The 144,179-nt window shown below is 35.3% G+C and overlaps 7 protein-coding genes and 3 long non-coding RNA genes across 10 annotated transcripts in view; 5 read left to right on the top strand and 5 right to left on the bottom strand.

Annotated features, from left to right (window-relative positions):
- Nucleotides 1-1,091, bottom strand: part of LOC136800539 (uncharacterized) — a 1,724-nt gene extending 633 nt beyond the window's left edge. The window contains exon 1 of the long non-coding RNA XR_010845720.1: nucleotides 1-1,091. This exon is cut by the window's left edge and continues 50 nt beyond it. This is a non-coding gene — a long non-coding RNA (uncharacterized lncRNA).
- A 12,503-nt stretch (nucleotides 1,092-13,594) lies between these two features.
- On the top strand, nucleotides 13,595-14,852 carry LOC136800575 (uncharacterized). The gene is given in 3 exon segments (XM_067057234.1): nucleotides 13,595-13,831; nucleotides 14,078-14,403; nucleotides 14,405-14,852. Coding segments are annotated over 3 exon segments (936 nt in total). The 5' UTR covers nucleotides 13,595-13,599; the 3' UTR covers nucleotides 14,783-14,852.
- Nucleotides 14,853-39,607: 24,755 nt separating this feature from the next.
- Nucleotides 39,608-76,429, bottom strand: LOC136800540 (uncharacterized). Its single transcript, XR_010845721.1, has 3 exons — nucleotides 76,366-76,429; nucleotides 40,222-40,272; nucleotides 39,608-39,955 (listed from the first exon to the last, which is right to left on the bottom strand). It is a non-coding gene; the product is annotated as an uncharacterized lncRNA (long non-coding RNA).
- LOC136800549 (uncharacterized) lies at nucleotides 47,524-50,460 on the bottom strand. Its single transcript, XM_067057208.1, has 4 exons — nucleotides 49,431-50,460; nucleotides 48,722-48,808; nucleotides 48,318-48,421; nucleotides 47,524-48,116 (listed from the first exon to the last, which is right to left on the bottom strand). Exons 1-4 carry the CDS (start codon nucleotides 49,857-49,859, stop codon nucleotides 47,546-47,548), a joined length of 1,191 nt encoding a protein of 396 aa, XP_066913309.1. The 5' UTR covers nucleotides 49,860-50,460; the 3' UTR covers nucleotides 47,524-47,545.
- LOC136800548 (uncharacterized) lies at nucleotides 53,216-57,104 on the top strand. Its single transcript, XM_067057206.1, has 8 exons — nucleotides 53,216-53,353; nucleotides 53,678-53,941; nucleotides 54,130-54,336; nucleotides 54,501-54,628; nucleotides 54,995-55,354; nucleotides 55,599-55,890; nucleotides 56,163-56,273; nucleotides 56,855-57,104. The coding sequence occupies exons 1-8, from the start codon at nucleotides 53,242-53,244 to the stop codon at nucleotides 57,019-57,021; spliced, it is 1,641 nt and encodes a 546-aa protein (XP_066913307.1). The 5' UTR covers nucleotides 53,216-53,241; the 3' UTR covers nucleotides 57,022-57,104.
- LOC136800550 (uncharacterized) lies at nucleotides 62,210-63,249 on the bottom strand. Its single transcript, XR_010845723.1, has 2 exons — nucleotides 62,967-63,249; nucleotides 62,210-62,684 (listed from the first exon to the last, which is right to left on the bottom strand). It is a non-coding gene; the product is annotated as an uncharacterized lncRNA (long non-coding RNA).
- Nucleotides 70,626-73,380, top strand: LOC136800568 (uncharacterized). The gene is made up of 3 exons (XM_067057227.1): nucleotides 70,626-71,763; nucleotides 72,408-72,525; nucleotides 72,898-73,380. Exons 1-3 carry the CDS (start codon nucleotides 70,626-70,628, stop codon nucleotides 73,331-73,333), a joined length of 1,692 nt encoding a protein of 563 aa, XP_066913328.1. The 3' UTR covers nucleotides 73,334-73,380.
- Nucleotides 76,430-77,332: 903 nt separating the features above from the next.
- LOC136800541 (uncharacterized) lies at nucleotides 77,333-80,720 on the bottom strand. The gene is made up of 3 exons (XM_067057201.1): nucleotides 80,516-80,720; nucleotides 78,918-79,097; nucleotides 77,333-77,509 (listed from the first exon to the last, which is right to left on the bottom strand). The coding sequence occupies exons 1-3, from the start codon at nucleotides 80,571-80,573 to the stop codon at nucleotides 77,334-77,336; spliced, it is 414 nt and encodes a 137-aa protein (XP_066913302.1). The 5' UTR covers nucleotides 80,574-80,720; the 3' UTR covers nucleotide 77,333.
- Nucleotides 80,721-86,716: 5,996 nt separating this feature from the next.
- LOC136800576 (trichohyalin-like) lies at nucleotides 86,717-90,952 on the top strand. Its single transcript, XM_067057235.1, has 4 exons — nucleotides 86,717-87,073; nucleotides 88,039-88,125; nucleotides 88,815-88,918; nucleotides 90,436-90,952. Exons 1-4 carry the CDS (start codon nucleotides 86,717-86,719, stop codon nucleotides 90,950-90,952), a joined length of 1,065 nt encoding a protein of 354 aa, XP_066913336.1.
- Nucleotides 90,953-140,052: 49,100 nt separating this feature from the next.
- The window catches only part of LOC136800563 (uncharacterized), a 25,750-nt gene continuing 21,623 nt past the window's right edge, over nucleotides 140,053-144,179 (top strand). The window contains exon 1 of the mRNA XM_067057224.1: nucleotides 140,053-140,091. The gene's annotated coding sequence lies outside the window, so the exon portion shown is untranslated. The remainder of the gene's footprint in view (nucleotides 140,092-144,179) is intronic.

A 144,179-nucleotide genomic window follows, 5' to 3' on the forward strand; every position in this document is an offset into this window, starting at 1 on the left:
GCAATCGCTCAGGTTGAATCAATCCTTTGCAAAGCATCTCAAGGTATTTGTTGTATCTGAAGTGGTGGAAATCGAAACCAATTATCATTAAAAAGTAAAAAACAACTGATACATACTGTATGGACATTTGAATACTTAAATGTTAGGTTGCATTTTATTGTACATATTACACTGTTATGTAAACTATACCTTAAATTTGATAGTGATTTATCATGATTTCCACCATATATCTCTCTGAAAGCTTCGATTGAGACATCCTGAATTTGTTCCTTGGTCGATTGAGAGTCAGTAAAGGCTTCAGATACTTCGCCCAAAATTTCTGATTTCTTGATTTGATTAACGAAACTGACTTTGGCCTTGCCACATATAGCAGATGTCGAGTCGCATCCAGTCCAAGCATGGATGATCAAGAGATGTTTTTTTTGTCCATTTAGCTCGTCTTGACAGCTACCAATATCCCAACACTTCTTTGCTCGTTCTGACAGGAACAAAAGTGGTTTCTTGCCAGTGATACGCCATCATGACAGCCACGTCAGTGTCATCAGCGACTACAGTTGTTGATTCTTGTTTTGCCAGCTCCGAGGCTGTGGATACGATCTTGGTGTCAACATCACCTTCACAAATATGGACGCTTTGGCCATCACGAGTTAGATACTCGGCAATCAGCATTACCAGTTGTTCTTTGTTCTTCCAATTAGAAAGAAAACGTTCCCGGTTGTATTTTGATTCGTTATCTTCCAAAATGTCAACGTCAGGACAGGACCCATGTGATTTCTTCCTCCGTTCGTGCTCATTGGATTTTATCAAAGTGGGGTCATTGTAGCCATCGAAAACGACACGACACGTACCATAGTTGGCTCTCACATAGCTGACATGATATGAGGCTATTTCCATGAATGTGATGCCTTTCTTCCAACTGACTCTATATGTATCAGAGCACCACCATCAAGAACAAACTGGCCACTTGACAAACGATCACAAGATTTCTGTTCTGGTAAAATTAGCTTTCTCAGTGATGCTTTGTCAGGTTTTCTCATCAATCCTCTTTTAAAGAGACTTTCCGGAAACTGTGTCAGCTCGTACTCAAAATACTTTTCTACTTCTCTTTGAGCAACAGCCGCCAGGCGAGTGAAGAGGCTTGTCGAGTCAACTGCTATTGGTTCATCATCGACAATTATCGTATTTTGAATAACTGCTAGTGATTTCACATCGTCTTTCCGTTTAAGTTTGGCGTCTGTGAAGGCCTTTTCATCGATAGTTTCCTGGAACTTCTTACCAACTTTCTCGGCCTCTTCGCAGTTCACGTTGTCTTTGTTTTTCATTGATACAACGCCTGATGAAAGCGAATGTAGGTGCTGATCTTTGAAGATGAAAGGGTTCCTTTACTCCACCCAACAGAAGAACTTCATTGTTCATTGTCAGTTTTGATCCGGGAAAACCCCATCTCTTGATGTTGATCGCTACTTATTACTTTCACCTCGGTCAAAGTTGTCATAGAATCATGGACAGCTGCACAATAGCTCATACTCGAAATCCAGAGTTGACGAACATTCTCCTCCATTCCTTGTCCTCGCGTAAGCCCACCTCGACTTTTAGCAGACCGCACAAGCGTTTGTTCAATAACTAGGTCAGACCACAAGCCAGCCCAGTAGCGGTTTGATATTCTCACTGCATGTTGACCAGCGGAGAATTTTTCGAACAGGTACGGGTACTTTTTTTTAAGTTCTGGCATTTGCTGGAGGTACATTTTTGCACTTCTCGCGTAGTTAACGTGGCCTGTTGCAGCAAAAAGATTCAGCATTTTAGATAAAGTTTTCAGATGGAAGTTCCAATCGGATGTTCACTCTGCAATAATGTAATCTTTGACGATGTCGATGTAGTTGATATATTGGATCCATAGTTTGGCGGTTCTCGAATCTTCATTCAAGCGATCACTCAATTTCTTCATCTCCTTTTCAAAGGATTTTGCACCTTCTCCATTGGCAAACTCAACTAGATCTTCAACTGCCAACTCTCCTTTCAGAAGTTTTGAGTAGCAAGATTCGAAATCATTGATGGGGAGCAGTTTTCCTTCATCATCCATGATTTCAACGAGGTGCTTCGAATGTTTACATATTTACTGCAATGGCATCAAAAATAATGAAAAAGATCTTTCAGAGTGTTCAATCTCTTAAAATCGTGTTTTGAACCTAAAAATCATACTCAAATCATAACAAACTTAGACATAATAGTAATTTTAAAGAACTTAAGCATAACATAAAAAGAAGATGAAAACCATGATGTATTCGAGGTCTCCTAACTCTTTGTGAGATGATTTCCAGGCTTTCCTGTAGGCAATTTTTTGTTCGTATTGAAATTATCTTTCTTTTGATATATAATACTTGCATATTTTGAGAAGTTTTTTTCAAGTTTTTTTTTCGGACGTGTCCGAAATTAAATCGTCCGTAAAAAGTTTTCCCATGTCCGAATCGATGGGGCTTGTTTTTTGGTGGTCAAGTATCCTATTGGGGACCTCTGTGCAAAATTTCAGCTTGTTGGGAATTTTGTCCAGGTCTCAGGCTAATTCTACCGGACTACGTTGCAATTTTGGGGCAACAAGTTGTATAATTTTCGCAGGGTTATAATGAAGTATATACTACGCCTTTCATTGATAATTATTTGATATAAATTTGTAGATTTCTATCAACTTTTGAGAAATTAGGAGATGCCTTCTTTGTTAAAATGAAGGGTTCTATGATGGTAGTTGGCGGGGGAGCAGAGAATGAAGAGTATTTCTTTGGTAAAACAACCTTTTCACGAAGATGAACTGGATCACCTTTCCTTCTGTTTTGAATAATTATTCCATTTGCGACATGGGTTGTTCCTTTTCCAGAAAGTGTTTCTTCCATAAAATCATTATTATCCCAAACCATTATTATCCCAGACATGGGTTGTTCCTTTCCCATAAAGTGTTTCTTCCATAAAATCATTATTATCCCAAACTAAAGTTGTCCGGGTTTTGACAGTAATGTTTCGAGGAACAAAATTGGACTCATTACTGATAGATTTTGTGAAACTAGAGTCATTTTTATAAAGGAGATCGGGTGAGCAACTATGTCCGAATTGATTAAGCAACTGTACTAATCGATGACTACAAGTAATTTGTCGTGTGGTGACTCCCAATGCCAATGCCTTTTGAGTAAGCACTCTCCCAGATGTGGCGATTTGAATCATGTCCTGTGCAATCGACACAACCTGTTTCTCTTTTGATTCTACAATATTCAACTCAATTGAAAGTGGATCATCGGTAAATCCAAGCAACAAAGCCAAAAAGTCGACTGTTGAACTCTGGTATGGGTGAATGGAGTCATCAAGAACATTACCAGCAGTCATTCCATCACGGTAAACCAATTCACTTTTATTCTTTGATCTTGATGGATGAAACAACAGTGATGAGTATTTCAATTTTAGTTTATCTTTTAGCCGGGAGGTTGTCATTGTTATATTATCGCTATACTGGTGTAAAATTTCATGAAGTTTTTTCAATGTAAAAACCTCTTCGCCTGAAATCAGGCGTGTTTCAATCACATCAATGCAAAATTGATCGAAAGGGGTGTTTTCCTCAGAATCTGAAGAAACACCTTTCTGTTGAGAATTCCTAGCAAGCATATTAGCATAATCTTTGGTGTATCGATAATAGCAATGTTTGTAGTTGTACTTATTTAGGTGATTTAGCCATCGAAAACGACACGACACGTACCATAGTTGGCTCTCACATAGCTGACATGATATGAGGCTATTTCCATGAATGTGATGCCTTTCTTCCAACTGACTCTATATGTATCAGAGCACCACCATCAAGAACAAACTGGCCACTTGACAAACGATCACAAGATTTCTGTTCTGGTAAAATTAGCTTTCTCAGTGATGCTTTGTCAGGTTTTCTCATCAATCCTCTTTTAAAGAGACTTTCCGGAAACTGTGTCAGCTCGTACTCAACATACTTTTCCACGTTTTCTTCTCTTTGAGCAACAGCCGCCAGGCGAGTGAAGAGGCTTGTCGAGTCAACTGCTATTGGTTCATCATCGACAATTATCGTATTTTGAATAACTGCTAGTGATTTCACATCGTCTTTCCGTTTAAGTTTGGCGTCCGTGAAGGCCTTTTCATCGATAGTTTCCTGGAACTTCTTACCAACTTTCTCGGCCTCTTCGCAGTTCACGTTGTCTTTGTTTTTCATTGATACAACGCCTGATGAAAGCGAATGTAGGTGCTAATCTTTGAAGATGAAAGGGTTCCTTTACTCCACCCAACAGAAGAACTTCATTGTTCATTGTCAGTTTTGATCCGGGAAAACCCCATCTCTTGATGTTGATCGCTACTTATTACTTTCACCTCGGTCAAAGTTGTCATAGAATCATGGACAGCTGCACAATAGCTCATACTCGAAATCCAGAGTTGACGAACATTCTCCTCCATTCCTTGTCCTCGCGTAAGCCCACCTCGACTTTTAGCAGACCGCACAAGCGTTTGTTCAATAACTAGGTCAGACCACAAGCCAGCCCAGTAGCGGTTTGATATTCTCACTGCATGTTGACCAGCGGAGAATTTTTCGAACAGGTACGGGTACTTTTTTTTAAGTTCTGGCATTTGCTGGAGGTACATTTTTGCACTTCTCGCGTAGTTAACGTGGCCTGTTGCAGCAAAAAGATTCAGCATTTTAGATAAAGTTTTCAGATGGAAGTTCCAATCGGATGTTCACTCTGCAATAATGTAATCTTTGACGATGTCGATGTAGTTGATATATTGGATCCATAGTTTGGCGGTTCTCGAATCTTCATTCAAGCGATCACTCAATTTCTTCATCTCCTTTTCAAAGGATTTTGCACCTTCTCCATTGGCAAACTCAACTAGATCTTCAACTGCCAACTCTCCTTTCAGAAGTTTTGAGTAGCAAGATTCGAAATCATTGATGGGGAGCAGTTTTCCTTCATCATCCATGATTTCAACGAGGTGCTTCGAATGTTTACATATTTACTGCAATGGCATCAAAAATAATGAAAAAGATCTTTCAGAGTGTTCAATCTCTTAAAATCGTGTTTTGAACCTAAAAATCATACTCAAATCATAACAAACTTAGACATAATAGTAATTTTAAAGAACTTAAGCATAACATAAAAAGAAGATGAAAACCATGATGTATTCGAGGTCTCCTAACTCTTTGTGAGATGATTTCCAGGCTTTCCTGTAGGCAATTTTTTGTTCGTATTGAAATTATCTTTCTTTTGATATATAATACTTGCATATTTGAGAAGTTTTTTTCAAGTTTTTTTTTCGGACGTGTCCGAAATTAAATCGTCCGTAAAAAGTTTTCCCATGTCCGAATCGATGGGGCTTTTTTTTTGGTGGTCAAGTATCCTATTGGGGACCTCTGTGCAAAATTTCAGCTTGTTGGGAATTTTGTCCAGGTCTCAGGCTAATTCTACCGGACTACGTTGCAATTTTGGGGCAACAAGTTGTATAATTTTCGCAGGGTTATAATGAAGTATATACTACGCCTTTCATTGATAATTATTTGATATAAATTTGTAGATTTCTATCAACTTTTGAGAAATTAGGAGATGCCTTCTTTGTTAAAATGAAGGGTTCTATGATGGTAGTTGGCGGGGGAGCAGAGAATGAAGAGTATTTCTTTGGTAAAACAACCTTTTCACGAAGATGAACTGGATCACCTTTCCTTCTGTTTTGAATAATTATTCCATTTGCGACATGGGTTGTTCCTTTTCCAGAAAGTGTTTCTTCCATAAAATCATTATTATCCCAAACCATTATTATCCCAGACATGGGTTGTTCCTTTCCCATAAAGTGTTTCTTCCATAAAATCATTATTATCCCAAACTAAAGTTGTCCGGGTTTTGACAGTAATGTTTCGAGGAACAAAATTGGACTCATTACTGATAGATTTGTGAAACTAGAGTCATTTTTATAAAGGAGATCGGGTGAGCAACTATGTCCGAATTGATTAAGCAACTGTACTAATCGATGACTACAAGTAATTTGTCGTGTGGTGACTCCCAATGCCAATGCCTTTTGAGTAAGCACTCTCCCAGATGTGGCGATTTGAATCATGTCCTGTGCAATCGACACAACCTGTTTCTCTTTTGATTCTACAATATTCAACTCAATTGAAAGTGGATCATCGGTAAATCCAAGCAACAAAGCCAAAAAGTCGACTGTTGAACTCTGGTATGGGTGAATGGAGTCATCAAGAACATTACCAGCAGTCATTCCATCACGGTAAACCAATTCACTTTTATTCTTTGATCTTGATGGGTGAAACAACAGTGATGAGTATTTCAATTTTAGTTTATCTTTTAGCCGGGACGTTGTCATTGTTATATTATCGCTATACTGGTGTAAAATTTCATGAAATTTTTTCAATGTAAAAACCTCTTCGCCTGAAATCAGGCGTGTTTCAATCACATCAATGCAAAATTGATCGAAAGGGGTGTTTTCCTCAGAATCTGAAGAAACACCTTTCTGTTGAGAATTCCTAGCAAGCATATTAGCATAATCTTTGGTGTATCGATAATAGCAATGTTTGTGGTATCTTGCTTCAGCTGAGGCAAGGTTCCTGTCACGGATATGCAACAAGATGGACTCGTCATTTTTTTAAACAGCTACATCGTAGAGCATTTCAACTTTGACAGTTTGGCATTTACTAAGACAAGAGAACTACATGTAAAATTTAATTCATTATATCATTTATCAAGATAGACTTTGATTAAATTACCAGAGCAAGAGACAGAATAATTTCCATATCCACAGATCAGAAAGCTAAAGTTATTATTTATTATTTTTGTGATGATTACAATTTTTTTTAATTACTCACCGTCGGATCTGGAACATAGATGGCATCATATTTGTTGCAGATCAAACACTTTTGTGGAAGAATGCCTGATGAAGAGGGTTCAGGCAGATCAGCTGGAGGTCTGTCTTCTTGTTGGATTTGAATCCTTCTTGATTTTCTGGGTGGTGGTAATGGAGCAGGATTTTCTGAAGTTTTAGTTTCATTATTGTGTGTCTAAACATTTGCAGCAGTATTAATTGATTTTATCGCTCTCTCAAGTTTAGCTTTGTTGATGCTCTAAAGATTTTTTAACTACATTTAGAAAACCTTTATAATCTCTCGGTAAGGTAAGCCATTCATTTCTTCTTGAGATGAAAGTGTTCCATGAAGTCTCAGTAAAAGACCATCTTTCACCACTATTCCCTTCAAAATGTATTACACAAACTTGATTTTTCTCACCCATATCATAATTTTACATAATAACTTTATTGAACATTTCTGATATAGCTAAAGTCTGAAGGTTAAAAAAGAAATCAAATAAAACACTGTGGCGATGAGCAGCAAAGCAAATATAAAACAAATATAATAAGGAGAGAAATTTCTACATTGCTTACAAAATTTGTTCAAGGAAAGAAATACACACACACTTCTGCTGTTTTATAATCTATTTAACAAAGTTCAGATGAAAAAGTACATAATCTTTATTGAGAAATACATGAATTTATGTCTCAAACAGCACAAACACCACTCATGTAAAGATTATAGCCATCACTTTCCATTTTGGAGCCAAAGTTTGTTTATATTTTTTTTAGATAAATCTTAGCCTGGGAATCCAAGCGTTAAACTTTGTTCTCAGTCTAGTTTATGATATTTTTGCTGCTTGTTGGCCAGCTTTCGGCGTATTACTTAGCAGTACTTTCGCGCGCATTTTGATAATTTCGATGCGCACGCATAATTTATGGAAAAAGCTGACTCTGCAGAAAAAAGGAAAACAAATGAAAATGAAAACATTGATTCATTTGGAAACAAAATGACTGTTGACTGAATGTCTAAATACACGTGGCTGATGTTTTGGTGTGGTTTCTAGTAGTTTTGAAAGTCTTTAGAGCTTGTGAAAGTGTTTTTCTGGTAAGTTGATTATGTGTGTTTGCCTGGGTTTTCCAAAGTTCAGAAAGTCTGTCAACAAGGGTTCACACTTTAAGTTAAGTGGGAAAACGTTGAGTTGATCTGCACATATACCCGATATAACTGAATCATAGCACCCACACGCAGACCATGGCAATTGTAACTCTTACGATGTATGGAAAAGACTTTTAAAAAGTCACACATGATAGGTTTAGAAATGCCGGTATTTCCCATCAGCATCAGCTGTTGATTAATCCTTTGCCCGTATTATAATCGAAACTTAGTCACTTTCCACATTATAGTAGACGAACTACTTAACGAGCTATATTTGTCTGCATCCCATGAAACTTAATGCAGATCTCATGAAAGCATTGGTCCATAATACGAGAATCGATTTTTTTTCCTTACTTTCTTCCGGTGATAGGTTGATGAAGCATTTTCTTGAGAGATTTGCTAAAATTCGAAAACAATAACTTTGCTGTAGAATATACTTGTCTGGTTTTAAAGTGATGTGTATATAGCTAGGTAAGAAAAAAGGTCCTCCTCGCGGTTAGTGTCCAATGTATTCCCATGTATTTTATTTGTCTTTTGTTAGTTGCGAATAATTTCTATCTAAAATCGGTCAACATTGAAAGAATTTTGAATGCGCGAACCTTATTGGTGGTCTTATTTTATTGTTCAGTCTGGTTCAGTAAGCAATTACTTCCATTTCTCTCATGTCGCTACGTTAAAGGAAAGCTTCTTTATCTCGCTTTAATTAAACTAAAAAGTAACGAAAGTTTAGGTAAATCATTTACCATCAGTACATTTTTGTCGAGTAACATTAATTTTCTCAGATTTCGAATTGTCAATATCATTGTCTTCTTCGCAGCTTGACTCATTTCTCCTGTAAAAGATAGGAGAAAAAAATCCTGGAGCACTTTGATGTCAGACCCAGTAGTGTGGTGGTGATCACTCTTATCCTCTCTGTCTATCTCCCAATGTTAAAATATCGCTGATATATTTCAATTTGAGTTTCATGCGGGATATTAACCCTTTCAGTCCAAGATATCACCAAAGAGAATTTAAAAGCTAAAGTTGGAGAGATCGCCAATTTTTTTTCTCATTTTTCTATGTCTAGTGCCGTAATAATAGCTATATAATAATTTATTTGTACTCTATTATGAGTGAACCAATCAGCGCACTTTATTTCCTCTTTCTTGAATTTGAGATTTTTGGAGAAAAAAAAACAGATGAAAATTACGCGCTTGGCACGGACAAAATAGAAGTGTTGTTAGAAAGAAAGATGGCGGATGAGATTGAACTAGAAACAGAGTATTTGGGTCTTGAAGAAATTGATTTTGATGAAGATATAACAATTATAGGCAATATCCTACCATTAGATGATTTTGATTCGAATGTTATTGTGGATGAAAATAAACTTTATGAACATGGTGATCACAAAGAAGATGAAAAGATAGACTTTAAAATTCCCACTATAGTATTTGTGGACGTAGAGGGTATTGAACATGTGAAGGAAGAAAGTTTTGATAATAAGGTTAATAATTCAAGAAAGATACCCAGAAATAAGTATTCTCAAAGAAATCGAATGCCTAAATCAAGTGATTCAACCATACCGCAAACAACATATTCCACCACTACCACTGCCATCACCACCGCCAGTACAGCAACAACAACAAAAGCAACACAGCCAAAAGAAAAAACAACAACACAGCTAAAAGCAACAACAAAAACAACAGTAGAAAACACTGTCGAGTCTGTTCCAAGATGTATAAGCGTGCGTACCCTTTCTACAAACACCAAGCAATATGTACGTAGAATGTTGTGTTTTTAAATTAATTTGAATTTGCTTTTTACTAAACAAGCATGCAAAACTGCCTAATATGCCTAATATACATTATATACATATTTAGCTCAGGTTTCTCAGGCCTTTCAAATTTTAAAACTTGCTTCTAGCCTTCAAATTTTGGTTTTTCTTCTCAAAACTTGTTATATGATCTATATATTTCATTTGATTCAGGTGTTACAAAACAATGGGCGGCAGATGAAAGTGTTGTAGATGAAAATGCAAAATACAGTGTCATCAAAGACAAAGAGGGTATGTTTTCTTTTCAAATATAGTCTTTATCTTTCTTACAAATTCCAGAAAATTCAATTCACCAAAACCCTTTCAAAACTCTATAAACTATAAATTGAGTTACAATAGCAATAGCTGGATAAAGTATGGCTAAAATCCGATAAAGTATGGCCAGTTCACGGTATTGTTGCTATTACTGTAAATGTTTTTTATTCAATTTTATCAATTGTATAGGTTTCAACTTCTACCAATTTTCCAATTTTCCTTTCAGCATATGAAGCAGAAGGAATACGCCTTGTCGAAGAGTCCTTAAAGTCCATAAAGATCGTGAACCAGGGAAAACCGTATCAAAGCTAGCGGAATCTATGCTTTCCATAGATAAAAATGAATTCAAAAACATTTCTGATTATTTCTGTAACAAAATGTACCTGTACACAGATGAAAGCTGATTACCCCTCAGCAAAATTCCATAATATGGCCCTGGATTATGGAAATGATAATCCATTTTTTCAATTAATCGAAAAGTGTTTCCCACAAACTCAACCGTCAACAATGTTTCAAATATACCAGTATTTTTTAAAACACTTTCTTCAAAAGACTTTAGCACTTTGTATTAAGCCAAACAAGCAAGCATTGGATATAAGCAGAATTTCAATGACTCAGGACGAAGAATCTACTCTCAGATATGTTGCTGGATTCCTCATATCTTCTTTGAAAAGAAAATTGAGAGGGAAAACCTTTTCTCAAGCTAAAGCAGTCGTTGCCCTACTTGAACAGCTTGCTCTCAAAATTGATGAAGGTCTTGGCGGCCAAATTTCACTAAATGACTTTACTTGTCATTGGGTGGACCAGATCAATCGAGCTGGGCTCATGAAAATCACCGATGGCTTTTACTCGTTTGTAAAGCTAATGGAAAATTTGTCTAGGGTTATTTTGAATAAGAACACCTTAATAAGGTATTGTTGTAGTGACTTGAGGAAAGTGGTAATCGATAGATTTGACAAGAATGTCATGTTGAAAGAAAAATGGAATGCATTAACAATTGGATTGAGAAATAGAGAGATGGTAAACTCAATCCTGGAAGCTATCTTCTGGAAATGGGCAAATTTGAGATAGTAGAGGGAAAAATCATAGGGTTAAAAATTAATGAAAATTTTAGCTCGAGAAAACGGAGACCTGTTGTATATTTTTGGAAAGCTCTCAAAAAATTAAGATTAGAGATATATTGCAAGTATAGGTGATTTCTGTACCTAACTAAAGTGCCTGACTTATATGTGGAAAAAGAAACAGCATACATTATCACAAAACATTTTGCAAATTTAAAGAGCCTTATTCTTCCTTCATGGACTGGTGACAACATTACCTCTCAGCCAACACCGGACACAAAATAAGAGACAGGTTATCTTCCCATCATTGATGCTCCAGTCACAGACTTGGAAACAGTTAACGCTATCTCATGGAAAAGTAAGTGATTTTTAAAAGAATGAATTAATTTTCACTTAAAAAAAATAAACTAAATAAAACTAAAAAAAGTTCTAAAACTTCTGTCATACTTCATCTTTGTACCTCTAATATGTTTTTTTGCTGAATATTAACACAAATTTAACAATTCTGTTGCATCACTTCATATTTCAATTCTGTTGCATCACTTCATATTTCTTGTTTTAGTTTTTCATCTAGACGGGTCGGAAACATTTTTAGGGACAGATTCATGTCAAAAATTAACTTAGACCTTGAACTGTAAAGCTATCTAGCTACTTTTTCCCTTTCCCCTCACTAGGTGTATCCATATGTGATGATTTGGGTCTTTCCGATATAACCTTGGTTTTAGACGAGGCAATTTATGCAAAGGTCCAGATGATTCGTTGGGGGAAATGAAGTATTCAAAAAGCGACTTGTTATCAGACTTGGCGATTTCCATCGTTGCATGTCATTCAGCAGTGGAATAGCAAAGATATTTCAACATGCTGGTTTACAGGTTTGTTTATTTGGTTTCACCTAAATCACTTCTTTAGCTAATAATGTAAGTGAATTAATTTCACCTATATTCCCCAGCTATATTCTTGGTAGAATTGGTAAGAAAGAAACTGTAAACAAAAAATAAATTTATTACTTGTTTTCAATGGTTAGTTATTTTTCACTGTTTTCTTGAAATGAACGTTTAATTTATAAATTTGTTTATCTTAATGATCTATATGTCCACTTTTTCAGGATATTTAATTTGATTCTTTAATCCTTTCCATCAGATACTGCCTCGCATATTGAAGCAACATGGGCTGTGCAACGCAACTCAGATTTTGGATTTTCAAGTATCGCTTGCGAACAAACGATTGAGCAAAATCTAAACCGTGACAACAAGACTTCTGGTTGAGTTGTTGGCTTTACACTGGATCGATCGACAATGCATAAGTGGATAGTTTGCCATGCTGAAGAAGCAGCCATTGTCAACACACTGAAAGAAATGACATCCTTGGATAAATCAAACAGCAGGTACATTTAAAGACATTTGTTTGTATTAGAATTTTCAACGTCCCATCATTTCCTCTCTTTTTTCCTTGCATAGTATAGAGACCAATAAGTAATCATAAAGGCAATATTCTTTTGTGTATATATTGATTGGTGGGTGTAATAAGCACAGAGCTGGTAATTTTTTTTTCAATATCTCAGAAAACACAAGGAGCTGTCAGCGTCAAGACAAAAGAAAGATGAACACGACGTAATCTCGATTACCAATACAATCACAAGCATGTTTAACCCTTTTGACAACGAGTTCACCAATCTCGTCCATATCGTTAGTGGGTTAGAGACATCCTCAGAAGTTAAAGACGCTGCGCGCAAGATGTGGGACATCGGGGAAGCTGAAGTTAACGCTTATTTGGATAATCTATTGAGTGATGAGACTGATGTGTACCAGAAATTGAAAAAGACCAAACTGAAAACCTTTGGAACTCAAGTCCAGAATATTAACGTCAAAAACACAAAAGATGAAATTGTCTCGATCAAATCAACTAAAAGACCTCTTCGCAAAATTGGTTCTACTAGCAAAAAGGAGAGAAATCGATATGAAGGACGTACTCAACTATTCTCTTCGTCCTTATCCTTCACCCTTGGCAAGTTATAATGGAAATATGGTTAAAAACCAGAAGTCCAAGCTAATAGAAATCATTGAAAGCAAGGCAAAAGTCGAATGTGTACCCTCTGTTCCCGCTGGAAGCTCCTTGGTGATTGATGCAATGGCAATGCTACAAGCCTTAAAGAACATCTCTAATACCTTCGGAGACCTGGCATTAGGAATTTTGAAAAGTATCGTTACACTCGCCTCAAAGTTTGGATGCAGTCGCATTAATGTGGTCTGTGACAGATACCCAGACGTAAGCATCAAAGGAGCTGAGCGTGCAAAAAGAGGAAGTGCAGATGCAACAGTCATCAAAATTTATGCTGACTCTCAAAAAACACCACGTCAGTGGAAAAAGTTTTTGAAATCTGGTAGAAATAAAGAAAGCATTATGGAATTCTTTCTCAAGCATTTGAGCAGCTCACCTGTGACCACGAGGAAGCGGACACCCGGATGGCCATTCATGCAATGCATGCATCTCAAAGTGGTTTTTCTGACGTTATCATCGCATCACCGGACACTGACGTTTTCGTTATTATGCTTAATGTATCTATCACATGTCCGTCTTCGATTTACTTTTTGACTGGTACTGGAGTCAAAAGACGCATCATTCCAGTAACGAGCATTCGGGAAAAACTTGGTGATCAGCTTTGTGAAGCACTCGTTGGATTTCAGGCATGTTATGGTAAGTCAATAGCAATCTTAATCTTTCCCTGTGTTTTATTGGCTACCATCCAATGAGATCAAAATGAACTTTTGATGTCTGAATAGTTTGTGAAGGAAAGAAAGGGCCCGCATTGGTTATTCTTATAAATAAAAAGTTTTGGATCAGGCAACGAAAACTCTTTTTAAAACCCTGGAACCTTTGTATTTTGGTACTATTAATTTTGTTCTTTAAGGATGTGACTCGACTAGCGCCTTTTATGGAAAGCAACATCGTTCAAAATCATTGATGACAACAGAATTCATTTGGAGACGTTCATGTCACTTGGTTCTTCCCTAACAAATATCTTACCCAGATTCAACGAGTTTCTTTGCGAATTGTACGGTCATCAAGGTTCATCCGACGTAAATCTTGTGCGTTTCTTAATTTTTAAAAGTGGAAAATTTTCTGAAGAGTCGCTTCCTCCAACGGAAGATTCACTTTTACTGCATATACTACGAGCTAACTTCCAAGCTTACATCTGGAGGAACGCAACAACTGCCTTGCTTCGTCTACCTAGTGCAACAGATCATGGCTGGGATTTGAATACCAGTGGTACGTTAGAAACATACATTAGACATACGTTGGATGTCATTGCCGATAGCCCCAGACAGCCTTTTATCGTTTATCAACTGTGGATGCAAAACTGGGTTTACGTCTAACCGCTGCTCATGTAAAAAGGCCTCTTTGAAGTGCACCGATCTGTGCAAATGCGAAGGCTGCCAAAACGGGAACTGCGAAACGAATGAAGATGACGATGAGGGGGAGGATATAAATTATGAATTGGAGATGTGTGGAAGTAACTATGAGAGTGATAGCGAAAGTAATATTGATATTGATAGTGACAGCGACATCGACAGCGAAAATGAAGGACCGATCTCAGAATGGACAGCATCTTCTATCCTTACTGAAGAATCATTTTCTGCTGAATAAACTAATCTCATAAATATTAAACGTTTTTAACACACGTCTTTCTTTTTATAAAAACCAAAGTGCCATAAATATTTTTCAGTCTTTCGGGCCTTAAGCTACGCATTTGGAGATTAAAGTTTCATATTTTTCTTGATTTATTCTTGACTTTAGGTCAAAGTCGAGCATCGTATTCCTCTAAGATTTTGCTCATGAGAATATAGGTATATTGGAGCATTTTTTATTTTCATTTTTCATATCATTTTCCCGTTATTTTGTTAGATTTTACTTTAGGATTTTTTACCCAGTATTTTCATTCGTTTTCAGGGAATAATTGGATGATAGATAGCAATTGTCAACAATTTCCAAACAAATTGACCACCGACTCAGTCCTTTTATGGAAAAACCCGTACCCAGGCCCCAAAATCAAAATTTTCAAAAAAAGAGAAGTAGAGCAACAGATATTCACCGAAGGTACAAGTCTGCAAAACTTCAGCAAAATCCAACCATTTTTGAAGCCTACAGACTTTCCCGAAGTTTCAGCCTCGTTTTAACGATTATACTCGTCCCCAGACCCCCAAAATCGATTCTCTTTGAAAAAATTATAAAAAATTTATCAAAAGATATTAACCTTAGGGACCTGTGTGCAAAATTTTAGCCAAATCTGACCATTTTTGAAGTCTACAGACTGATTCGAAGTTTATCGGTTAAACAGAATATGCATTCGATATTTTATCGATAATTTCATCGATTTTAGCCGTTTTTCTATACTTTCTTCGATTATATCAATTGTTAGTGGAATAATTTGACGAGTTTGAGTATTTACAAGCAAAGGATGTCATAAAAATGAAAATACATTATCTACAAACTGAGGAATTCCTTAAAATCGATTAAATATATTAAAGTCAACTTTTAAGTCGATTTACTCGTTACTTGCACGATAATATCGTGGAGACTTTTTGGATTTTGAAATCTATACATACAAATTCGCGAGTCTCCATCAAAAAAATTCATATCTCAGAGATGTATCACGAAAATCGTTTTCTAGCCACTTTTTTCGATATCATCAGCGCGACTATAATCCTACAATCTGCCTAGATTTTGTACATTTTGGGAGACTAGAATGTTTCCATTTAGTGTTTCGTATGCGATTTCGTGGAACGTAGTGTTTCCAAAAGTAAGCTTTATGTCTAAATACCGGGTGTCCTAGAAAAAAGTCCCGCTCTTTGAAGTGAATTTTCTTGAGTTCTATGAATTTCTAAATCTTTTTGAATCTTTTTGCATTGCAATTTTTTTGAGGAAGGATAGACTTAAATTTTGAGGGGTCATTTATCAAATTTGGTCAACTGTATCAAAAGATAAGCCAAAATGAATAAATTTTTTTGTTATCGCTCAAAAACTTTGAAAATCGACCTATCAAATTATGATAGAAGCATGATTGCATGGAGCATGATTTTCATTGTTGAAATTGTAAAAACCTACTGAAAATATCTTTTTATGAAAAAAAGAAGTAAGATTTTAAGCGAAACAGAGAAATTAATCTGAAAAATTGATAATTCCACTGGATATTTGACTTGGCTACAATGATGAAATCAGCGCTACTTTTGACTTTGGGGGTCCATGAGCCAAAACTTGAAGCTAAATTCCATAAAAAATAATTTGAGAAGACCCAAATGAAATTTTTTAACCCTTTAGATAATTATTTCAAGCATTTTGTGATTTCGTGTCCACTTTAAACTTTTTATTCCTGAAAGAAAGTAGTAATTAGGTTATAAAATATGATAGGTCGATTTTCAACGTTTTTGAGCATTTTCCAAAGATGAGATTTTTATTCATTTCTGAATAATTTTCAAATGCAAAAGGATTGATCTTTTAAAAGTTCATAGAACTCGAGATAATACCCTTCAAAGAGCGGAACTTTTTTCCTGGAACACCCGGTTTGTGTTTGAATCTTTTCAGGGAGATGACCTGCGCTGAACGGTGAACTTTTGTGGCTCAAGGACTCTCAAGCCTCGAACATTTGCAGTGTATTTAAGGGTTAGAGAACTTCATCAGAAAATGGTAAATCAACGGAGGAACACAATAAGTGTAACTTTGTATCATTAAACTTCTTAACCATTCATATTTCAGGAACTTCTCGAAGAAAAAGAAATCGTGGTCGGAATTTACAAAAAGAATGATCATTGGAATCTACATTTTGATCATTTTCCCTGTATTCCATTATTGCTCTTCCGGTTTTCCACGCCCTAGTAATATTCGAAATACCTCAGGGTAAAATACTTCTCAATTTTCAACAGCTTTCTATACTGCTAAGAATTGTGTATTTTACCTAGGTGGTAAAATGAATACGATGCTTGAATCCCGAACTTGACGAGCGACTGTTCTTTTATATTTGTAGATTATTTTTCCAAAGAAAACGCAGCTCTGGCTGGCTAATCCTCTCGGTGAAGGAACAGCTGTAATGCAGACTGTCGTTAAGACATGGCAGTAGGTTTCGTTTGTTTCCATTGCAAGGGCTGTGTTTCTAGGCTATATTTGGCTTTCTGCTGTAGAATATCTTCTATTTGACATTAGCTCCAGTATCATAAATACACTTTTAACTAGCGGTCCCAGAACGTCGTCACTGTTTCATTAGATTTTTCGGAGGCAGCGCTATACATTTTAAAAAGAAAATTTGAGTTTCAAAATACAAAGAAGGTAAATAGTGCAAGTAAATCACAAACAAATTGAAGGCGCCGAGAAAATCAATGGGCTATAATTACTACGTCAAATCTGTCTTTAGATCAGCCATGAATTTAAACTTTGATGCTACTACTTCATGGACGATATACGGGAGCAAGCATGCAGTACAAGAGGATAGTGTCTCATGTGACGTTTTCTGCTTGTAGGTAGTTCGGATGAAATGTTTTTATTTTCTCTTTAAGCTCCTTGACACCAACCCCAGCCCAGAAAAAAACATTTGCAAGTACAACCATGGTCGGGGAACTAAGAAAATTATAACCTGCTGATAACAGTTCAATATTTTTTAAATTGTTACTTTCTAGTTTTTAGAATCATTTCTTCTGACGAGGACATTACAGTTAGAATTTTCACTGAAGGAGGTGTCTAGTTACCGAGAAAAAATCGGCGTACAACTTCTTCGCATGGGAGGTATGTTGTGATCCATTCGTTATAAACACCTTCAATGTTGTTGGACCAACCTTATCTATATATTAATAGCGGTGCTTTGTGTGTGTCTGTGTGTCACCAATTTCGTTTTCGCTTTGTTTGTGTTTTAGAATTGCGACTTTTAGTCTCTTGCTCCAAAAATTTGTTCTATTGGATTCGCGCCATTTGCAAAAGATTCCACAAGCAGTGTTTTGTTCTCGATAAGTTTGTTTTGATTGACAGATCGGATAGAGCCTGGTTTAGACTTTATTCAGCCTTCGTTTTGAAATTTAAGACTCATCTACATTTAGTAATTTTAACTTCTGCCCAGCTTTGCCCGATCCTGTTTTTCTCTTTTCTTTTGTTTGAAATGTTTTCGAATGTATTTAACGATCGTATTTATTAATGATATTCGAATTCTTTTCAAAACAAAACAAAAATACAGGCTGTTTGCAGGAAAAAAATAAGATCTAGCTTCTCCAGACCTTCTCTATAGGATGCTTATACCTCAGGAAAAGATCCCCTAAAATCCCACTGGTGGAACATCCCTTTTTTGGGCAATTTCTATTTTCCCCAGGCAAAATCTTAAGGGCGAAATTTTTTGAAAATTTCAAACTCATTTTTAGACATCATCAAGTATACAATTCGAAAGCTCTCGAAAAACTATATAGAAGACTTTTAAACGGTTTTAGCCGATTTTCTTACCTAACTCTAGATATTTCATGCGCAAGTTCCACTATTCGCCACATTTTGGTCTAAAATTGACCATAAATAGCATCTTCTGCGTGAATTATCTTGAGTTAGGTAATAAAATCGGCTATACCCGTTTAAAAGTCTTCTATATAGTTTTTCGAGAGCTTTCGAATGGTATACTGGATAATGTCTGAAAATTTTTCCCTTAGGGTTTCGCCTGGGAAAAAAAGAAATGTCCCGAAAAAAGGATGTTCTACCAGTGAGATTTTAGATCTTCCTATAGAGAATGTCTGGAGAAAGTTTGAGCTGGATCTTATTTTTTTCCCTTAAATTATGTTAGACAACCCCACTATTTATAGAAAAGAACATTTCAAATGTAAATCAAAACATAAAAATTAAAAAGTTTGTCGAACAATAACAGCATTCAAAGGGCGATAAAAAGCAAGATAAGAAATTCGTCTATCTCTTTCTTCATATAAAAACATTCAAGTGGTTGATACTGTTAAAAAATGTGTACGTCATTTTAAATGTTTAAATTCGAAAAGTTATGACAAGGGTTTAAAAAAAGCCATTTAGAATTGACTTATTTATCTTTTTAAATCTGATAAAAACAAAGTTGCACGATTCTTTGTGGCTTTCCCGCTTTTTCCTAAAGAATTGTAATTTCTACACTTCACTCCTCTTTACCATGACATTTTCTCAAATTGTCGAAAACTGGAGGCGTATTTAATGCGAGCGAAGCGAGAAAAAGATCTTCGGGGGATGGTTAGAGTCAAACTTTGAAGATATCTTTTTATTCATTTGATCGTTTTTTTAAGCCAGCTTCAACATCCAAATAACCTGATAACAGTTGTTCATAATTTTCTTACGCGCACAGTAAACCTCTGAAGGCGCTTGGAAATTGTACATCTGAGGAAAATAGTCCTCCCGTGGAAAATTCTACAACAAGAATCTTGTTGTGCACCGGAAAGTTAAAAACTGATACGGCGCCCTATTCATGAACACAATCACGCAACTTTGTTGTCGTTCTTAGTCCTTTTAGACGAACGCGGTCCTTACGATTTCGAGATTGCATATTCGTCAGATTGTTTGTTTTCACACATCCCTTTAGAGCTTCAGCGTGGTGTGCAGAAAACATTCACAATCTGATCTCAGGTTACATCCAAAGGACTTTTAGTGCGTTCAGCTACAGCTTAACCGGCGTGCGACGCCGGGTACCGGCTAGTTCAGTAATATTTCTGAAAAAAAGACAAGACGTAACTCGGTAGCATTTGATTTTTAGTTTTCAAGCATGTTTCGCTATTTCCATCATCATCAGTGCATTAGTTAGTGTTAATAAATAAAGGGAAAATTGTGTATAGAAAGAAAGTGTCAATAAAAAGATATCGAGAATTCTGAAAAAAAATCTTTATCTAGTTACGAGAAGTTTATTGACTCCTATCTGAACCCAGATCCCGCTGACCCCCTATCTTGTTCATTCAATCTATCAACAGGTGATGGATCGTGGACCACACGACTGTGCCGGATATGCGGGAGAAGCGATCCACCCAAATGTGAATTTTCGAACGTCCCAAAGATGACAAATTTGGTATGTATATTACTATCGCATAGACTATATTCACATAGACTGTATTCACTATCGTATAGAGATGTCTTTCACCTTTTGCTAAGGTACATAATTTCCGGTATTATGTAAGAAAACGTTTGAACTACACCCGGGGAACGGCCCCTTCAATTTTTTAACATACGCTTGAGAGGAGTCGATCTTTATTTTGACCAAGATTTTGACTAACATTTTCAAAAATTGCTTGAAGTTTTCAAAAATATGTGATCTCGGAACGTTGATACTAAGTTGTAACCAGTCATACGATTCATGCCATATTCAAGATTTCTATCAAATCAATTAATTTCAGGTTGAATGTGAAAATTGCATCCCCGAAAGATGGTTCCATCTCCTTTGCCTCAACAGCCTCCAAGGATATGTAATATGATTGCGATAAGGTGATTTACTTTTCATGATCGACACATCATCTGAAATGAAAGTTGAACATTAGACTCTTTCCTTAAATCAAAGTGTGGTACGCATATCTTTAAGTATTAGACATCGATTGGTTACAAGGATATCATTCGTGACACAAAGACGCGAATTTCAGGACTCTAATTAATTCACGTCGTTTCTTACCTTTCTTTTCCAAAACTTGCGTTTTTGTAGTGTCGTAATCAATTTAAACTACACAAATTACCATGGCATGGTAGTAAGGTAGCAAAACAAATTTATAAATTTACTGCTCCTCGTTTTCTTCAGGAAATTAAAAAGTCACCAAAGGTAACACTGAAACCCGAGGAACTGTTGTTGAAACGAAGGAAAAACCTCAAAATATCCAAGTGTGGAGCCTGCCCAAACAAGATAAACGAAAAGCCTTTAGAATTTCCCTACGAACTGCTCTTCTTGCGAAAAGAAAGAAGACCAAAAAAGTTCAAAAGTTGGACACCTACCAATGAGAAAGACTGTTTTAGCTGATGTCCATTATCACATTGACAAAAATTTGTTACAAAGTACGGAAAGACCATTGGGAAGATCATCATAGATGACAACGTAAATGTAACACCCCAAAAAGAGGCTTTTATGAAAAAGGCAGGGTTTACTTTGAACAATTCTAACTCTTAACTTTCATTTATCGATCATATCGCCGTATCCACGCAAGACAGACTGAAGTCCATTTTTTCCATTTTGAGATCATCGACTTTTCACATCGAGTTCTATATTTTGAATATCATAGGAGTATCATGAATATCTTTTTGTGGCTAAAAGGATATTTTCATAACTTGCTTCATAGGCTCTAAAATGGTAGTTATAGGACTTCAGGCTGTATTGCATTGAACTTAATTCCTGAGTAAACAAAGATTTTTACCTCCAATTTAGCGCATCAAATTTAATTTCACCTAATTTTTGACGCTTTGTTTCCAAAATAATTATTTATTGCCACGCGTTCGTTAAATTAGAAAAACCATGGTAATATTGCAGCAGTTTTAAAAGGGTGCAATTTTGGTGAGGTGGTGATTATATATTTTTGCGAAAACCGTATCTACAAATTTCGCCAAAATCTTCGTAATTTGAAAAATTAGTTATCTTCGAGATAAGCGTGGTTTACACACGTCAATTTTTTCGGTTGACACAAAAATCGACGTATATATATTAGATTAAAGACCTGAGGACGGTTTTAAATGCTGATGTCATTTTCAGAATTAACTCAACTCCAATGCAGCGTCTTCAAAAAAAATACGTTATAAATTTTAAACTGTTCACAGGTTTTGGTCTGACGTTGATTTATACGAGGGGCAAATCAATCAAATTTGGTGTACGAGATTTTGATTTATCTTTTATTTAAGATTCAATTACTTATGATTTATTTTTGATTTTTAATTTATTTCTGACTTATTTCAGATTTATTTCTGATTTATTTGTGATTTGTGATTTCTTGATCATTTGATTTATTTTTGATTTATGATTTATTTCTGATGTATTTTTTATTTGTAAAATTGTGTATTTTTGTGATTTGCCCCTCGGATTTGTAAGCAATTTAAAGAGTCTACACATCTTTAAAAGCTTAGGCCTAATCTTATGTTTTTCTTAGGTTTATAACATCAAAAGTTTAACAAAGAGAAAAAAGTAAATTTTATTTTACTTTTAAAAAGAAAAGTTGTAAATTTTTATTTTTACTTTAATATTTATATTGACATTTAAAAAACAAACATAAGAAGTACCTCCCATATTTTCTCACCCTTACACAACGTTAATAATTGGATAGATGTTTTTTATGACGTCTGCGTAGTCAACGGCAGAAAAAACTTCATCCAATCCACACATTTTAGAGCTAATTGCATCAATAGAATTGAAGTTACATATTTCTCAGGGCTCAGGCCTCAAAATGGCCCAAAAAATAGGCAACTTGCTTAGCAACCCGGAGGCCTCAAATCCAAATAAGCAACTTTTTCCCCAGCAATAAAAAAAAAACTTTGACACAAATTTAGAAAAGAGCCTTGTAAACATTCGAAAAATGCCTCTACTGTCCATTTAAAGGTGAAAAATTGTCGAAAAATTCAAAAATGTGCTTTTCAACTATTTTAACCCTATTCCTGTCAGGGTGGGGGGGGGTGGAATCTACCAGGCCGGTGATCTTTTGCCTATAGCTTATCGAAGAATTTTCTGAATGCCCTGAAATTTTGTCACTTTTAACAAAAACATATAAGAAGCATTTTTGCAAATTTTCAGATCTGATTTTATGACTTTTTTCTGACAATATACCGTAAAAATCAACTAAAATCCCTTAAAATCTTGAAAACTTAGAATCTTTATAACTTTTGATAGAGTTATTCCAACGATTTCAAATTTTGACAGGTTTTAGGTAATCATTGAAATTATCTAAAAATTAAAAAATATTTTTTCTAAAATGATGACGTCACCATAATTGACGTCATCAATTTTCTTAGATTTTACTCATCTTCAGCATTGATTTTATGTGTCAAATTTTATCATATCATAAAATCGGGCAAATATGTGACACATTAACCTCTTAGCTTTTAGAAATACCAAACAGAATTGAAAGAAATTAATTTTTGAAGGTTTTATTGCAGATTTAGTAAAGGGTACTTTTTGACTGGTCAGCGGCAGGCGAAAACTTTGTGATGACGTCATCACTGGTATGATGACGTCATGAAATCGAAATTTTTATTATGAGTTCCTTTCATGGTAAGGAACATTCCCTGAAAGTTTCATGATCACAGCACATCTAGATCACAAGTTATTTAAGTGTGGTGGATTCCACCCCCCCCCCTGAGTATACTATATTCAAAAAAGCCTGAGTTTAATAGGGTTAAGCTAGCCTGGATATCCAGACCGTAAACTATTTCACCGTCTAGTTTTTTATAATCTTGTCTCTGGTTTACGGTCTGGTCCAACTAACTCCTCTGGCAGGGATATCTGTCCATGCATATGCGAGTGTCTCTAATTGGTCAGTACGCGCCCAGTCACTGAGTATAATTTTCGCGGGGTTTTCGATATTTTTCGATGCGCGCGCATAATTTATGGAAAAAGCTGACATTGCAAAAAAAGATAAACAAATGAAAATGAAAACACAGGTTCATTTTTAAACAAAATGGCTGATGGAAAGGAGCCTTTATGAATGTGGCTGACGTTTGGATGTGGTTTGAATTAGTTTTGAAAGGCTTTTGAGTTTGTAAAAGAGGTTTTATGGTAAGTAATTATGTGTGTCTGCCTGGGTTTTCAAAGTTTTGAGATTCTGTCAACAAGGGTTCACTCACAGACTGTGTCATTCAAAACTGTACCAAACTTTTTTAGTTGCACCAGACTCTAAAATTTTAGAATCTTTGTATGTTGAGTTAAGAGTTTTTTTTCTAAAATTTTGAGTCTGGATATTTTGGAATCTCAATTATGTGGATCAAAAATCCTGGGTTTTCAACGATATAACTCAAGAGCAACCAAAACGACGGACCAACACAACTACAGCCAATGCAACGCCTTCTCCCAAGGTTCAGAGGCAATACTGGTTACCGGAAGGTTCAACAAAAAGAATTTACATTTGCAAAAATATGTTCATGGCAACGCTTGGATATAAAAGTGACAAATTCATCACAACAGCACTCACAAATGTTAACGAGTTTGGCGTCTGTGCTCCCGACATGCGTGGTAAACATACACCAGGCGATAAATTTACAGAAGCCATAACGGAAGAAGTTCAACATCATATATTTTCCTTCCATCCACAAATTTCCCATTATCGAAGGGAGCATGCCCCTAATAGACTGTATCTGCCACCTGAATTATCCATTACAGACATGCACAATAATTTCAAAGAGAATAGTGATTCCACTGTATCCTACGGTTTTTATGCAAATCAAGTCAGAGACTTGAATATCAGCTTTGCAAAGTTAGGGGATGAAGAATGCGAAACTTGCGAGTCCCACAAGATGCATCTTAAAGAGGAAAGAGCTAAAGAAGAAAAAGAAAAACAAAAGGCGAGAGACAAAACAAAAGGAGAAAGTGCTCAAAACAACAAAAATACAGAAAAAACAAAGGAAGATCAAAAACCAAAAGAAAAGATCGAAAAAATGAAACATATAGAAACTGAAAAGATTTGTAAAAAAACTGACTGTCTCGTATGTGCATCATGGTCGAATCATCACAAAAACTATGAAAAAACAAGAGAAGCCTACCATTATGATAAAAGTCAAGTTGGGGCTACAGATAACCAAGTATTGTTTCTTTCATCTGACATGCAAAAGGTAATTCTACTTCCCAGACTACCGGGGTTCAAGCTAAACCTTTTTACGAAACGCCTTGTTGTGATAAATCAGACTTTCGCCCCATTAAACAAGGCTGATTTACACAAAAGCAAAGCTTTGGGTGTGCTCTGGCATGAAGGAATTTCTGGAAGGAAGGACGAGGATATCACAAGTGCCTACGTTGCAACATTAAGATCAGTAAGATTTTTGTTGTATATTATAGCAAAAAAATATTTCAAAATAGGCATATTCAGCCTGGCATTCCTCTTTTTCTAGTTGTATCATATTTTTCCTGGAGCTGCAATCATTTAACTTTAATTTTTTCATTATCTTTGAATAAAAAAGGTCTTAAGGAAATCAAAAGTATACTTGCTAAGTTACATTATAATCATTTGTCATCATTCTAACAAAGATGGACACTTAGGTCAACGTTTTAATTTTTTTACCTTAGTTCATTATTTCATCCTATTTTCAGAAGTAAAATACTACACAATTTTCAAACATATCTTCAGAAATTACAGTAAAGTAGTGTATATTTTTAAAAATTATGGTAGATTTTCAAATATTATATAGTAGATTTTTAAGTATTAGACAATATTTTAAAAAACTATAGTATATTTGCTACAATTTTAGGCTAGATTCATAAGAAATATTTCAAGCACCCTGTATTGGAACTGAAATTACTGTCTATTTAGCTCTACGACATTTTCTGATAAAAGGAAGTAAAGTTACTTACTTCCTTTTATCACAAAACCTTGGTACTCATTTGGAATCTAAACTTCTGGCAGGTGGAAGGTCTACCGATTTCGAAATGTCATGTGGTATTCTGCTTGCCACAACCCTTTTATATGTTAATACCTTCTATTAGTAACAAGAATAACTTACTGTGATGTCTCAGAAAGCCTTTTCTTTTCAATACCAAAAAAAACGTGTTTAATCAATTTTCTCAAATTCAAAAATTTGCAGTTACTTCCTTTTGTCATAACACGGCAGATCTGTCCTACTTAAAAACCGCTGTTGTCATATCAAATTCTCATCAATACCATCTTGCAACATTCTAGTCATACCATGAGTCAATCAATTTATATTTATTCATTAAAATAAAAAAATGAGAAACAAGCCTATATTGTGTGCATTCTAATTGACCTTTAAAATATTCTGTCATGATTTTAAAAGCTTTGCTGTTCAAATGGTAGCTAAAAAATAAAGAGATCTAAGACAATTTCTATCAACGACTTCAAAAAAGTTATTATTTAATAAATTGTTTCTTTTCTTCAACCTTTACTAACATAAAAAGTCTATATTAATCTATCTATTCCTGTCTATACCATGCACAGGAGACTAATTAAAAAATTATCATTCTACTGTAAAGTATTTCTAAGAGAACTTAATTTTTAATAATCTTAATTGAATAATCAAAAATAGTCTAGTAGCTATCATAAAACACGCCGTTTTTTATTTTATCTTAAGAATACAGCCTCTACGTCTTACCACTTCAGTTACAACCTATTACAACAAAATGAATGAGTATGATATAGATTTTGATAAAAAGCTGAAAGATAGAGTTGGAGCTGAAATAGAGAGAACTGCTCAAGAAAATGAAGGAAACCTCATTCAAGTACTGTGCAGGAAGAAGATAAATATACTAAAACGCATGCCCAGGATATCTCTTGATAAAACCACGGAAATCCCAGTCAAAGTCAAATCACAAAAATTGGGGGGATTTAACATAGTGACAGCGATGAAGAGCAAGAGCGTCAATACAATAGATTTTCTGATCATAAAGTAACCATAATTAATTCAAATGAAGCTTTCACGTACAGGAGTTGTACATAGAGACCACTATGTCTTCCTGTGTGCAGGAACCTGTGCAAAGGAATTTTATGATTGATTATTGTTCCTTGAATGTACAATATCAAAATTTGAGAGGGGTGTGGGGCCCGGTGTGAGCACTTGTTGCCATGGAAACTGACTTCATTGGTTACTATGGCAACCAAAATGATTTGCAGACTTTTTCATAATAATATCTTATGTTCACTTGAAGGTATTCTTTCCAAAATACCAAAAAATTTCAGTTTTTGACAATTTTTTATTCTTCGCTGACGTCATCGTTTATGACGTCATTTTGTCTTATTTCTTTAATATCTTTTGACATATATATTTTCAGATATAGGTTGTGACCTTTTTCTTTGACAGTTTTTCATGCTCTTTCGAATAGAAAAATTTTTTTTGGCTTATAAAATATGATTTTTTTAAATTAATGGAATAATTTCCCTTCAAGATTTGAAGTTTTGAAGTAATTAACCCAAATATCTTATCTATTATATATAGTTTTGTTTTTTGGTAGCTCGAATTATGCATTGCTGTCCTGAAAATGCCTTCAAAACCAAGAAAGTCCAGGCCAGTTGATAATGGGCGCAAGGTGACTATCGATAATCTAGACAAGAAACAGACAACCCATGACGAGACCCTTGGAAATAAGGAAGAGGTATGGCAGTTTCAATCGAATTTGCTTTAAATCCTTTAAAACTTGATTTTGTTATCTATACATGCTCATAACTTTTGAAATTATTTTTTTATTTCATATACTTTTATTCAGTTTGTGCATATTGGACATCCTGGATGTCAACTGAGATGCCCATGCAATTAATTCAAAGAAAGAATTACACTTTCCTCATTGGTCGGGTTGTGACCAATGTATATGGTATATATACCATGTTTGAAATTTCTGGAAGATCAAACGGACAAGCGTATTAGAAGATCGATATTCACATTTATTATCAGAACCTACTGAAAGCATACTTGGTTAAAAACTTTAAAATTATTCATTGCCGTTTTTCTTATCAAAATTTAATCATAAAATGCAAAAGACTTTGATAGTTAATTATGAGCAATTTCATAAATAATCCTCCAAAAAGATTCTTTACATTACAATTAAAAGTGGAGATATAATAAATGGTCATAAGTTCTTTCCATTTTATACTTTCCTTGGTGTCCTATTTGAAAACGAAAATACAAGTGATGGTATGCTAAACATATTGGATGAAATTCAAAAATTCCAACTACGTTACGAAAAAGAGGGTGGAGAAATTATTTGTAATGACTTGGGTATTGTTGGTAAGTAGAGCAATCCAAAGCAAAAAAAGTCAGGAGATCAGCTCACAATAGAAAGAGGAGTCAACTCCTTGCTAGAAGTGGTAAATGGCTTTGATTCAGAGCAAAGAAATGGAAGGTTTACATTTTTAGGTTGCAGATTTCCACACATCGATTAAATGCAATTCACCTAGATTTAAAAAATTAGAGCCTAAATTTGACCATGATCTCTCTTGAAGGTAATACATAACTAATACTTAACCGTCACCTGGCGTCGCACCCACCGTGGCTGAACGCAACATTGCATTAAAATGTTGTATTACAAGTATGACATTCCATACCAGATTGACATGGATCACTTTTTTTATGGTAAGTCCTTCATGGATAAAAAACACCCTGTTTAGTGATAAGATTGTAATTGATAGAAGAGGTGTTGGGAAAGAGGTAAAATTTGAAACGAAGGATTAAATTGCACAAAAAAAGACCAAATCAGGAATGTTTGCTATATAAAATGTTATGTACTTTACTTTACACAAGGTTTTATAAGTATTATCAATGAGTGAAAATTCGTCTTACTTTGCAAATTTACTTCTCGAACAAAAACGAGTATTGCTTGATTTCATTATGATAATTTGAAAAAATACCAGGATCTTGCAATAAACCATTATGTAAACGCAGAGAGCAATGAAATGTAAACTACCTAGCTTGAACAAAGAACTTACAAAATATAATATTAAATTTTATGGTGCAGTTGAAACTATAATACTATTAAAACTAACGATACCAGTCAAAAATAGCCCCCCCCCTAAATGTGAGGTTTGAAAAATCAGCCATCTTTTTGCTCATAAAATGAGACCGAATGGTGGCTGACATTTTAAACTAAATTCATGGTTAAGATAAATTATCTGGCTTTATGGTGATATAACTTATATAAAAAGTGGCTGACAATATCATCAGAAAACAGAGTCTAAACTGTGAGTCATTTTGGTGTCTTAACTTGATGGGCTGTTAATTTTTTGGTGGCTGACAGGTTATTAAGGTAACAAAAACGTGGCTTACAAGACAAACATGCTGATTAAAATCAAACTATCTTATTTTGGTCACATATTTTTTTATCATTATAGTTATATATCTTTAGACTAATATTTTCTTGTTTTTTTAGTTGTTCGGACTATTTGGTGGCTTTCAATTAACTTTTTAAAAGTTAGGGTTTCAGGGTTTTACTTATACATACTTATGAGCAATGAAAGATCTTTTTTTGTAGTAATACAGTTTTTACAAAGTGTTTAGAGGATTTGGTGGCTGACAAATGCCAAATAGCAACATATGGCGGCTTCAATTAGACAAAATGGTTGCAGTATCACATTTTGAAAGCAGATATTTATACCAGCTTTAAATTCATGTTTTGTCATATGTCACATACATAATTTTGTTATCGTATGTTTTCATTGACATAATATTAGTTCTTTTGGTGGCTGACATAATGCTTCTTTTTAAGCAATAGCATGCTCTAAAAATTGCTAATTGAATAAATGAATGAATGAATGGATAGTAAAAAGAAAAAAATGTTGCTTCTCTACTCTCTACTACTCTCTACTACTCTTCTCTATCTCATCATGTACATGATCTCATTCATTTATTCATTCAATTTTTGCTACAGTGGAATGTAGTTCTCCTTGTGGCTATCTTATACAGCAGATCGTTGTTCTTCTCATTTTAGAAAATAGTACTAAAGTAATAGCAATATAATATCAAGAATGCAAAAATGCAAGTTTTGCAAGAAAACGTTTGCTCACAGACAAAGCAAGTTTAAACATGAAAAGTTAAGCTGTCCCCAAAGACCCAAGACTGATGTTAACTATCTATGTGCGGGATGTGGAAATACTTTTGCAAGGAAAGGTGTCTTGAAAAAGGAAGATGTAAAGGTCATCAACATCGTAAATGTTCTGAATGTGGAAAAGAATTCAACAGACCAGTAAATCTGAGACGTCATATAATGACCCACACTCCCAAAGAGCTTTTTTCTTGTGATCATTGCCAAAAAACATTCAAGAGGAAAGACCATTTCACAGCACACAAGCTTGCTTGTATCGCTAAAAGACCCTCTGCTCAAAATACACAGAATGGTGGTAGTCTTTTCCCGTTAGCTGACTTTGATATGGAAAAGTCGTACGACAGCGCTTTCCTCACAACATTTTCTATTGATGAAGAACGAGTAACACTATCTGATCTCTCAATACACAGATTTTGTCTTTTTTATTGTCTTTAACTTCTCTTCGATTAATTTTTCGTAATACAAAGTGTTAAATCGACTAAAGGAGACTTTGCTTTACACGGTTATTCTTATGTTGATGTAAAATTTCACTTGAAAAAAATAAATTCTATAAAAGTTATGACCAAAATTAGGTTTTTCACCAATTTTTGAAATTTTTAAAACCTCACACAATTTTTGACTGGCATCTCACTCATATTTACGTAATTTTATTTATTATAATCATCATCTGGATCTGACTTACATTAACTTTCATTTGACACAATCAAACCTTACCACTGTTCTTCTACAAAATTTCCTTCAAACTCATCTTTGTCATTATCTTCTTCCTTTAAAGAACCACAATCTCCAAAAACAAGCTAATAGTATTGAGGATTTTCACAGCATGTCGTTTTTTCCAAACCTCAACGTAGTTGTAAACATCAACAAGATTAAAAAATTTTTATCAACATTTGACATTACTTGCTGAATTTGAAGTTCATTAAAGGAGAACAAAGTTGTAGGCAGGGATAATTTACTTGGAAGTTGGTATCATTAAATCATTTCGTAATATTTGCTATCTTCCTTTTGGGATTTGGTGATAGATCTGACTTTTACTTCTTTAATACATTTATAGATCATCAAATAACTGAATCTCATGATTTAAATAACATATACAATCCCTTGAACAATAGTCACAGCATTGACACCCAACCATTCCCCCCGCTTCTGAAGCCTCGAAACTTTCACGTAGCTTTCCTCTTCATTTACTTGGTTCACGATCTCTCCCTGCTCTCCCACATTCCTAAATGTAACTTGCTATTGATCGAGGTGGTCCAAAATGGATGATCTGAGTGATACCCTTTGTATTCACACCCATTCCAAAAGCTGAAGTGCATATCAAAATTTTGATGTTACCTCCTTTGTCAGTCATATCTTCGTCTGTGTGTTCCTTAACTGGATCAGGTGTTTTAGCATTAAACATATCTACCCGTCTTTTACGTTCATCAGGTTCCGAGCTCACATAGAATTTATTTCCCAAAATATCTTTAAAGTGTTTGACAATAGTGATGTTTGCTTGCGTGATTGACAAATAATAAGGGTTCGAAGGTAATCGTGTAAATAGTTTTGAAATATATCAATGAAGTTGTCAAAAATCTCTTCTCGTCAAAATTTTTCCACATACCTGACACTGAATCTAATATTGTCTTTCAGAGGTGATTTTACAACAAAAAATGTATTTGAATGGGAGAGAGACAAAATAATCTTTTCATCCAAAGTATTTCATTGTCGCTTTATCTTCTGCCGAAAAACCATCTTTTTACAAGCTGCAAAGTTTTAGAAGTGTTCCTGCCATATTGAATTGTTGGTCGTCCTGGATGTAACAGTTGTTGCCAATACATCAGCGGCTTCCAATTTTATATAAAAACATGATCAACAAAAACAAACTACCAAATGCGCTGAGCAAGGTTTACATAAGACGTTGATGACAAAGATAGTGCTGGGGATATTGATGTCAAATCTTCAAACGATTCGATATCATACTTTTTAGTAAAATCTATACATCTTTCAAATCAAACAAGCTAAATAAATTAAACTTTTAGGAAAGTTTGATATTAGATTGAAGATCATCTTCGAAAAATTTTACGAGCCTAGCATAAGTAGAAAAAGCTCTGTCAGAGTTTCAATTTTAGGCCTGTTTTTTTTTTACACGTCCGGTATAATATAATTAAACCTCTGTCATGTTATATCTAAAGAACAATCAGAATATACTGACCAGCGCATGACTACTAATACTAGTAAGCGCATGACTTTGAGTACAATACGAGAAATATTTTACGAGTTCCAATATCTTTCCGTAAAATATTGCTATAATCTTGGAACAAATAAAATATTGAGTATTGCGCGAGAATTTTTGTGATAACTAAAGTCTGTCTCAAAATAATTTGCAGCTGAGACAAAAATAGGTTGTAACTTTTGAAAGAATTCGAATTAAGTTATGATTTTGTGCTCACTGAAAAGATATTTGTGAGTGGAATATTAAATATTATCAAGCAAAAAAATTGAGAAATAAAGAAAAATTAAAATCAAAAATGAAGAAGAAAAAAATCAACTTCTTGTAGAAATGTGGTATGATTACCATTTTCACAGGAGTTGTTCTTCAATCTTAGATCATCATCACTATGAAAAAAATTTTCAAAAATATTCATTCAATCAAAAGATATCAAACAAAAATTATTGCTGGTTGACTCTGTAGAGTAGTAAAAAACGACAAAAAACAGCCTTTTGTCAATCAACCAATGACAAACTTTGTTTGATATCTTTTGAAAATTTTCATTTTTCTTTATTTTTCAATTTTTTTTGCTTGATATTATTCCACTCACAAAAATCTTTTTAACGAGCACAAAATCGCAACTTCATTCAAATTCTATCAAAAGCTACTGCTATTTTTTGTCTCAGCTGCAAATTATTTTGAGACAGACTTTAATTCGTCCATCATTGTGTTCCAAATTCTTTTGTACATTCAAATAACTTTTTGAACAATAAACATTTGAAACAGGTTTTGAAAAAAGCAACTCTGGGCCAGTCGATGAGGCAAAATCTTTTTCCGTCAACAGCCGAAGACCTACGTCAACGGCCAAAGACCTTCAAAACTTTAAATCGCTGCTTTCCAGCGGCCGAAGACCTACAGATTGAACGTGTGAACAATGCTGCAACGACCAAAGACCTGTAAAACTCATTTCTTGCCTTTTTTGAGAAATATTATAAGAAACGACCGAATACCTTTAAAATAAAAACTGTATCCCGACTTGGCAATTGAACTAAAAATGTTTTGCTTGTTAACAGTCAAATACCTGACTTATGGCGATAGTTCCAAAACACTACTATGGAGTGCAAGTGAAGACCTGTGACTTATTCCATGAAAAGGAGAGTGTGAATATATAAACACAACAAAAAATGTGCGAGATCTTTCTTTCAGAATTTTGAACACGTGCGCAAATATGCTATTAGCAAAGGTAATTTTTATAATTTTATTAGGAGTTTTATAACTTAAATTTTCAAATTTGATTCTTCGCTGCAAGTTCTCTGTGCCTAGATCTGGCTTTAAAGCTTTTTCAAAAAATATTGAAAGCAATATTAGTAGGGTGGACGCAAGTCGGGAAATTCGAGCGCGACAAAATTCACGCGCGACAAAAAAAGGAGAAAAAAAAGAGAAAAAAAGAAAGCAATATATCAAGGATAAAAAAGATACCTACTTACTTTTTTTTCCAAACACAAGAGAATTTACTTCTCGTTCTAATGCAAAAAACTAGAAGTCTCTAGCTGCTTTCGTTCGCCAGCTATCAATTTGTTTGATGAGTCGGCTACCATGTTTGTTGACAAAAAACTCGACGGCACCCGATTTTAAGGTTACCCTTGGTCACTGTTATCTAAATTAGGAATCAGCTGTTCGGTCCCGTAACAAACGGTTTTCTGTAATGGAAAGAAGAACAATAGGGCTTCCCCTCGATACCACACATTGTTTGGGGTTGCAGATTGTCTTCCTTCTAGGACAAATTAAAGAATTAAATGCATTATTTTTCTGGAAATTTTTCATATGGTGTAAGCTATTTGAAGAAAGCTGAAAGCTTCTTCTTTGTCACTGTAAAGTTATTTTTCGTGCATTTCCAGCTGCTGATTCGTAAATCGAAGATTTGTACTGGTTGGTAAGAGACTTTTTTCCACTGAAATTTTTTCCGTGAAAAATTTTTTTTCCTCAAACATGACGTAAGTAATTAAGTTTTTCTGACGTTTCATTTCAGTCATTCTGACTTTTGGAGCCAAGACAGAAGGGTGACTTTTAGGATGCTTTCTGAAATCTTTTCCTTTCTTGATGAAAATTCTTTATCTGGTGGAAATTTAGTTTCAATTTCGGATCTTCTTTGTGGTAAGGAAACATCCTGCGTAATAAAAAAGCCTTCAAACTTTATTCTCAAGATGAAGACCTTCATGAGAAAAAACATTCACTGTTTTGACAACTATGTGAATGATCTCTATGACACTGATAGCAAAAATTCGTTCAGCATTGGTCCCTTATGTAGTAGATTCGGGTTGACTTCTGAAAAGATAACGCCAAATAATTTGAACTGCTTGAAAAATTCTTTTGAGGGAATTGTTAATCAAAATAAAAATGTAATTACCAATGGCATGCTGTTAGAGCTGAAATCTTTCTGTTTGAGTCACGGATTTACTTGGGCCAAATTTCATCAATGTGTTTCCCAACTATTTCCCAAAGCTGGTGAAGTTCAATTTCATTCTAATTCTCTTGAAAAGTTTAGAAATACGATCAAGTCACTGCTCAGTAAAAAAGAGCCATTGAGACTGAAAAATTCTGAAATTTTTTTGAACGAACCCTTTATTTTTCCCTATTCTAGTTCAAAACAACAGGTTGACGAAAAAGAACACATTAACAAAGAGACAACCGAATATCGAGAGTTCGATATTACCATTTCCACTTTGTTGGATAAGATTGATGAATTAGAGTTAAAAGTTTTTAATATCTGCGAAGCTCTTCGAGAAGAGACACTACTGGAACGAAAAGCATTCGTCGTGGACACACGAACGGTCAGTCATTCGTCACGAACGGTCTCTCCGTTCGTCACGAATGCTTTTTGAGTGACTTTCTTTCAAAGCGTTCGTCACAAACGCTTTCTCAATTTTGACTCATTCGCGACGAACGCTTTAACAGGGTCGCATTCGTCACGAATGGTTTACGATTTATGACGAATGCTTAGACGTTTGTGACGAATGCTTTGCATTTCCTGACAATATCTTAGCGTTCGTGACGAATGCTTTAACAGGGAGACATTCGTCACGAATGCTTTATGATTTATGACGAATGCTTAAACGTTTGTGACGAATGCTTTGCATTTCCTGACAATATCTTAGCGTTCGTGACGAATGCTTTAACAGGGAAGCGTTCGCCGCGCATGCTTTATGATTTATAACTAATGCTTAGACGTTTGTGGCGAATGCTTTGCATTTCCTGACAATATCTTAGCGTTCGCGACGGATGTTTTAACATGGAAGCGTTTCTGGTGACAGATACTTAACATATTTTACCAAAGGGTGTTTTAAAAGATTATTAAAACCTATGGGTTTCAGTAGGCTGGAAAAACTGGAAAAAAGTGGAAGTTTCGCGGTGGTAAAAGAGTGGAATAAGACCTTTTTCTTTGGGCATTGGGCTTCGGTTGCGGAATTTGGTTAACCAAACCTTTGCCAAGAAAAATACCTTAAGCGAAGGGTGCGATATAGGGGCAAAAAACAAACACTGTATTACCGCAGTATTTAGAGGCTGCTGCACTTATCCCCAAAATTTTTTTGATATATATATAAAATGTATAAAATCCCCGTACGAGATTTACCCTAAATTTGTGGTAAACTGTTTCAATTTTCTTAAAAAGGCTCATAGATCCGATGATTGTATTAGCATCTAGCTTTTAAATTTTTAGTTTCTTAAACTCAAAAACACAAATGCGGGGGTAACTCTCTGCAGGAATTTTATGCACGATATACATCCCTCATATGTCGCCCTATGAATATCAAAACATATCAAAAGGGATACGTGGGATGCTACAATACCAGTGTAATTAAGTGTGTCTATTCTTCTTTTTTAGAAAGATATAGAAGAAATTGAAGACAGTCATTTCAAACGTTAATGGTATTAGAAAGATTCAGGTTGCTTGGTCTATCAAAATTTTAATTACAGATTATAAAGTAAGTACTAAGACTACAGAATTTTCAGCCTTCGATATGTTTAGATTTTTTAGAACTTCAGAAGCCTAAGATAAAGGAGTCTTATTTTCAATCTAACTACTCTCGGGTACCTAATAGCCGCCCCCCCCGCTAATTAATTTTTCGAAAATTTTCCACCCAGAATATTCTGATTCATCCCCCCCCCCGCTTATTAATTTTTGGGAAAATGTTTTTGAAATTTCCCCTCTTTTGTCCTAACTATGCTGTATTAGCCTCCTTTTCAAAAATTTTCCACCGAAGGCATTTTTATTCCAATTTGCAGACTTTTTTGTCGAAGCCCATCAAAACCAAAAAAAATGAATTTTGTCACGTGGGCTTTTGATTTTGAAAAGTAACGGGGCGGGACGGCCTTTTCTAGACTACATTGAATTTAAAAGAATTTTCGTTTTTTCTTATAGAAAGACAATTAAAGACCATCAAGAGGCAGCTTTAAGTTAGTCCGTTGTCAGCGTTAAAGATTCGTCACTAAAGAGTTTTGAAAAAGTTTAACAAAGACATGTACCTACACACTTTTCAAAGCAACACATTTGCTTTATACTCCATCAATAGTATTTACTAAACAATTATCTGGTTAAAGTAGAGTCGTGGAGCTTGTTCTTTGCCATATATTGACGATGAGAATCTTCCGTTCCACTTACTACCTTAGATTTATGAAAATATTTATATTTTTAACATTTTATAATCATATAATGCTTATTATTGAAGCCCGCAATTCGTTAGCAATGTAAAAATTCATGTATCAACACATCCCGTATAAACTTTTTATTCATTCCAAGACCGTAAGCTTAGCGGAATTTTTCTCTAGAAATTATTTCAACCCGAAGTATAAGTTTTGTGACAACTTGGTATGTTATTTAGATTATAGTCCATGAATAAAAATTCTCTAAAAGGTGAATACCTCCTATTCGCGGTCAATAATTCGTTGCCTCGAAGCTTTCCGCTAATTAAAGATTCTGTTAAACTTTTACAGTACTGTATGAACTAATTCTGCTCCCTGCCAAGATTTATAAGGAAAAGGGTTCTGCGAAGAAACCCCAGTAAAACCTGCCTAAGCCGAAATTATGTTTTATTATCACCATGCTTACGGTAAAAAAGCTTGGTTAGCAGTTTATTACCTTGGTCTTACTCTCATGTTCCTTCTCTCGAGTACCAAATAGCCGGGGGGGGGTTGGAAAAAATCTCAAAACTTAGGGTAGAAAATTTTCAAAAAGGAGGCTAATACAGCAGAATTAGAGGGAACTTTCAAAAAACTTTTCCCAAAAATCAATAAGCGGGGGGGGGGTTGGAATAAGAATGTCCTGGGTGGAAAATTTTTAAAAATTTAATTAGCGCCCCCCCCCTAATAAGCGGGAAAATCGGGGGTTGAAAGAATCATTAAATTTTTTTTAACTGATATCAATTTCAACAACAAAAGTGAAACTTCAACAAATGAACACGTAAAATAAGAACCAATACTAACAAAAAGGAAAATTTTAACAAGCTTAAGGTCTATCTACACTGTAATAAAAAATTGAATTATTCAAATTTAATTAGCGGGGGGGGGGTCTTAATAAGAGCGGGGGATGGATTTTTTTTGCTCTTAACAATTAGCGGGGGGGACGTCTATTAGGGAGACAAGAGTAATAACCAGGAGTCTAGTGTACTCCTTTTCAAAAAGTCTTTATCCTCGTTAATTTTGACTTTTTGTAACTTTCAAAAGATCCAGAAATAAATTTGACTGACAGAAAATGTAGTATTGTTATACATCATGATTTATTTGACTAGATCAAGCTGATATCTATACCTTATATAAGAAGAGACGGAAAAAATCACTTTGGGCAGAGTACAGAAACCGTCATTTTGTTACGGAAAACAGTTTCAGCAAATTACCTCTAATATCAAGTACATTCAAGGCAGTTATATTTAAAAGTTTTGAGTTTAATTTGCGCGATGATCATGTTTCGCGAGTTTCACAAGTCTTCTCATAAATTAATAACGCGAAACTTAATGCTCGCGAAAAGTTTTGATTCGCGAAATATAATCCTCGAAAAAAGATTAATTCAATAAGAAAGATTCACGAACTTTTATCCCTGTGAAAATTTTCATTTTCTATGCTCGCGAAAATAAGCCCCGCATAAACATTAAATCATTTTTGAAATAAATGGTCTCACGAAATTTCACGTCACTAAGGCCGACTAATAATTAAGACCGACTAGTTTGGGTCATTTTTAAATTTACAAGTAGATGAAACAGGAGAAAGCTTAAAATACTTGAAAATAAGGAAAGCTTAGTTATTAACTTTTAATTTGGCCCGAAAAATTTTCAAACTAGGTTGAAAATCAGGAAACTTTCTACATTGTGTTACTTTACTATTTGTTTCACCATTTTAAATAAAAGTCAATTTTCAATCCAATTCTAAGATATTTTCCCACTGGGGACGAAATTTTTGTCAATCTTTCCAGTGGGGCTTAGCCAATGAAGTATAAGGTCAATCTCCTTGGTAGGATTTGAAGCCAACAAATCCTATCAAAGTTGCGCGGCCTTGAGCGGCTCGCCTGGTATGTACACAAATGACAGATTGAAACTAAAATTTACCGCTAAATTTCGAAAAAATATTTTTTTCCTGAAAAAGGTTAGAGATTGAACTCTAGCCCTTCGGGCTTTAAACTCAATGGGCTGGGCTCCCAGCGGCTCGGTGACACAGGGGTATACCAGTCATTGGCGATGTTTAGCAATATACAGATTTTTAAAAAGGCTAACTTTAAGATTTTCTTTTTAATAAGAGTGATATCGTTTGCTTACTCATCAATTTTGATTGGCAAGCTTTTTCACATTGAACTGACACGGACGTGGTCAAAAAGAGGAAAAGAAAAACATTTTTGCATATAATAGGCAGACACTGTCCTATTATGAAATATGTGTCTGATATGAAACGGGAACACTTATGTAAAAATAAAACCTTTAAGGATTATGCACAGTATTTGACAATATCGTTTTCGGAGTAATGTACGAAGTAAATAACAGGTGCTCAATTAAAAAGAGGAATTTCTTTCTATAAACAATCCCCTATATGGTTGGAAAATTGCAAATCAAGCTGACAGTATATTGCGGACACCTTTTCACCCCCCCCCCCATTCGAAATTCAATGTAAAAAACTTGCACTTAAAAACCATCGTCAGTGAATTATTTAACCTTGGAACAAAGGAATTTCTATCCTTATTGGGATTTCAATAGGAACTTTTATCCCCACTGAGAGTAAAGTTCCACCGGGGTGTACTGGTCAAATTCCGGCTTTTTCAACTGTAACGTGTTTCTTATAAGCATAAAAGAATTTTAAAACAGGCTCTGGGATGCTTAGGTCCGAGGGCTTCACAGGGCTGAAAAATGCTTGTAAGGATGCTTGTAACCCAAACAGAATCTTATTTTAGGGAAATTGCGAAAATTGTAAGATCCCGGCCGGCTACAAACAGCCAAAATCAGGAAATACATTTTTCGTAGGCTCAAGTGGGCAAACAGAATGAGTGTCAAGAACTGTTTATGACAAGCATCACAATTTATTCAATAAAAAATTTATATTCAAGGTCAATACTTCAAACCGCTTAAAAAATAAGTTATAAAATCTGCGATACACAAGCCATCATTGTCAGCGTCTCCGTCACAGACCAGCATGCTGGGTGAAATATAATGATATCTTGTTTCCAATTTTCCTAATGTTTTTAACTGTGTATGTCGTATCTTTGAATATGATCGATCGATGAATAGTTTTAAATCATTCTCCAGCTTGTTTGTATATAGAATTATTCCAAATATTCTGCTTAAACCAGGACAAAATGGAACTGCTTTAAAATGGTAAAGATGGAGAGAACGTTTATTGAACGGAGGTTGAAGACCACGTCTGACACTCTGCCTGCCAACACCCACGCTTCACTGCCATCCTAAAAATAATAAAGCGCGAGGATAATTGAAAAAGTAAGACCGTATCAGAGAACACTAAACAGGGATCCACAAGGAAAGCGAAAATTGGGGAAAATACTAACAAAAATTACAATCAGATTATTAATCAGCCTTGCCACCCCAGTAGTAGACAATGTTTTTTTCCAACGAAACAATTTTCATTGGGTCGGCAAAACGGGCGGGGTATCGAATATAAAACTATGATTTAATCAAACATGGTAATTAGTAACTAGAATATCATGAATACCTGGATCTCTCATAAACTTGGCTTGTTCCCAACCACAAGTGATACTCGAATCTTTAATAGAAAGAAATTAATATATAGATAAGTTTAGATATGAATCAGTCAAAATTTCAGAAGTATTTGCGAAGACGAATGTCATAGTTTGATAAGAATAGATCGGCGTTCATCAGATCTTATGTAAGAGTTGGGAGGGATTTTGTCGCCTTGAAAATATTGTTAAATTTATCCTCACTTGTTTTTAAAAATCATTCCCCTCAAGCCCAACCTAATATAACTTTCTTCAAGGAATTTCGGTTGGGGTAGACGTCACACGTAAATTTAATTAACAAAAGTTTGCTGAGAAAGAAGACTTTTCGAACGTTAACATTCGAATGACATCAATATTTGAATGACATCAATATTTGAATGACATCAATATTCGACTATCAAAATCACAGTCCCCCTAGTAAACAAGCTGAAATTGGATTGTTTCTAGATATTTTCCAAAAGGTTGGGAATGGAATTCTTTCCGGTCTAGAGGGGATGTATGGAATCTCAACTTAAAACCTAAACCCCATAAAAAAACTTATGCTAATATTCGACAAGAAAAAATCGGTGATGTCTGCAGTCGAATATCATCAAGCGAAACTTATATATCATCAATAAAATCCATAATAATGAGTCTAGAAATGAAAAATCCTAAAATTTGAAACTTTATTTTGAAAGCAATCCAAGGGACAAACTTAGGGAAGCAGATTTAAAAGTTGAGCACTAATTCATTTAAAAAAAAATTAGTTCGTAAAATATGCCATATATAGCATTTTAGGGAAGAAAATGAGTGAAAATTTAATCGAGTTTTAAGAATCAGCCAAATTTGAAACAGAATGATGATCATCATTTTACAAGTTTCATGAGAAAGCAGTGTTCAAGGCCCTGTTAATTATTTTGAAGTATAGGTAACTTATTCATGAAATGAAATAAAATGAAATTTTCAAGACTGTATCCTAATAAGCTATCTATGTACGAAATAAAGGTTCCTTTGCGTGAAAAATTTCAATCAATACAAGTTAGCATAATTTACAGTCTTTATCTATAACAATTATAAAGACAAAAACTGTTTCTAAAAAAAATGTTCCCTATAATTCTTTAAGAGCTTGTTTTGTTGTCCTTGACACTTTATACTTGAAAGTTTTGACTATCGCGTCACGATTTTAGTCATTTTGCGATTTTTCATGGTTTATAATTTTTAAAACCTTATTTGATGAAATTAACAATTTTTCTTTTAAGGCCTCATAGTGAAAAATCAATTTCAGAATTTGAAGAAAAAACTTTATGGTTTCTGCTATCATAAGTAATTAAGAAATAAGTGTGACATGGACCTTAATAAAACGTCATAACGACACTATTCATATACTTTTCACAAAAAAAGCCTAATCTCCTTGGGGAAATCATTTTATTGTTTCAAACTTTTTTTAAGTTAATGACAAATAATTTCTTTATTTAGATTTTTTCGGAAAAATTTTCTATTTGGCTACATCCCAAATTAGAGCTGTTTTCGTATGGAAATTGGGTGGAGAAAATTGCCAAAAATGAGGTTTTTTGGAGATTTTAAAGGAAAGTGCCTCCACAAAAATTTTCCGAAATTTTATTTTTAGATACTAAATAGATACATCACCTGAACCAAAAAAAATTCCAAAATGTTTGATTTTTACCGAGATTAGGGCTTTGAAAGGTGAAATATTCTTCTTCGAAACACTCTTCGTTTTCTTCTTCATTTAATTTTTTCATTTAAATTTTTCGATTTTTAAATTTTAAAAAGTAAACCCCCGCCAAAATTTGTGACCTCCCAAGCGATTTGGAGTACATTAAAATTTAGAACGGTCTCGGTGCGGACAGAGCGGTAAAATAAGCGCCTCGAAATCGGCAAAGCGGTCATCAGACCGGTTAAATATACCTCTTTGATCGGCCAAAAGTCTCTCAAAAATGTTCTTTCAAACTTGTCCGTTCGGTCATTTTCTGTCAGGCCAAAGAGTCCTTTCGAGCTCGGACCGGTCTTTGGTGCGATCGTTTGGCCGGTCGAAACGTTTGCCGGTGAACGAGAAATCATAACAAACCAGTATATTATTTGGAACGTTCTGCAGAATGTTCTGATTTTACAGAACGAGTAAAACTTCTAACACCGGCTTTAGCTTTCGGTCGTTCCTCAAATTACATTTTAAACAGACGCTAAAGAATTCACATGGGATGCTCCAAACGAGCCTTTCCATCTATGCATGTCAAGAAGGAAAGTATTTTGAAATGAAGCTGGAAAAAAAGACAAATGATTTCAACCTGGTAAGTGTTTCGTATACTATGTTAAAAAGCTCTCCCTATTCAGTAAAAAATAAGATCCTATCCATACTTGTATCAGAATTAAAATGCTCAATATCGATCTAATCTGGCATTTATAAAATCATAATGATAGTTATCTATTATCTAGAATTTTCAAAAAAAAATTGGCTTCCCTGAGACCAAAATCACTATCTTATACAGCCTAAGCACAAGCTTTGGTTGCCCATCCAAACTGAAATATGCTGTAAAGATAGTGATTGGAGAGGAGGGCACTACTGGGTCAGAAACCGTTCGATTCGGACACACGAACGCTTTTCCATGCGCGACGAACGGGTTACCCGTTCGTGACGAATGCTTTTGCGTCCTTCGCGAACGCCCTAAAAAAAAGTTTGATTGAAACCATTCGCGACGAACGCTTTTGTTTTTTAACCCGTTCGTGACGAACGGTTTTAAAACAAAACCGTTCGTGACGAACGCTCATAAAAAATCAAGATATAAAACCATACGTGGAGAATGCTTTTCCGTTTGCCGCGAACGCTTTTCAAGAATCGTTTAAAAAACCGTTCGTCACAAACGGTTAAACGTATGCGACGAATGGTTTTTAATTTCACTGTGAAAAGGTTTCTAAGAAAATAGAGATTTACTTCGGAGTACTTTTTTCCTTTAAAGTTTTTGTCAAAAGGACAACTTTATAGAGGGGGTCAATGTGAGAGGCAAATAAGCTTTGGTAGAAAACACCCCTGTGTCAGAGACCCACTGGGACCCCAGCCCCACTGGAAAATTAAGCAAAAATTCCGTCTCCGGTGGGAAATTAGCCTTGAATCTCAGTGCCACTAGGAAATTGACTAGGATTCAGGGGTGTTAGAAAGGAGAGAAAAAAGAAGAATTAGAGTAAAATCTTTCTTATTTTTGTTTCTGTTTAGATTTGCTAAGCGAAAGCAAGGGAGTTTAGACAAGACAAAAAAGAAGTTCAAGTTTATCGAAATATTCAGACATACAGCAATAACCAGGTAACAGTGCATTATTTATTTTCACCTAAATTTTAGATATAGATCTCTTCCTGTATTCTGGTTCATTACCGAATAAAAATGATTAAAGAGCCCCCCCCCCTCCAGCGGTGACTCTGCTCATGATATCACGCATTTTTTTGTCTTCGATCACGATCAAATGAATAACAAAATACTTGAATAATCACGCATCACGACTCTAAAGTCTTTCAAATCACGATCACGTAACCCCGCTAGAAAAAAGTCCCCATCGACATCTAGAAAACCGCCTTCAAAAACGTGGATCGAAATTTGTTGGAAATTTATTTTGTTATGTTTTTAGGCAGTGATGGTCCTTGATTCCCATCCAGGTCGATATCGTTTAGCGTAATTTCCAAATTTGAAGCAGAGAAAGGTTAAATTCGATACGAGGCATAGACAAACCAAAGTTTTTATACGAGAAAATTGGAAGTGAATAGACATTTATGGTAAAGCCTGAGAAAATAGAATTCAGTTGAGTGGGAAAATCATATACAGTACCCTTGGATATCAGACAATATTCATGAAAGGAAATGATGGGACAACTTTGCTTGACGAATATAACTAGTCATATGAGTTTATATATATCAACCTTGTGGATTTTACGTTATTTTTTATCTATTTTCATGTCCAGTAAAAATATTCATGTTCAACTTGATACTTTATATATCTTTTTTAAGAAAACTGAAATTTCTCTCTTAAATAAAATTATAAAATTACACCTACACAGAAAGAAAATTCCGCTGCTTTTAGCCGAAAACTTCTTGTTATGTTTTTATAAGGAGCTCTTTTGATAACTTCTCCCCGAGAGTTGTTGTTTTTTGCAAAAACCCGTTTCAATTGTTTTTTGTTCGAAAAGTTCGTTTGTATGTATATTCAACATTAGAAAAAAGACAAGAATGCGGAAGTGATTGTGGGGAATCGAATGTTTCTTGTTCGAAAAGTTCATAAAAATGTTCAACAGTGTTCAACATTCGAAAAGAGACAAGAATGCGGAAGTGATTGTGGGGAATCGAATGTTTCTTGTTCGAAAAGTTCATAAAAATGTTCAACAGTGTTCAACATTCGAAAAGAGACAAGAATGCAGAAATAAAAACAACGAAAGCTTGTATAGAAAGATTTTTTTGGGTCGACAATAAATTAGCTATCGATTAACTTCTCGTGTTAGGATTAGGGTCCCGGTTCCGGAATTTGTAATATATTTGTTTAAATATTCTCTCGCTCAATAATCGAACAATGTAGTATTTTCATAAATTTGAACATCTTTTGGATTCAATTCTTTAACTTACTTTTAGCAGTATTAGGTCAATAATATTTTTCTCTGACCTTACCCTTGGCCTTTAAAAATATTACATATATTACTTATTGTGATCCTCCAAGCGATTTTATGTACATAAAATCTTTCCGGCAAACATCGGAAAATGATCCACCACATTGCCGGCAATATTCGATAATCGTCCGCTCACTCATAGAATTAAGCCGGCAATTTTTTCTTTCTTAAACCTATAGGCGGGAATTTTCCGGTTACCAGCCGTGAATGTCTATTTTTAGACGCACAGTTTTTCCAGGTTTGTCTCCTGAAATCTCGAAAACCCTTTAGAACTTTAGAAATTGAAAGAAAATATGTAGTCCAAGTAAAAGAAGGCATTATCTTGTGAAAGTAAGTTAACAAATATTCTTAAATTCTGAAATACTGTAACACATTCTTGGGAAATTCATGACAAATATAAATTTCAGATTTTTGTATCTTAATTGAAATTCTATTAGTTTTCAAGCAGAAACTTTAAAAATTATAAACCTAAAATATCCTTGATTTCAAAAATGATAAGTCGTAAAATCTATGGAAAGAATATTTTTGAAAAAACATTGCAAAACAAGTCTTTTAACAAAACGAGAAAAAAATAATAATTACACATTTTTTTTTATAAGGGACACGTTTACCCGGGGGGGGGGTACTAGGATTGATGGGTGTCGGGTATGTGCGTGCCAGACCTCTGGACCCTTACCCTTAGAGAGACTGAATTTTGGTGAAAAGGTGACCCTTAGAGAGACTCAGTGTAGAAAAACCCAACCCTTAGAGAGACTTTTTCACAAAAAATTTCTATAATGGGCCAAAGAAATTCGATTTTTAAAAGAATTTCTCCAATTTTCGAAAAATTTCTCTAATTTTTGAAAAATTTTCCCACTTTTTTTAGAAATGTTCTCACTTTTTTGACTTTTCACTTTTCTTTGACCCGAGTTTGTGAAAAAACCGACCCTTAGAGAGACTAATTTTGACTTTTGTTGTTTTGGTAACCCTTAGAGAGACTTTGGGAGGGTGAAAAACCCTACCCTTAAGGCACGCACATACCCAGCACCCATTTTTGCCTAAGTACCCCCCCCGGGCACGTTTATAAGGAACTCGAGGCTGAATAAGGAATTGTTAAGAATTCTCAGGCTGACAATAAGAATAAAATTTTATCAACAGTGTGCCTCATATTTTGAACAATACAAATTAAATACCTTTAAGCCTTTAGGGGACTCGTTTTTTGTGTGTGTGTTTTTAGCTTAGCAACAAATCAAAAATGAACTAAACTATTACTAGAAAATATAGTGGACCCATTATTTTGACCGCTGGGCCCAAGCGGAACCAAAAATTTTTAATATATCATATATAAGGGTCCCCTTTTTTTACAGCTGGGACATAGCTGAACCAATGTTTTATGTATAAACTATTACTAGAAAATATAGTGGACCCATTATTTTGACCGCTGGGCCCAAGCGGAACCAAAAAATTTTATATATCGTATATATAAGGGTCCCCTTTTTTTTACAGCTGGGACATGGCTGAACCAATGTTTTATATATAAACTATTACTAGAAAATATAGTGGACCCATTATTTTGACCGCTGGGCCCAAGCGGAACCGTAGAAATCGAATCAAAAGATAAAAAACCACTGACAAAATCTAAAAGACACTAGTACGTTTTGATGACAAGAAAAAGGCAAGATTTCAGTCTTAAACATTTACACGTTTTTTTATAAGAATATCTTTAGTGAGAATATCAAATAAAACATGACCGAATTTAACAGATTCGAATAACAAGGTTTTGAATTTAAACTTTGAAGCAGAAATATAAATAAATCGTTTGAAAAAAGTTATTAATCCAAATGAAAATGGACGGACTATCCTATCGTATTACTTCGAATAAACGCCCCCTCCTCAAATAAATGTTGCATTTAAAGGTACTATAAAATGCTCGAAGTGCTACTGAGAATGTTTTATTAAAGGAAGAAACGCATCGATTCATAGTATTTCAACTCGTACTTTCGTGACTACACGTTTTTTTTTTTAAAGAAACTAGTTTAACCAAGCAGCCCCAATGTTTCTTAAGAAATCGGCCTTTTGAGCCTTAAATGTTTCTTACATGTTTCTAAACTTTTTGACATGGAAGGCTGGATTGGAAGGTTATTACTAGTAAACCAAAGAACGAATAAAAATCTTATTTTCTCATTCTGAGCCTCAGCATGTTTCTTAGATGTTTCTTAGTTTTTAGGCATTCTGAGCCTCATGTTTCTTAAAAGTGTGTTTCTTAAAAAAGAAAAAAACGTGTAATAGGCAGGACTTGCGACTAAGCATGACCTGCGCTAAAACAAACATTGAAAAGATGAATTCTTTATTGAATCTGGAGAACGTAGGACAAAAGAGGAATTTTTCAATAAAAAGAATAACGCCTCTCTTAAAAGTTAAAACTTGCTTGATAAACGCCCGGGACGTTTATTTTAAGTAATACGACAAACCAAGAGATAAAATGACTTTTATCACGATAAATCTTTTTTGTCGGTGTTAATTTATCACAGTTATCAAGACAGGCTTTTTCTTCAATTCGACAGTTGGAGAGGGTAAATCACCAGAAAACGTCGACAACAACAAATAAGAAATTATTCCACACTTAAACAAAGTCGAATATTTGAAGATTCATCCGAGACATCCAAAACTGAATCAAACATTTCTAGTGCTTTACCCCATCCAAAAATTTATCGCAATAAAAGTCATAATGTCTCTTTACGGATGCGAAATCTTCAACCTCGTAATGACCATCACCTAACTGACCTATTCGGACTTTTTGTAGTATAAAAACGGCCGAGTCTTGCGTTGTAGGGTGGTTACCGTTTTTTCTTTTCTTCAACAGGCCTTTCTCTTTGTCGACAGTTATGAAGTATTTCAGCCGAACATACTCTTCGTGATTGTCGTAGACGACAGGTCCTGATAACCACGCAAATTCCAGTTTTGAGTATGCTACAGCCACCAGGTTGCCGTCTTGTAAATTCGGTGGTGGATAGTTCTCGCTGTCAAAATTTTCCCAAAAGTCTGCTTGTTGACACCTGGCAGCCGTAGGGATAGCGGGTGATGATGTTGCAGTCGGTGAGGGTCTTGTGTTTTTTCTTCTTCTTGGTGTAGGAAGTGATGGTGTTGGTGTTGGTGTTGGTGTTGGTGTTGTATTCGGTTCGGGCTCGTTTTCTTTTGTTTTAATGCTCCGCCGGTACTGGGCCAATGAAACTCTTTGCTCCTGAGCTTTTTCCCTGAGAAAGTAAAAAGAAATTAACATTAGATGATTATACACATTTTTTGAAGCGACAATGAAAGAATCTATTAACTCGGGACATTTCTTATGAAAAATGCGTGTATAATAAAGAAACAATAGAAAAACATTAACACCCCTGTCTCACAGCCCCGGTAGAACCTTTTCCCACAGAAGGGACAAAAAATTTAAAAAATATAACCTGGCTTTGGCACTTTCTCTGTGTCGTCGAATGTAGATGGATAGTGCATCTGCAATTCGACATTTGCTTCTCTCATTTTCGTTCAGCTTGAATGTTCGAAGGATCTGTAAAAAAGTGCGATCTAACAACATGAAATTGAAAATACATGATTTTTTTATAAGCAAGTGTCTGCCCCTTATTCAGGCCGAATATGCTTAAAATTTCAAAGCATACATGAATAGCCTATGCTCATTTTTATTATAATGCTCATAATTCACCTCGTATCCGAGCCAAGTTTTTGTAAAATCTCAGTAATTATGTAAACATTTGATTAAAAAAGCGTTAGGATTTTGGGAACAGTGAAATGTGGTTAATCGGAATAAAAGAAACTCCGAATAAGTAACCTAATAAGTAATTAAACTTACCAATTTAGCTATGTCCAATCTTCTAGCCCTCTCGTGTGGCTTTTTGGTTAGAAGATTGTGTTCCTTCACCATGTCTGCGAAAGCGTTCTAAAAAGCAAATAAAAGACACAAATAGAGACCTTTATCAGGGTCTTAAGACGTCATTATGAATTAATACAGTCCAAGATAACAACTGAAGCTTAGTTTATCCATTAAATCAAAGTGTACAAGGTTTGGTGTCTATACAATTCACGTCAAAAGCCACAAATCCAACTTCAACATTCGAACCTTTGGAATGTTTTGTTTATAATTTGAAATGAATTCGATTGGAAAACGCATGCGCGGTCATGCGCATAAAGCCATATCTTGTCATCTTATTATGCAATGCTGATTCAGCATAACAAAAAGGCGCCTTGTACAGGGAGAGCCAAAAAAAGATGTAGCCACACCCATTATTGACACTGATTCTTAACTTAAATTTACTCTGTAAGGTTAGGTCCCTATATAAAAAGCTCTTCAGAAAAAGTCCAACCGTTAGAGGGTGAATTGCCGAAAGGGTACAAGGGAAATTCTAAAAGAAATGAGACTAGGCCTAGGGGTATCAGAGTAATTTGGTTGTCAAGGGGTTATAATTAAATGATTGAAAGTGGGTCTTACCCGTATCCAGGGGTTACCCATTTAAATGTGAAAAAGTAGGCTACCTACGAAATAAATATTTGAAATATCTTACCATTAAAAGGTTGTGGGCACAGTGGCGTTCATTTAAATAGTCATTAACAACCCACTCTGTTCTTGATGCTGACTGAACTTGGGGAGGAGCGATTGGTTCATCAGGTAATTCCCCTGACGAGAGATCATTTGATACCGCCGATTCATTTCTTCTGCGTGACTCAAACTCCTTCCGTTCTTTTTCGACAAAATACTTTTTCAAAAAAGGCATAACCCGGTCATCGTCAAGAGGATCAGAATCATGCTCAATATCGATACCATGTTTCGCCAAACCAAATAAGAATCCCAATTCTATACCAGATGATGCCATTTTTGAAAAAAGTCGACGAGATATGACGAGAAATATCGAATAAGATACGCTGTAGGTGAAACTCCAAGACCTTTTGAAAGACTTCCAAAATAGTTCAAAAAACAAGGCCTGGTCACGCATGCGCGGCCTGCATTGCAGAGCAACGAAAAAGTGACACGTATATTACAATCAAAGGGGCGCGATTTTAGCGAAAAGTACCAGCAAAAAGTTAAACTACCGGGTGGTACTAAACACAATTTATTTCGGTTTTCTAAAATATGAAGCATAGGCCTTAAAAATATCTTTGATCACAAATTACTAAGGTTGTTGGTAGTACCAAGTCACAAAAGAAGAAATGGCAGAAAACAACAAGAGTGGTAGGTGTTTACTTTTTCTTCCTTTAACTTGTTAACAAAATTTACAGAAATTACTAAGGTCTGTCTCAAAAGTATGTTGACACTTGAGTTTTTTGACATTTTCTCAACACCCATTTATGCTAGGTTAGAAAATTATGCACTGTTGGAAAAAATGAAAGATTTTTTCTCCTAAACTCTTCATACTTTTGAGACAGACAGACTTTAAATCTATGCTTACTCTTGAACACCCCTGTCTCACAGCCCCAGTGGAACTTTTTTTCTCACAGTGGGGAAAAAATTCCTATTAAAATCCCAATGTGAATAGAAATTCGTGTATTGTTCCAATGTTAAAAAATCAAGTGAGAATGGTTTTGGACTGCAATTTTTAAACAGCAGAATTAAAGTTTTTTTAAGAAAACGTGATTATGACGTCATTATTTATGACGTCATAATTTTAAAAAGTTGAATACCTCGAGAACTAATACTCAAAGCTTTATGAAATTTGGACCAATGATAGAACTCATCAAGAGGAGGAGAATTTTTATTTAACAATATGAAAATTTGTAGATGTCAGCATTTTATCGCAAAAATTCGAATTCTTGCAATTTCTGCTGACGTCATTCATTAACTTTTGGAAATACTTTCAAAACTTTTTGAAACATCTCAATGTACTTTATCTAAATTTCATAAAGTTTTGATTTATATTTCTCGAGATATTCAAATTTTTGTATTTATGACGTCATCAATCAGGTTTTCTTAAGATATCTCTAATTATACTGAGAAAAAATTTAAGTTACACCGAATACGGTATTCTACATCCAAATACGCTTCCAAAAATGTATAGTTTGTTATGGTTTAGGGACTGGAACTGGGGCGGAAAAAATAATGCAAATCTGGGACATATTAAGTTACCCGAACAAACTTTCCAGTGAAGCTGTGGTCCGAGACAGGGGTGTTTTTAATGGCTGATATATACTATAACAACAACTAATTATTGTGAAAAAAAATTATCCCATGGGTATTTGGTACTTTACTGACCGGTCTGTAAAATACACGATAACCCTTTCCTGAAATAAAAGAACTTTAAGTGGAGCTTTTCGACTTCGACTAAATTTTGACCAGTGATAGACTTTTGACGGTGCACGAATATCTATTTTTGAAGTGTGCGAAAATTAAAGGCGCAAAACATTAAAGGGCTAGAAAAAAGGACATACGTATTAAGGTATATAAGTCGTTAACAAATATATTAAAATGGTGATTTCTCTTTCTTTTATACAGGTTTCAAACAATGCTTCTGTAAGACGTTCGGCTGTGCTGGAAAGCTGGTTTCAACAAAAACGGTTCGACGCCACATGGAGAAAGATTACGCCACTTTGAAATCGGATAGGCTTGATACTTTGCGAAATCATGAATATCGACGAACCGTTCATTTCAACGAAGATTTGTACACAGAATCAGACGTTGCCAAAACAAAGCTTTACCCCGGCTCCGAGTTAACGGTTTTGGAAGCGATCTTTCTTAAAATAAGAACATTTGTGGGCCATACGTCGTCAAAAGCTGAGCTGTCGGAAATATTTCGGAATGATCACCAACACGTCCTTCCAAAGCCAAATAACATGCCGAGTTCCTACGAGGAAGCGTACAAATTGATCGAGCCGTTTTTGCTCCCTCTTGAAACGTACGATGTATGTGTTGATGATTGCATGTTGTTCCGTGGAGAGCATTCAGAGAAAGACCAATGTGTTTTGTGTGGAAAAGATAGAAGATATCCTAATGGTAGACCAAAGCGAATTTTTAAATACTTTCCGCTCGGGCCACAGATTGCAAGGTTATATGGCTCGGAATCTTTAAAAAAATATCTAGAGGTTCCAGAACGACCAATTGAATTCGTAGCTGATATCCAGGATACAGCGGCCTGGAATGTTGAATGGTTTAGCGAAGATGGTGCGTTTCGTGGACGCATCGGTAAGAAATTGATTTTCACTTTTTCATCATATTGGTTTGGGGCTCTCAATAGCATCACCTGTAGAAAAACAAAATTACTTATACTTGTTTTGTTTGAGGAATTTTAAAAGTGGTTGAAATTGGATGAAATTAAAAAGGGAAAATCCTCTTGACCCCTTAAGTGGATAAATTTTCGAGCGGATTAATTTTAGCGGTTTTCGCGAATTTTGGCCGTTTTCGTTTTCGTTTTTTTTCATTACCTATAACTTTTGAAGGAATTCTTCAATCTTTATAAAGTTGAAATAAAAAAAAAAATTTAAAAATTCTAAAAATGAAGAAGAAAATGAAGAAGAAAAAAATTAAGATCTTGTAGAAAAGTGCTATAACTATCATTTTCACTGAAGTGAATCCTTGATCGTCGAACGTCATCACTGTGAGTGCACACTTATCGTGAATAGACTTTAGAAAACATGTTACAATCAAAACATATTACGAGTTCAACTCTTCATTTCAATAATAAACTCTAGTAATCTCCTAAAAGTACTTTCTTTTAATTTTTTTGAAAGCTTCTGAGTGCCTTTTTCTGCCTTTGTTCCATTAAAAAACACACATTTCTTTTCTAGTTACAATTTATATAGCCGTGAAATTAAATAAAGAAGGCCATTTTCGCGAAATTTGATCCATGTGAAAAATTTAAAGACCCTTGATTCGTGAAATTTAATCCACGCGAAATCTTTAAATTCTCGTCTCGCGAAAATTAGTACACGCGAAAATTTATCCACTTAAGTAATTTGGGACATGTTTTAATTTTCTATCCCTTAATCGCAATTGAATAACCATTTTTGGTGGAACAATTTGTTTGGCGAATGATCTTTGGGTGAACTTAAAACTCAAAACTAATTTGTGCCTAGGACCTAAACCCAGGCTCTGACGCTATAAAAACTGAAGCAGGGTGATAATAACGATATTAAGGAGTGAAATTTGAACCTGTTTTGTTAGGTGTTGGTTTGTCATTTTGTGCTGATGGTGTGAACCCTCTTCGGCAAGAGAATAGACAGTACTCGATGTGTCCACTCCTCCTCCAGATCCTGAATTTTCCACCGTCGTTCAGGAAATCTTTTGCTGGCATCCACATGTTGGGTATCGTTCCTGGGAATGGATCCAAAGAAGCATTCAATCTTGAGCCTTATCTTGACGTCTTTGTTGAAGAGCTTCAGGAACTCATGCATTGCACCATATACCTGAAAAAAAAGAATGAAGAGGTCAAAGTCCGTCTTTGTCAGTACATTTTTGATACACCAGCTATGGCAAAAGTGATGCACATTTGTGGTCAAGGTAAATATTAGCCTGGATATCCAAGCTCGAAATTTTAGAAAAAACAATATTTACCTCAACCTACAAAGTTCTAAAATTATAAAGCTTGGTCTCCCTAGAGAATGAAAGTGCAAACCCATGTTTCCAAAACTTTCCTAGCCAACCCAGGGTAGCAAACAGAACTTAAAACAAATGAACTTGCCTCTTTCCAATAGTTTTTAACGTTGGAAATAAACAAAAACAAAGTCTCCGTGATAAGTGTTAATTCAACAAGACATTGATCGGACAGAAAATATATGTCAACAAAAGAAATGTGAAATAACCTTTCTAACGATCTTTACACAGGCGCACTGAGGGCATGCATGTGGTGCAAAAATGAAGGGAAGAGAATATCCGACTTAAACAAAGTGGTTTATCATGGTAGCCGCAAATTTCTCCCTGAAGATCACGTATTGAGAGAATCGAAAGGCTATCCTGGCGGTAAACCAGAGAACTCTGAACCAGGTGTTGCTTATTCCAAGGAAGAGCAGATTAGCCTACGGCAGCAATGGGAGGACAAGCCTAACAAATCACAAAGAAGTAAATTTGCAAAAGAAAATGGAGTCAAAGGTAATCTGACCAGATGATCTACTTTAGCGTCTCCGTGACTCAATCCTCCATAACTTGAATCCCGAAAAGATTTGTTAGCATCGTGAAACCATAATTCAAGTTAAGGAGACTTCACTGCAATTTTTCGTCCTTGATATTTGACTTGCAAATTCTTGATTTTAAAAAGCCGATACTCCTATTTTCAACAGGTAATTACTCCTTCATGAAGTTGCCTTATCACGACTTCAGTAGAGATGTACAACCTGACGGGATGCACACCATCCGTCGAGCAGTGATGAACGTCATCCAGTACATCTCTCGGCAAGTACAGGCATCTTCGATCGACCAAGTCACAGCCGCAGAAAAGGAGCTTCGTGGCAAAAAGTTGAAAAAAGACCATACACGCGTGCTTTCTAGTAAGTATCACCAACTATTTAAATAACAACGTAATAACGTAGGCTTCATGTTCTGTAATAGTTTTAAGGCGGGATGGAAAATGATGTCTTTTTATTTATAACAGAGATAAGTTAGTTGGTCAAAAATTTAAGATAACTATGAGTACCTTGATACTTTTCCATAGGCGAAGAAACGACTCTTGGAAACTCTCGTGTTGACTTGGTTAATTTTCCACCAGAATATACTGGCTACAAGGGCAGTGTCTACACCAACGCGAACAAAGTTTTGAAAAATCACCATGGCTGGCAAGAGGTAAAGTTTTTCTTAAATAATTTGATTCTTTATAAAAGGATTGATTGAACTTTCTTTAATAGCAACAAGGGGGTTATGCGAAATGCAAAGTTTTTAGTGCATTTTCAAGCAATCTAGGGCTCAAATTTTCCAAATTTCCCCCCTCGCCTCGGGAAAAACCATGGTTGGCCCTCGCGGTGTCACTAAACTTCAGCCCCCCCCCACCCCCCAATAAGAAAATGTTTCCTACGGCACTGTTTTATCTCAAAGTTTTTAGATAGCTTCCCCTCTTTTTAGTTTTCTCCCACCAACTTAGGCATCGAATTACTTTGATCTAAGTAAAAGATTGTAAAGAATTTGTATTTCTGTATTTTTTCACTTTTTTAGTATACTGTTAACAACGTATGGATATTTACTCTGCGGAATTCATTATCACAAAGACAGAGACGCACATTGTTTTATTTTTTTGCATCTTTATCAAACCTTTTCATGAAGAAATTCAACGAAGAAATGCTAAAATCGGTTGAGGTACATCTCCATCAGTCCGTTGCTTTGATGGAAAGGGACTTTCCAGCTGTGATCTTAAACTTCACAACTCACGTGCTTAATCACTTCGCCAACTCCATGCGACGGTTTGGACCTTTGTACTCATCTTGGATGTACGCTTTCGAAAGGTTCAACTCCTGGATAACACGAAGGTGCAACAACAAAGCACACATGGAAAGTAGCGTGATGGATACCTATCAGGTCAGTAATTTCTAGAGAAATTGTTCCAATTGTTACAATAAAGACTTTCAAATTTTTCAGACTTTGGACAGTAAAACTTTCAAAAAAGATAAGGGTCTAGGGTAAGGGATACTATACACTTTCTCGAAAATACCAAAAATCCCAGAAAGATCCATACAATCTCAAAAATCCAAAAAAATATCTTTCGATCTCGCTTTTAGGCTTTAAGAATTCGATTAATTGTTTACTTTTATTCTTCTTTTAGCTCTTTGATTGGGTCGTATTTTGCGAGCTAACCAAAAAATTTCCAGGTTTGGAGGATCCGGAAAATTCTATCTGCAAGAAGACGTTACTTTTTAATGGTGAAGGAGAACCCCTCAGACGCTTGAAAAGAAAACGCCGCGTTCCGATTAATTTGTCTGAAGAAAAAAAGGCCTTGGTGGAGACAAAAATAGAAAAAGGCATAAAAGAAGTCATGTCAATCAACAAACTAGAGAAGTTGAACGAGTTTGGAGAAAACTATGTTTTAACTATAGGAAGCTATTGTCCAATGCAAGGTACCTTAAAAGAAGAAACTTTGGCGGGAACTAAATTCCCGCCAAATTTAGTTTCTTTTGCCATCCGCCAAATTCTAATTATTTTATTCATCCTCCATATGTATCCTTTTTCATGTGTTTTCTTACTTAGCGATTTTTTTAAAGCCATCAGTCAAATTAGAATCCCGCCAAATTTGAATTTTTCCGTCATCTACCAAATTAAATTCTCTCTGTAAAAACTTTTTCTGGCCAGCTGCCAAATGTAATTTCCACAAAAATTTCCTTTCTTTAAGGTATGAAATTTGCCAGAGTGGAGGACATATTGGAAATTTTGACAACAACAGGCGAAAACACATACATGGTAGAGTTGGTAGAATTTGAAACTCAATTTGACCAAGAAACTGGTAACTCTTAATTCAAAGATTTTATCTCTCAACAGACGTCTCTCTCAATCTTACGCTAAATGTTTTTCCTTTTGATTCGATATTAACTTAATTTTGGCGGGAACTAATTTTGGCGGATTTAGACGAAATTCGCCAAAATTAATTCCCGCCAAAATTAAATATTTTGCACACTTGCCAAAATAAGTTCCCGCCAAAATTATTTTTTTTGTTTTTTTTTTTAACCCTGAAATTCATCAAAGTTGCTCAAAATAAGGCAAAATAGAACAAATTTACGCTGTCATTCGCCAAAATTAAGTCCCGCCAAAATTAAAAAATGTCGCCGTATTTCTTTTTCGTTCTTTAAGACCCCTTTATACCTTTACTCTCTTAACATTTTTTGAAATAAATGTTTTTTGAAATAATTTGTCCGTAATCTTCTTGATTTCTTATATCTTATGAGGATGACACCATGTTTGGGAAGGCCCTGGAAACAATTCTAGAAATCCTGATGAACCACAGAAAATTCCACTAAATCACTTCATTCGAAGTCATTCAAATTAAGATTTCCATTTGAATTATGCTATTTCGATTCGTTTCTACAGGTATCAAATCTATCGAAGTACCGAACATTGGCAGTCAAAGTACGTTGGACTACCCTGATCAAGTTGGTGAACCTGCCGTACACGCTATTGACGACAACAAACTGTGGCTTTTGTCCGAAAAAGCCAATCTTGATTTCCCTTGGTTAGAGCACCACATGAAACATTAAATCCGAACCTTTTACTTTAAGCAAAATTAAAACTTACCCATTCTGAAAGATATGACACAAACATCGCTTCGATAAAGGTAGCTCTCCTCCAATCTGAAAAGTATAACGTAATACAAAATACTAGTGTTCGGATTTGACTTTTGTGTCGTCCCTGAAATAATGAGTACCCACATTTTATGATTTTCTCCCCAAAAGTGTCAAAAACCCCTATACTCTAGGGGCTGAGTTAGGTCCCGTATGCGCATCGGCGTATAGTTATTTTTTCTTTTGATCATGAAAGTATAGCCCTTGAAGAGTCAGAAAACGTGTGTGGCGTTATTTGGATCAGGCTCAAATTTCCATAATGGTGGATTTTAGATTTCAACCCTTTTTAGCCATCTTGCTTGAAAAAATTTTTATTTTCTACTTTAAACATAGACATATTATATACCAATCGATCACAAATTTCATGCTGATTAAGAAAAATGTCAGAATCATGGTCTGAAAATTTCGTTATCTGGAGATATGAGGCACTTTCGATTTCGATATTTTGAAATGACTACTTTTGGTTCCAGACTTGCGTGGCTGCAACATTTGATTGGCTTACTTAATTTACTTGAAATTTTCGGAGGGTCTTGCCTACCATTCAAATAATAAAATTCAGGAAAAGATTTTTCTCTACATGAATTTCGAAATCCATAATGGCGGATTCAAAATTTTCTTTCGTCACATGGGCTCTTAGGCTCTGCTAGCCTAAGAAAAATATTTTTTGAGCTCAAAACCCTGCATATTATACACCAATCGATCAGAAATTTTATGCTGATTAAGAAAAAGGTCAGAACTATGGTCTGAAAATTTCGTTATCGAGAGATGCGAAGTACTTACGTTTTCTAAGTTTTGAAAACGAAAGTACTTCATAGCTCGAGATAGAAAAATTTTCAGACCGTAGTTCTGACCTTTTCCTTAATCAGCATAAAATTTCTGATCGATTTGTATATAGTATGCAGGGTTTTAAGCTCAAAAAATATTTTTCTTATGCTAGCAGAGCCTAAGAGCCCATGTGACGAAAGAAAATTTTGAATCCGCCATTATGGATTTCGAAATTTATGTAGAAAAAAAACTTTTCCTGAATTTTATTATTTGAACGGTAGGCAAGACCCTCCGAAAATTTCAAGTAAATTGAATAAGCCAATCAAATGTTACAGCCACGCAAATCTGGAACCAAAAGTAGTCATTTCAAAAAAATCGAAATCGAAAGTGCTTCATATCTCCAGATAACGAAATTTTCAGAACATGATTCTGACCTTTTTCTTAATCAGCATAAAATTTGTGATCGATTGGTATATAATATGTCTATGTTTAAAGTAGAAAAAAAATTTTTTTTCAAGCAAGAGGGCTAAAAAGAGTTGAAATCTCAAATCCGCCATTATGGAAATTTGAGCCTGATCCAAATAACGCCACACACGTTTTCTGACTCTTCAAGGACTATACTTTCATGATCAAAAGAAAAAATGACTATACGCCGATGCGCATACGGGACCTAACTCAGTCCCTAGAGTACTATCTCATATTACGTTTTAAAAATTCCAAACGCTAGAAAATCCATTCATCGAAAAAATGTACAGAACTATAATGTCGGTGGCTTTGATCTCGAGAGAAGTGAAGAAAAAAACTTTAAACTCTTTACCAAAAAAATGGTAAAGAATCGCAAGAAATAATTTATCTTTCAAGAATTAATTCGTCTTTACTTTCTTTAAAAGAGGGTAAATTTTTTAATCGAGTTTTTAGATTAAAAAATTTCAGAAATTTAGAAATAAATTAATGTAATGTAACCACGCCTTAACTTTTGAATTAGGACTAATTCCTGTTTATTGTGTACAAACTGATTGTATTTCTTTTTTTTTTTTCATTTTACCTTATTTGAAACCAATTACATATTGTTACATTTCTTTGTTATTTCTGGTTTCGACCAGGAAGAACATTTCTAAAATTCTTTATCTCTTATAATTAAATGTCTCCTATAGAAATAAATAGACAATATTCTTAACATGCTATTAACTTTTTCCCCTCTAAGCCTAGAATGTTCTTATTATAAAAAAGAGATTGTGCCAAAATTCGCCAAATTAAATCCTCGCCAAAATTTTCAAATTCGGCAATTCGCCAAATTAAATCCCCGCCAAATTTAACAAAAAGAGAATTATGTGAAAAATCACAACTTTTTAGTATATTTTTGAGTAACCTTCACCCATTTCAGTGTGACAAAATTTCCAATTCGCCAAATTAAATCCCCGCCAAATTTTACGAAATTGATCTATCGCCAAATTAAATCCCCACCAAAAATCGTATTTTGGCCAATCGCCAAATTAAATCCACGCCAAAATTTATCCACTTAAAGTATCCTTTACTTTCAATGCATGAAAGTCAACACGAATAGAGAACAGAGAAAAATATACATACCTTTTCTCCAAAATTGGTTTCATAGTTTTCTTCGAAACTTGTGTCTTTGACTTCTCAGAGTAACTTGCCCGAGTGATTCACATCCACGTTTGAATTGTGAAAGCAAATTCACGATCGAAAAGAGAGCAAAATTCCTCTATTTCCTTATAAGGAAATTTGCAAACAAGAAATTTTTCGAAAAGAAAGGAGATCTGAGTGCAGAGACGGCAGGAAGAAAAAATGCAACATTTGAGTCGCCTTAAAAGGAAAAAAGGGAGTCTGGGTCAGAGAATATGTTGTAATGATGCGTTACTATAAAAGGAAGACGGAAGGGCTTGGGACGAGTTCTCTCTAAATCAAACTTAGAGTTGAAAAAATGGTGATTTGAAATTTCTAATCATTCGAATGAGTTTAAAAGCCCTATCTGTTTCATTGTTATTTTGTAAACATTCGAAATTCGAAGAGTTTTTCCGATCTTTCCACTGTTCGAAAATTGAAATCATTATTATCATTATTATTATTACATAATTAGAGCAAAATTGCTTCATCATAAAAAAAGTGGAGGATATAATATTAATAGTGTCCGGGGGGGGGGGGTAGTGAAAAATCTACAAAATTTGCCCTGTCCTGGGGGAAAAATTGCTCAGTTTGAGGAATATTTTGAATGTCCAGGGGCTCAGACCATTGAGTTTAAAGCCCGAAGGGTAGAGTTCAATCTTTAATCTTTCTCAGGCAAGAAAAAGTGAAGCCTTAAAAAATACGCCGTATTATTGACGACAGATTGAATCTAGCAATTCCTTTGTTTACGGTTGATATTTTTTTCGAAATTTAGCGTTAAATTTTAGTTTCAATCTGTCATTTGTGTAAAAACCAGGCGTGCCGCTCAAGACCGCGCAACTTTTGTAGGATTTATTGGCTTCAAATCCTACCAAGGAGATTGTGTCTTCTAGCCTTCGGGCTGTAATCCGGGGGGGGGTCAAAATTCACAATGTCCGGGGGTAAGTTTCTAAAGAACGTTATATCCTCAACCCCACTCCCCAAATTTAAATTTTTTCTGCCATTTCAGATCTTATTTCTATTTCTTAATCTATTCTCTTATCTCAGCTTTTCTAACTCAAATCTCTGTCTATCGGATCGTTGGATCTTTAATTATGTTTCTCTTATTTCTTTAAAATGCAAATCTCCTTCACAGAGCTAAAATTGTAAATTCTTAGATATGTATTCAAAGGCCAGATATTGTCAAACTTTATATGCATCTTCTATAATCACAAAGAAAAATATCCTCAAAATCTCTGAAAGCAAAGATAACTATCACAATTCAAAACAGAGAAAAAACACCTACGAAGAAGAGAAGCAGAGAAAGAGAAGTTTATTTGGCCGTAAATTAACATTCATTGATATCAGGGGGGTCAGGGTCAGAATTCGCCGGAAATTCGGACGTCGAAATAGTTCCTCGATCGGCGGAATAGTTGTCCAGCCGGCGGAGAATTGGCCGACGGAATAATTATCCGGCCCCCAAAATAGTCAATCACCCAGCCCGCGGAAAATTGGCCGTCGGAAAAGTTATCCGGTCCGCGGAAATTGAGGTCGAGTTATTTTTTTTTTTTTTTTTTTCCTGTTTCATAAAACTCCTATTTCATAACTCGGTTACTATACCTTATCGGGGAAAACTGTCGAACTTTTGGACAAGTGACGAATATTTTCCCCGACGAAAATTTTCCCCGGCCTTAATGCGTTTACAAACTTCCACAGCATCAAGTGACGAATTTTTCCCCGACGGACGAAGTTTTCCCCGATAAGGTATTTTAAAGTTAAAAGGCCCAAAGGACTTGAATTATAAAACGGAAATATTTATAAATTAAAAGTAAAGGAAAACCTAAATAACCTATAATCATGCCAAAAATTACAAAAAAGGACCCACAACTCGTTTGAAATTGAACAAAAAAAAAGAAATAATTTTCCACCGGCCGGACCGAGGAACTATTTTGGCGACCGAATTCCCGGCGAATTCTGACCTTAACCCCCTCTGATACATTGATAATATCGTGAACATATAAACGACTGGACATCCATTTCCTTTGTCTTTTTGAAGATAACAGTGCTAGCTTCGTTGCCGCCTTGTTAAAAGCATAAAATAAAACAATAGATTTTGATGATATACCACTTGAAAAAATACCTTGCTAAAAACGTCAAAACTTCGAGTCTCAAGTCTTTTATCTATATCATAACAAAGATAACAGAGGCAAAATCATCGTCAGGCTGTCAAAACTCCGACCAATATTTCTAAATTTTGACTTAAAAATGTCGAATAATTTTATAGAGTGTCACATTCTAATTTTGATATTCTTATGACACAGGCTCTCAACTTTCGCAAGCTATTTTTTTCGAGTCGTTAAAAAAATTATTTGAGTGACAAAAGGGATTCAAAAGTATACACGCAGTTGAAACTCTGCATTTCAGAGTTGAAACATGTTGATAAGATATAATGCAAACTTGTGAAAAAAATCGAAAATAATGTTTTTGTGAATTACAAGGAATGTTTAAAGCTCTATTCTAATTTCTCTTTACCTAGATAATTCAAAGAAATAAAATTATGACGGAAAATTGTCCGATTTTTCATATCAATTTTGAAATACAGGCGGCAACGAAGCTCGCTTCAAAGAGACAATAAAAGATAGATGTCCTGTCGTTTATATGTTCATGATAATATGAATGTGTATTGCCAAATTCTGTAGGCCTCCCACTAATTTTCAAATATTTCTTATCGGGCCTATAAGCTTGTTTCCAGCCCGTTCCCAGTGAAACTAGGCGGGATGGAAAATTGGGGTAGGGTACTTAGACAAAATTGGGTACGAAGGGGGCGTGCTCCTTAGCCTAATGCAATGTATCAGCATCCTCTCGGGCTCACAGTGACGAAAGGAATTTTTCAGCAAAAAAGATTTTTAAGAATCACCGATTTCATTAAATGGCATGACTTTGAAAGGATAGATCAAAAAAAATATGTAAGCGTTCGACTGTTTTATCGTTGTAAAATACTTTTGTAAGCTTTAAAAAACGTTTGCTAAATAAATTTAAAGCGGGATAAATTTCTTCTTCTGCCTGATATCTCATCATCTCATCATCATTAATTATCATTAATAGTTCGTTACTAGCAGATATATACATCCTGCTTTGTCTTTCTATGTGTTTGACAATTTGATCTTCATTAGTCTGTTTAAAATACTCCTCGCTGCAAAGCTGTAACATACCTAAAAAAATAACAATAACTTTTTTTAAATATTTTTAATTACTCACGAGCCTTGACGCTATTTATCCTTTTATTATCTAAAATATCTCATGGGATTAAGATGGGGTTAAAAGTGATCTACCAGACCTGCATTTTGGACACAAAATGCTCTGCCCGGGTCTTAAACCAAAATTTAACAAAACGTTCACTTAGTAAGGTAAATTGGACTTTTGAGCGGGTATTAATTTCTCAAGTTATCTAACAATAAGGAAACAGGCGCAAGGAAATCTGAAAACATACTCACTTTTATAATGGAAATCTGTTTTGTTTAGTTCATAATATTCTCCTCTAGTTCCTGTATTCTCCTTTCTACATTTTCTTTTTAAGCATATCCTAAGAAGACAAATAAAAATATAACGCAAATGAACCTTGAACAAAAGAAACTTCTCTCGGGTGTCTAACAGCCGCCCCCCCCCCTTCCGCAGATTAACTTTTGGGAAAATGTTTTTGAAAGTTCCCTCTTTTGTCCTAATTCTGCTGTGTTAGCCTCCTTTTCAAAATTTTCCACCAAGGACATTTTTATTCCAGTCCCCCGCCCCCCTCGCTACTTAAGATTTTTTCCAAACCCCTGGCTAATCGTTACCCGACAGTACGGGAAATAATGGTAGTTATTATCATTATTGAACTTTCCTTACACCCCTGTCTCAGTGACTACATTTGAAGTCAAAGAAAAATTAAATGCTTTTCATCATCATTGAGCTTAAAGAAACAGCAGTATGAGGGAATCATCCAATAATCTTCACAATTATTTGGGAAAACCATTCGTCACACACGTTTTTAAAACGTACAGCCGTTTGTGACGAACGGTTTTTTAAATGATTCTTCAAAAGCGTTCGCGGCAAACGGAAAAGCATTCTCCACGTATGGTTTTATATCTTGATTTTTTATAAGCGTTCGTCACGAACGGTTTTGTTTTAAAACCGTTCGTCACGAACGGTTTCCCGTTTGTGACGAACGGTTGTATTAAAAGATATCATAAGCATTCGTCACGAACGGGTAACCCGTTCGCCGCGCATGGAAAAGCGTTCGTGTGTCCGAATCGAACGGTTTCTGACCCAGTAGTGGGGGTTTATTCCCTCATTGATTGTCAAAAATAGTACCAGAAAAAAGCTTGTCTTTGTAAATTAGGCCTCAATTACATTAAAGTAGTAGTGTTTGTGTCATTTCCAGGGGACCATTCAAAAAGTACGTATGCTCGAGAGGGGGCAGGGGGTACTCCTGAAACCGTACGAGGGGGAGGGGGGTCCTTGAGAAGTACGTACGCCCGTAATTTTTCCTAAACAAACATCACCTTTCACATTTCACATCAAAAACTGTTCTGGCGATTGTTATTTTTCATTTCTCCTTTGGTATTTTTGTTCAGGTGAGACCAATTTAATTTGTTGTTCTATGGGCAGATCGTTAGCAAAATATGGGTCGGACAGGCGGTAAAATAAAAATAAATTTTTCATTTATCAGGGTTGTTAAAGTACCGAAAATGTTTTCCAAAACATATCTGGTTCATAAATTCATCATTTTATCTTCGATGAAGATCATGATAAAATCTTTTAGTGTGTGGAATGCTTAATTTTCTAAATTTTAATTTCTTGAATGAATTTTCAGTTGCTCTGAGCATAGCAAAAATCATTAAGCGTATAGGTTAAGTTAAAAATTTAGAGTTGTATTTGAATGTCATATTTTTGCAAATCAAAAATAAAATGGCAGAATTTTTTAGACTCTTGAAAACAAATTGTAAAACATTAATTGAATCTAAAACACCTTTAGAAATCTCTTGCATAAATTGTACATAAAAATGTTTTACAAGAATAGTTATAGATACAAAAATATGATAACAATTAGTTTAAAAACACCAAAACTCTACCAAAATGAAAGAAAGTATTGTGAATGATATAAGCAAATTAAAGAAAAATCACTTCGCAAATCAAGTGAACCATACTTTCATTCTTTTTATCCATCAAACTAGGTTATGCAACAAAGCTATTTTTTATTGTAGTGTAATTTTGATTTGATTTTTTTTTCCAAACAAAGACTTTTGGAGAAATACATATATTAGGTAAATATAGAAATGCATTTTCATGAATTTTTTCAGAAAATCCTTGAAATTGTAAAATTCTTCCCTATGACAATGTTGAAAATTAACAAATTTACAATAAAAAAATAAAATCACTAAATAACAACTTCGAATTACCAGAAAGTGAAGAGCTTCAAAATCTCTATAATAAAAGTCTAATGGAATTCCTTATTACTTTTTCAATGTTCAGTCTGATTTACTTTAAGAAATTAATATATATATTTTAAATCGCTTATTAGGTGTCACAAAAAGCTTAAAGATACTGCCCCCACAGTCATGGCAACTATTATTGATTTTTAAGATTTGATTAGGAATTTTATAACATAATCGAAATAAAGAGAAAACAGTTGAATTGTCAAAATTATGTTAAATATTTTATTTTAAACATTCCTCAAGTTTATTTTCTTTCGTCAGTTGTGTCTTTAAAGATTGTCGGTGTCTTTTTAATTTCGCAGTCATTGACTGTTCGACAAACAATTTCAAATTGGCTGGAACATCAAATTTAACATAAATTGCATCGTTTATCATTGTCATAGTTCTTTGGTCAAATTGTTTAAGCTTTTGTCGTCCATTGATGTTACATGTTAACTTCTCTTTTATTGAAAACTTAGCTTTTATCAATTCGAAACCATAATCTGCCGCTAATTTTATTCTGGGATCTGTAGCTGTAGCTGTGACGAGAGACAAAGAAATATCTTCCAGCTCTTGTGAAGATTGATTTGATGTTGATGGCGTGTTTGAGTGGTGTTGATTTGAAATGATATGATGATGTCCAGCTTGTTGATTTAGTTGCTGATGGTGACTTGGTTGCTGATGGTGACTTGGTTGCTGATGGTGACTTGGTTGCAGATGGTGACTTGGTTGCTGATGTTGACTTGGTTGCTGGTGGTTGCGAGCTTGTTGACTTGGTTGCTGATAGTGATTTTGCTGTTGGTGATGTTGTAGTAGACGGCTAGCTTGTTGACTCTGTTGCTGATCGTGATTTTGCTGATCGTGAAGTTGACTTTGTTCGTCTGGGCGCGTATTATTGGGTCGCAACCATGAATTTTGTGGTGAAAGGGTCGATTGTAACTGCGACATGAATGATGGATTTATGTTGTCTGAGTTGATGTAATTTATTAATTCTTCATCGGTGTTGTTGATATTGTTATTTCTTCCAGAAATCAAGATATCCAGTTTACTGTTGATTTCATTAAAACCCTCCGTCATCAAAACTTTAAGTGCTTTGACCTCAGTCTGCAGTTCCTCGATGCTTGTACCACACGGTTGGTTGTGGCCAAGTGGCGACTCAAAACCGAAATAGTCTGGGGTGCCATTTCGTGCAATAAGTGAATCTGCTGTTTGGTTGTTAGGAAGTGGCGATTTCCTTTCTGGTGCAGGTGGTTTTAAGGTAAATGATAATGACCTCTTTGATGCGGTTTCTTTTGCCTTTGACTTATTTGATGAAGATGATGATGATAATGATGAAGATGACAAGGACGACAAAGACGACAAGGACGCAGAAGATGGTGAGGATGAGGACAACGCAGGTGGTACTTTTGCAAATGATGTGTCAGAAAATTGACTGATTGAAGACAAAGAAGGTGAAGAATTTGTCGTGGTGGAAAAAGCAGGCGATAATGGCGGTTTATCAGCTGATGTACCTGGCAATTTACTTGTTGAGGATGGCGAGGGCGATTTAGATGGTGTGGCGAGAGTGACATCAGAAAGTTCTTGGTTGAATGAAGAAGGTGAATTTCTTGTTGACGATAGAACGTTCTGAGAATCTGGTTTGTGAACTGAAGCTTTTGCTGGTTTCACGGATGATGGTTTTGTTGGTTTAGATGATGAAAGCTGGGAAGGGTCACTTTTGGATGTCTGTGGTCTTACCACGAACCTTGGTTTGTTCACCTTTTCCGATTTTTCCAAAAAGTTCTGTGGATCTTTAGTTTTTACCCTTTTGTTCTTTGACAAGTCAACTTTTTCAACCAGAAACCCATTGAATTCGTCCATCTTGCTAGCTTGGCGCTCATGAAACTTATTGACAACGTCAGTCTCCTTTTGACTCATCATACGCTCCTATGAGAAAGAAAATGAATACACTTTTTTATAAGAACCGGTAAATTTTTGCTGAAGCTGAGGATTCTTAAGACTTAAGTTTCATCTCAACAACATTTAGATACCTTAAGTGGATGAACTAGGAAACTTATAGAAATTAGGTCAAAAAGAAGTTGATTCACAAAGTTCAATTTTCTGTGCTTGCGAAAATAACCCCTCAAAAATTAATTTTTTAAAAAGAGAATTGTCTCAAACTTAAAGGTACATGCAACTACAATTTACTCAAATTTTTTTTCTTCAGATTATATCAGCCTTATCATGACAAGTAACAGTTTGGCAAGCAACAAAGCTGCTGCATCTTTTGAAACAACCTTGGCATTGATTGAAAAGTGTAAGTAGCTTACTGGTTCTGGACCACTGTTATCTTTAACCGAATCTTTGGCTCTATCAGATTTGACTGCCTTTGACGATTTCGACTTGCGTTTTGATTTTCCTGTGGTTTCCTAGAATTTGAAAGTAGTCGAAATTGAAAAAAATCACTTGTCCAAATGTCAACAATAAGTTTGAGTTCAAGGGGTTTTAGCTACACTGAAATCCTCTTGGTAATAAAATCACAATAAAATACACTGGATTCTTATTATTGTCAAACCATTGGTGTTTAATAATCATCAGAATTATCATATTTACTTATCCTTATCTTTGCAATTTAGAATGTTTGGATGGAGTAAAGAGCCACACAAGGAATCCTAAACAATCAAACTGATTTCTGGTTCAATACTATATTCACAATAAAAGTGTAAGTATCTTACTGGTTCGGATCCTTTTTTGGTGTTAGCGGTACTTTTCACCGTCAATGGTTTTGTCAAAGGTTTTGCTTTGGATGGTTTTGATTTTGCTGGTTGTGATCCAGTGGATTTTGGCTTCATTGGTTTCGTTTTGGAATTCGGTTTTGCTGGTTCCTTTTCAGTTGTTTCTGCGGGTTCCTTTTGGGTTGATTTTGCGGGTTCCTTTTGGGTTGATTTTGCGGGTTCCTTTTGGGTTGATTTTGCGGGTTCCTTTTGGGTTGATTTTGCGGGTTCCTTTTGGGTTGATTTTGCGGGTTCCTTTTGGGTTGATTTTGCGGGTTCCTTTTGGGTTGATTTTGCTGGTTGGGGTTTTCCTTTCTCTTTCTTGTCTGATGTTCCAGTGTCATTCTAAAATAGAGTCATATTTATAGTTATTACATGGTGTGCAAGGGGGTTCTAGGTCCCAGCACTATCTAAAACCCCCACTTGATATCCTGAATCCTTGGTCCCACCTGAAACTCAAGTTTTTCCTGCTCCCAAAGGTTATTCAAAAAGATCGTGGTAAATATTTAAGAGCCAGTTTTTCTAAGATTGGGGAAGGTCTGATAGTTTGAAACCAGAGTTTTTCATTTTTAGATATGTTATTAAGTATAATGAACTGAGTAAAATCCCCAAAAAAACTTAGTCTGATAATGGCAGGCTTATGACAATTTGAAGTTTTTGGCATTTCTGGGGATTGCACTTAAAATGATTTTTGATATAGCACCACGATTTCTCAAATCAAAATTATGAATTAGTATTTGGTTTTTGGTTACTCTGGACCTATGGCCAGTTAACTATAGAATTTTCAAAAAGAAATTTGGAAAAAAATTAGACCATTTTGTTGGGGGTAAAAGAATTTCATCCAAGGATTCCAAAAAATATCACAACATGTATCTGAAAATCAATATTTTAGAAGCTATAAGGCGAAATGTCTTTAAAATGACGTCATCAGCAATAAAAAATTGATATTTTTTGGAATCTTTGGATGAAAATCTTTCATTTGAGCCGTATTTGAGTTGAGCTCTTAACTTTCACTTTCAACCCTCAGCTCAGTGACGAAAAATCTTGAACTTCCACTTTCTGAAACTTCGAACTTTGCTGATTTCAAATATATATTCAGAATTTTCATAGGATCAAAAGTTACAGCCCTTTAAAGTAGGCTCAAAATGGACCCACTTTGGAGGGCTGGAATATTTGACCCAAGAAAATCCTTTTGGAACAGACTTAATTCGAACCCCTATAGATTTTGAGACAGACTTTACCAGCAACTGACCCAGAACTCTTCTTGCTTTGACAAAAAAAATCTATTAACGCATCATCAGTGTGAACAAATATTCAAAATATATTTATATCTCTTTTAGATCAAAGAGCCGTGGAACCAAGACATGCTAGACCGACTTATGGTAGATAGATGACTTTACAAACAAATATCGATTCTTTCCCACCTATCTTAGAAAATATATTCAAAAACGGAAGAAAAGTGACAACGTAGGACGCATTCTAAAGCTAACGAGTACTTATCGACTGTCGTGTCCCTATCGTAGATGACTTGGCTCGAGCGCAGACGAATATAGTTTATCTTCACCTATCTTAATACGCTGGAAAATCGTGGTAAATTAAAGAAAGGCATCTTCAAATTCAAAACGGTTAACCTCGATCGATCATGGTTGATTTTGCTCGAAAACTTCGGAACAATGGATTCTCTTAGATGATAGGAATTTCCAACCTCAGAAAATAAATATTATTTTACCTCTTTTTCTTGTTCGCATTTCTTCTTCCCGTACAAATCTAGCCTCTCCAGTTCAGCCTTCGTTTCTACATAAGTAAATTTAAGAAATATCACGATTACTCTTATTTGCTAAATTGTATACGGGATGATTTTCATTTTACATCTCTAAAATGACATATTAAAGAATTGTTGCTACCACCCCCCTCCCTCCCCCCCATAAATAAATCTTTCATTGATTATTATTAGTAATCGTCAGTAAAAAGGACTTGGGAGAGAAAAGAATTAGAGGACAAAAATGGCACTCCCCGCCGAAAAGTGGTAATAGTGCAATTAACGATTAATCGCACTCTTCTAAACCAATCAGATTTGAGTAATTTTGCATTTGATTAAACATTTACATCTCCCCAATACAATTAAGCAAAAAAAAAAACAAAAGTTTGCAGTAAGAATGCTTCCTAAGCTAAGTCTATTTATTACAGAAGCAAACATATGGGAAATATCGAAAGAGGAGCATTATGCCCAACAATAAATTCTAGATCATTATTAGTTACGTACTCCATGACGTCTTAGACAATAATTAGATTCTTACTTGACATAGCTAATACTTTTCGACGCACGAGCTCCTTGCCGTCCCTGGCATAACCAATTTTCCCCGCCTCGAGCCATTGGATTTGATTTGTCCGCAGAGGAACAATTGAGTTATCATCCTCAAAATGCATCAATGCCCATCTCTCCATTTTTGATTAAATTATGATAAGATTTAGCTTCCTGAAATTGCTGGTCGTTGATTGGTTGCAAATCGATCTTGTTACCAAAAAAAATCAATTTACGAAACCCGAATGCTGAACTGCACTATTTATATAGCTCAGCTGATTCGAACGTTTTGTCTATTTACACGTGCCACTTTGAAATGTATCAGCTGATTCGAACGTTTTGTCTATTTACACGTGCCATTTTGAAATGTATCAGCTGATTCGAACGTTTTGTCTAAATTGAAACATTCCATTTTGAACAACTTTTTAAATTTCGAATGTTTAATTTGCTCCTTGTACGTCCGCATCACTACTCTAGAACGCTTGAAAAGACAACACGTTCGATTTTAAATGTATTTTTATACGTACGAATTAAATACACGACTTTTAATCCTACACCTTTCTTTGTTGTTGTTTCTTTCGCGTCCGTTTCTTTCCATAAGTATCTTGGCCTCGGTTTTGAGGATTAGTTGGTCTGTTACTCGCAATGTGTGAAAAACGTTCAGTAGACGAAGTTGAAACAGACAGAAGAGATAAGTTTTACAACGAGCATTGTTGCAAACTTGGCAAAGGGTCTTCTGCATGTCACTTACAATTTATCAGAGGCGACATTGAGGAATTGCGTGACTCAATTCTTGAGCTTCATGAGTCAGAGCGGGACATGATGATTATTGGTTTTTTGTTGTCTCAAAAGGGGAAAATTGGTGAACATTTGGAATACTCACTTCGTGGTACTCGTATATGTCGCGAGTTTTATCTATTTTCGCACGCTATTTCTAAAAAGCTTTTCTCAGTCGTTTCGAAGCATTTTGAGGAAAATGGCCCTGTACCTCGCGTTCACGGTAATACTAATAGACTACCACATAATGTTTTTACTTTGGAAACAAGAGAGATGGCTATAAATTTTGTTGAGAACTATGCCATGGCAAATGCTGTCTCACTTCCAGGTCGTGTTGCCAACTATCGTGACGAGGACGCAAAGAAATTGCTCATCCCGTCTTATGAAACTAAGGAAAGCGTCTATAACACCTATCGCCAACTTTGCATCGACAACAATTACCCGTTTATGGGATCCAGCTCATTTTCACAGTTGTGGAAAACTCAACTGCCCAATGTTTCCATAACAAAACCTATGGGTGATTTGTGTTGGGAGTGTCAGCAAAACAACGAGCGGCTTCTGCGTGCACATGTAGATGGAGGCGATGAAAATGGTGAAATTCAAGATGAACACGAAGCGCACGTTATTCGCGCCACCCAGGAAGCGCGTTACTATAAAGCCCAGGTCGAGGAAGCGAAATTACAATCAGAGGGTTTCAACGACGGTTTCAGCAAACACAAACCTTGCTCTTTCAAGAAAATGGCGCATTATTCATGGGATTATGCCCAGCAAACGCATTACCCATCAGATCCGATGCAGCCTGGTCCTATTTTTTTTAAGACGCCTAGGAAGTGTGGAATCTTTGGCATTTGCAATGATGGCCTCAATTTGCAGTATAACTTTTTGATAGACGAGATATGCACGACCGGAAAGGGCGCCAACGCAACGATAAGCTATCTTCATTATTTTTTTGAACGCTATGGGATGGGAGAAACCGATGTTTATCTACACGCTGATAACTGCTCTGGTAAGTTGTTACAAATATTCGAAAGAACTCACATAGGGGGTCATCCCATTGAATTTAAAGCCCGAAGGGCTAGAGTTCAATCTCTAACCTTTCTCAGGCAAGAAAAACTGAAGCCTTGAAAAATGCACCGCATTTTTGACGACAGATTGAATCTAGCAATTCCTTTGTTCACGATTGATATTTTTTTCGAAATTTAGCGGTAAATTTTAGTTTCAATCTGTCATTTGCGCAACTTTGGTAGGATTTGTTAGCTTCAAATCCTACCAAGGAGATTGACTTCTAGCCCTTCGGGCTTATAATTCATTGGGTCATCCATCTACTACGTGCGAATTTTCAAAATATTTGACACCCCTTGTACACAGAGAACAATAGAAATGACGTCATTCAAACAATAGACATACGCTTTGGATAAACCCCTCCCCCTTCACTGTGTACGTACTATATGGAAAGAAAAGAACTGGAACTTTAGGTACCCCACCATCTTGAAACATCGAAATTTGACTGATGGATTGATGTCTGTAATTCACCTCAAAATCTATACAACATAAAGTTAACATTATTTGGACTCAAAAAATGAATACCCTTTTTATGAAAGTTTTAGCTTTAGCCTTTGATTATTTTTAAGGTTCCTTTTTAATTTTTAGGACAAAACAAGAATAATGCTTTCCTCTGGTACCTAATGTGGAGAATTCTGAACGGACTTCACGAGAAGATCGAATATAGTTTTATGATAGCTGGACACACAAAGTTCAGTTGTGACAGGTTCTTATTTTTCTTATTACATCATACAAGTTTTTTTTTCTTTTAAAAATTTAAGAACATTTTCAGGCTTTAGACATGAAACTTTTTACAAAATTAAAATTTGATCAAAATTTCTCACAAAATGCTGAAAATAAGAACAGTTTCGGGCTTTCAAAACCCCAAAAGCTATGAACATCGGAAGACTTTTTCACACTCTTATAAAAAATGTGTAGACTAATCCTACGTGGGTACACCAAGAAAACAAACTGATATTGATGTAAATTTACAGTTGATTTTGAAGCCTTGACAGAGATTTTCAGGGTACTTAGCTTGAGGCTGATCAATATCTATTAGGTTGGTATTTCAATATCACCTATTGATCTTTTTCTTCAGGTGCTTTGGTAGTTTCAAGAAAAAGTTGCGAAGTACGTATGTTTCATCCCTCTATGAAATTGGAGAAGTCTGCGACAGTACCAAGTGTAACTTTGCTGTTCTCGTTGGGAATCATAATAAGGAGATCTACGTAAAGACATACGACTGGACTACTCACTTTGAAAAGACCCTGAAGTTTCTAAAGTTTAAAGATATGTTGAAGTATCACCACTTCAGAATGTCTAAAGATGAACCAGGCATTGTATCTTGTTTAGAAACTCTGGATGCTGAGCCAGTTAAAATCTCACTTTTTAGAAAGCGTAACGCACCAGCTGTCACATCTGTTCTACCAGATGTTGTAGAACCAAAGGGATTTACAAAAGCACGTGCTGACTACCTGCGCAAGGAAATACGTCAGTTTTGCAAACATGGAACAGAAAAATTGGTTGCTCCTTAAAAACATTTTTAAAACAATTATTATTTAAAATATTCATAGCCAATACAAGTTTTCTGATTTGCTTGCAAAGATATTTTTCCTATTTTCTGTATATAGTTTGCCATAAATATTCAATAACATGTTTGTATTGTGCAAAATACATTAGGGACCTTCTCTTTAACGGCTGAAAGTATTCTAAAAAATTAACAAACGGGGGGGGGGGAGAGGGGTTATTTGGCACCTTAGAGTACCTTTTGTTCATCACTTTAAAGTACTTTATTTTAGCAGATTCACTTTTGAAATGAAAAGTTAACAAATGAGCAGATCTTCTGAAAAAGTCTGGTTGACCAACTACCTACCATAAGTTGGTCTAATATCGACATCCCTCGTCTAATTCCGACACTCTTCTTTAGAGAGAGGAATAATATGAAAGCTTGAATCACTGATTGAAAAAGGATGATTCCTCTTAAAAACAGTTTCAATCTCAATCAATTTCAGCTGATAAAAAGGGTGTCGGAAGTAGAGGAGGGATGTTGACATTAGACCAAGTAACGGTAAATCAAGAAAGTACCGTGAGATCGGGTAACTTGCATCAGTGGAGGCTAACATGCATAGCCCTCAAATGAATGAATGACCTGTCTGGTCTATAAAATACAAAGTTAAATCAAAACAAAAATGGTAGAGCTGCGAGCGAAGCTGCATAGTTCATTTGTTTTGAAATTTTGCTGCTTTGATTGGTCAGTCATTTGAGGGCTATGCATGTTAGCCTCCACTGATGCAAGTTACCCGACTTCACGGTAATTGCCGAGTAGAAAACATGATTTTATAAATTTTGGCGAAAAATATAATAAAAAATAAAAAAATGTCCTTTTGTTTTGCAGTAATTTATGATACAATCATAAACATGTACATGATGAACATATTCATATTTACTAGTTATATCATAGATTGAATTTTTCATTGTGTGTCGCAACTTTTTATATTTTTGCTTCACAGAGTATGTATGTACAACTTCACAAATGTTAAAGAAAAATAAATTGAAGGTTAAAAACTACATTCAAATAAAATTAATTACAAAGTAAAGCAAAGTAAAACCCTACCAAGATAAGATTTGATTAAATTTTGTGGTAAGGGGCCGCTTGGGTACAGGGGCATACAGGGGTACTCAATTTTTGACATTTTAGTGCGTACGTACTATGTGGACGGCCCCTAATGTGGCTGCTCTAGCCCATGCTAGCTAATCTGTCAGATTATGTTCTCGATTTTACAAGCAATTTGAAAATGTTACTTTGGTACCTTAAGAGAATTAATTCTAGCAAAGAGAAAAAATCTCTAAAAAATTTATTTTGGGGAGTAATAATGTAACTGTTTTTATTTTGTCGAGAACAAAAAACAAAAAGCAGTTGGTTACAGTTGGTAAATCTTGTTGGAAAATTATGCGAATAAACCTTTTACTATAAATCACAACGTCATGTTTCAAATAATTTATAAAAAGTCCAGCCTACTGACTCTAGCATGAAAAAATGGCAAGAAAAATATTTAATACTCACTTATGCATCAGTGTAGTATTGTTTTAATGCTGGAGTTTTCAATATGAAATAATAGTGATTAGGAAAATGTCTTTCCCCAGACAGATGAAGTCCTTGCCTTGGCAGAAATCCTGCCTGTGAAATTTTCAAAGTTCTACGGAAATCCCTTGCCTTTCAACTTTTTATTTTGAACACCTGGAAATTCCACAAAAATTGTTAAAATATAGTTCAAAAGGTTTCCACTAAACTTAAATGTTGATTTTGTCTCCAGGGCAGGCAGAATTGTTTATAAAATTCCTCAAAGAAAATAAACTTTTACTTATATACAATGTTTTTTCCTGTGGAATTCTGTTTCCAAATCCAACCAACAAAAGATCAAATCTGCATTCAGAAGCCATATGTCGATATGAAAATAATAATCTAACTGTCTAGATATATTCAACCTTCTACTTCCAACACTAGACCAGAAAGCAAGCAAGGTTGCATATCATGAATTAAAAATAAAAATTGAGAACAAACTTTGTGCATTCAAATGAACATTGCACTTTGGAAAAGTTCGTCGTTGTCTGTTGTCCGTCTGTCTGACTCGTTCGTTTGAACTCGAGGCTGATCTTATTACGGCAGCCGAGAGGTTTGTAAACAAACGGCTAGGGCCGGTCTATTGGCCGTTCGAATCGGCTTTTAGACCGCACCGACCCAAACGGTACCGACCGGTCTTTAGACCGCTTTTTCGGATTTTAAACCGGTCGATTGACCTAACTGAAAGAGGCAAAGGTACGACCGCACGAAGACCGGTTTTAATTATGATGTACTCTAAATCGCTTGGGAGGTCACATTTATCCACTTAAAGTAGGTTTAACCAGGAGATGTAAAAAAAGTTATACATTAATCTTTTCAAAATGCAGAAATTGCCATTTAAGTTTGCGTACCGTAAAATCGAAAAAATGGGTATGTCCAAAGCCCAAGCTTGATATAGTATCTTGGTGTTCACCTTCGGGAAAAAGCTAAGCAGAAAAGTATTTTTTTTATCAATTGAGAACAAGATGCTTTCCCATTTCCCATATGTGTGTGAATATTTTTACAAAGTGACAAATCAGGACAACTTTAATCTATTGCTCTACGAGAAGTCCTACGAGTAAACAGCGTCGGTCGGGCCCGTAGAACAGTAAATTACTAATTTGGTCTCTCCTGAATGAGTTTAATAAATTATCAACATTATCAAAACATCAAAATATTTCCTCCTCTTTTAATTAATCAATGTAAAGTACAAGAAAAGCTCGAAAGGAAAAAAAGAAACTTCAATACAAAACACACGTTGAGGAAAAATCCATTTTCAGCATAGAAAAAGTTTAAAACTGATCAGAAAAAATCCAGCAAATATATTGAACATATTGTATCAAAAAAGTTTACATTCGTTATTTTTTGGGAATAAAATGTGTTTAGTATCCAAGGAACGCACTTCATCCTTACCATGTCAAAACTTTCGAGACAAAAATTTATTGACAGTTTATAAAATTGACCTACCTTTTTTTAGATGAAAATTCTTTCTTTTCCTCTGCCTTCTCTTTCTTCTCTGACCAAAAAAGACTCGATTGAACTTTTTGTTATGTGACCATAAAAAATTCGATTGTTATGTTTCAAAAAGGCTATGTCTCCGGGGGGAGATTGCCTGAAGGAAAATGGTTCGTCGTTCGTACTTTTTGACTTGATATCTCGCAGTTTTTCCCGTTTCCTTGAAAAGTTTAGTATTTATTGATATCCATGTGTAAAATAAAAATAAAGAGACTCAAAAATGTTTTCTTTATATCTTTTATTTATTTATTGAATACCCCCGTCTCTAGAATGAAGTCCCTAGAATTTTCCTTCGTAGAGATTAAAAAGACGCCATTCGTAGTACTCCACCATATAGATAATTGACGTCAATCGTCTAAATATAGAACTTTCATTTTAATTTTGGAAAAAAGTTTGGCGCGAAAAGAAAATTTTTCAGAAATTTTTTTCAGAAAAAAGGCCACGTGACTTCTAATAAGTTTTCTACCAATGGATTCCTCGACCCAGTCTGTTGTTCTTGGCGTTTTCCTTGGTAACAAATAAAAATACTTTTTGAATCACGCCACCTGTCGCCGAGTCTCTCATCTGAAAAAAGACACTTCAAAAAGAATCTTGTTGAGAGGATTGAAAAGCTAGGGGTAAGTTAATTTTTTTTCTTTCTCTATTCTATTATTCGACCATTGTAAACGTGGCCTTCTTTGAGTAGGCTGCATATACCCTCTCCTAGTTAAGCAGGTTTCTGTGTATATTGAAACTAGAATGGGCGTTTTTAACTTGTCTTTACTACTCTTTTTTTCAGGAAAAACCGACTCAAGAGAAATCGAAAGAATCGTTGTAATCGATAAAAATCATCAACATTCGAACAGAAAGTACAGCGTTGATAAGGTATACAACTTTTATTTATTTAAAAGACAATGTACATTTAGATACAACATGGGAAACTATTCTTTGAGATGAGCATCCATCCAAGGGAAATTCAGATTTGGTGTTTCTGACAAAAGCCATAGTTTACCGTCATCAATAGCATACACAGATGGTCGGTTTTCAATGTTTTTCGGGAGGTCATAACGGCAGTTAGTTGTCTTTTCTGTTTCTTGCAAGTTTGCATACCAAATACCTATAAAAATTGAAAACAAAAATCAATAAATGTGCTCTATTAAACAATTAACATCTCCGACATTAACTGGTGCTGTTTGATTGCTGATTTTACCGGGAACTTATTTTCGCAGTGCGAGGGTACTAATTGGCGCATTTTGCGGAACTAATTTTTGCGGCTGACACCCACTTTTTGCCGAAGTTCTTTCATATTCCTAGGGCTTTATGAGGAATTTTAGTGAAAATTACTTTTCGGGAACAAATTTTTGCAGTAGACACCATAAAACGCTATCCAGTGAGATTTTTGTTTACGTCCGTCGAAATCTCAGTAATGTAATGAAGAAATTTTACTAAAACTCTAAGGTCCCGAATATGTAGTAGGGAGGGGATCTGAATAAAACATCTCAACATCTAATAAACGGGGGGGGGAGGGGTCCGAAATTGTACCTCCAAAAACCCCAAAAATAATTGTAACGACCGTTCGATTTTAACTAATTAGAAGAGAAAAAAAAGACAGAAAGAGAAATAGTCAAGGGCACAGTGAGGTATTTTTCAAATTGACGATAAACGTAAACCAGTTATTGATTAATTTCACCTTCTTTTTTTTTACCTTTTGCGAATTGTTGTTTTTTACTTTTGAAATGGTTTTACCGAAATATTCAAATCTGTTGAAATTGAAGGTGCAAAAACGTAACCATTTTGCGATAAGAAAGTGCTGTCAAAGCTCGGTTTTTTTGTTAAATTTTACATGAGAATCAATGTTATTTCTATTAGGCGAGACCAAATTAATTTATTGTTCGACCGACCCAGTTTTTGCCAAATTCGACAAGTAATGATATTGTAATTGCAAAGCTGGAGGATTAACAAATTGTAAAAAGATCTCTATAAGGGTAGGTACCACTTTTTCCAAAATCGAAGAAAATCTTTCAAAAAAGTCTTTCTAAGGGTTACTTTTTCAGCAAAAATCTGTCTCTCAAAGGGTCGGTTTTCGGAGAATTTTTCTTTTATTTTACCGACCGACCGACCGACCAACCGACCCATATTTTTTCTGAAAGTCTTCCCGTAGAACAAAAATTTAAATTTGTCTCGCCTATGAGGAAAATTAGAGGAGTCGTGGGAAAACCGATTAGAGCCAAAGCCTAATGACGTCAATCAAAAAATGTATCTTTTTTTAAATGTTTCTGATAATATTTGTAACATTACGAAAGGTTTTGATTGCTAATAAATAACAACAAGCAAAACAAGTAAGTTAAGTTAAAGTTGAAATTAAGCTAAGCTCTAGTTTATTTTGTTCCTTGAAATTCGTGAATTAATTCTTTTTTTTTCTTTTTTTAATTATATTTATTTTAAGGGGAAACCCTTGGTTTTTCGTGCTTTTTTTTCTAAAAAAGTTTCATTTCACGCCCCTATGATTGAACTTGATTTCTCACCGGTATCGTGATCGGACTGGATATCAAAATCGTTGTATTCAACCACAAATTCAGTCTTATCGCCAAAAGCCACTTTGAAAATCTTTTGTATCTTGCAATATTTGTTTCTTCCGAGGGAATAGTAAGATCCTTCACTGATACAAAAGCCGTCTCCAAACTCTCCCTTTCTGTCAATTTTACCTAAAAATCGTAAAGTTAAATGTAAGGTGTAATAATCATTTAAAGCACGATTCTGAATCGCACGACGTATAAAGCAAAGTAGATAGAGTATACTATATTGGCTATGCATCAGACCGTTGGAAAGTCAAAAGTCAAATTATTGAAAATCACACCTTTTCTTTGCTTCATACATGGCACATAATACACCCCTTTCTCACAGCCCCGGCTAATCTTTTCCAACAGCGGATATAATTTTTTTATTGAAATCCCATTGTGGTAAAAAATCTATTATTCCAAGCCAAGGTTAAAAAATCCAGTTGGGATGGTTTTGGAGTGCAGTTTTCATAAATTAAAGGGGATCTAACGCCAAATCCTTCATTACACTTTTTTGGAAAGTTTAAAAAAATTTATAACGAGAGCTTTCGAAAGAGCTATGTTACATCAAAAGATCTTCAGTCAATGTGTTATAATATCCCTTTAAAGATTTGTACGTGTGACGTCATAGTTGGCGTTTTGTTTTAGAAGCTAGCACACATCTGTGTTGATTAACAGGATTATCCCTCTATTTTTAAGGCTTCGATCGTAGAAATTTTTATAAGGCTTTATTATGATTTATTCATTGCATCTAAAATTCTGAAGGATAGATGGGATACTTTGGAATACCTATCAAAAAGTTTTTTCTTTAAAGTGCGATTACAAAAATATTTTTTTTATCCAACAAAAGCTTTTTTCGAAACCATTACAAGACGCTGTTTCTAAAAATGTGCCTGTTCAACGACTGATTTATGAAACTAAAGTGCAACCATGACGTCACAAAATCCTATTTTTCTCAAAGAAAGGGAAAATTCAAGTATCAATAACTTAATGAATTTAAAAGATTTTAAGTTCGTTCTTTTTTCAATATTTTTGTTTCTATCAGAGCTTTCCTATGTAAAAAAATGAGGTACATGAATTTTCTGACATTAGATCCCCTTTAAGTCACGAGCAAAGCTTACTTCGTTTTTTAAATATTGCTATGGTAATTTAATCCCAGAGTATTTTTTAAAAAGTTTACTCTATTTATGAAAGTAACACTTGAAGACTAAAGATAGCAGATTACTTTGGTAATTGTTTCAAAACTTACGAGGCAGGAGTTGCACTCTTCAATAATATATGAAAAGTTTTATTTCACATTTGGCTGAAAATTTAGAGTATTTTCTCACCGGGGACGAATTTTTTCCAAATTTTCCAACGGGACTGGGACCCCAGCGGATCTGTGACAAAGGGGTGTCATAAAATCTGTGACACAGGTTTATCATAATATAATCATAACGACCTTACCCCGGGAGGTAAAATAAACACGCTCTTTGAGACTTAAAAATCAGAGAACAGCCGCACCTAAACAAAAATTTATTGGGTCTTTTATTAGAAACAACAATTCTACGAATTGTCACATTTACCTGAAGAAACTACTTTTGAAATTGTTTGCCGTGGAAACATTTCGCCCAGTCTTCTCATTCTTTCTTCACTCAATTTGAGGATTTCTTCCTTTTTCCTCCTACCAGCGGGCTTCACATGATCATTTTTGCTTCCCCTTCGGTCAACAGAGTCTGCCTGCAAACTGGGTTCTTTGGGTCGTGCAAGTCTGGGAATTTCTTTGTCAGTTCACAAAAAACCACCCAATCAAAAAGCTGAAAACATATTTATATCAGGTCAAACAATTATTAGGTTATAAATTAAAAGCATTTCTCATCATGCTGCTCAATTAAGGTTTAAAAAATCATGTTTACATGAAAACGAGGGAAAATGATCGGAAACTTACAAAATAAGAGGAATTTTTTAGAAAACGAAAGTGAAATATCTTTTGATCTAGTAGACCAAATGTTACAAAATTTTCAGGGATTTCTCATTAGACTAAAACAAACTGAACAATGTTTTTAGATTAATTAAAATTTATACTTTATAGAAGTAAAAAATGTTAAGTGGGTTTCGGGAAAGGTCTATCGTCCAAAAAGTTAAGAATATGCTAAGAAAACTACCATCGTGGAATTTGGCAACTAAACCTAAAAATGTCATTTTCATAACTATTTCCCAGTTTCCCAAAAATGCCAAATTCTTGCTTGAGGTATGTATTGCATGCTTAGACCTTAACCTAAGAATACCGTAAAAGTAGGGTGATTCCCAAAAGGCTAAGCCATTATGAAATCGAAAAACGCCATTATTATTATCGAAGTGCGATTTTTGACTACAAATCTAGGCTAAAAACCAAAGATTTCTACGAGTTAAACATGGTTTGCACCCAAAAGGGGTTGGGGGTGTTCAAAAAAATGGGTTCTTTGGGTCGTGCAAGTCTGGGAATTTCTTTGTCAGTTCACAAAAAACCACCCAATCAAAAAGCTGAAAACATATTTATATCAGGTCAAACAATTATTAGGTTATTAAAAACTTGAACGAAATAGTGCCTACCTGATATGTTTCCATCACACTACTTTCCATGAATCGCTTGTTGTTGCAGCGTCTAATAATCCAGCTGTTCATACGCTCAAACGCGTACATCCAGCTTGAGTAGAGCGGACCAAATCTGCGCATAGACTCTGCGAAGTGGTGACAGATATGCGTAGTTACTAGAAAAATTGCATCCGTAAAATCTCTCTCCATGAGGCATAGTGCTTCGTGAAGGTGTTTCTCGATGCCGTTGATGGTATTTTCGTCAAACTTCCTTACGAATAGATTCGCAAGCATTCCAAAATAATAAAATAACGATCGTCGCTGTTTGACGGGCATACAACCACGGAGAGTGAAAACCCAGATGTTGTTCACGGTATACTAAAACAAAAACAATGCAATTATATTCCTCTAAATAAATAACCAGGGTTTTTGAATGGTTTGCATACCTTCATTAACTACATCATCAAAAGTTGCCTTATATCCAAAGCAAATTCAATTTGGTGTTACCCCGGTAATTTTTTCTCCCATCTCCCATCTAAGTTTGCAAATCCAAAAAACCTATTATAAAGGGGCTACAGAATATAACTAGGGTAGCTTGTAGAAAAAAATTCATTAAATAGAAGTCGTATACTGAAAGCTCTCGGGAGATTATCAAAACAAATCATTGCCTATCACACCTCCTGCCAATCATGGGTTTTTTTCAGCACCTTTCCAGCGTTTGTGTACACAGTTCCTTTTTGTCCAGAACATTCAGGTGGGAAGTTGATGAGGTCAATACGGCTGTTTCCAAGTGCTATTTCATCGGCTGAAAAAAAAAAACAATGTTAGCGCCTTGTTACATGTATAAAAGCCTAATTTTTGTTCAAATTGTTGAAGACCACATAAGACAGTTAAATAAGCAGCCATCATTGTAAGAATGTAATGTTAGTTACAAATTTCATTTTTTTTGATTATTTGCTAGTGGATGAGGAGAGTGATTAATTCTGAGAAGAGCATTTATGACCCCGAATATTTAAAAATGTAAAATAGGCTGATTATGTAAATAAGGGTCTCTTCACTTTAACCTTAGATTTGGTCATCAGCTGTCGGACCTACCTGAAAGAGTGTAGAGGATATTTTCATCAAAGTCTTTTTTTCTGACGGCCCTTTCGTGAGCTTCAACGTTATCTTTGGAGCAGCTTTGAAATTGCTGAGAAATGTATTGCACGGTATTTGAGGTAGCCCTTCTAATCGTATGCATTCCGTCAGGCTGTACATCCCCACTGAAGCTATGATAGGGTAGCCGCATAAACGAATAATTACCTTGAAAATGAAAAGTAGATATATCATCATATTTCTACAGTGATGAAAGAAATATTACACCTTATTTATATTAACATTGCATTTTATATTGCCTAATCGCGTTTTTGGACACAATATCGGACACGAGAATTGGGACTCAGTCAAAAATTAAACATGAAATGTGGACATTATACATTCCAGAAATTGGGGTTTTCCAGAAAAAAAATTTAATATGGGGGGCGGGTGGAGGATATAACATTTCTGGGAAATTTATTCCCCGGACATAGTGACTATTGACCCCTCCCCCCGGACAGTAGGTCTTACCTTCTGGGACCTAAGCATTTTTCCTGAATCTTTGGCTCACAGGGTGAACTTCTGAAAACTGTTCAATCTAAAAAAGTCTAATTTTCCTATGAAATTAACTTACCTTTGACCCCTTTTGTTTTCGCAAAAATCTTTTTTTGGTTTGCGTTTGGTTTGTCTTCGTACTGTTGCCTCAGTGACCTTTGTTCCTCCTGTGGGTAAGGCTCACCGGACGTTTCGTTTTCGGGTTTGCCACCAGCGAAGTCTGTAGACTGCCTTAAAATGTGGTCTTCGGGGAGAAACTTTCTGCTATCCGTGTAGATGGTCTTTCTCATCTCCTTTGCATATTTTCCTTCTGTTGGACACCACGGGCATGCTCGGATACCACCTACGAAAAAAAAGTTATTACGAGTTATTTGTCTTAACCAAAATTCACCAAAAGAATATCCCTATTACCAGCACCAAACATGCTCAGTTCCTTATTAATGGATGAAGTCCCTTACCTTGTCCCGGGGTCTGCAAAACTTTGGCCATAGCCGGGAAGTCAAACACAAATTCACATAAACGAACTTTCACTTCCGTGTTGATTGTTTTCAGGTAAATGCTGCAATGGGACAATTCTTTGAGCTCGTCAACGAAAAGATCCATGTACGGCTCCAAGTTCTTCGCCTCATGTGTTTCATTCGCCGGTATAATACCCAACATATGTATTCCAGAGAACGATCTGCGAAATGCTGGAGGAAAGTTGAGGATTTGCACAAGCATTGGACACATACTGTAGCTTCGATTTTCCTGCCTAAGTGGATTCACACCATCAGCACAAAAGGACAAACCAACACCTAAAGTGAGAGATGATGGTACATTGATAGTACATTACACGGTACGAAAGATTTTATTATCAAAGAGAACTGGGATTTATTTACTATAAATGACAAAGGCTCACCGATGCGACCACGAAATGCTCCGTCGTCACTAAACCACTCTGTCGTCCACGTTTTGGTGTTTTGGATGTCACCAATGAAATCTCCATCCGACTCCTTGAAATTCAGCAAATGGGACAGCTCTTTACTTCCGTACAACCTGGCAATTTTGTTTCCTAATGGAAAATATTTAAAGGTCCGTCGAGAATGACCAGTTGAGTCTTTTCGCTTTTCTTTGCACTTGCTGCATTCCTGCAAAGATTCGTATTGACCACGGAAGATTAAACAATCGTTGACGCAAACGTCATACGTTTCCAGTGGTAACAGGAATGGCTTGATTAAGGCTAGGGCTTGGTCCAAAGACTCAGGAAAATTATTTTCCTTTGGTAATAGGAAATGATTGGCGTTACGAAACATTTCACTCATTTGGGTTTTGGAAGCGTATGGATAGGAGACTAGTGTCCTAATCTGTAGGAAAATAGCTGCCAAGACTGTAACATCCGATCCTGCATACAATTTGGTTGTAGCGATTGGTGACGTCTCGTACAATGTATCGTCGAAACGAATCCGGCGAGCGTATTCGGGGATTTTTAACGTTTCCTCCCTTTCGTTTTTCAAATTTTCCAGATCCTTATCGGAATGTCTACGTCTGGTCTTCAAAGATACCAATCTTCCACCACACATGTTAGTTTTGCAAAAACATGGTTTCATGCGTCCTATGAGAGAAATTAGGACAAAGTTGCTCCGATGTCATTTACTCGGGGCAGGAAGCTCTAAGAAAATTGGATTGTCGTGTTTATTATGGCATGTCCAAAAAGGACATAAGTTTGGCGTAGAAAATTGGGGGCCTTATTGGAGGACATATTCATTTATACCTTTAAAGAAGAAATCACTGGTACTGTAGTAAAATTAATCTTTTCACCGAAAAAAGTTATTAGGCAAAAACCAAAAGATGCTGATGTCAGCCAAACGTTTTTTGAATAACTCCAGTTTGGCTTATGGTATAAACATAAAATTTGGATAAAAGTTGCATATCATTAATGGAAACATTTTTGCATAATTAATTTTCAAATTTTGATGATATAAGCAGAAATCAGCAAAATACGAGATTTTGCAATAAAGTGCTAACGTCGGCAAAATTTCAGAATAATTATTTTTTCGAAATAATCCGTTTAATGATGTGCAACTTTGGTCCAAATTTCATGTTTATGCCATTAGCCAAACTGGAGTTATTTAATAAACAAGTTTTGATGACGTCTGCATTTTTTTGGTTTTTGCCTATTATCTTTTTTTGGTGGTGAAATTAATTTTTTTAACAGTGATTTCTGAATTCTATATCCTAAAGTCTATTCACGATAAGTGTGCACTCTTTTTTCTTTTACCTGTAACTTTTGAAGGAATTCTTCAATCGTTATAAATTTGGTATCGTTAGAGAGATCTATGTGAGTGGAACAATTTAAAATAAAAGAATCGTTAAAAAATTCTAAGAATGAAAACGTCATCAATGTGAAAAAAATTCTCAAAAATAATCGTTCAGTCAAAAGATATCAAACAAAGTTATAAGCTGATTGCCGGGGCTGATTGACGCCTAAAAACGGTTTTCTGCTGTTTTTTGGGGTCAATCACTTACTAACTTTGTGTCATAATTTTATATTGAATAAATATTTTAATGAAATTTCTTCACAGTGATGACCTCCTAAGATCAAAGAATCTCTCCAGTGAAAATAAAAGTTATAGCACTTTTCTACAAGATCTTCATTTTCTTCTTCTTTATTTTCATCTTCGCTTTATAATTTTTTAAAGACTTTTTCATTTCAAATTGTTCCACTCACAAATATCTCTCTAACGATACCAAATTTATAACGATTGAAGAATTCCTTCAAAAGTTACAGGTAAAAGAAAAAAGAGTGCACACTTAATCGTGGACAGACTTTAATACACTTCTTTAAAGGTATAAATGAAAATGTTTGAGGCCTCCAAATTTTTGCACCCAACTTATGGCATTTGGGACATGCCTTCAAGTGAGGATTTTCTTAAATTTTCGATAAATTTCCTACCCTTGCAAAGACTATTAAAACAATTGGAAATAAAGTCTCATCCCAACTAGCCGTTTTGAGTTGAAAACAATGAATCCCCATTGAGATTTCGATGAAAAAGTTCCACCGGGGCACTAAGATAGGGGTGTGCTCACATTGAAAAATGAGGTGATTTCCCCATCATTTCCATTATGTGAAAAGTTTGCTTGTAACTACACAAAAGAAACAATCATAAATTATACAGAAATAAAATTTGAAACCTTACCTTTGTTATCAGCCATGATACTTTCTCACAAAGAATTCTTCAGAAAATCTCAGTCCTTTGTTTCAGCCGCTCTTTGGCTTTTCGAACCGCCGTACGTAGGAGCGTTTTTTACACTAGATATTTTACAGACTATTTTACAGTAATATCCCTGTTTTTATTTTCAATCTTTTCGATCTTTACATTTTTTTATCAAAAAGAAGTCTTGTTTAAATCAATTTAAAAATAAGAACAAAATAATATTTTTTTGTTTTATTGTCAAGTATGCTAGTTAATTCGGATTCTAGAAGTCAGTGAAAAAGACAAGGGGCTTTGAACGAACCTTCGAGAACATTTTAACACTTCCTCTGGGAGCTGAACGATTTAGAACACGCGCTTGTTGTAAAAACTCACTGTTCCTTTTTTTCAAAAATGGCTTCAAATTATGAAATTTTATTAAACAAAGAAAGGGAAAACTTAGAGCTGTCTTTTGGATTGGAAAGGCATGGGATTAAGGTCCCCAAGGGCTGTGACCCATTGGAGGACGAAAAAGTTAGGAAATTTTTAAGAGAGAAGTTTTTGGCAAATGAGAAAGATGAATTTGACAGCGCAAAAAAGGACAGACAGCAAGAAGAAGAAGAAGAAGAAGAAGAAGAGCAAGAAGAAGCAACAACCCAACAACAACAACAACAACAACAACAACAGCCCCAGCCACTCCTTTACACCTCAAGACGGTATACCGCGGAAGAATACCTTGACAGGAAATCTGGGGGGCATGCTATTTTGATGGTAAGTGTGAAATTCAAATTCTAACTTTAATATTTTTATGGTTACATTTTGACCAAAATTATAATTCTTTTTATAGTAGTTTTATTACTATCTGGTATTCGGGGACGATTTTTTGTAAATACTGCGCCTTGATGCTGCAGGCCGTTTGGGTTATTTTTGGGTCAAAACGAAATAATGCGAGAAGTATGATGGGATATTCTGAAATAACATATAAGATTTAATTTTCTCAGAACATTTTCATTTCGTGAAAATTTTTTTAAACATTTAAAAAAGTTCGTTCGAATATGTTGTGTTTACATTCGAATGTTGCTACCATAAAAAAATTGAAACATTCGAATTTTAAAGAATTTAAAAAGTTTTTCGCATAAAATTTTCAAAATCAGGAAATAGTTTTAATTGTGAGTAATTTTTATAATCTTTAATAAAATCTTTAACATTTTACGGTAAATTTTAAGTAATTTTGTTGTTTTTTGCATGAAATTTCGAAGAAATTTGAGGATGATTTTTTGAAAGAGTAATTATTGTTGTTATCTTTTTGGAATTACGTAATTTACGTCATTGAAGAGCTTACATGTGAATTTTGCGGAATTTTCCTGTTTTACATTTTTGTGTACGTCATTATAATAAGTGATAATTTTACTTTACTTTTTAAGGGGTTACTGAGGTATAAATAATTTTACTAATAGGTAATATCATAATACTTCTAGAAGAAACTAGAAATTTTGTAATTAACATTTCATGTCGCAGGTTAAATTTCAGAAAGCACATTGAGGTGGTCTAGCTTACTTTCAGTGTGTATTTAAGCTGGATTTTACATCCCAAAGGCGTATTCTGCGCGAAAATTAATGGAATTAAGGTATAAGAATTTGAGGGAAACTTAGGAGAGTAGTCGAGGAGCATGGGAGTAGAGAACCCCTGATCAGGTCCTTCTCCACAATTATTAATTTGGTTATTTTCCTTTTCAGGCCGCGTGGGATGAAGAAATTGAAAAGGGAGACATGTTGACGATACGGCCGAAAGCGAGAGAAGCAAGGAAAGAAGCTGCCAAAAATGTAAGTTACTTCTTCACAGCAATAAGTTTTTGCGAATGGGCTTTTTGATGGAATTTTCCATTTTCATGATCTTTCCGCTGGGAGGACCATCAGACTTTGAATATTCTCAAAAAAATATTTTCCCTGGGTGACCTGATGAAGTCATCAGACAGGTGGCCAGGTGACAAATTTTGGTGTTACTGTTTAAAATTAAGTTTTAGACCCTGCAAGGATCATCTGTGCCAAATTATATGCTTTTATCACTTATTTTTGTGCTAACAGACCTCGCTAAGATTTTCTTGTTATTATTTTGTTTTGCTGCCGTTTCTTTCCTTATGCAACTATCCTTTCGTCCAACCTCAAGGGATTTCGTGAATTCTTTGTGATTTTATTCTGTGATTTATTGATTAGTTACAGCCTCTGAAAGGTAATTTAACGGTAGTTAAAATTGGAGTCGGTAACCACTGTTTGCATTCTTGGCTCACCTTCCTCGGAATATGCTTCGATGCTGATGAAAATTAATGATATACAATAGCTCAAATCAGGAAAGTACCTCTGTATCAAAAATCAAAAATAAAGAAGATTTAGAATAATATATGTTATATTCTGTTAGAATTGAACCATTGGTTGAAAAATGGCACGCAAAAAGTACTTTAAAAGCAACTATATCTTAAAATATCAATATTAATCTCTCATTATTTTGTTACTAGGTGATCCGAACATTGCAGTTACCAGACTCGTCTCCAAATGTGAACAAATTCGCCAAAAATCTTGGAATGAAAATAAGGAGAACCCGGAACTCCAAAAAAGAAAAGTGAGAATCGTTTTTTCCTAATTAACTTTCTACTTTCTAATCCTTTCTATATTCGATTTTATACAGTTTAACCTTAATGCTGCGCCAAGTAATAGTCATGTGGAATTAGGTCACAAACCGCCAAAACCGGGACAAAAATGGTGCAGAGATGAAATTTTGCATATAACACCCCTGTCTCTATTGTTTCCAGCTAAAGAATTTTAGTGGGGATGGTTTTGAAGTGCGATTTTGTTCATTCAACTTCCAATGGGGACAAAATCATAGATCGATTTCCCAGTTGGGATGGAATTTTAGGGATTTTTTTCCACTGGGGCGATTTTTTGGCCAATTTTTCCAGTGGGGTGGGGGGTCAACCGGGTCTGTGACACAGGGGTGTCATATAGGTCCAGGAACATCTCAGGAATCGCTAAAAAAAAAGCACCACCCTCAGGAAGATGGGAACACCCTGAAATGGCGGACATAGTACTTTTTTCTACAATTAATCAAGTGGGATTCTTGATAACTGATTTTTATGGTTCTTAAATGTGAAAAATAACTAGACAGGGAGATTCCTCTAGATGAGTAGATAAGAAAAATGGGGTCACTTTTGAAATTTGAACCACTTCGTCCCGAGATATGACCTCTAAAGTCCAAAAATGACGATTTTGATGACGTCAGCATTCTTACTGAGAGGAATGAATCGGAACGTAGACCAACTCATCGTGTAGCCCTGATCATGGGCTGTCAGAAAAATATATGGTTTAATATGTTTAGATCAGCCGTTCGCAAGATACAGGCTCAGATAAATTCGTTTTAACGCTTATTTTTGCTGAGTCAACATTTTTTTCGATTTTAAAATCGTTATATCTCGCCACCGGTTGGTTAAGATCCCAAGATACTAAACCATATATTTTTTTTGAAAGCTTGTGATCCGGGCTACGCGATGAGTTGGTCGAAGTTCCGATTTAACGTTCTCAGTAAAAATGCTGAGGTCATAAAAATTGTCATTTTTGGACTTTAGAGGTCATATCTCGGGACCACGTGGCTCAAATTTCAAAAGTGACCCCTTTTTTCTTATCTACTCATCTAGAGGAATCTCTCTGTCTAGTTATTTTTGACATTTAAGAACCATAAAAAATCAGTTATCAAGGATCCCCCTTGATTAATTGTAGGGAAAAGTACTATGTCCGCCATTATGAATTTCAGGGTGTACCCATCTTCCTGGGGCTGCCTGGGGTGGGGCTTTTTTTTGGTGATTCCTGGTCTGTTCCTGGATGTATGTGCAAAATTTCATCTCTAAACTATTTTTTTCTGAGTAGTTATGCAATTCGACCTGACTATAAAGGCCATTTGGTTTACATTTTTACAAAATATATTTTAAAAGTGAAGACATTTTCGGGCCCGAACTGGCCAGTACTAGATTTGACCATGTTCCAGTTCTCTATGATATGTTTAGAGGAAGAAAGCATTTTTGTACGTATGATCTTATGTAACTTATTTCGATCTTTTTACTTTGACTTTTCTGCTCATTTTTTCAGAGAAGTCGCCAGGACGTTGGATATGTCGTTGGCAGAATATAAAAGGTCAAAACCAAAGAGAGCGAAGCCAACGGAGGAAGAACCATTAATGCTAAACGTGTCCAACCCTCTTGACGAGACATTGGACACTACAAACGAGGACGTCCAACTGATCGAAGAGCCTACAGCCCCACATCAAGAGAAGTTACCCTCGCAAGACTATCCTCCAACGGGTCTTAAAGTCGGCGACCATGTAGCTACATGCTACGGTAAGTTGGAGTTTGCTACGGTGGATGGGCAAATCAACATCGATAAGGACGGCAAGGGGACCGTCCGTTTGGTATATTTTTTGTTTGAGAACAAAAAAAAGGGTCTGGTCAAAAAGAAAAAGAGGGCTCCATTTGTTGTCACTGAAGACTCCTCTCTGTTTGTTCTACAGAAGGTAGATTTAAAGGAATGCACTGGAGGGGTTTTTGAAGTTCAGAACTTCGAAGAGGTTCAACGTCACTTCGAATATTACCGTGATAACTTTTTCTAAGTTTCAAGGTAATATTCGTAAGTATCCCTAAATACTGTCGTTTTTTATAAGTTTCCCATTTCCCACTAAGATTCTTGTCACTTTTTCCGGTATCTTTTCGCTATTTTTCCCGGGATAACCGGCATTAATTGGAAAGGGTCTGTTTCTAATGGTACGGAAAATCTTGTGTTTACTCACAAAACTGCCTAACTTTCCGAAGCTCATTTTCAACTATCCGAATCCCTGGTCTTTTTCCGCTGTAGGAAAAGAATCTTAGTGTGGAAATGGGAAACTTATAAAAAACGACGGTATTTGTTATCGAAAAAAAAAGCAGCCTTATTTTTCTTTTCTTTTCAACTGAAGTTGATTTCTTCGAAATTTCTGAACTTAACAGAAGTCGCGAATGTCGCAAAATTTTCTGATGGATGGATGGAAAGAAACTTTTCTTGTATTTTAAGCATACTTGCGAAGGTTATTTTTGGCATAGAAAATTGAAAAGTATGCTTAGGCTTCAAGTAGGTGTTTCCAGTTCTTCATTTTATCTCTACATTCTCAAGAGCAAACAAACAGGAATCTTTACCAGCCTTCGATTATATGACAGCCCTGAGTATATAGTGTGATGTATTAACTCTGTTCAACTAAATTAAATTCGTGGAAAATGCATTTAGACAAACGTGTTTGACTGTGTCCTTTTTCGGATTGTGACAAATGCCTGTGACACGTTTTGAACGGCAATTTAAAATTCTCAGTTCCATTCTCGTGTGTAGTATGATCATGATCAACTATAAAAAGTGTCAAATGACAAAATTTCAGAATGCATCTTCACGGAGTTTTTTTATATATGTTTTTTATCTATATTTAGCTTCAGCTTTTTTAGTACATTTCAATTACCATCATTTTTCACTATCATGTTTACTAGTTTAAATTTTACACAGAGGGTCTTTTCTGAGAGATCATCGAATTTAGAAGGATAATCAAGTGTTACGGAAGTGGAATCTAACCCCCCCCCGGCCAAAACAGAAATTTGACTTCTTGAGAGTGGGAGTGTATTTTTTGACCTTATAAAAGAAACCTAAAACTTTTCCGAATTTGAGTCCTCAGAAGATATAGATTTTTACCGATTGAATTCAAAAATTCATAACTCCTCCCCCTGATTAACTATTTTTAGTTACTTATATTCTAGGATATCTATTATGTGTTGAAAGCTAGATTAACTTCCTATAGTATTGGTAACATATTGTAATAGTTTATATACTTAAAGTTATACTGTAATACTATAAAAATTAGTGAATGTTGTTTTCATTGTATGAATACATTAAATATTTATTTCATGGTGCAAAGAAGACACCGAAACGTCAAGAAATGAATTAAATCAATTTTTTAGTTTTCGTCATTGAATTATCTGGCCCAGCTAGAAATATTTTCAAAATGTACTTGTACAATAATAACTTAATGGTTCAGTTTTCTAAGAAGTACCCAGGGTGTATCTTACGTTTATCATTTCGTAGTACTCTCTGTGCGCATTCTCTGTTTCATAAAAGAGTTCCCGTACGGAGACCTCTTGATATTCATAATGTGATCTTTTCGTTTATTGACAGACCAAATCAAAACATTTGGCCGCCATTATTAGTGGCAAAACAATTGCGTTCCCAAATCTTTTCCGATCAAGATCCCCCGAAAGTAGTCCAGAAGTCTAAATACTCCATCATATGACGTCACAAGTTATTATACTTTCTTTCTCGCAAACCCCCGGTTTCAATGCAAAATAGGTAAGCGGGCCAAATTATTTACCACCAACAATAGCGGCAAAGTTGTTATGTCACATCTATTGTTTAAGCGCATGAATTAGCAACACTTCTCTCGTCGTCTCCCCTCTCTCACCTGCACTCCAAATGAGTTTTCGAGTTTTCGTCACCAGGTTTCCGGGCAAAAGAATTCTATATAACTTAAACTCGTACGGGGAACACAAAATTTTCGGACACGTTTTTAGGGCTTTTCGGGCGAAAAGGAACCAGAAAAATTGTGCGAGTTAAGGAGACACTCGAGTTTTAGAGGTTTGAGTTAAAATTAACGTATTTAGAAAAAAGAAAAGTTGCTCTGCAATGGTAGACTTAAGTTATGTGATTGATTTCAATAATTGTCCGAAAAGCATGACTTCGAATAACTGAGGGAAGCTTTGCCCTTATTATAGTCCATCCCCTCGAAGAATAGAAATCGCTTCGAGCAACTGAAATTTTGAATAACAAAGAAGTTTATGAGTAGCAAATCCAAGGGGAAAGCCACCTGCCTTTGAATAAGCAGAGGTTTATTAATTTGGAGATTTTGTTTTTTGTTAGTTCTGTTTTCTCTTATGGGTTCTGACCATAGTCGAAAGATTGGTTTTGGGAATGGCTCGTCCAGAAAATGTTCGTACATGAATGGGGGTGTAGGATATAGTGCCCGGGGGAAGTGAAATTCTACAAAATTTGGCTTGTCCATGGGGCAAATTTACTCTGTTTCAGGATAATTTTGATTGTCGACAGGGTCAACTGACGCTTGTTCAGTGGGTTAGACCTGCTTTCTGGGGGGTCAAAAGTCAAAATGTCCGGGTGGTAAATTTCCCAGAAACGTTAAATCCTCCACCCCCGATATTCATTTTTTTTTTGGAAAAACCTAATTGAAGATTCAAATTTTTCTTTAAAAGGTTCCTTGACAGTTTAAACAAAAAACTGTCTTTATAAATTATTTTTTTAATCAAATCTGTTAAGAGTACACAATTAAGAATTTAATTACAAAAATGACGTCATGAGCTTTAAAAAAAATTATCGTTCCCTATTTTATAAAAAAGTTTTTAATGGGGAATCTACCTTTTTGTTTCGAATTTTTCTTGATTAAAATTGTCGGCAAAAATTGAATTATTTGAAATATTTCGGAAAAGTTTTTTAAATTGGGGCATCGAAAGTTATGACAACTTCTCTTTGAAAAATTGGGACGAAAAATTTGCCAAAACTCACCTCTTTCAAGATTTTGAGACAGAGAAGTTTTTACAAAAATTTTCAGAAAATCTATTTTTGGTTCGACAAAAAATACACCTTCAGTGTTTTTCCTTCGCTGAATGAAAATAAGGTCTCTAATACTCTTCTTCGCAAAAGCCTTCATTTTAAAATTTTTTCATTGCGATTCTTAAATTTTCAGATTCCAGGATAGTTGGCCGTTCATAAAATGTAAAGCATGCCAATTTTTTGTGGGCTACATCAGGCAGATATTCGCATTTTGCACGTGCTAAGTATGAAAAATTCACTATGGTCAGAGCTCATAAGTAAATAATGCTCAGTTCTGTCAAAAACTACTATTAAATTACTAGTGAAAATTTAATACTATTGTCTGATTAAATTATATAAATAATGCTGCATATAATAGTGAGGGTATCTTCCTTGCTTTGAAAACGGTCTCTATATAGTGTCTACTGTCTTTATATGGCTGCACTTCTCGATGCTTCAACGACTTTTGTCTTTCTAAAAGTGAAAGTAGTGAAAGTAAAGAAACTTTTAGACACAGGTGTACTCAAAGACCTCAAAGGATTTCTCATATATAAACATATATTCCCGAGCGGCAAAAAATATTCTTTCTTCTTCTTAAGGAAAATAATTGCAACAAAATTTGCTGTAAACCAAAAACATTCCCTGAGAGCCCTTTGCTTCGTACGCTTGTAGTCAACAGGACTTAGAATGAATTGCTCTTCAGATGATCACGTTAGATCATGTATGGTAGTAAAAGAAAGGATGTTTGATTTTATTGACTGTTTCTTTACTACAGTGGTAAATCAATTATACACGCACAGATTGGTAGCTTCGAAGTGCAAAAACCTTCAAATCCAGTGGCTATTTGATTTTTTGAATTCTTGTGATACAAAATTTTGCTTTCAACCGCCATTAAATTGAAAATAAGACCCCTTTATTGTAGGTTCCAAAAGCATTTGAAAATTCTAAAAGATCTTAACATTCAATATCGCAAGCTGAAAATTCTGCAGTCTTAGTACTTACTTTAAAATCTGTAATTAAAATTTTGATAGACCAAGCAACCTGAATCTTTCTAATACCATCAACGTTTGAAATACCTGTCTTCAATTTCTTCTATATCTTTCTAAAAAAGAAGAATATACATACACACTTAACTCATACCTTTCTATATCATGCCCCCTACATCGCACCCTCCTCCTAAAAGTCTAAGAACCTGAAGTTGATTGAGAAAATTCTAATCAACAATTGTCAAACTAGTAGGCGTATGAAGTCAACTTTTCTTAACCTGAGATCAGATTGTGACACCACGCTGAAGCTCTAAAGGGATGCGTGAAAACATAACAATTCGACGAATATGCAATTTCGAAATCGCGAAATAACGAAGGACTGCGTTCATCTAAAAGGACTAGGAATGACAACAAAATTGCGTGATAGACACCTATGAATAGGGCGCCGTACCAGTTTTTGACAACAAGATTCTTGCTGTAGAATTTTCCGCGGGAGGACTAGCTGAAAGTCCTAAAATTGTACCGTTTTCCTCGTTGTTAGAAAAGAGGATGAAGCACTTTTATAAGAATCCTTGACATTCCCTGATTTTCTTGACAGAAGGTGGGAACAGGGAGTACCCGAATGTATCCGAGTACCACACATACCACAAAACCCCTAGGTTTTGATAATCTTTTAAAACATTTAGTGAAATATGTCACAGCATTCGTCACCAGAAAGTCATAAATCAAAGCATTCGTGACGAACGTCTCCCTGTTAAAGCATTTGTCACGAACGCTAAGATATTGTCATGAAATGCGAAGCATTCGTGACAAACGTCTAAGCATTCGTCATAAATCATAAAGCATTCGTGACGAACGTCTCCCTATTAAAGCATTCGTCACGAACGCTAAGATATTGTCAGGAAATGCAAAGCATTCGTCACAAACGTCTAAGCATTCGTCATAAATCATAAAGCATTCGTGACGAACGCGTCCCTGTTAAAGCGTTCGTCGCGAATGAGTCAAAATTAAGAAAGCGTTTGTGACGAACGCTTTGAAAGAAAGTCACTCAAAAAGCATTCGTGACGAACGGAGAGACCGTTCGTGACGAATGACTGACCGTTCGTGTGTCCACGACGAATGCTTTTCGTTCCAGTAGTGAGAGTAGAGATAAATTACAATTACTAGCTGAAATGAAAATTAAAAAAAAGAAAGTGATAAAACCTCTTTAGATTTAAGCAAAGCATTGTCCAAACTCGGTCATTTGTCTACCAGAAATGTCAATAAACGTGTTAATCGTCAAAAGAAAGACAAAGAAAAGTTTGAAGAGGAGTTTTCTCAAACAAAAGACCATGTTAGTGCCCTTGAATCTTCCCTTGAAATGCAATCTTTAGAGCATGAAAAAAAACTTGAAAAGCAATCTTTTAGAGCATGAAAAAGCACTTGCAAAACTCAATAAAAAACTTCAAAAAACATTGAAAAAATCAACCAAATATAGAAGGAAAGGTTATGATTGGAAAAACAAGGCAAAAACATTTCAAAACAAATTAGATGAAACAAGTGATGATGGGTTTCAATCCCATTTTAAAAATCTTTCAGCTGAAATTAAGGACTTGAAAGAATACATTAAATATCTTGAGAATGAAAAACTTCAGGTTGAAGAAGAGCTTGAAAGTTTTATGAACAATGATGAAATCAGGGTGTTTAAAAAATGGTTGCTACAACAGCGACATAAGAGCCGTTTGTGAAGATTTACTTTGCATGGGTGTGAGTACTCGGAATGTGAAAGAGGTTGTAAGGACAGTCTTGAAAAATATTGCTAAAAGAAATGCCCCAGTACTTCCTGGGTCAACTTTTGCAAAGGGGATGCTCCTTGAGGCACGTTGCTTAGCGCACCAGCATCTAATGCACGAACTCTCTGGGGAAAGTGTTTCTGATAGTGAAAGCCCTACAGCCTTTTCTGAGTTGAATACTCTCCACTCCGATGGAACGTCCAAAAAAGGACGTTCCTATTTGACGTATGATATAACAACGGAAACAGGTAAAACTATTAATGCTGGAATTAGGGAAACCAGTACCGGGGACGCCGAAATGCAATTAAAAGTTTTACAACTCATTGTTGAAGACGTGTCCTAACAGTCTTCAGACAAGTCCTTCAGTGGTAAGGTTTTTTGGGTCAAAAAAAAATCTCATGAGTGATCGTTGCAACATTCAAAAAAAAATTAACAGAGTTTTTATTGAATACAGAGATAGCATTTTACCTTCACTCATCAAGGAATGGGACACTCTCTCAGAAGAAGAAAAAAAGAAACTGAGGGATGTAAACGAGTTTTTCTGTGGTCTTCACTTTTTGGTTGGCCTTGCTGATCAATGTGAAGCAACCATCAAAATTTGGTAGGGCCTGTTGTATGACAAATGTAAAAAAATTGGGTCACTTGCCCATGGTGGCTATTCAAATGGAGAGTCGGGGACAACAAGACTTATTAAAACAGTGTGTAAATCTGTTCAAGAGCGAGGATCAGATAAATCTGGTCGAATGATTCAGTTTGCAATATTTTTGAAAAGTGAGCACAACATATCTGAAATACCACTGAATCCTTTCTTAGGAAACAGATTTAACACACTGTTCTTGAATGGGACTGGGGTCTATCACTTGTACCCTCTACTTGAAAAAAATTTTTGAAGATTTTTTTGATGAGAATAAACTCTTAACTGCCGTTCGTCATGATTTAAAAGTACTGGCCTACAAAATTGGCTGTAAAGTTCTAGGTCTACTGCACAAGAAAGTTACTGGGCCTTTTTGGCGACAAATGGTAGAAGCTAAAACAGCCCTTAATATGACTCCCCACTATCAGGTTTTGTTTGAAAAATTTAAAGAGTGGAGCGTGGACTCCTCTGCATTCTTGTCCGGTTCTGATTCCCTCTTTCCAAAACATCTTCACAAAGATGAAATTTATGATAGTTTAACTTCTGAAACTGAACATGACGAAGCCATGGTTAAACCATTGCTTGAAATGATTTTTGCAAGTTTTGTAGTTGTCTCTAAAAGAATGTTACAAGATCACCTAGTTGGTGGAAAGTATGACAAGGCCTCAGAACAAACACGGCATTAAGCTAGGGCAGTACACATAACAAATGCCTTGAATAAAAGAACATTTGCAATGCTTGATTGGCTTAAACGTGCCAAACCAAAAGCATTGGATAATGTTCATGAGGGGGTTATTATGTTTAAATTTGTCAAAGTCAGACCTAGAAGTTGTTATGGAGAGAGCTCGGAAAAGTGTTAAAATTCAAAAACAACTTTACTTTGAGAGAAAACAACAAATTCACAACGAAAAGTAAGGTAGAAAAAACTAAACAGGCACCAGATGAAAAAGAAAGGAAAGCTTAAAACTTGGCTATATTAAAAGAGCAATTGACTATTCAAATTCAAGAAAGGTACAATAGATTGTGGGTTGATAAAAATACTATCGAGGAAGAGTTGAATAAATACGAGACAGATAAAAGTAAAAGAGAGGCATTGAAAATGCAACTTGACTTTAGAAATAAGGTCTTACAAATGAAGTGTGACAGATCTCTTTTTTTTCTCACTTCACAGGGGGTAAACAAAACTATTGAAGAATTGAAGAATAATCTTGTTAAGATTATTGAAGAAAAAGAAATTCAAAGTGTTGAAGTACCTACAGCCACTGATTCAAATTTTTCAGAACCAGTTATTTTGTCTGATGAAGTAATTCAAAAAAGAAGGAAAAAAATTTTTTAGCTGGGGAAAAAAGTAAACAATCTAAAAAAAAGAAAACTCTCCCACAAAAAGCAACTCCTTCTCAAAAAACAACTCCACAAAAAACAACCAGTAAAAAGAGAGCTGGGACAAATGTCAAAAAGAAATCCTCAAAGAAAAGAAAATTTGCTATCCCCAATGAAGGATCTCAATCGCCAATAATTTCTATACCCACTGATCTAGTTGGGAAACTCGTGATGCACCATACCGAAAGAAATGATGAGATGGGATGGCACAAGGGAGTTATCATCCGACAAGTAGGGCGGGCAATAAAAAACCCTAAATTTCTGATTCAATATCACGAAAGTGATTTGGATGGAGTTGACACTTGTACTTCAATTTGTATGAGGATTTTTTAAACAATGAATTGACTCTAGTAGATGTTGTTTGTTCAGATTTTGTTGATGCTAAAATTGAAGTGCTTTATGAGAGATGGTGGGAGGCAGAAGTTGCCGATATTGATTTAGATAGCAAAGACAAAAATAATCCTGATTTTCATGTTTATTACGAATTACAGGAAAGTGAAAACGATATTGTTGAGAAAAAATATTTCCTCGAGCCTTCAATAGAATTATACTTAAATGGCTGTGTGAGGTTTTTAGAATGTGTTGTAGGACTAAATAATGAAATTGCTGACTGACTGATTTTACACCAAATTTACTCCTTGAACGTTCGAAGAATATCAAAGGATTCGAATCATATTCACCATGAAATTTGCCTATAGATTCACTTAAAAAACCCACTCTTTTAGAGAAGGCAATATTTTGCAAAGCAAAGTCTAGCCTGGGAATCCAATCTCATAATCTTAGAAAAAACAAAAAATACTTCACCTCACAAAGTTCTAAAATTATAGAGCTTGGTGCAGGTAGATTAGTAGATACAGAATCTTATAAACAGTCTGTGTGTGAACCCTTGTTGACGGACTTTCTGAACTTTGGAAACCCAGGCAAACACACATAATCAACTTACCATAAAAACTCTTTCACAAGCTCTAAAGACTTTCAAAACTACTAAAAACCACATCAAAACATCAACCACATGTATTTAGACTTCCAGCCAACAGCCATTTTGTTTCTAAATGAATCTATGTTTTCATTTTCATTTGTTTTCCTTTTTTCTGCAGAGTCAGCTTTTTCCATAAAATATGCGCGCATCGAAATTATCAAAATGTGCGCGAAAGTACTGCTAAGTAATACGCCGAAAGCTGGCCAATCAGGCCGAACCTCCATTGCAGGGAAAAATCTCCCTGCGGGCGAGTTACCTGCGCCAAGCGTTAAACAAGCAGCAAAAATATCATAAACTAGACTGTGAAAAAAGTTTAACACTTGGATTTCCAGGCTAAGCAAAGTCATCTAAATAAAGGTAGTGGGCCACTAGAGGAAAATTAAGGCAAAAACTGTAAATATATCAATCTTATCCTTGTAAAAGCAAATGATCTGTTCAAAGGAGACAAAGAAGACTTACATAAACTGAGAAAGTTTTTTTCAAAATTTACATTATTTTGAATACAACACAAGCTAACAAGCTTTCATAAATCACCTTAATTTTGTAATCTGATTCCTTAATCCAGTGTGTTCCATAATACAGGACCATCAATTTAAAAAAGGAGTGATGGACTAGAGGGCTGCGAGGTGGGGCAGTTCCTCAAGCTTGCAACTTAACTATCCAATTTCAAGCCATGGTATAGTTACAACCATTCTTTAAATATCACGATCTTTATTTTTCAGCTGAACTAATAAAATATTCAAGATAAGTTTTTTGACATGTCTTTACAAGAATTGTTTCAATTAAAAACATTGAAATTCTTCTTTCTTATATTTTTCTACTTTTTTTTTCTAACAAAACTATAAGAAATCAGAAATGGATCAATTGGGATTGAATGACATAAACGTTCCCTCACCACCTTCCCCGGCGTCAACAGTTGCTTATGTAAGAGTTTATTTTAATTTGCTTTGGTTAAGGTGAGAATCGATTGTTAACTTGTGTGACATTGTACAGGTCACACAGCATTTATTATCGAATCAGTTTCTTAAAAATAATTGACAGTTGTACTTCAGGGCTACAATATTCTTTGTTATCTTATTGTTTGCTGCAATTTAATATAATAAATTGTTTTTCATCGACTTTTCTGCAAAATAGCTTAACTGTAAAGTTTATCTTTTATCAGGGCTTAGGTGATGACGAGGATGGTGGGGTGACCGCGCCGGACACATCATCAAAGTCCAGGATACGGAACAAGCACCAGATGATGATAATGATGACCTTACGCAGTCGCTGGATGGCAGGTCCCAGCAGCAGAAGTTATTAACATAGTTCCAGCAGCGGCAGTAGTTAACCAAAACCTAGTTCCAGCAGCAGCAGTAGTTAACCAAAACCTAGTTCCAGCAGCAGCAGTAGTTAACTAAAACCAAGTTCCAGCAGCAGCAGTAGTTAACCAAAACCAAGTTCAAGCAGCAGCAGTAGTTAACCAAAACCAAGTTCCAGCAGCAGTAGTAGTTAACCTAAACCAAGTTCTAGCAGCAGCAGTAGTTAATCGTAGAAACAACAGAAGAGGTGGTAACGGTAGAAGAGGCATTGGAAGAGGTGGCAACGGTAAAGGTGGTATTGGAAGAGGTGACCACGGTAGAGGTGGTATTGGAAGAGGTGGCAACGGTAGAGGTGGTATTGGAAGAGGTGGCTACAACGGACGCGGACGAGGTGGGTTCCACCCTTACCAAGCCCAGAATCAACTGCCACCTCAAAGTCCAGTGCAAATGGTACACCTCTTACTTACGACAATCAACAACTTCTTTTAAATTTTGTCTTTGAATTCAATTTTATATGGAATTGATACTTCTCATTACAGCTCATTATATTTGTTATATTTTCATTACGTCTTTTTATCTGAAAAAAGAAAAGAATACCATGATATCAATTAATTTCTCACATTTTTGCTCAATTAACTTTTTCTGAACCTTTTTTAAAGGGAACAATTCAAATGAACAATTTAGAGCAGAAATTTCGGACACATGTAACATAAAACTTTTCTCCTTTTGAATAGAATGATTTCAAATTTTGAACACATTTTGAAAGTTTATGGTTTGCCTGGATTTTTCTACTTTGTGGTATCCTATATTGATGTGAATGATCAATAACATTAACATAATTATTTTTTTTTTGTTACAGTGAAATAATAAAGTGAAAAGTCACTAATGACAAGTGCTCATGCCAAAACACAAACAAGGAAGTTAAAAGCTCAATATATGCCTGGTTATTTTATTGTCTGGTATGGAATTGAAGAGACAAACAAACGGCAGTAAGCTTTTATCTTTTCTGTGTGTTTTACAGACATTGATGTATTCTTCTAGAATCCGAAAAAAAAATGATCACATGATCAAAATAGGTGTTACCTAGTTCCATTTGACCTAAAATTTTGAATTTCATCTATTTTCATCAATCCCAGCTTGTGTGCAAAATTTCAGTTGAAACCGATCACCGGGCGGCGGTCCGAAAATTTTCAAATTTTGAATGTCATCTTTTTTCATCAATCCCAGCTTGTGTGCAAAATTTCATTTCCTCGACATTTTGCATTATTTCAGGATTCCATGCAAGAGATATCAAGAGAAGTCTTCTTTAGGTTTTTCTTTTTTTTCGCATAAATTATCTCACAGAATGTCATTTTGCCTAAATTAAAGAAGAATTTGTATACCAAAATGTTTTTGTAAGATACCTATCCATACAGAGAAAAATTTCTGAAATTTTGGACGAAAAACGGTCACCAGGACAGAAGTAACTGCCATTTTCCTTGGTTTCGCATAAATTATCTCGCAGAATGTCATTTTGCATGAATTAAAGATGTGCATAAATTAAAGATGAATTTGTATACCAAAATGTTTTTGTAAGATACCTATCCATGCAGAGAAGCATTTCTGAAATTTTGGGCAAAAAACGGTCACCAGGACAGAAATTACTGGCATTTTCCTTCTTTTCGCATAAATTATCTCTCAGAATGTCATATTGCATAAATTAGCAATGAATTTGTATACCAAAATGTTTTTGTAAGATACCTATCCATGCAGAGAAGCATTTCTGAAATTTTGGACGAAAAACAGTCACCAGGACAGAAGTTACTGCCATTTTCCTTTTTTTCGCATAAATTATCTCGCAAAATGTCATTATGCATAAACTGAAGATGAATTTGTATTCCAAATTGTTTTTGTTAGATACCTATCCATGCAGAGAAGCATTTCTGAAATTTTGGACGAAAAACAGTCACCAGGACAGAAGTTACTGCCATTTCCCTTCTTTTCGCATAAATTATCTCTCAGAATGTCATTTTGCATAAATTAAAGATGAATTTGTATACCAAAATGTATTTGCAAGATGTCTTTTCATACTGAGGAACATCTCTGAAATCTTTAGTGAGATACCCACACCAGAACACCAGTTCTAGTCATTTTCCGATTTTCAGCGCTACTTTTTTGCATAATTTAACTAATTATTTTTAATTTATGCACCCTTAATATCCTTTGAATTAGTATTGATTTCATTAAAATAAAAATAGATGAAATTACCGAGGAGCTACTGAAAATTTCAAGTTAAAAGATAGCTTAAACGAAGAGTTATGATAATTTTTGTCTGTTAGATCCATTTGAAACAGCAATTTTTTCATCATTTTGGTGCCATTACTATTTTGAGGTTTTGCCTGAAAAAGGTTGTAGATTTTTTTCCAAATTGTGCCAAAAAGGGCATACAATTGCCAACAACTTTAAAGTGTCATATCTCCGGAACCGCTTTTTTCTGAGAGGTCTATGACCCTCATTTTTCTTCTAATGAAAAGGACTTTCTAATCCCACTAGTTTCATACTGCTAAAATCAATTTGAAATTTTCACTGTCCTCCCTAATATTAGCTGGGGGACCTGTCTACTCTGTTCGTGTGGTTTGAAGTATAACATTTAGTTAAAACGAATAATAATATAGAAACAACAGAGTTGCCGGATATTTTTGTAGATGCCAAATCTGGTTGCAGAATTCTATTGGCTGTTAAACAATTGTTGAAATCACGTGATATTATTGTTTGGATTCGAAGTGCGCGATTCTAATTGGCTAACCTTATCAATGGGTTTTTTGGCACGAAATACAAACCAAATGTAAACAAATTCAAACTGGGTCAAAAGTACCATACTCTCAATGAGTAGTTTCTGATGGGATTTTTGCTTATGTGGTGTAAGTTTGAATAGAGAGTATGGATCTCCAGACTAAAGCAAAATGTGCCTTTTTCAAGCGAAACCAGGGGCGGATATAGGATATTTGAAGACCTTGTGAAAGAAATCCGATTTCCCCGATTTTTGCTCAAAACCCGTTTTTATCCCCGATTTTATTGCATTTGTTCTTATAGAGCTTTTTGATGTTATGTTAAGATGTAATTTCCGCCATTATGGAAGCAAATATTCGAATCTCTAAACCAGATCTCTCACGCAAACCGAAATCATTACTACATGTTTCAATCATAGTCTTAGTGACACTTGCAAATTTTACTCTCAACGACTCCATTCTACTATCACTTTCACTTTTTGAACCTTTCAACTTTTATCAACAACAAAAAAAATATTCGAAAACGAAAGTTTGTCTCGATGTTATTAAGATTTTACTTTTACTTCAAAGTTATTTTTGGTTGAATAAGCGAGAAAAATTTGCACAAAATTATGATTCTGTTGTTGTGAAAATGGAATTCACAAGGTCATAATGCGTTTCGTGCAAAGCTATGCAAAATTATGTAAAATACACACATAATGGCTCTTCACCACCGAAAAATACACAAAATATGATTAAGGTTTCTTTGAAAACGCTATAGGGCGGAGTGTATAGATTCTCTTTAAAAAACAGTGAGATATCATATTTCATGATGACGTAAATCAGTGTGTGTGTGAGAGAGGCAGTTCGCATTTTCGCGGGAAAGTCAAAAGAAATAATAAAGAAAGAAAAGTAAATTGATTTGTATACAAAAAGAAGAAAGAGCGATGAGAAGCTTGTTATGTAAATTTTTCACACACGACTGAACATACAAGAAATTTAAGTCTTGTCTAATTCTTCAATCACTTGATCAAGAAAATTGACGTTGTGAACGCACAACTTTCACAATGCTTGTATCCACCCCTGGAAACTGGGGTGTATTTACGGTAAAATATTCCAACATATTTTCGTTTACTTAGGATGTTGAGACAGACGACCCAATGAAAAATTACATATTTAAAAGGAATATAGTGAAACCTCTGGGTGTCAAATTTTCCAATTCTTGATTTTGTTTTCGTACTCATCACTTGCTCATCATCACGTGCTCGTCACGATCAGAGGGATCGAACTCGGAAACCGAGACAGACGCTCTAACCACTTGAGCTAACCACGCTTGGGAGAGTCTGAGGGAAAGCTTGAAGTTATGAGAAAGAAAAAGGAAAGAAAGAAACGAGAAGAAAATCAGTTCCCGCTTTGATGTTATTATCGAAACAAAAGGATCAGTCACGCCGACATTCCTTTCCACACGTCAAGGTTGATTCTAAAAAAGAATAGCCGTTTCTTTAGACCACTACGTTATATACATTTTGGAAGAAAGAAATAAAAAAAGGAAAAAACAAAAGGAATGCACAAGACACAAAAGGAAGTGATAAGCTGAAGACCGAAGTCTGAGATCAGTTGCGGTACCTTGAGTAAGCATCTCCAGCCACTCTAAAGTCACCTATCAGCTTAACAAGAAGAAAGAAAATAAAACATATGCACAAAGTCTGACCATACAGTGCAACAGAAAAGGAACAAAGGTTGAAAAGTCGGCCTAGAACCCGGTTTGGAGTGCCCGAGCGACCGCCTCAAAGAGAAGATGAAAAAAGCAATACAGCGAGAGCTGTTAATGAAGGCCAAAAACTACTAGTAGGGGGGATTTGTAATGAATTAGTGATATATTGCGAGTATAGATGATTTCAGTACCTAATTCGAGATATCAGAGAAATGTAAAGAGATGGAAAAACAGCTTTTCTGATTACTCAAAGTTCAACGATCACTTCTATTGAAAATTCTATTGTAAAAACTTTGATTAGGTCATTAAATGAAAGTCCAGAAAAGACGGCTCGCCATACAAATCGGACGGTTTCTACATGATTTGACGATAAAAATGAAAATTTGTTTTTCCTTTTTTGCCGATTACTAGTTCAATTTTTAAGAATAAGGAGCAATATTTTTACTAATGTATAGAAAAAGAAATTCTTAACGCAATGATATTAAATTGGTTCTTGTAAATCTGTCAGAAGTCGAGTAAAGTCAATATGAAGTTATAATTTTCTCGCGCTCTAGCTTTCCATATAATGATGCGGTCATAATGCGGTTATATCAATAGAATCGCTAGGAAATTCTGAGCAAGAAGATATAGGTACCTTTTCGTATAGGAGAGGTGTACCCAAAATATAAGCCCTAAAAGTTTGCACATAATCAGGCTTGAAACAAAAGAATTTTGTCACAACACGCTAATTATGCAGATTTTTTATAGCGACAACAAAAGAAACCTATTTACTCGACATAAACTCCCTTAAGGGCAAGAGACCTGGTATATGACGAGCCGTTTTTCCATTGTTTTCAAAAAGCTGTTTTTCCATCTCTTTACATTCCTCTGGAGATATTGAGCTTCCGAAAGCGCAAAAACTTGTCAAAACAGCTGTTTCTGGGTGAAAAAACACTGAAAAACACTATTTTTAAGGATTAATATCTCGAGTTAGAAATCACCTATACTCGCAACATTAGCCTGGATATCCAAGCTCAAAATTTTAGAAAAAATAAGTTTTACCTCAGCCAGACAAAGTTCTAAAATTATAGAGCTTGGTTCACCTAGAAATCAGGTGAACCCCTGTTGACAGATTTTCCTGCATGAATCCCATGGCTGCAAATAAATATATGCACATATAATGACCTGCATAATTTCAAGATGGTACCCCAGCAGTGATAAATCAATTTAGAATGGCAGCCTTGACCATAAAATATAGACAGTGTGGTGGAAAGTCTGTTAGACAGAAAGTGCAAAGTGAATTTTGGAGAAAAAAAAATTCAAAATCCAAGATTTTTAAAACAAAACTTCCCACCCAAGAAGAATTGAAGAAAAAAAAGATATACCTTTATTTCTTTACACTGTGCAACCATGTCATTAAGAAATTTAAAACAAGATATTGAAAAGAAAACAACCAGAACATCTAAAAATTCCCATGTTTTGATCTTCCCACTTCTTCCCTACCATCATTGTTATTTTTATTTGGAATGCGTGGTCAATAATTTGCCATTCTATTTTTATTTGTTTTGAAGAAGAAAAATCAGGGAGATTTGCAAAGCAGCGTACGCGCCTTGCTGATCGCCCGTGCGATCCATCCAAATACTTAGTTATCTGGTACTCGATGTAGAAATTTTCTTCCGACACGCTAAAGCTCTGAAGGTCGGGAAAATTATATCTTGTTATATAAAAGGTATATTGGCCCGCTCCTTTAGAGCTTTAGCGTGGGCGGCCGCCAATACGCCATCGGAATATCAGGTAAAATACTTAGGTGAAGACTTCACTTCGGCTCGCATAATTTCTTATAAGCGCGCCACCATTCAGATCTCTGATTCGCTTGGACCCAACCAATCAGAATATCCGCATAATCATCCTCAGATCAGAATGCAGACGATCTAGGTAAACCAGACCGTAAACATAAGAAATATCAAAATCAAAAAAAAAGTTTACGGGCTGGATATCCAGGCTATCGCAACATATCTCTAATCTTAATTTTCTGAGAGCTTTCCAAAAATATACAACAGGTCTCCGTTTTCTCAAGCTAAAATTTTCATTAATTTTTCACCCTATGATTTTTGCCTGAGACCGTCGTATTTGTCTGAAAATCACACCAAAGTGTCCGAAAAAAATTGGCACCGAAGTTATTTTGATTCCCTTACCCCTTAGCTTTCCAGAAACGTATAACAAGTGCTTTGACTAAAAAATCGAGCGACCTCAAAAAAACGAATTTTCCCCTACTTTACCTTTCCAACAGAAAAAGTTTAACAACTGAACCCAAAACTAGCAAATCAATCCAAAGAAAAAATATGTACGACAAAATCAATCGTAAAGATCATCGATGGAAATAGTTCAAAACAAATGCTCGAATACTACCACTATCCAAGCCTAGTGTAAAAATTCGAGCAATACGGCCCTCCGGCCCTCTCAGCTTCTATGCAGGATTCAAAAATTTTGGAAGGCATGTTGGAAGATCTGTCTGGCATTCTAACAATTTCAAAAGGAAATGCATCATGTTTATCAAAAAGTTTGGTCTTAAATTGCTTATTTTCAATTTTAATATCAAGATCCAAAAATGAAGCACTTTTATTAGGGAGTGGTCAGAAAGTATCTACTAGGGGGATTGGAGGATATTTTGAAAAATCCAAAAAAAAGATTTCGCACCCCCTCCCGTAACCTGGAAAAAATTTTCGAACCCCCCCTCCCCCTCATAAGGCCCAATATTTTTTCGCACCCCCTCCCCTACTAGAAAAATTTGTACGCGAAAAAGAATTCATACAGATGCGGTACAAAGAGTATAGTTTGTTTGTATGACAGTTTTTTATGTCAAAATAAGGTAAGGGAGATAGTTTAGCCCTGTTAAGTTAAAGTATAAAAGTGGTTGCATCTAGTGGTTTTCTCTGAGTTTCTGTAAGATTTGGAAAAAATTACGGCTTATTTTCGACCTGGCCTAATTTTCTGGGGGTGCAAACTATGAAATTTGCGCCCCTGGTATTTTTGTCCTTATTTGCGCTGTCCATTATTAAGTGAAAATATTAAACTGTAAGAGCAGTATGGTTGAAAGTAACGCCCGGAATCTTTGAGTCAAGAAACTTGTAATTTGAAATGTTAAGGTGTTTTGAACAAAGGAGGCGCAACCATGATTTGCGACGGCAGAAAGTTTTTCAATTTTCAAATTTTAATCCGTCTAAAATGCCCCATATTATAGCACCAAAAATAAAGCCACTCAAATAAAAGGGGGGGGTCAGGGGTCTTAAATGCCGTCATACTGACAAAAATTTATTAATAATATTATATTTATGTTTTTTTTTCGAAAATAATGAATTTACAGTTATCAAATCTATTGTGTAGTGACAAATTAGAAACTGCACAAACAAGTCTTTATGAGGCCCCCCAGTCAACCCTCATTTCAGTTATTCACGCACAAATCTTTGCCAATTCACGTATCCAAGGGCAAAAAACCAATTTTGATTTTATTTAACACTGACCATTTGTTGGCAAAAATATGGTACGCCAAGCGACGTACCTGCCGTACCCGGTGCAGCGTTCCAAGAGTTTCGCCCAAGAAAAAATTTAAAATTTAGAATGTACTCTAGGGGCTGAGTTAGGTCCCGTATGCGCATCGGCGTATAGTCATTTTTTCTTTTGATCATGAAAGTATAGTCCTTGAAGAGTCAGAAAACGTGTGTGGCGTTATTTGGATCAGGCACAAATTTCCATAATGGCGGATTTTAGATTTTCAACCCTTTTTAGCCCTCTTGCTTTTTTTAACTTTAAACATAGACATATTATATACCAATCGATCACAAATTTTATGCTGATTAAGAAAAATGTCAGAACCATGGTCTGAAAATTTCGTTATCAAGAGATACGAAGTACTTACGTTTTTTTAAGTTTTTTTTTTTCTGATCGATTGGTATGTAATATGCAGGGTTTTAAGCTCAAAAAATATTTTTCTTAGGCTAGCAGAGCCTAAGAGCCCATGTGACGAAAGAAAATTTTGAATCCGCCATTATTTATGGATTTCGAAATTCATGTAGAAAAAAAACTTTTCCTGAATTTTATTATTTGAACGGTAGGCAAGACCCTCCAAAAATTTCAAGTAAATTAAGTAAGCCAATCAAATGTTACAGCCACGCAAATCTGGAACCAAAAGTAGTCATTTCAAAAAATCGAAATTGAAAGTGCTTCATATCTCCAGATAACGAAATTTTTAGACCATGATTCTGACCTTTTTCTTAATCAGCATAAAATTTGTGATCGATTGGTATATAATATGTCTATGTTAAAAGTTAAAAAAAAGCGGGAGGGCTAAAAAGGGTTGAAAGTCTAAAAGCCGCCATTATGGAAATTTGTGCCTGATCCAAATAACGCCACACACGTTTTCTGACTCTTCAAGGACTATACTTTCATGATCAAAAGAAAAAATGACTATACGCCGATGCGCATACGGGACCTAACTCAGCCCCTAGAGTAATGCCTAGATTGCCTGAAAGCGCATCATTTGCATCATGATGTGAATTATTTTTTAATCGTTCGATGCTGCACAAGATGTTTTTAGAACTACCTACTTTTACTAATAATTGAAGGAGTAAATACCGTCTTTACTGTCTCTAAGTTACTGCAGTATCAGTGTATTGTATTGTAGTAGCAATATAAGTGAATACGGAGAGCCGACCATATCATTTATTTGCTGACGGAGAAAATTTTATCTAGACTGATTCGTTGGATGCAGTATTTGCATCACAAAAGTTGTCATTAAATTAAAGTTGCCTGATTCTCACTTTTTTATAATTTTGATGGTCGTTTCCAATCGAATTGCTACATCCTATATAAAAAGCAAATCGTCATGGAGACGAGGTTGCGAAAATATTTGTTTAGATATCGTAAAGTTTTGCTTATTGTGAATAACCTCATTATGACAATAAGTGAATAGGACATCCAAGATTGTGCGAGGGAAGCGAGCAAGAAAAGAGCGGAATAGACTTATCTTTTGTGAAAATTTTTCTGCATGAAACTCGTGAAGAAACTAAAAGGTAAATAGTTTTATACCGAAATACCGTTTTTTATTGATAAAAATATCGAAATACCGACAAAAAAACAGGCAGTTTACCGATACCAGTAGAAAATGAAATACCGTAATCCCGTCGTTTTTTCTCGTAATACCGAGGGTAAAAAGGCCCAATACCGTCATACCGTAAAAGTGAACCCCCCCCCATAAAATACATGAGCTGTTGATACTTGGAATTGAAGTTTTGTACCTGATAATCTAATAAGATTATTAGGTAAATTTTCTTAGAAAAATTACCTGATCATCTTATTTAAGCTTTTGCGCCATTACTTTACTCTCCATTAAAAAGATCAATGGCTAAAAGAGGCTAGGGATCAGGGGCACGAAAATTTTTGGTGAGAAATGTCAAACAACTAAAAAGGAGAAATTTAGTCAGCATAAGCAGGCATAACACCACAAAAACCACAGCGAGCATCAACAAGTTTCGATCTTTTTGGTATTCTCTCTAGGGATGAACATCCTCTTGACCTACTGGTTGATACACCACACCTTGCTTCGGCTTTTCGCGATTCAATGTTGATGGTAGTTTCGGAAAAACTCAAGAGAAAAGATGCAATGGCGCAAAGAAAAAGCGCCGCACGCGAAAAAGAATTCACATAGCACTTAATAAAAGGCGCTATAAACGTGTGGAAGGGTGCCAAATTAATCGATTAAACATCAACCAAATTTTGGCGCCCCCTTGAAAAGCTCTTTTGGCTCCCCTCTCAGATCTTTCTGGGGGTGCATTGCACCCCCTGCCAGGTCACCATTGATTCCCTGAAAAATTACTGATAATGTACACAATCTCCCTGAGTCTATTTTGAAAGTGATGGTGAGATGTCGAATACAATTTTTCATCAGACATTACAGAGGCATCTCAATTACTCAAGAGAAAATTTCGAAGATTGGTTACTCGAGACCCTAAAATACAAGCTATTCAGGAGTCTGAAAAATAAAATTCTCTGAGTTTGAAATTTTCCTATAAAACCTATACTTTCCAGGTTTTCTAGGGTCTGTCAAAGCCCTGTGTCTGTTAGTTAGTATGTAAGTTAGAAGACATTAGCAGATGCTAAGTAGGCGCAACCATGGTTTGCACCGAGGGCAAAAATTTCAATATTTTTCACCACCATTTTAGCTAAAAGACACTTTATTTTGACAAATTTATTTTAAGATGTACTTCTTCAAACCACTCTGATGAGCTGTGAGAGCCACTAATCTACTTCCATCACCTAGTTCAATGTTACAAACCAAAAGAGCAAGGCGATGATGCCCAAATAATGGCAATATGAAATGTACATATATCCAATAAGATCAATTATGAGATCAATTTTTGAAATCTTGAAACGTTAAACTATGAAATTAGACTTCCTACATTTTCTCTTGAGTTTCCCAAAAAAATTTTTGGAACCCCCCTCCTAAACCTTCGAAAAGAATATTTCGAACCCCCCCCTTAGAATCCTCCACCCCCCCCAAGTAGATACTTTCTGACCACTCTCTTACCGTGTTCCTTCTTTAATTCTAACTCAGGTGAATAGATATCTTTTAGATGTTTTTCAAATTCACCACTGTCATTCATTGCATTCAAATCATCAATGAATCTGAATGTATTTGAAAATTTTCTTGCAATTGTAAGATTTGTTTTTTTTAAGATCTTTGAGCCAATTACTTTCGTAATGGTATAAAAACAAGTTGGCCATAAAACGAACCGGATCGGAACCCATGTGGATTCCAATCACCTGTCTAAAAACACAATCACCACAAGAGAAAAAACAATTTTGCATTAAAAACTTTAAAGCTGATTTAACAGAATGAATATTGAAAAGTAACAAATTTTTTTATGGTTTCGTTATCCATCTAACACCAGATTTAGCAACAGACAAAAACTTGTTAGGGTAACCCCGAAAACAGAAATCGACAATCTCATTCAAAACTTAAATAAGTTTATCATGAGGTATTTTTGTATAAAGCTTAGAAAAGTCGAAAGTTGAAATTGACTTAGCTTTAGATTTTTTATTAAGTTTTTGAATCGCTGACATAACAGGTTCATTGTTTTGAATGACCCAAAATGTTTTGACATTAGAATAGTAAAAGGATTTCGCATTATAAAGATCTATTTGATAGTAAAATTGTTTAAAAATTGAAGCTAAAGCCTTAGAAAGGGAGAAGAAAAGACAAAAAAAATAAAGAAAATTAAAAAAATTAAACATAAACAATAAAAAATGATGAAACAAGCGATCTCACCTTATTCGAAACCAAGTTGGAGAGTGAAGTTGAAAAGTTGGAAGCTGTTTTGATTAATAAAACATTCTTCTTTAACCTACAGCACTTTGGATATCCAAGCTCAAAATTTTAGAAATACAAAAAATACCTCAAACATACAAAGTTCTAAAATTATAGAGCTTGGGTCTCCCTGGAGAATAAAAGTGCAAACCCATGTTTCCGAAACTCTTCCTAGCCAACCCAGGGCAAGCGAAACAAAAGTTAATCAACATAAAAGGTAGCCTGGATATCCAAGCTCAAAATTTTAGAAAAAACAAAGTTTACCTCAACATACAAAGTTCTGAGCAAGACAGAAATTAATAAAAAGCAGCCTTACAAGATCTAAAACCATTTAAAACATCCAAAGATTACGCCAGAGTACATGTTTTCATGTAACAGAAAGCTCTATCTTCACTTGCAAGTGGAAGACCATCCTATTTTTGCTTCAGAATTTCTACGCACCGTGTAGATTGGTCCTTACAGCTTTAGCGAAGTGAGCACAAGCAAGCGGACTGCATTCTCATATAGAGAATGCAAATCGCTCTAGGGAGACCAGGCTGTAAACCAGAACATAAAATATCAAAAACTAGAATGTGAAATAGATTACAGCCTGGATATCCAGGCTACATAAAAGGGCTTGCGGAACGAGCGTTCTGTTTTCGCAAAGCAAGGAAATCCAAATGTCAGGGCTCGTATTACGCTTAGTATTATATTGTTCTTAAAACAATAAAGCCAACAAACAATAAAGGTACCAAAAACTGAGTCTGCACATGCTAATAAATGCTATGCTTATAGAAAAAAAACATGTAGTTATTCAAAAGACCGACATTCTCCCAAACGACTATACCAAGGAGGAGAATGTTGGAAAAATTAGAAATGTATGAACACAGGGGTGTCCCTAAAGCACCTGCAGGTATTTGAAAAGTCATTTGTACTTAATTTTGTAATACTTTTATAACAGATTTAAAAAATCTTGCTGATTAAAATTACAAAAATATTTGCTCAATTCAGCTTTCCACAGCATAAAATAACAAAAGTTAATATCAAAAATAAAATATACTCCAAAAAGTAGCACCGTAGCTCATTTGACTGTTACAGAGAGTATTTTATAAAAATTTGAACTAAAAATAATTTGATGTGTCTTAAAAAAGAATCTTCTAGAATTTTTCAACAGAAGTACCCTAAAAAATGTGTCTGTTCTTCACATCTAAAAGTTAAAATATTTCGAAATCCAAATGTTGTTCTTCACACGGTACCTTCTCAACGAATTTTACTAACCACAACACCCAATATTCAATGGCGTATGATCTTTTTTACCCGCTGAATGTTAAGTTTAACCATGACATAATTTCAATAAAATTATAAAGTCTAAAAAGTTAAAATATCCGGATGTTGTTGTAAATATGACTTGACTGTTGCATGCAGATATTTGGTTTGATCAAGCCACAAGAACAGTTTTTCATGAAAATAATTGATGTAATAGGAATAGTAGCCTGGGTATTCAGACTCAGAATCAAGCTTTGGAACTGCTCCAAGTGCGCTGACTATCACAGTGGGGGGCATCCGAGATAACATCCTTTTTTTGAACGGTATTTCGGGATTTGAATGAAAATCTAACGGGAAAACGGGACTGAGGCCATTCTGCCGATACCGGGATCCCACCCTTAAATCTATCGGTAAAACGGTGAGCAAGCAAATAATTTACGGGATTTCGGTATTTAGACATGATATCGTTTTGTTCATCATAAGATTTAGACGTGTAGAACAAGCCATACTTTGATAAAAAGGAAAAAAGAAAGTGTAGACAAGCTCTAAAAATGTGCTCAAAAGAAGCTTGTTCGTTCGCGAAAAAAAGCTCTTTCTCTCTTTGTTGGAAGCAAAGAATAGAGTTCTTTTTTCCTAAGAAAATTCAAGGGTTTTTGATAAGAACTACTTTAATATCACAGTATCGCGTTACAATTCATCTAGTATGCTTACAATAAAACAACAAAAGCAAATGCGTAAAGCGGCGATTTTCACTCCTCTTCTATGTATTTGAAAAACTTTTTTTCCACAGTTCTTTTTTGTGTGCAGTTAAGTTGTGGATAACATTTTTTTGATTGAGGTGAATTTTGCAGCCAGTATGAATTTTGCTGAATCGAACGTTTGAAGGAATTGAAAAATACGAAAAACACACGAGTTGTCCATCTTAAATTGTAGAATTTGTTTTTATAAATCTGGTCATTCTGGAAGAGATTACTCTGAAGCTTTCACTTCCAGATGCATTCTATCAGAGGAAAGTAAGACGGATATAAAAACTTTGAAGGATTTGATAAGGTGAGTTTATCTTTATTACACGCTTTTTTTTATAAGAATGGTGTAAATCCATTTCATCATGAATATTCTTAACTTTTTTGGGAAAATCATCCTAAAATATTCTTACAGCACATTCTTAGGTTGGGATCCTAATTCATACTAGATTTAACATTTATTACATACGTCCCAAGCATAAAATGGCACTTTTGTAAAAGGAGTGAGCCTAACTTGGAGATAATTGATAATTTATAATTGAAAATGCTCTTAAAATGGCATTCTTAGCTTTAGTAGCAAAATTCCATGATGGTGATATTCTTAGCATATTCTTAGTTTTTTGACCATTGTGTCATCATGGACATTCTTATAAAGAGTATTCTTATAAAAAAAAAGCGTGTAGTTTACCACTATATATACACCCCTGTGTCACAGACCCAGTGGACCTCCCCCGCCCGGGTGGAAAAATAGGCCAAAAATTCGTCCCGGTGGAAAAAATAAGCTACAATTTCAACCCCACGATTATATCCCCATTAGAAATTAAATGAGAAAAATTGCATTCCAAAACCATCCCCACTAGAGTTTTTTAGCTAAAAACAGTAGATTTTCGATAGAAATTTCCATCCCCACTGAGGGAAAAAACTCCACCGGGGCAATGAGGCAGGGGTGTTACTATACGTACAACTTGACTCAAATTCAAGTCATTACAGTACCCCTGTCTCATTGTCATTGACCCAGTGAGTTCTTAATCCAGTGAAAATGAAAAGAAGTAAAATACTATTCAGTTTCCGGGGTGAAATTTCAGATGGGGAAAGATTTTTCAGCCAATTTTTCTAGAAAGCAGGAGTCCCACCGTGATACAGAGGTGTGTCATTTCGAATTACGATGATCATGGAGGCAGAATATAACAATATATACTTGCTCGAATCGAGGCCCTGAAATAACGGAATATCGAATAGTACAAAAATATAAAAAGTACATAAAAGTTACGCATTTTTTATTCTTTCAGGTCGAAAGCCGGCATTGACGATATCTGTGAAAAGCTTGAGATAGAACATCATGACATGAGGATGTCAAGAAAAGAAATTAAAAGTGGCAATGTGACAATGTTTGCCATAAATACCAATGACCAATTGACTTTGGAGCTGCCATCCATCATAAATGGTACAGATGTGATGCACGGTAGGAACTTATTTTGGCGAATAGTGAATTTTTTAAATTTTGGCGGGAACTAATTTTGGCGAATGACAGCGTGAATCTGTTCTATTTTGCCTTATTTTGAGCAACTTTGATGAATTTCAGGGTTTATTTAGGCAAGAAAGCAAAAAATTCAATTTTGGCGGGAACTAATTTTGGCAAATTTAGTTCCTGCCAAGATAAGTTCCCTTAAGGTATTCCTTGTAATAACACAACCCTGTCTCATTGGAACCTTTTTCCTAAGTGGAGATGAAAATTTCTACCGAAATCTCAATGGAGATAGAAAACCTATTGTTTCAGCTCAAAAATTCCAGTGGGATGGATATGGAATGTGATTTTTTTTATTTAATCTTTAATGAAGATAAAATCATTGTCATTTTAGTGATTGTCAATGAAGTAAAAGTATCTTTCGTCAAAAAGAAGCCTGTCGTTACAATCAATCTTGAGTCAATGACTTCCTCAGTTACAAGCAAAGTATCCGAATTAGAAGAACTCCAACTCTCACACGATGAACAAGAAAAATTGAACCAAGGTACGAGTCAAGTTAATCCCAAGCAAACGAATTTTTCTTTTTGTTTGGGGTGACTTTTGGTAGTTTCCCCCTGTAGAAATTCTATTGACCAAACTTATGGTAATTTGAATTGAAGGTTTACAACTGTTATAGTACAAATGCAGTTTTACAATTTTTTTTTAGGTTTGAAAGAGCGAATGGGTTCATCTATTGTACGAGGAGAGACTGCTATTGTGAGCTTTGGTGCGCCGAAGAAGAAGGCTTGGAAGTGGTCATGGAAAGTGCTGTGTGGGAAATGTAAACAAACAGTAATGCTTCGACCCGACTCTGCAACAAAGGGACGTTTGTCGTATTTTGATAAGCGTAAGTATTTTGTTGTTGAATCCATTCGCCATAGTTTATAAAAAATCAAAATTTATTTCACTACACTCTTCACTATTCGTAAGTATTTTATATTCGGCCTTTAGAGCTGTCAACGTTAGTTGATATTGACTTGCGAGCATAGCCTTTACTTTTACCTCAGTCATGAAACGGTCACTAGCAAATCAACCAGATCTTTACTATCTTTCTTATCGGGGAAAAAGTTGGACTTTTCAACACCAGACCAAACAGTTTTATAAAACATTTAGAGCTAAAACTTTTTCTGAAAATTAGTTGGGAAAAAAAACTTACATCAAATAATTGGTTTGTGGAAAGCGGCGAAAACTTTTCGAAGTGACAAAAACTTTCCCCGGACTAAAGTAAACCCTATTTATTTTTATTCGATAAAATCTCGAATAGAATAGAATTTTTTACTGCAAACTTTAAATCCTGTGTTTTTTATTAGACCACTTTGATAAAGCCTGCAAGTTCAAGAAAAGAAAATAACCGGCAGAACTTCCCCCAAGAAAGGATTTCTTTGGTAAGCCACAGAAACGTGCACGTAAAGAAAAGAAAGTTGCTTAAGACAAAAAAGTATCAGAAGTTTCCGAAGTTGACCTCACTTTGGACGAAGATGTCGAGACAGTTGATGACAGCTATTTAGAGTAATTTGTTTTGTTCTTTATCCTTTAAACCTTTTGTTATATATATATCTGTAAATAGCCCCATTATTAGCTAAAGCAATTTAAAATAAACACGGTAGACCTGTCCTTCAAAGTATACTCGACCACATTTTACCAGCACAAACCCTTCCAACTTTTGAACTAGAAAGATTTTTATCAAGATGGCCGGACAGCGCTCTCTGTTATCAAAGGTATTTTACGTAAATTGAAGATCGAAAAGCTTTTTTCAAACTATATTTTGTCCTTTGGAAAAGTGAATTTACATTAGAGCAAGCTGATTGAATATCGGGTAAATAATAATAGTAAAAAAGTAGGGTATCTGTATCAAATTATATTTCAGAGCTGACCCAAACGAAGACGCTGAGATTCATGAATTTGAATGTTATGATGTCCTTGATTCCCCCGAATACCCCGAAGAAACTGAATATGAGGATGATGAAACTTTTGAGATAATCGAGTCACCGTTTTTAGAAGACGAGGGAAATTTTATCGACACCTTTAAAATATCGGATTCTGACGAGACAAAATGGCGAGTCTTTTGTACCCAAATATCCGAGGCTGATGAATTAGCGAAAAAATTGAATGAACTAATTCGGAATGGAACGTTGCATATATTTACATGATACTGTTCAGTTCTTTTATGATGAAAACCACTCGTACCACCCTGACGTGGTCGAGTTTTTCTCAACAATTATGTTTCTTGGAGGTCGGAGTACTTATAATTTTGTTAGAGGACCAATGTTTTATGGTCAGGGATATGCGAGAAACAAGGCTCGGGATTCACAACAGATTTGGGTGTTTTAAAAAGTCTAAGTAGTATACATATGAAATTGACGAACTCTGGGTCTACTTCGAATGATGCTGTTACACCACTTCTTGACACAGATAAGGTTGTGGTATATCCTTGTAGTTATAGCAACGATGGTACTGCGTTGAAAGCAGCCATTGAGTATGACACTGTCTCGAAAACAAACGTTGGCTTAACAGTTCGTGCTGACCACAACTTTGTTAAAAGTAATAATCCACCCGATCCAGAGAAATTGAAAGATTTAATCGTAACTGAAGCAGTCGTCGGCTCCCTGACAACACTAGACAATAAGATTTCCCTTCCAGTGCTTGTGGAATACTGCCCAAAATCTGGAAAAACTGGAACCAATTTGACTGAAAAAGTAAAGGATCATGTAAAAATTCTTCAAACGTGTGAAAATTGTCTTTCGAAAACCAAGGCCGAAAATCTGATTGTTCGAAATTCAACAATATGCAAGTCGTTTTGTGAAACTTGTATTGATGAAAAACACGTGTGTCAGTCGTGTAAAGCAGATGGACAAGTTAGCATTTATCCTCCCTTGAGAGCATGTAAAAACTGCCTGGATAACAATGAAAAATGCTCAAAAAGAGCTGTTCTAGTTATTAAGACAGACTGTGAAGAGGGAAATAAGCAGATGTTTCTGAAGTTGAAAGAAGAAATTGAAAGTGGTACTTTTGATCCACACGTCTGTCTTGCTAACCCTCTTCCAGATGCCCCTCATTTAGAGAAAAGCTTGAAGGCTTCTTTCAGTAATTGGTTCCTGTAATTATCCAATGAAAGGGGTTGCCTTGCATTCCTACATACTTTGCGCAACAAATCGACAAAGTCTGAACGAGAAGAGATGAGAAAGCTTCTTCCAAAAAACGATCATGTGCGAAATAAGGACCGACAAGATCCTGTTGCAGTGTTATGTTTGTCGAAGCCGCAAGTCATCAAACATCTCGAAAGTATTGGTTACGTAGTGCACACAATTATACCTGAAAGGACAAAGTTTACAATCAACAACAAAATTGGAATGTATCCGTGCCCAATAAGTGTTTGTGTTGGCCCGCATGGATACCTTTTTATGTTGACTTATGACCAAGAGAAACGTCAAGGCAAGATATACAAAGTTCAGCTGCACAATCCTATAGATAGAATTTCTGTTGTGAAGGCAGATCTGAAAGGTGTGACCTCCATTTCCTATTCCAACGAAAAGCTATTTTACTGGGGTAATGCGACGCCATTAAGCTTTATCGATTTTTCTAAGAAAGATCCTTCCAAAATGAAATCCAAAGCTGAATTGTCAGGCTACTTGGGATTAATTGGGCTTGAGCTTCCTGTCGATAAATTGAAGATAACAGAAATAAAAAGGAAGATATCAGCCCGTGTATCAGCAAAACAAAAGGAATACAAAACCAAGAAGTTTTCAACAACGCAACTCAACTTTGATGACTCGAATCCCTGCTTTGAAGCTATCTTCATCTCCAGAGGTGACATCTACGATGCTGAAAGCCTTTCCAGAAAATTTGTCAAGATAATTGCAAAGTATGACGGGTTAGTGAATTTTTGATTGGATCTAATTTGTCTATGCAAAGCTAATTTTTTTTTATTTCAGGAGGGATATATTAGAGTAAACGATTGAACAATTTATTTTTTTACAACTGCGTATCAGACAATGGGATGCTAATGGTTAATCATTGGTTACGGGTTCCAACCCTTTTTGTTAAATGAAATTTATTATTTTGTTTTTAAGGTACGGAATGATTGCATCTTTAGAGGAGATTGGGTCCTATCCAGACATCACAATCATATGTGCTATCACTTGTCTTTGCATCACTGGCGATTCCCTATTCTTTTCAGATTCGAAGAAAGTTTTCAAATCCGGTATCTATGACTTTATAATATGCTACTCCAGCACTTTTCATCAGTTTTCATGTTTCTCAATTGATTTTTTAAAAGTGGAATAGTACACCCCTGTCTCATTGGCCTGGTGGAACATTTTCCCTCAGTTGGATGAAAATTTTTATCGAAACACTAATGGGGATAGGAAATCTGTTGTTTCAGTTGGCCAATTCTTCCAGTGGAGTAGGGTCCCACCGGGTGTGTTAGTGTACCTGATCCATTCTCATATTTTTCACCACGTCAAATTGAATGTGAAACGTTGTTCGACTTTGGCGCCCATACAATTATACCATATAAAAATGGAATCTTGATGTCTGTTCCAGAAAAACATAAGTTGTGTTTATGGAATTCTACCGAGGGAGTTTCAACCTTTATTGGTAATGGCAAAGAGGGTAATGTTGATGGCAGGTCAGCTGATTGTGAGATGTTTCAGCCGACAGGGATATGTGTGGAATTTGGTCATGTTGTTTATTTTTGCGATTCACGTACATTTTCCATAAAGGTTGCTTCAACTATGAAAGAGACCGCTAGATTCCTCCAATCAATTAACTATTTGATGAATGCCTTTTCAATCCATGAAAAGAAAGGTACTTTTTACAATTACAGTATTACAATCAAGTGTTACTTTTTCATGTCATTTGTTCAAAACGAGATTATCTAAATTCTGGCAACAATGCAGATCTAAGGGAGCGGTCATAAAGTATCTACTAGGGGGGTGGAGGATTCTAGGGGGGGGTTCGAAATTTTTTTCGAGGGTTTAGGGGGGGTTCCAAAATTTTTTTGAGGGTTTAGGGGGGGGGTTCCAATTTTTTTTGGGAAACTCAAGAGAAAATGTAGGAAGTCTAATTTCATAGTTTTACGTTTGAAGATTTCAAATTTTTTTCGGCCTTACGGCCGACAACTCATAATTGATCTTATTGGATATATGTACATTTCATATTGGCGCCTTGCCCTTTTGGTTTGTAACATTGAGCTAGGTAAGGCAAGTAGATTAGTGGCTCTCACAGCTCATCAGAGTGGTTTGAAAAAGTACTTCTTAAAAGAAATTTGTCAAAACAAAGTGTCTTTTAGCTAAAATGGCGGTGAAAAATATTGAAATTTTCGCCCCGTCGTCATTTTTCTGAGAAAGATTATCTAATAATCTGATTAGATTATCAAGTACAAAACTTCAATTTTAAGTATCAACAGCTCATGTATCTTATTTGAGTGGCTTTATTTTTGGTGCTATAATATGGGGCATTTTAGACAGATTAAAAATTGAAAATTGAAAAACTTTCCGCCGGCGCAAACCATGGTTGCGCCTCCTTTGTTCAAAACACCTTAACATTTCAAATTACAAAAAACAAATTCCAAGTTTCTTGACTCAAAGATTCCGGGCGTTACTTTCAACCATACTGCTCTTACAGTTTAATATTTTCACTTAATAATGGAGGGCGCAAAGAAGGACAAAAAATACCAGGGGCGCCAATTTCATAGTTTGCACCCCCAGAAAATAAAAAAGAAATCAAAAATCAAAAAGAAATCAAAAAGAAATCAAAAAGAAATCAAAAAGAAATCAAAAAAAAAAAAAAATCAAAAAAAAAATCAAAAAGAAATCAGAAATCAAAAGGAAATCAGAAAGAAATCAAAAATTAAAAAGAAATAAAAAAGAAATAAAAAATCAAAAAGAAATCAAAAAGAAATCAAAATGAAAATCAAATAAAAAATAAAAAATCAAAAAAAAATCAAAAAAAAAATCAAAAAAAAAATCAAAAATCAAAAAGAAATCAAAAAGAAATCAGAAATCAAAAAGCAATCAAAAAGAAATCAGAAATCAAAAGGAAATCACAAAGAAATCAAAAATCAAAAAAAATCAAAAAGAAATAAAAAATCAAAAAGAAATCAAAATCTCGTACACCTAATTTTTAGTGATTTACCACTCAGTCGCTACTGGGGAAAATAAGCCGTATTTTTTGCCAAATCTTACAGAAGCTCAGAGAAAACCATTGATGATTCTTGTCTTAACCCTGTTATACTTTAACTTAACAGGGCTAAACTATCTCCCTTACCTTATTTTGACATAAAAAACTGTCATACAAACAAATAATACTCTTTGTACCGCATCTGTATGATTTTTTTTGCGTAAAAATTTTTCTAGTGCGAAAAAATATTGGGCCTTATGAGGGGGGGTTCGAAAATTTTTTCCAGGTTAGGGGAGGGGGTGCGAAACTTTTTTTGGATTTTTCAAAATATCCTCCACCCCCCTTCTAGTAGATACTTTATGACTGCCCCCTAACTCTGAAATAAATGACTTTGCAGATGATTCAAAATTAATGTTCAAGTCTCTAAAATTACTAATTAATTCATGATATGCACATATATCTTCTGACATTACATCACGGACCCAACTGCTGTTTGGTTACAAGTGACGTAAAATCAGTCAATACGTCACTTGCAACCAATCAGCTGGTTGGGTGTTCAGAAAACATTGTAGTGGTGCATTTCATGAATAGTTATATTCTCTCTTAGGGAGTTACAAGTTAAGATCACTACCAGAAGCTAAAGAAATGGTTGGCAAATCCTTAGCGATTATCAGAAGCTTCGAGAACGACATTCGAAAAATTGATGCCAAGTTACCTAAATCCCTAAATGGTAGCCACGGATTTATTTCCACCAAGTCAAGAGTCTCTCTGGAGCTTACAGAATGGTCCTTGAATCGCCTGTCTGATTTTTTAGCTACGAACAGCTATTCGAAAACAAATCTTTTAAGCATGATGACTCTATGTATCGTACATTTCCATTCGACGACACACGTCAAGCAAGTGTTGATGAGTCAATTGCAGTACTCAAGATCTTTTATGACTACCATTAAAGAATCTTTGAAAAGAAAGTTCTCCTCATCTACATATTATTTTACCAGCCGAAAGGGCAGCTGGTACCCTCCCGTCGAAGATTCAATGTCGTTGCAAGAAATCATGACCCTGCTCCCGAAAAAGATCCAGCCAAATAAAATCGAAAAATCGAAAGAGGAAGATCTTCAGTCGTGGGCTTCAACTTATGGAAGGGCCGTTCGTCAACGCACTGTTCGTCAGGAGACAACAATGTGTAAAACCGGTACCTTACCATATTATTTATACAGTTCAGATGATGCTATGAATGAAATGGCAAATAAAAGCAAACTGTACAAAATGAGTAGAGGAGAAGGAACGGTGAATAGAGAAGAACCAGAGGTAAACACGATCGCTCAGAATGAAAAAGAAATTGATGACGAATACGACTCATCAAGTGATGAAGAAATTGATGACATTGTAGACGAACTTGATTCGCTTGCAGTGGGTGACAATGCCAATGAAAATGTTACTACACTTGATTCCCAAGCTTTTTTTTTAGTTGGTCGCCAGTCACGATTTGGGAGAGCTATAAAAGTCAACAACAGATTTGTATCTTAACTTATTTTTTTATCTGATATTTGTACTAATTTTCTATTTCGTATTTTTAGGTATTTTATCATAATTTATAATTTTATTTCTTCTTGCATCTTTTATTTTTTGTTTCGTACATCAGAGTTTTCTGAGCCCTCTTATTATTTGGTAATATGGTTTATAGTTTGAAAAGACTTTTATTCACATCCCTTGCATGGAAATCAACACTCGCAAATTTGAACTGTCCTTAGATCCGCTAACGGTAGGCATTTATTTTTGTCATAGCCACGCATTCAGTGAATAAATATCTTATAATCTGCTAATACTCTTTTTTTTCAATTTTTAATATCTAGTTCTTCCTAAAAGCCTAATAAGCTGTATGGGGTTTAGATTCAGCTCTTTCTCTCTCTTTAGTTTAAGAGGCATTTTGTACAAGATATTTAGACATTTACGGTCCATTATAAATGTTTGAGTTCCTTGAAAAAAAATTGTAACGGGACCGGGATTAGGTGAAAATATCAGCGGGATTTCGGGATTTTGCCAAAAATTGAGCAGGATTTCGGGATTTTAGACCCTCGGATGCCCCCCACTATCACAGGCTTTTCAGTAGCAATAATGTAATTTCCGGCCGCAAGTTCTTCAAGGATAGTGGCTTCGACTTTTCCTTTAGAGCCCTGGCCAATGGCAGGATTATAGTTATCCATCTCCGCAGGGCTGATTGAAGCATCTGCTGAGAGCAATTGAAATCCATTGACAACACCATCAAACAAAAATTGAAGGTCCGGATCATTTTGGAGTTCTTTGTCCCAAAGTGCAGAATCAAGCGGAGAAAAACTGTCTATATACTGTCTATACCCCAAAGTACTTTTCTACCTTCCTCTCTTCCATAGGTAATAATGCTCCCCATGTCACAAGAAACAAACAACTGTCAATCACCAGAAGAAAAACAGTAATGTATGGTTCCCACAACATAGCTAATCGTATCACCAGAGACTGGAAAGAAATCCACCCCCATCTACCTTCCCTTGACCAAAATTACCAGCAAATCCACCTTCAAGGCCCATCTTCACGCATTCCTTCTCACTAAACTTGCTACAAGTTAAAACCCTTCCCCAACTCCCAAGGTTTTTTCTTTGTAAATGTACATATTACATATTATTATCATTATTGTTATTATTTAACTTCTAGTTCAGCCAGATCTAGCCTGAGATCAGATTGTGGTTGTTTTCTGCCCACCATGCTGAAGCTCTAAAGGGATGAGTGAAAACATACAATCTGACGAATATGCAATCTCGAAATCACAAGGACTGCGTTTGTCTAAAAGGACTGGGGATGACAACAAAGTTGCGTGATTGTGTTTATGAATAGGGCGTCGTATTAATTTTTGACTTTCTGGCGCACAACAAGATTCTTGTTGTAAAATTTTCTGCGGGAGGACTATTTTCCTCAGATTTCAAGTGCCTTCAGAGGTTTACCGTGCATGTAAGAAAATTATGAACAGCTGTTATCAGGTTAGCCAGATCTGTCTCTAACTCCACCAGTTTCCCTCTTTCTTATTGTTATATATTATTGTTGTTTTTTTATCCATCCTAGTTTCTGTTTCTATAAAACAATACTAAGCACTGCATAATCTTACTATTTTAACCTAAACTTCTCTTCGACAATGATTTTCTGTGCACTAAATTCTGTTTTCAAGGTTTGCTAAGGTTTTTACTAGTTTATCTAATATTCTTAGTTTTCCTATCGTATCCAATACCAAACCATTGAGCTCTTCTATTAAAAACTGATCATAAAAGTTTAGTCAGTAATAGTAATGTACAATAGTTTTTATTATAGTTTTTTTTTTCTCTTTTGTATCAAAGATATAATTATAATTTACAAATAACTGAACAAAATCAGAAAAAAATTATAGCCATATCAAAGATGATATATTTTCTAATGTAATATAGTGCATAGCCATAGTTTAGCAAGTCAGTTGTAAATTTTCTTTATGATCTTGCACGGTGAAATACATATCTATCTATCTAATCCAATGTCGGACATTTTTACGGCCAGACTAAAAGTGTCGGACTACTAATGACGACCTCCCTGACAGAAAAGGGGCGCTAAAATGCTGTTACGGTAAAGGAGCGCCAAATTTTTAGCTTGCACCACCAAAAAAAATAAAGCCAGGCCGCTACTGTCTAGAGACACCTGTCAGCTTAACAAGAAGAAAGATATTAAAACATAGGCACAAAGTCTGACCATACAGTTAAGTACAGCAGAAAAGGAAAGGTTAAAAAGTCGGCCTAGAACCCAGTTCGGCGTCCCGTGCCCGAGCGGCCGCCCTAAAGAGAAGAGGGAGAAGAAAATGAAAATTAGACATAAAGACATAAACAATAAAAAATATAAAAAATTATGAAAAGGTAAGTAAACGACAAATCCAATATTTTTTTGTAAATTGTAAAAATTTGTAAATAAGGAAAACTCCTGACAGCAGATTTATATAGGGAAAAATAACAAAAAGTAATGCTTCAATTGATGAGCGATGATACAAATTTAACTGCAAATCTTTTCAATACATCATGTCTACCAAAAGTCCTTTTTAAAATGTCCTTCAGTTTATGAGGCTGAGCACCTTGATTTTTCATTCTCTCGATAATACTTTTAGCGGACTTAATGAATGGTTCTTAATGGACTTAATCAACTATTGAACTTGCGCAACCTATTCTCAAGATTTCTGCACCAATAATGGAATAAAAGATTTCAGAAGGCATGTTGCTGCATTTAAAAGGCATTCTCACTATAGAAAAAGGAAAGCTATCACGTTTGTCTATCTATCTATCTATTATGGTTGAGTTACAGGAGGCTCTGGGAGCCCATTCTCGCAACTATAGATGCTTTGAGTAAGCATCCCGTCAGCACCTTGAACTGACTACCCAATTCCCCTCACATGACATGGGTTGACCCGGGCGAAGGTTTGTTCACTTGCCAAGTGAACCGTTGTGAGTGGGAATCGAACCTTGGTCGCCTGTACAGGAATCAAGGTTGGTGTCCATACATTGTCATACAATGAGGTATTGATACATGTTTCTAGTTCAGAAGGGTAGATATTTTTAAAACATTGCTCAAATTTACCATTAGCCTGGGAATCCAAGCGTTAAACTTTGTTCACAGTCTAATTAATGATATTTTTGCTGCTTGTTTAACGCTTGGCGCAGGTAACTCGCCTGCAGGGACATTTTTCCCTGCAATGCATGTTCGAGCTGATTGGCCAGCTTTCCGCGTATTACTTAGCAGTACTTTCGCGTGCATTTTGATAATTTCGATAATTATAATAAATAATAAATACTCTATAAATTAAAATTTCTATTTTTAAATGAATCCTATTCAACCCAAAAAAATAAAATATTAGCTCAAGTCATGTACTAATAATACTATGTACTGATGAAAATAAGTAAAGTAATATTTCCCTAATTAGTTTAGTAGTCAGTGAATGAGAAAACGGAAAGGAAACACACGAAGAATAGTTCAACCCTGGTAAACCATCTCGAGTTAAAAGTCAAGTAAGTAGAGTATGACTTGAGTTACTTGGCTTTTTCAGCAGAGATCTTTTTTTAGAGTTCGAGTTTATTTCAAGTATTCCACGTTATTAAGAATTAAAAAAATCTGTATACTTGTTTTTTCTCACGTAAGGCGAGTAAACTCTTAGTTTGAAAAACTCGAGCTCTAATTTTTTTCACGTAAAGCGAGTAAACTCGTTCGTTCGAAATGACTCGGGTTTTCAATTTTCTCACGTAAAATGAGTAACTCGTTCGTTCGAAGTTACTCGGGTTTTCGATTTTCTCACGTAAAATGAGTGACTAGTTCGTTCGAAATTACTCGGGTTTTCAATTTTTTCACGTAAAGCAAGTAAAATAAAAAAACGCACGGACGGACCTTTCAAAATTTCATTGAAGATCATACTTAGTATCAACAAACTAAATAAAAGAGTTTATTCAAATTCCTTCTTATTACCTAGTATCCTGTTATGTTGTGAGATATATAACACCCCCTTCTCACAGACCCACTGGGAACCCCTCCCACTGGAAAAATTGGCCAAAATATTGTCCCCGGTGGAAAATAATTATACCCCAATTTTCGTCCCCACTGCAAAATATCATGCTATTTATTTTTACCATCCCCACCGAATTTTCTGATATACAAACAAAAGATTTTAAACCCCGAAAAAAATAAGTGAATATCGATCCATATCGAATTTCAGTCTGTTATTTTTATCCCCACTGGCTGAAAAGATTCCACCTGGTCTGTGAGAAGGGGGTGTTATACCGGGTGCACCAAAAAAAAGTATACAACTTTATCGAGATATTGTGAGCTTCAGGATTTAATTTTTTTGTTCATTCTTTTTTTATTGTATAGAGGATGCTCTAACTTGAATTTTGAGATATCATACATTAAGTTTGAAAAAGTAGTTCGAAAGTTATTTCCAAAAAACTGACTTTTTTTCCATGTCGAAATTTCAAAAAATCATTAAAAACAGCAAGCAAACTTTTCTCTTGACACTTACCTTGTTTACACATAAAAATACCACAAAAATGCAACTGTGTTCATCAAAACTTACGAGATTTAATAGTATGGTAAAACAAGCTAATTCCCACGTGGGATAATATTTTTGGAAAGGCTAAAAAATTTTTTTGGAAATCTCCAAGAGAAGTTTTGATGCTATGTGTGGGGCCTGTGTGTGTGCTATGTGAGAAAACCTTTGAAAAAATAGATCACAATTTCTCGACTAGTTGCTCAAAGAACTTGGGTCTGCATTGAGTTTGCCGGTGTTGGAAATGTTCATGACGTGCAAATAAGATGGAGAAACTGTTGGCAAAATATAAGATAAGAGAAAAAGGAATCAAAAAAACAATGAAGTTGTATTTTTGTCATTTTGTCTTATTTATAGCGTGATTGCTGTTTTTAATGATTTTTTGAAATTTCGACAAAAGTCAGTCTTTTAGAAATAACTTTCGAACTACTTTTTCAAACTTAATGTATGATAGCTCAACATTTAAGTTAGAGCATCCTCTGTATAATAAAAAAAGAATGAACAAAAAATTTAAATCCTGAAGCTCACAATATCTCGACAAAGTTGTATACTTTTTTTTTGGTGCACCCGGTATATGTTACATAACAATCATTTTCTTTGTTTCCCGAGATGTTCTGAAGTGTTTCAATATGGAAGTTTTAGGGCCAAATTTTGTCAATTAATCGTAAATAAAAGTTTTTGTCTTCGAGATTGTTTGACAATTATACTTTTTTTCCAGAAAAACGCTGGCTGATGGTTGATTGAGTGGGAGAAATATAGTCAAAATATTAATTAATGATGGTAAAAATAATGAGCTTTCTCGACAAAAATAATACATTCATATACTGTACTAAAGAAAAAGTTCAATCTGACTCGAAATGGTTTGGCAAACGTGATATGCATTGAAAATCGTTATTTCCATCTATCAGCAGTAGCTTCTCAGTGATCGTGTCTGCATTGAAAACGTAAATCTCTTCACTAAAATAAAAGTAAAATTAGGAACGTTCAATAATTGCCAGCCCCAGGTAAAAATATGACGCACAACAATTATTTGCCTTTTTAATAGTGGAAATATAAGGGTTTTTGCAGCATGCTAATCTAGATATATAGTTCCCATTTAGGTTTTACTTGCTGATCTTTTCCAGGGCTTTTACACTTAAAAGATAATAAGCAGATAACTAACTACCTTTTCCCCTCAACTACACGCAGTTTGCAGAACTTTGGGAGCTATGCTCAGTTTTTTATTTGACGTCAATTAGATAAGACGCTTTAGCAACACTCTTCGGAGAATGGCTGAAAACAAACAAAAACATCAAAATTCATGAAAATAACATCAAAATGGATAAAGATCAGCCTTTTGAAGCAGCGTCACCACCTCAAGCTTGCACGCCGTCAAGATGTACCAATGATGAAGACCTGGATCGCTTGGAATGCAAAAAATGTAAAAGATCAGTCCATTATGAGTGCACACAGCTACCTTTGTATCAACTACAAATATTCGTGACATCCTATAACGATCATTACTTATGTTCAAACTGCGTCCGAATAACGAAGAACCTAAGAAATAAAGTGGGGAAAAACACTCAACATATGATGCAAAATGAACTTAAAAAGAAAGACGACGTCATACAAAAACTGAACAACGAGGTCAACACCAACACCAAAACCCGTGATTCCATCAAAAATGATCTCAAAATTTTTCTGGCAGGAAAACTACAAGAAATGGAAGAAGAGACAAGAACCATGATAAAGGAAGAAATCAAGCACACAACAGAAATAATGACGGAGACATCAAAGAAAACATACGCCGAAATTACTAAGAAGCACAAAGAAGACTTAAGATCTGCCGAACAACAAAAACGGAAGGAAGAAAGTGAAAAGAAGACATAGACTCTAGAAAACTGAATATCATCGTTCACGGGTTTCTCGAATATTCAGGCCCAGATAAGGAAAAAGAAGAAAATGGGGAAAAATATGACATATTTCGGTTCCGAGAACTCCTGGAGGACATCAATGTTCCAGAAATAAATGTTACCCACCACAGATTAGGAAACAGAAAAACAAAAAACGGCCGTCCTCTTAAAGTCACCCTCCAAAGTCAGCATGACAAAGATCTTATCATGAAGAATTTACACATGCTGAAAGAAACTTGTTTCTTTTTTCTTTCAGGTAAGTATTACGGAAGATTTCACAATCAACGAACGGAAAAAGATAAAGGAGATGCACGAACAAGCAAAGAAACTTAACAATGACAATAACAATAAAGACTTCAACTGGCGCGTTAGAGGAAGCCCAAGAACAAAACTACGAATCGTTAAAAAATTACAAAATCAAACAAATATATCTTCAAATTATAATGAACAAAAATACACTACAGAAGAAATCGTCAGCGATTGGGCATCAACAGATGATGTAGACTATTCGTCTACAGATGATGATGAATAATTCATTTTGTAAATAGGCAGTCGAACTCTATTAGCTTTAAAGCTAGTACATATTTGTACACTTTTTCTCAACTTTAAAGAATATACACATTAACATTAACATTAACATCGATTGATTACTAATTTGTAATAACTTTCCATGGAAGGAAACTGATTTCTCGTCCACCGTAAAGAAATCGACTTGGAATGCATACGCTTGGGAGTTGACCAACGCTATTACGACACTATTAATAGCTTCCGTGGACCTTTTGTATCTTGTTCCTTTAACAATTAAACTTCCTCTCCGGTAACATGAATAAACATCTTTTTCCAGACAACCACTGACAAATGTTTCTTTTGACACATATACCCAATTTCTTTTTCTAAAAAAGAGGTAATTAATTTAATTTGTCCTTCCTTCTAAGAGCAATATAAGAAATAAAGTAGGTGAGCTAAGATTGTGATTGAACTATTCGTGTTCCCTTGGGTAATACATGGCGCTGAATGATTGAACTCAAAAAGACGAAGAACTTTTGAAATTTATAATATTCTTATATTCCCCCATAGGACAATGATCTTAGGAAGCTCTTTAATAAATCACGTGTATGTGATGATAACAAAGTCTCGCGCACTTCCTTGATAGCAGCGAACCTTAAAAGTATCTATAAGTTATAAAAAAATAATAAGTTATAAAGTTCAACTTCAGATGCAAAGGCTTAATGCAAAATTTTGGATGTTCTTATGAAGAAAAACGTGTATAGACTTATTTTGACAATAGGTGGAAAAGCTATTTGAAGAATAGATGATGTTTTTGTCCTTCTTCTTACCTGTTTTGTTGTATTTTTAGTCCCGTGGACTCTTTTCAAGATCTCACCATTCAGATTCTCAAAGCTGAAACAGGACCAAGACCAAGCAGGGCCCCACCACTCAACATAATCACACAAGTGGTACAGGTTATGAACGTTCAAAGCACATTTGCCAAGGTTATGCTCTATAAGAAGAACAAATATAAATATCAGATTAACGTGCTTTGTATTGAAGCCAAAGTTTAAGATAATTCAAAAAATATAAATAAAAAACATACAGTACTCCTAGTATTTCATAACCATATCAAGTAGCGCAAGGCGCAAAACCCCTTTCTATACATCCCTTTTTTATGAGAATAACTTCTATAAGAATATCAGGGTAAGATTTCGAAGCTAGATCAATCGGCCTAATAATATACTTACCGTATAGTTTGGCAAAGTCTTCGTAGAAAGTTCGAAAATATTTTCTAGCGTTTGTAATGTCATCTCTCGATACTGAATCGCTTAAAATGATATGAAGTCCTTCCACCAATAAAGAGAAGTGATTCCAGTACGTTTCAGGTAAAATATCTTTGAGACATGGCAAGGCGTAATAAAGGATCCATGACCTGAGTTCGTTTGCTACAAAGAAAGTGTTTCATTACAGGTTCGTTAAAGATCTTAAACGCATCACTTTGTTTTCCCTAATAAGCAATTTAATATGAAATTTACCCTCTATTTGGAATTGGCAGAGTCCGAATTTAGTTAAATCTTTTTAAGTTGTTAGGATGCCAAGTAGAAAAAGGTAAAGGATTAAATTGACAAATGAATTATCATCTTTTAGGTGTCCAATATTTCCGTCTATCTTCCTGGGCCTTCTGCTTATAAAATCAGGTGGTTGCATTTTCAACAATCGCTCGTCTACATCGTCAATCTAAGTAACATAGGAATTTAATTTTAACACTTTTTTTATAACTTTATAGAAATCAAAACTTAAATCGTTTTCTTTACTCAAATAGAAATTTTAAGAATTCAACCCTAATTTACTCACATCGTGTCCAACGAAATATGCTGGGTAGGTTTTGTGTGCCTTGTAGTAGTTCTTGTGATCTCCAACCTCAAACCATAAGTTTAACAATGTCTTTCCAACGCCTAATAATATCCCATGCATATAGTCAACAACAATTCCATCCCTTATGCTGAAAATTGGAAGGGCCATAAAGAATGTTGCTCCTTTAATACCGTTTACCTATGAATGGAAAAGAGAAAAAAAATCAATAAATTCATAACGAACACAATACTTTCTTCTGATTGAACATAATGTTTAGTGATTAGTAACTGTTGCATTAAAAAGAAAATAATATCTACTGTTCAATTTTTTCAATAGCCTCCCGGGCATTCGAGATTGAGTCTTCATCTGTTCGATCTTCTGCATTTTTGGTCGCTTCAAAGGAATAATAGTGCGAATATCCTTTGTTATTGACCACGTGAGCACCTTTAAATATAAAAATACTTTATCTTTATTTATAAATTTCGCACTAAAATGTTAAAATTGAGTACCCCCATGTACGCAAGCGTACACATATGCCTAATGCTACGTACTCTTTCCGTCCCCCCCCTTTCAAAAAGAAAATGAAATGCTAACCGTCTGATAAAAAAGTGTTCCTTATCAAACATGACCTTTTACCTTCGATCAAGCAATCCTTACACCCGTGTGCTCCATTATGTCCAATCATATTTAGAAACTCTGATTTTGCAGGCAAATCAAGAGATCCCGTTATCGCAGCGACTCTAATTCGACGTTCTTCGTGTCTCAAGCATAGCACTAAACCTAACCAATTTGAAAAAAGAGAGTTTTACATTCTTTCCGTTAAGTAAAAACGTCCAACCTCAGCCGTTACTGAAAACAATATTGAACTTTTTAACTTGATAAAAATTATTACCGTTGTTATAAAGATTCCTCATTTCATTTACAAAAGGCTCAAGAAATGTCATTGTTGGTGGCTTTCCTCTTCCTTGCCAAACTCCCCAAACTATGATATTTTCTGTTTTGAATCTTGCATTGGGTGGTAGCTCATTAATCACAGCATACATGGGCCAAATATCCTCCCTTGAGCTTTTATATACTTGAGCACCATCAGTGTTGAATGTCAGCGTTAGATTTTGATTCTGATGAAGAAAACCGCCTTCTTTACACATTTCTTTATACTTTACACCATCAATGATGTCGTTTATTCTTCCTTCATTTCTTAAATCGGATCTTTTATTGAAGGTTTCGCACAAAAGATCCCATACACCTTCACCTTCAATAAAAATATAAGGAAAACTAGCAAATTCAGGTAGACTCCTCCAGCGATATAATCACGGCTTCAACGTTATCCTAAGTATTAGAGGTTGGTTTTTTGAGAACATATCAAACAGGTCGGAGTAAGATTTCGGCATGCGTTTTTCACGGTAATCTTCTTAATTTTAACCCATCAGAAGAAAAACAAGCTTTAGAAAATCTATCCCTAGAAAAGAGTTCTTACGTTTCAAAATTTTCTTTATCTGGTCTTCAATTGAGCAAATGCTGAAGTAGCATTTTTTTTCTTTTTCTTCGTTTGATCGCCTGAGTACCTTTTCCTAATACAAAAATATCATTACATATTTCCTGTCAGTCTAAGCTTATTATCAACGACGCTCAGCTTCGAAATATTATTTGATAGTTGATCGATTTTTATACTGATCCCTGATTTTCAGTCTTAATTAAAACACAATAAAGTGAGGAAATATTTTCACAAACCAATTTAAATAAAACAATTTAATACCCTTGACATTGTGATGTGCTGCAAGACACAATATTTTGATCAGTAGGCCAAATTGCATGGCATTTTTCGCAATACTCCACGAACTCATAGCACTCCTCTTCGATAGATTTATCGCGAACTTTTTTCATTTGCTGAACGAAAATTTTAATCATAAGAAAAAATCTACGTAATATACATACATTTATATTATCAAAAACTATAGTATTTTCCACCTGTGTACAGGCAATCGGACCATCAAAAACCCATTAATTAGTCGGAAGTCAATCCTCAATGGAAAAATGGAATATAATTTGTACAAGGCGCGTGCAATGGTCAATAATTTACTTTTCTATAACTTACCTTAATAGTCCTGAAAGCTTTGTTTTCTTTAGGCATATGCAGTTCAAGTAGAGCTAAGAGATCTTTCATCGCCTCATCCGAAACCCGATGGCGCACTGTAAATCCTTTAGAAATTAGATAGTAAAGAAAATTATTCTCAGAGTCTTGAGAATGATCCCCTTCATGATTCGTAATTTTTTCCGATCTCGATTATTTGGCCTTTATTTATGTTTACATTTTAATGCCGTGAAACCCCGGATGGTATCAGCTTTACAAGGTGACGGGTATGTCTAAGCCAAAAATCAAAAATTTCATTTTTCCAGACTCATTGTGCTTTTTAATGGTTTTTGTACCACTTTGAGAGACTTTCGAGGTTGTGAAAAAAGATCCTTATGGCTCGCACATACCCGGAACCCATGGGTATACCCGGAACCCATGACCCCTCGTATGTAAGACAAAAACTAATGCCTCCCAATCCCCTCCTGTAAAGTGCTAAAGAACTTATATACCTAACACAGAGGAAGCATGCTCTTTTATTGATATTTTCGATCCATCAAATACCCAATCGTCATCAATCGAAAGCTCGTCTACCTCGTCGTCACTCTGATCACTTGAAGAATCTGCCTCATCGTCTTCTCTGAACTGAAGCGTCCGCATAGTAGCTGCTATTAGTTGATCAATGCCTTGCTCGATAGGAGCTTCGTTTGCTTCTGTTGCTCCAAGGGAATAATGATCTTCGCACATTTCTGTGTCGGAGTCATTCAATCTATCATCAAGCTCATTGTGAGAGGATAATTCTGCAGTTAATAATGGTGGCTGCTGGTGCTGCTTATACCGTGAGCATTCCTGTAGTGCCGTTGAGCATTAATTTTTTTGCTAAATTTTGCAAAACATTTCGAACAGTAGAATTCTTCATTAAATTGTATTACGTCCATTCTCCACGGTGTGTGATGTTAAATGAAGTACTAGATTTTGTAATTTTTATTTTTTCAAAATGCCACAACCTCGAAAACTGCGAAAAGTACGCGTTTTTCGGGTAATTAAGAATTCGGTTTCAGGCCGCCTTCCAGATGCGACGAGTGTGACACGGGTGAGATAAAGTGAACTGGGTACGAATTTGGTCTCCAAGAACTCGAGTTACTCGGGTTAGGCAGTAATTTACTTGTCTTACTCGAGTTTTTTTTAAAGAAAATAAATTGAAAAAAGGTGCCTTTTTTGTCATCATTTTCATTTTCAATGAGTTTTTGAATTGAAGAGCAGAGAGACCTTGTATTGGAAAAGTTTCTGTTATAAAAGGTAAGCTTTTAAATTAAAGTTGAACTGTGTTTACATTACTGACTTTATAAAAGTCGACTTTGCTGAGAAATGTGTTTACCTATTCCGAATCGGGCTTGCTGAAGTTTAGTTTAGTGTACAAAGTGGAATTCCGTACAAAGTATACAATCAGCTCGTCGCTCGTCACACAGTCATCACAGAAAACCACAATACTCTATTATATTGGCTTTGTGAGACTTCATTCAGCAGACTCAGATACTTAGAAATAATGGATTCAGTTGTTTTTTGATGATCAAACATCTGCACGTGAAGTATTAAAATTAAACCTGACATCTGATCTGAGCTCATCTGATCTGATAGACAATAAACAGATAAATGGGGAAATTATAGATGTACATTACTACCTACAGTAAGAGACTTTTTATGAAAGAATTTCAAGAATTTCACGTTTGAAGGCCAGGTGGTATCCCCGGGCTTTCCAACCTTTTGTTAGGATAGTATCATTTTTACTTACCTTTACAGCGGATTTTATTTTAGTAATATAAAAACTCATTTCGCTCTGAAATTTAAGTCACGTAAAGAAGTATGAAATTTAGCATGAAAGTTATCTCCTTGCCAATAACAGAGCGGCAACATAGAAGAGAGAGGTTTTTTTCCAGCTGATTCTCCTGTCTGTTATCGTAATTTTAGGTCATTCTAGGCTCATCCGTAAAATTAAATCCATGCAAAGTGAGTGCGAGAAGTCTCTCAAAACGCTGTCTCACTAAATAAACCCAGAAAATTTCTTAATTATTTTGGGGCTAAATTCAATCTTCGCGAAAATCAATCCGATTAAAGTTAAAAGATAGGGAAAATACAGATTTATAAAATTAATTTAACACCCCTGTGTCGAGACCTCCACTACAAAATTATGTAGTCCTATATAGCTATTTACCCTAGAGGTGCTCATTAATCATTATTCGAGACGATATAAAGGTCCTTTTGATACTTGGGATAAGAAGATTTTGAACCAACGGTAAATTTTATACATGCCACTAAGTGTGCAACCTATATTGAACACCGAAATACGACATATGCCATTAAGTTAGTTTTCTAACATTAATGTTGTTGTTGCCATTTTATTTAATACGTCAAATTGTCGTAATAAAAACTCTAGTGCACTATGCCTGTTAATTTTATTTTTTACCGCTATATTATTTAAAAAGCTTCTAAAAAAATTTATTTCGAATTTTAGTGATATGCCACCAAATTATGAAAATAAACAATGCTGTTAATTTGTTTGTTTTGAATTAGCGGCAATTTTTTTTTATGGCTTCAATCACTATAAACAGGCATAATTAGCATAATTAGGGCCTAAAATTTAGCGGCATGTAAAAATTGCCGCTAATTTCTCACATGCCGGTAGGTGAGTGTTTGTTTATTCAAATTTGCCAGTAACTGTCCTTACGTCAGAACAACAACAACAACAACAACAACAACAACAAAAACAACAATATCTCAAACTGCTGCATACTTCGCAAACCTTTTGCATGAAATGGTTAGGAATGGCGTCAAACATAAGCACTGTTGCTAGATGAATAACAGTTTAAGCTGAAAATAACAATGAGTACCTACAGCTACAACATTACAAATTGTGTTACGAAACAGTATACAGCTATATCCTTTGTTGATTCTTCTCACCACGTGGACGTGCATATGTTCTGAAATAGACCTTTTTTCAAAGAGGCCACCCTGTTGAATAATTATGTAGTCCAGCAGAAAAACAATGATAAAACCATGCATAATTATTACAATATGCATGATACAGTAATTATGCATGGCTCTATTATTGTTTTTATGGCTGGACTACATAATTATTCAACAGGACGTCCTCTTTGAAAAAAGATTTATTAAGTGCTGCCGATAGTGGTTACGGCAAATGACAGGAAAAGCCATTGAACTGAATCTCTCTAATTTTTATAGTCGTTTGGGAGAACACAACGTTCTTTTCAATAACTACACAGCAGTTCTAGAGACAAGATATCTATCACGTTTTCACTGGCTGAGTGAGGGAAAGTAATTTATGTGGAGTAATTTGTTATTCAATATAGTATCGCATGGGTTCTCCTAAACAACCATTTAGTCATTTGGTCAGAGAGCCAAAAAAGGAACAAAGAGTTCATATGCACTTTATTTTTCTTTGGTCACAATGTCTAGCTATCACTTTTATATTATATTTCTATCATTTCACATTATTTGTTAAAATTTTCAATAGTTGGTTAGGAGATAGCCTGGATATCCAGGCTGTAAACTATTTCACAGTCTAGTTTTTGATATTTTATGTTCTGGTTTACAGCCTTATTATAAGAAAAGAACTTTTTGCAGGAAGAAATATTGGTTGCTAGCTCGAAATTCAGAGGTTTTATGGAATTAAATTTCGTGGTTGAGAGAATTTTTCCCAATTTTACCCTAAAAATCAGTAAAAATACCTATATATGGACCCAACCTGAGAATATTTGTGTTTCGCTGATTTGGTGAAAAACCGCTTGTTTTAAACACATAAATTTTTCCTGCAAAAATTTTTTCCCTTTAAGGTTCTTTTTGCTATTGANCTAAAACCTTATTTCGACGATCATAGCCAGTTACTACGACCACTACTATATATGATATGTATAACTGTCAGTCTTCTATCACTAGGCGGCAATCACAAATATCTTCGTTTCGCGTCGCCCGACCGACTCTCGAAAATTGAGAAGAATTGAGTCGATGAGTCGGTAAACTTATCGGAATTTTTCTGTCGATGACGTTTCCTTTGTTTAAAGATTTTATTATTGCCAATTTTTTGCAAGCGATTTCTAGCGCATTCGCGGCATTTTGACTTTGTTTATCCTTACATGCGTCATTTTGGGTCGGAGGTGTCTCAGTGTTCAAAGATCATAATTTGAAACCACCCATAACGCGCGGTTAGTTTTTGGCTGCTGGCTGGCTGGCAGTTTCCTTCAAGAATATACTCCAAAAATGGATGATGGAGGAAACCCGAAAATTTTTACGACCGACCGACCGACCGACTCACTTTTTAGACCCAACGAGGACGCGAAATAAAGATATTTGTGATTGCCGCCCTATATCCACACCAAATCATTGCGACATTGGCCCCCACCTTAATCAAGGCTTTAAAATCTGAAACACACTGTAGAGTGATGAGTGAAAATGATTACAAATTTGAGAAGATTTAATGCTATAGGTACCTTTCACTTTTGTCAGTTTGTGTCTTCTCCTCTCTTTTGCCTTAGCTCCCTCTCGAAGCGACGCTACGCCACACGACCACAAAGTGCTTTATTTTTTATTTTTGCCGCGATCACAGCCTAGATCTATGAACATCAGGCTATTTTTGCTGTGTCAGCAAAAATGCGGCACTGTGATTCGTTCAAAGGGATGCTCTTATATCGGATGGCCAATAGTCACCTTCATTTTTTAATTTTATTTTTTTATCCACGGATCGCTGATAGTCACTTTTCCGGGGGTTAGGTAGGGTCAGGGTTGCTAGTAACGGCTTGTCACTGTGCCGGGTGCATACTCGGCGCCTTGGGCCCCGCAGGGTTGCTAGTAACGGCTCGAATTTCAGTCAGGTTTAAAAAAGGGGTACTGTTACCCATATTATAATAATATTACCCCCGTCTTTTGCCAGTTCGGTATAATATGTTATGAATTGCGTCTTTTTGCTGTGCGGCGATGGCTCAACGGATAGAGCGCTGGCTTCCGAATCTGAAGGTCTTTCTTTGGTGGTGGTTCGAATCCCACTCGGTGCGAAAATTAGACTGGTCAATTGATGGACAAATGATTGACAGGTATGAAAACTCAGTCAGAAATGAGAAACTAAGTCTCAGAAACTCAGACAGTCAGAAAAGAGAAAAATAGGATAAGAGATAGGAAAGAAAAGAAAAGAAGGTGAGGTGACTTTTGGCCATCCGATATAACATTTTCCCGTTCAAAGAGGAAGTTTATCATGGCGTCCACCACCCTGGCTTGGAAAGGTCTTTTTTTAACTTTTTCTTTCTATTTTTCCTATTTTTACAATAGTTTTCCCTCATCTTATTTACATGTGGCTCCTCCGATAAGTATTAGAAAGAGTAGTTCAGTCAGTCTAAAGGGTCTTAAGGTTTATGTACATTTATGAAAGAAGATTTTGGAAAATTGCTTAATTAGGATAGAACTCCTGACTGTCAGAGCTCTCTCATTCGTTGCCCGACTTCAATTAAGCAGGTTCTGAACACTTCTGACCTCTCGCTCTGACAGTCAGGAGTTCTATCCTAATTAAGCATATTTTTTTCGATCGCACGGACTTATCCAGGATTATCCCTTTGTTTTTCAATCCTAATTTAAGAATATGATTTTTAAAATTCAGATTCTTCACCAACAAACAAAATCCGCAAATTCTAACTATGACAGTCAGGCACATCCTGGCAAATGAACGGGGTGAGCATTTGCATGGGGTATTCGTCACCCAGTGTAAATGAGATAGGACGTCTTAGGCTAAAAGCGTGAAAATGAATAAAAATGAACTTCAAACTGAAAAAGGGAAAAAAGGAAGAAAACTGGGAACTTTATTTTTTCATTAAAAAAGTTTCTTCAATCTTCGAAGACAAAATTGACCCATGGAAAAAAAATTTCATCTATGCAGTTCTTTGAAATGAAGCAAAATATTTCCAACCCGGTTCAATTAAGCTGGGTATTCGGCGCTATTGCGTCACTTTTGTTTTCGACCCCGTTCATTTGCCAATGGTCGCAAGTGAAAAATACCCCGTCAGTTACATCAATATGCCTTCTTACCTGTCTTTAAAAATATAAATAAAAGTAATCACGAAAAAGGACGCAAAAAAAAAAGACATAAGTGTGAGAACAGAGTAATCAAACTCGTTAGAAAAAGTACCATTAGAAGTCATAAAAAATCAACCTGAATAAATGCAATCGGAATTCCAGAGAACTTCATAATTCCCCAAACAACATTACATTACTATGTCAAACTCCCATTACATAAATTTTACAATTACGTCAGAGTAGACTACGCTCGCCACCGCAGGGGTTTATTTGGAAAGGGTAATTACACTTTATTGTTCGCTTCTTTTTTAAAGATTGGCCGGGTTGGAAAAGTATGAATTTTTTTGTACATATTTACCTACCCCAAATATTTAGGAGGCTGAGTTTTAAACGAATTGTCAAGTTGAAACAAACGATAAATGTATCAAGGTCTGTTTTATTTACCCCCTGGTGACTTAACAAAAGAGACTTAACTCGATGTTACAATCCAATTATTGAAAGTTTGTATCGGCCTTTTTATAATGAGCGAGACATACGTTCTCTGATTACGCAATTTTCATATTGACATTTTCGAGGCATTTTGATGTAACTGCCCGTTCATTTGCCAGGATGTGCCTGACTGTATGAGCAATACCAATAGATAGAGCAGGTCAAAGATGATATATTGAGCCAAAAATCAAAACTAAATTTGGGCGGAGGGCTTCAAAATGACGCCATAAGTAAAAATCTGCCTAATTAGGCACCTTCTAATTAGGAATATTAAAGCCCGTGCTACATTATAAATGTTTATCTCAGTCGAGGATTATGCCCTAAGGCCGATGGAATTTAATGTTATGTTTACCGTAAGCCGCCCGCGTGTTCAAAAACCTGCCGCATCAAGTTGTCATTATTTGCCATTTTCTCGAAAAGTTGTCATTATTTTTCCTCCCACTTGAGCAGAGAACAAAAATTTTCGAAGTTGATATCAAAACAAACGGCCCGTGGGTTTTTTAGATTGTTAACAACCCAAACAGCCCTCTAGTAGTCTTTACCGTGTGAATTTAATTTTGTCATATTGTGGAAATAACATTATATAATTCTCTAGCAGGAAGACAAAGATTTATCTCTTTAAGCTCGTACAAACGGGAACCAAAAGAATCAATAAAAACACGAGAGTTCCGGAGACACAAGAGGAGATTGTGTATCTATAAGGAAAAACGAAAAATCTGGTAAAAATAAATGTTTATGGGAAAATAATGAATAATGAATAATGAAAACTTGGCCGCATCGAATTCTGAAAATCGTCATTACGGTAAACATATCATTAATTTCCATCAGCCTAAATAAGAGAATACCCAAGTTAGAGGATTACCTTATTTAGGAGATTTTCAGTCTCTTATTTAAGAGAATGTTACCTAAACTAGGAGAATTCTGTACGTTTCACAAATTTACTTCAGAGCAGACGCAATATGAAAATAAGATCACGTGAAAGATCACGTTTCCGTGATTCCGATGACCCAAAAACCAAAATAAAATACCTTTTCATTCTTTTTCAAACTTCGAAAAACCATAAATAGCCTCATTTGCATGTGTTGACGTAATTTTTAAAATAATGAAGAAACACCCTCGACCTTCAAAACGCGTTTTTTCTCAAACCCCCTTATTTAGGAGAGACAAGAGCGACTCACTTTCTGTTTGACCCGCGTTTTGACCGCGCTTAAACGCGTTTCTTAAATATGGCCCGAACTATATTATTACTTTTCACGAAATTCTCATGATGTAGATCGGCCTTTAGATTGATAGACCCTAGCCATCCTAGGTCCACGAAACAAAAGCAGAACTCAACCAAATTTTGCTAGAAGGGAGAAAAAAACGTGCTGAGTCGATCTATGAAGTTCAAAACTTGCGCAAATGATGAGAAGGCCAAAAATTAACGAAGAAAGAATAGTCTCCTAGTTAAGAGAAAGAAATCTCCTACTTAAGAGACCTTCTCTTAAATAGAGTAATCTCTTATTTAGGGCATAATCCTCGACTGTATCTGCTACGGTGTAGATAGGGCAATACACCCGCGTTTTATACGCGTTTTTGTCGCGGGTAATAGAAAATTTTTCTAAATGTCATAACTCAAGACTCCATCCATATTACTATATCAAACTTTCAAAATCTGCTCTACACACTAAATTCTTTCATTGGAAGCTGATAAGAATCTGCGGAAATTTGTATTTTTGGAAAAAAACTGGAAATTCGATATATATGTTCTTATAATTAGGATTGAAAAACAAAGGGATAATCCTAATTAAGAAAGTCCGTGCGATCGAAAAAAATATCGGTTTGTGTAAACCGCAGGTTACAGGTCACAGGTAACAGGTCACAGGTTACATGTCATAGGTTACAGGTCAACAAAGTGCAGACCGGAAAAAAGATAAGATTATAACATATACATAACATAACATCAATACATAACTCATTAAATTACAAAAACGTAATACATATAAAATGACAATTGAATAGAATAGAATAACAACCTAGTGACACTTACTTACAAAAATAATGACAAAATCATAAAATATGATGCCTAACAAGACAAAAGCTCGAAAAATATTTATTATACAAAATGTGATGTGGATGGTGTGAATGGATATGTAAAACGGCACAAATCAGAAGCTTGTGAGGTCCCTAAGAGAGTGGTTTTAGAAGGATGAAACTAATTAATCATTCAATTGTTATTTTAATGACTTAATGACAATTTTTGACAAAAATATTGACAGAATCACAAAATATCATGTCTTACAAGAGAAAAACACCAAAAATATTTAGCATGCCGAATGAGATGATAACAATATGGCTGGATATAAAATTACACCAATCAGAAGCTCGTGAGTTCTCTGAGAAGGTAGTTTTAGAGCGATGTGTTTTATTATAATGTAACCATCATACAACATTACAAACATTACAATATGTAATATACCTGTTATACGTATAATATGGTTTCAAATATTTTCTGGTCTGCGTTATACACGGCGCAAACTGCGAAAGATCGATAAAAGCACATGGTTAAATTTTGATGTTTGAAATGGTTTTATATGGATGAAATTGCTTGAGAATTTTGATAATTCTTTGTGTTTTCCAAACATTTTCCTCTGCAATGACATTGATTAGAGTCAACCTATCATCACTGACCTGTAACCTGTAACCTGTAACCTGTGACCTGTAACCTGCGGTTTACACAAACCGAAAAAATATGCTTAATTAGGATAGAACTCCTGACTGTCTGAACAGACAACTACTGTGTGTACTACTGTACTGAGACTGAGATAAAAGTGTG

Source organism: Clytia hemisphaerica, unplaced genomic scaffold (assembly GCF_902728285.1).
Source record: "Clytia hemisphaerica strain Z4C2 unplaced genomic scaffold, Clytia hemisphaerica genome assembly, whole genome shotgun sequence".
Classification (NCBI taxonomy): domain Eukaryota; kingdom Metazoa; phylum Cnidaria; class Hydrozoa; order Leptothecata; family Clytiidae; genus Clytia; species Clytia hemisphaerica.

Excerpts from the sequence above, each read along its gene's own strand:
- LOC136800568 (XM_067057227.1), top strand. The coding sequence starts at position 70,626 with ATGTGTGAAAAACGTTCAGTAGACGAAGTTGAAACAGACAGAAGAGAT. Across the intron at positions 71,764-72,407 it reads ACACGCTGATAACTGCTCTG|GACAAAACAAGAATAATGCT; the intron begins GTAAGTTGTTAC and ends TTTAATTTTTAG. Across the intron at positions 72,526-72,897 it reads ACAAAGTTCAGTTGTGACAG|GTGCTTTGGTAGTTTCAAGA; the intron begins GTTCTTATTTTT and ends CTTTTTCTTCAG.
- LOC136800548 (XM_067057206.1), top strand. The coding sequence starts at position 53,242 with ATGCATTGCACCATATACCTGAAAAAAAAGAATGAAGAGGTCAAAGTC. Across the intron at positions 53,942-54,129 it reads AAAAGAAAATGGAGTCAAAG|GTAATTACTCCTTCATGAAG; the intron begins GTAATCTGACCA and ends TATTTTCAACAG. Across the intron at positions 55,355-55,598 it reads GCGTGATGGATACCTATCAG|CTCTTTGATTGGGTCGTATT; the intron begins GTCAGTAATTTC and ends TTCTTCTTTTAG.
- LOC136800541 (XM_067057201.1), bottom strand. The coding sequence starts at position 80,573 with ATGAGAAGACTGGGCGAAATGTTTCCACGGCAAACAATTTCAAAAGTA. Across the intron at positions 79,098-80,515 it reads TTCAAAAGTAGTTTCTTCAG|GTAAAATTGACAGAAAGGGA; the intron begins GTAAATGTGACA and ends TACGATTTTTAG. Across the intron at positions 77,510-78,917 it reads CCAGTCCGATCACGATACCG|GTATTTGGTATGCAAACTTG; the intron begins GTGAGAAATCAA and ends CAATTTTTATAG.
- LOC136800576 (XM_067057235.1), top strand. The coding sequence starts at position 86,717 with ATGGCTTCAAATTATGAAATTTTATTAAACAAAGAAAGGGAAAACTTA. Across the intron at positions 87,074-88,038 it reads GGGGGCATGCTATTTTGATG|GCCGCGTGGGATGAAGAAAT; the intron begins GTAAGTGTGAAA and ends TTTCCTTTTCAG. Across the intron at positions 88,919-90,435 it reads CGGAACTCCAAAAAAGAAAA|AGAAGTCGCCAGGACGTTGG; the intron begins GTGAGAATCGTT and ends TCATTTTTTCAG.
- LOC136800549 (XM_067057208.1), bottom strand. The coding sequence starts at position 49,859 with ATGCGTGACCAGGCCTTGTTTTTTGAACTATTTTGGAAGTCTTTCAAA. Across the intron at positions 48,422-48,721 it reads GATTGGACATAGCTAAATTG|ATCCTTCGAACATTCAAGCT; the intron begins GTAAGTTTAATT and ends ACTTTTTTACAG. Across the intron at positions 48,117-48,317 it reads AGAGAAAGTGCCAAAGCCAG|GGAAAAAGCTCAGGAGCAAA; the intron begins GTTATATTTTTT and ends TTACTTTCTCAG.